Here is a 129057-nt window from a genome sequence, read left to right as displayed (position 1 = left end):
CTTGGCACACAGAACTCCTATGACCAACAGAAAATACTGGAAGGGTTGAGTGGGCATTGACCTTGAGTTTTCGAGTTATAGTTCACCTACATTCAGAGAGCACTGTGGACTCAAACAATGATGGATCTGAACCAAACCTGGCAGAAATACACAACATGCCCAAATGTGAACACCAGTGTTTGGAGAAAGTAGACCTTGTCATTCGGGAGTTGTTGCTGGGATTTATAGTTCACCTACAATCAAAGAGCATTCCAAACCATATCCACAATAGAATTGGGTAAAACTTCCTACATAGAACCCCCATGACCAACAGAAAATACTGTTTTCTTATGGTCTTTGGCAACCCTTCTGACACCCCCCTCACAACCCTCTCAGGCGCCCCGACCCCCAGGTTCTGTTGAAAAAAAGTGCATGGGCACTCCAAATTAGATGCAGTCTGAATCATTTTATATATGTAAGAACTTTCCAAAGGATGACATCTCCACTGCAGTTTATAGTGGCACAGCTTGTTCTACTCAAGGGATTTTATCACCTCATTACAATGTTCTACTACATATGTAAACTGATGTGTTCCTTTCAAAGTGATGGATGCCATGGTTCATGTCTGGAAGAGGAATGAAAGTGTTTGGAGCACTCCAATGAAGTAATTATTTCCTTCGGAAGTTTCAACTGTCAGTTGCAAGAGCATTACCTCTTCCCCTACCTCTGCCTTGCATTTTTGTATCCACTGCCAAACAATAAAACACGCTTCCTAAGTATATCTCCAACACAAGGAGCAGCATATTTTAAAATCTGCTTCACTTCAGAGAAGGCCCAAATATCCTCTCCTGCAAAGATATGGTTCAGTATTTGAACTATGTCCAAAATAGAGAACACTAACAGGACAAAAAACAGACTCTTCAGATATGCAACCATTGCATACCATACAGTGTTACACAGTTAAACATTTTGTTGATTGCTTACAGTTGCATCTTACTTGGACTTCTGTGTGGCCTCTCTTGTTTGAATGGGACTGTGTTGACCCTGTCTTGACCATGAAAACAGAGGTTATAGAAAAAGCTATCTACCAAATTGCTTGAGCTTAATTTTTTCTCATTGCAAATGGTTTCCACTAAGGCTATGCTAAAAAGAATCACAAGGGCAAAATACACTTGGTATTTTTTTTTGTGTGAAAGCCAACATGGAAATAAATAGTCTCAGAAAAAACCCTAGCTTTTGACATTCGTCTGATCAACTCCTTGCCACTAAATGTTCAGCCCTTTCAAGTCACCTGTTGGCATAAAGTGACCTCATGAATTTTATAAGGTTTTCTTGTGCAAAAAATACTCAGGAAGTTATTTTGTCAATTCCTTCCTCTGAAATGCAGCCTACAATACCTGAACTCCCAGAAAAAAGATACACCAGAAATAAAGTGCAGTTCCCTAAAGGCTGTTCAGTTTCCCTTTCTTCTCTTCCTCAATCAGATCTTTAGTGATTGTGGCTCTCCAGAAGGAATGGAAAGAAAATCTGAATATATTAGAAAAATAGTCAAAATTCTTTTTAAAGTATCAAAAATCCCTGTTGGAAATTTTTGCAGTTTCAAACTTATTCTACACAAAATTTACAAGTAGTTATTTTGTGCCAAACACAGCATTTTTTGCACAGAAAATGTTTATACAAAAGATTATTTTCTGCATAGAAAATACTTTCCTATCCAGAAAATTCTGTCACTGGGGAATTATTTTCTGTGCAGCATAACCATGCAAATTTTGTGCAGAATATACCAAATTGTAAATAGGTCTCTAACACAGCATAATTTTCAAATACTTTCTTGCAGTGGAAAGAATATTGCAAACATTACTTGCTGCTTCCTTCAATAAAAATAAGAACTACATCCCTCTTTCCCAATGAGTTACATTGTGTACCAGACTCTAGGCAGCAAACTGGTCCCCCGTACTTATGGAAATAACTGGCAAGAATTGCATAAGAGACCAGCTTTATCCCTTATCTGTTTACTTCATGACAGGCAAAACACCAAATGCTACCGGTCCAGGCTGTATTTTCTACCAGCTGCATCCTGAACATGCAGTTCTCCAAGGGCCTGGTGAAAGCAGTTGCTGCTTGTACTAGTCACAGCTCCTCCCTTTTCAGCAAAGAGGAAAAAAGAATAAACAAATATCACCAATAAAGAAGGGCTTTGCCATAGGGAAAACAATGCTGCTTCAGTGGAGATATGCTGGAGATTGCTCTTGTACTAGCCGTATTCATGTTAGTTGTTCCCTGTGGTTGAGAGAGAATTTCAACTCACATATGTAAACAACTGTGGTCATTCCCTAGCTCTCTTTGAGACTGTTGTTTCAAGATGCTCTCCTTTTGGTTTATGTTCCTTTTTTCCTCCTTTCAGTCTTTTAGAAAGATTATTTCATACTGCTGTTTTAACAGTATTCTGTACCATGCACTACTCCTCCCCCACTGATTTGAATCAACAAATGAAAATGGATAAAAACTTTTTTTCCTCAATACACATCCATAAAATTTATTCCTCATAGCAATCCCAGGAATTAATACAAGCTCAAATTTATCTCAGATTCTCCTCTTGTCTTTTCTGTTGTGCTCTAGATCTGCCCGCTTTCTATCTTGAGGCTAACATATTCACCCCTCACATTTCTGTATAAAGCCTATATCCCTCTGTATCTCACTCCCTACAGGGAGTGAAAGTACTATGGGCAAGGGAATGGAATTCCTGCAAATAATTACTATTAAGTCACAAACCTGGTCAAGCAACTCTGGTGCTAAATTCCACTGGACGATGAAATACCTTGACAGTAAATGTGGTTCAAATTTGATGGATCAGCAGATTGCTGCTGATCATCCTTGGGTGAAAATTAGGTTCTCTGTTGTAGTAACTGTAATATAACATTGTCCAGGCCAACTACAAGTGTGCTATTAGATCATGACATATGAATGTAATCAGGGCCACAATCCTATAAGCCCATACTGAAGAAAGCAGGACAAGCACTGTATTGAAAGTCATTGCTCACTCACATTCTCAAAAAGACATCTTTTGACATGAGTGATTAAAGATAAAGGGATCCAAAGATACACTACCCTCAAAACAGATACCACCAGCTTCACTAGATTGGTTAAACAATTATGTGTTTCCACTAACTCAGTGCTGTTACCTGATTTCACCTGTCAATATGAGCAAAGTTCAAGGGCACAAATAGTGAACTGCATGGAATTACAGAGTTGGAAGAACCCACATGGGACATCCAGTCTAATCCTTGGCATGCAGGAAAAGTACAAGCAAAACACTCACAACAGATGGCTATCCAGCCTCTGATTAAAAGCCTCCAAAGAAAGGGCTTCCACCACACTCCAAGGCATCTTTCCAAGGATTCTGTTTCTATCTTTAGGGGTAAAAAGATGAAAAATATTCAGTGAAGACACAATTCCTATCACATTCCAGAATTGCCACGATAGAACCACAGCCACAATTCCATAACCCATACTTCTCTACACAGCTACCATAGTTTCATTGTTTAATGTCTCCCAGCCCAAACCCCCAATCCTCACTTACTAGGCATCAGTCTCTGCATGCAACAGGGATCTGTCAGTTAGTTGGGAAGCAGATAACTGATGTCTCCCTCTCCCTCTGTAATATCCTGGTTCAAGAACAAGAAGCAAGAACTCATCATAATTCCCTCTGACATTAGAGATTGCATGTGTGAGAGAGGATGAACACATCAACCATTAGCAGAACAGAGCAATTGCTTGTACTGGTTGTTGCTCAATAAGTGAGGATTGTGAAACCTTTACAATCTCTGTGAATGGATGTTTATCACGGTCCCTATACTAGTAGGGATCATGACTCTGTAGGGATTTATTTTTGAAACTAAAAAATGGACAGCCTAAAAGAAATGACTCAAAAATGTGTTTCAAAAGATATACCTAGTCAAAATCTGTTCCTGTGTTCTTCCCTCCCCTGCTTTGGTTCTCTATATAACAGAGTGAAGAGAAAGAAAAGAAAAAGGATAATACAATGGCTTGTTCTCATAAGCTTTAATAAATTCTTTACAAAAAACACCTTATGACAAATGATAACATTTGAGTGAGAAAGGACAGCGACTTTAGAATAAGCTTCACATCCTAGCATCCATTGCTTAAAAACGTTAAAGCTATCTGGAAATCTATTCTCATTTTTTTTTAATATCAAAGGGAATTTTTAAAAATTATTCAGGAGCTTACAGTTAGGTTCAAAACACTCCATACTGTGCAATAATTTTTTCTCATCATTAGAATGCATACACACTTGCACTACCAAGCATACAGACAGCATATTTGTGAAATGGGATGCAAAAAGGCTTGATGAAATCAGTATATTCCAATTCCAAATTAAGATTTCTTTAATCACAGAAATTTGAGATTTCTGTGTATAATTCTAGGCACTGGCTTTTAACACCTGAGAGTCTATAAGTACAGAGCCCAAACCCAATCTTTTAAATGTTGGATTATCATATGCTTTTTCATTAGACAATAAAAATGTCAATTATTCAAGAATTCAGAATATAGCAGCTTGAAAATGAGGGCAAGATGAGCCTTCAATGCTCATGTCTCCATTCTGGTTCCACTTGTTGCTGGATGTGACTCTCTCCTAAGATGCGATCTGCAGGAAAAAAGAAAAAGAGATAAAGGGGCAAGAAAAGTGAGATTCCTTTATCTTTCTTTTACCCTCATGGTAAACTGCCAAGGTTTCAGGAACACTGAACAGATGTGCCAAGGTTTATAATCCATCATGTATCTTACATAACATGAATTCTTATTTTTCCAGATACATTAGATTACTCCATAGCAAGTAACCTGTCATGATGCTATTTACAAGCAGGAAGTTATCAAAACCGACTTCAAGCCAAATAGTCCAGCCAAGAGGCAACAGCAGGGCGGTACACCGGTGAAGCCGGCCGTCCATTTGAAGATTGAAGGCCAAATCCAAAAGAGTCTAGAGTCTAAGGTTAATCTGATTTCTAAAAGTCAGAGTCAAAGGGTAGGTCCAGAGATCATAAATCCAAGATAAGCAACAGTCCAGAGTTGCAGTTCCAAACCCTGATGTTGCTGCCAGCAACAAGGTGACACACCTTATATGTTAGGTTCTCAGGTGCTACCTATTGCTAGCTCATTTTTCTGTTAAACTAGAGCAGTGGTTCCCAACCTTTGGGCCTCCAGGTGTTTTGGACTTCAGCTCCCACAGTTCCTAACAGCTGGTAAGCAGGCTGGGATTTCTGGGAGTTGAAGTCCAAAACACCTGGAGGCCCAAAGGTTGAAAACTGCTGATCTAGAGCAGTGTTTCTCAAATTCTGCTCCTCCAGGTGTTTTGGACCAACTCTCAGAAACCACAACCACCTTACTAGCTATTAGGAATTGTGGGGGGTAAAGTCCAAAACACCTGGAGGAGCAGAATTTGAGAAACACCAATTTAGAGATTCTGCAAAGTTGAGCCTTCACAGCCCCACAAAAGCTGGGGCACTTAGCCCTTTCTCAGAGGAGCTTGCTTGCACTTGCTCTACAGGTTGAGATGTGGTAACTACCTCCATGGGGTGTTTTTCTAAATTCGGCTGAGGAAACTGCTGGGCTATAGCTCCAATGCTGATCTTTCAGCCAGAATCTCCTCACCTTCTCTATACATGACACATCCATATTTTAAGGCATTAAAATAGACAAACAAGAAAAACTAATCAAACTATCTACCTATGTATGCATCCATTAATCTTGAAAGAAAATAGGGATTTAGCTTTTTAAAAACCAGATGCAAGAAAATCCCTAAGTATTCGTGTGACAATGTTTGCTTTTTGTCTCCTGGCTTTGGCTAAACCTGAGGTTGCAAAACTGGGGAAAAATTTGATGTTTTCTTTTCCATTGAGAGATGGGGAAAAGACCTCCCTCCAGCCCTGATTTGCTGCACTGGATGCAAGTAATTATTAAAGTTGTACTCTTTTCCAAATATGCCAGTGGTGAATGGTAATGAAGCCTTGGCTTTAGTGTCATTATAACCCCTTACCAGCTGAGTCTCTATTCAAACTGAGAGAATGGAGCTGAGCTGTCAGTACATCGTTGCCATCACCATCATTTTCATCTTCCACATACTGATATCCTCGGTAAGCATTATTTTCCCTGCAATACCTGAGGAACCTGGAGAAATAAACAAAGTAGCATGATTAGGATTAGTTTTTATATCCCACCTGGTAGAAAACTCCCGAGGGCTAATATTTCATCTCAACATTATCTGCTTAGAGACTTCAATAGTCACTATATTATCTTGCAACTCCCAGTGGTTTATGGCACTATATAACAACTACTGGATTTGCTGCACGGTTAACACTGTATGGAGAAATGTATTTTTTCAACCCAATAAAAATATTAACAACTGCTGTGATACCAGGCTGACTTCCAGAACAGAAAGAAATGCACTAAGGAGAACTGCTCAACAGAAGAACTCACTCTCCGCTGGGTAAAACTCAAGCAAACTCAAGCCCCATATCATAGAATCATAGAATCATAGAATCAAAGAGTTGGAAGAGACCTCATGGGCCATCCAGTCCAACCCCCTGCCAAGAAGCAGGAATATTGCATTCAAATCACCCCTGACAAATGGCCATCCAGCCTCTGCTTAAAAGCTTCCAAAGAAGGAGCCTCCACCACACTCCGGGGCAGAGAGTTCCACTGCTGAACGGCTCTCACAGTCAGGAAGTTCTTCCTCATGTTCAGATGGAATCTCCTCTCTTGTAGTTTGAAGCCATTGTTCCGCGTCCTGGTCTCCAAGGAAGCAGAAAACAAGCTTGCTCCCTCCTCCCTGTGGCTTCCAAGTATTTTTAAGAATACTTTAAGAATACTTGAATTTTTAAGAATACTTGGATTGACAGCAGAGGGATGGGAGAAACTTTTTCTTGAAAGGGTTTGGATTACAATTGGGAAAAGGGCTTTAGGGAAATGAAGGGCAATACTTACCCAGCCCAATATTCATCTTTGGCAAGAGTCATTGGATTCCCTACAATTATCAGAAGTGCCTTGGCTCGTGTAACAGCCACATTGAAACGCTAAAGATGGAGAAAATAAATCAGAAAAAAGAATGATATGCTCTATCTACTATGAAAAAGTATAGCATCCATTTGAGAAAAATGCCAATCACTGCTCTCAGAAAAGTAACCTTTGATCCTATACTGTTAACTGGACCTTCTTGTTGCTTTTTCAAAAGCAATTTTTATTTGAGAACACTGAGAAAAGGCAAAGGCAGATTCACAGGGCCAAGTTAAAAGGATCATGTTAGGCATCCCAAGACACAATAGGATCCCTACCATTCAGAGGGGCAATGGAAGCTAAAACCATTCAGATTTGTCTGTGTGACAGAGAGGTTTCTAGGAGAGGCATTCTCATTCTCTGTACCATCTAAGCAGGCTAATAATCCAAGATGGCAGTCTTAACAGGACCATAGTGCCAGCTTCTAGGTATCAGTGCAAGGAAAATAAACTTCGTTAACTTCTGCTCAGACATTACTCACACTTCTGAATAAGGCAGGAATTGGAATACAATTCACAACCCCATCATGCTATAATGGCAGAGCCACAAGACAGAAACAATGAAAAAATCCTTTTGCATAGGGGAAGGCATGTCATGAATTTCAAAGTAAAAGTATCAGAGCAGTGTGTGATCAAGATGATACACAATGATTTTACCTTGGGGTTCTTGAGGAAACCAAGTTTGAAGTCTTCATCAAACCCTAAGTAATGATTGCTGCTACGCACTGTTGAAATGAGCACCACACGCCGTTCCTGACCCTGGAATTCCTCTACAGAGCCCACCTGGGAGAATGGAAGAAGGTAACAGTTAAATAACAGAGACTGAGATTGGAAACATTCAGACTCCAAAGATCAAAATGCACTGTCTCTCAAGTTACATAATTTAGGAGTATGCCTTCCTCCTCCTAGCAGATCAGGACTGGGAGTCATGAATTTTCAATGGCCTTAGAATTAGCTAAGAATCATAACAGAAATGGCAAGTTGCATCTACAGCTTTATCCAGTCTGTGTGGGCTTTTCTAGCGTATCCAGTGAATTAAAACTGAACAGAAATGTCCTCAATTAGAAAAGCATATCAAATCCATCCAAAGTATGAAAGATTATATTTAAGATGAATGAATATAATTACCCATTGGCTCCAGAATATCATTTTATCATTGTTCAGAGTGCTATTAAATCCACTCTCCTTAAAAATAACATTCCAAAGTCCTTTTATTTAAGAGCATGTGCATTTAGCTCAACTGTATTTCTTATATCACAGCTGACAAAACATCTCACCTTCAAATCCTTGATATTGTTGAGATTTTTGAGTTCTGTTTCTAGATGAATAGCATATTTTATTTTCTCAACCTAGGGAGACAAGAAGCAATGCCAGTAATTCATAAATCCCTGTAGAAAATGTGAGAGCCGGAAAATATTGAAATAAACTCAGGGTTTTTTCATCATTGAGCATACAAAATTTTTGCTGCTGTTAACATGTACTGCAGTATTCTGTATTGTTCATTTTGTATTTGATCATGCAAGAATCCTAGTAATAGAAGTTCTGGCTTGAAGCTGGTATGTAAGAATTTAAGAATTTCTTGGATTACTTCATGATTTTCCAAAAGAATTTCATCATAAAGACACTGTGGATGACCTAAAGATCCTTTAAAAATAATCTTTAGGTGCATTTTTCAATGTGCATTTTTTTCTTCTTTCATGAAATCCTGCACCCCTATCCCTCGAAATAGTGGAGGCCCTACTGTACCTGGTGTGGAAAACATTCTGATCTTATTTATTTACATTATTTATATTCTGCCCTTCTTACTCCAAAGGGGACTCAGGGTGGATCACATATATGGCAAGCATTCAATGCTGATTATACAATGACAAGACAGACAACAGTTATATATAGGCTTTTCCCATCTCTTGGCATCTTTGGAGGCTATGCTGAGTTCCGACCACACGACGGTGATGTCACTCAATCTCCTTGCTGAAGAGCTTTCTTTGTTTGTAAACTTTCTCAATTTTCTGAATAAAACGCTGTGTCTAAAATACCTCCCCGCTTTAATGTGATTGTTATTTATCTACCCACATTTGTTTTCAAACTGCTAGGTAGGCAGAAGCTTGGCTAAAGGTCAGGCGCTCACTCTGACTTTGAACTGAACCTTCCAGAGACTTATGACAAGTCTCAAGTTAGCGCATCTTTTAAAAAACAATGCCAAACCTGGGAAAGTTAGCAATTTGTATTGTAATTTCCACAATTCCAAGCCAGCAAAGCCAGAGGTCCAAGCAAGTAATGATTCCAAACTTTGAAACTCTTATTTAGTCAGTCCAAACCAATAGAACACCTCACCTGTTTCCTGTATGGTGAGATGACACCAATTTCTTTGGGAAGAATTCGGGACTGGCCTTTCTTGCCTTGGTCTTCTAGAAGCAGTTTCCTCAGGTAGTTGATCAGAACAACAACCTCAGCAGTGTTGAAAAAGGAAGGGCTCCTCGCTTCACGCTGGTCTTCTCCACAGACTCCATGAAAGATGATGGGAAATCCCTGTAAGGGGAATTGCAACTCAGAGCCCATATTTATAGAACAGGCTAGAACAGACTCATTCAGACTTACTCCTTCCTCACCTTTTGAACCAGTTCTTTCCATTTACAGTAAGAATGAGTGATGCAATGGTCACCATGTTCCTGCAGCTCCCCATCATAAAACTTGTCATTGGGAAATTTGAGAATGGCAGCATGGGATCTAGGGTGGAAGATGGTATGTTAGCACACAAACCAGTGCAAAGTGTCTGTGACACGGAGAAGGACAATGTTTTCTGTTCACGCCTCTCATAGAATGGGACTCTGAACCTATGGTTTCACATTGTTCTTCTACAGCAGAGTAGGGATGGATAAATTACATTTGGGCTAGGTAGCTAGATTTATTACTATCTGCAAGACTAAAAGTGTGTGAACACACACAGAATGTCTTTCTTATAGCAATCTAGTATCCTGACAATCCTACACAATTAAGAAAGGTGTCATAGTTCATCTTAAGCATGAGTCTCCCATAGATTTTTGGGCACAAATTATGCATTAGCCTTCACTTTCCTGGCAAGTGCAATGTAAACAAAACATACACATTCCAGTCTGAATAATATACTCCTCTATTTTTCTTTACTTCCATTTAGCAGCCTGCAAAAATCAAATGCTCCTTCCCCCAGCTTTCTGCTAGTGGACAGTGTGCAGGCTCCTTTAGTTCCAATGATACAAGCTCCTTTTCATACAAGAAAAATTGGGAGTATTGGGTCACTTCTAGTATTTTTCTTTAATAATTTTAACAACTTTATAAGTATTTTTGGACTTGGCTAGGCTTAGGTCTGTGTTTAATGTTAGATATGTTGTGGTCATCTTGTTATGATATTATTTAATGTTATTTATTGGTTACTTTATTATAGTTATGAATTTACTTTTGGGAGTAGGCAGGGTTGTTTATATTGTCTTTGTTCAGTGTATAATGACATTGCATGTTTGCCATTTTTTTGTTGGAAGCTGCCCTGAGTCCCTTTGGGGTGATAGGGAAGAATATCATGTTATTATTGTCATCATCATCATCATCATCATCATCATCATCATCTTTTTTGACACATTTTTCTGCCAGAAATTTGGCTACTAATCTTGCCCTAATTCCTTAGGTAGGTCCTCAAGTCTTTTCACACACTCATAAGGTTCCTCTGTGCCACAGGTCTGCAAATGGGCATTTCCAAAATCCAATTTCAATGACAGGAAACAATTTCCCTCTATTTTAAATGAAACCACTACCATTTTTAATGTCATTCCTGCAGCCTCACTCTCCATCTGCTAAGCTGGAAGAATACTTCACTTGGTGCTTTCTGTTTAAGCAGCCTTTTTGTGTGTACATAAGGGAGATTATTAGTGCCACAGGTGTTTATATTTTTGTTGTAGTCTTTTAAATGTTTAATTGTTTTTTTAAAATACTAGTAAGGTTTTTCAATTGACTTCCTTTGGGATCCTCCTTAGGTCTTACTCTGGTAGAAAGGTCCTGTACAAATGAAACAAATAAGGGGGTTGCAAGAAAGATTAAGGTAAACATTTCATAGAACACTTAATACGCTGCATTTATCTGTACCCATCTTCACTCTTCTGCAATCATACTACTAAGCACACAGATTACAAAAGTTTTTCCAGTGTTTGAAATGACAACTATGAATGGGAAATTGTAGTCCTTTTGCCCAATTTGATTTATATTTGGAGAATGTCTAACACAGGAATTTGCAACACTATTTAAAAAAAATATTTCCCAGTTAGTGGGCTAGAGCTTTCTTCCTAAACTAGAGCAAAAGTAGCCAGGAACCCTGCTTGTTCAACACAAGATGCAATGAAATCCCTGGCAAATTGAAAGCTGCCTTGAAAGAAACAGAGACCAATGTGCCTCTCCTCCTCCCTCTGCTGGAAATCCATGGCAGAGCATGAGATTACCTATAGTTCCGCAACAGCTTGGTCACAAATTGTGCATTGTAGATCCCATCCTTCTTCTGGTACAGTGAGTTCTGCTGCATCAGCCGCTCCAGCAAGGAAAGCCCTAAAATAGCAGAGCTTGTAAGTTAATGTGAAGGGACCTGACTTGTGTGCTCTCCCAGCTGCCTTTTTCTCAAATTTATCTCACACCAGCATGAAGGACAAATTAATGTCTGTATCCCGAAAGGTGCTCATGCATTTGGCAAGCACGCTCATGTTGCTGACATGGATTTAAAACACTGACCAAGACTCTCTGCATTACAGACCTTTTGCTGGTATGCATACATCTGCTTCCACTAAACCAGAGGTGCTGGACTGCAGCTGCCATCATCTCCAGCCATGTTCATGATGGGGATTGCAACCAGGCACATTTGAAGGAGGTTAGGTTTTGGGGAGGAGTGTCTCAAAATAATCCCAAATAACATGGGCACAAAAACAAATGACTACATCGAGTGCATACCCTGCCATGGCTGCAACCACTGGATGTATTGGGCCCTAAAGACAGATTGATATAGGAATTATTCACTGGTTTTATCTCTACAGAGATGACCCCATTGAAAGAAGCACTGATCACTTTAAAACCTGGAAGGTATAAAGCAGTAATTGTCGGACTCTCCAGTTGTGCTGGCCTACAGGTGTCAGCACAACCTGTTGTAATGCTTGGAATTGCGATTCAATCACATCTGGAGGAGCAGATGACTCCTAGTAGGGTTTCTATTTGAGAGTTCTAGCATAAAAGTTGATTAGAATCAGCCCTCCACATTTGTGGGTTTGATTTTTGTGGATTTGCTCATTCATGGATTTAAGTAAGTCGTTCTAGGAATCATTTAGGTCCTACAGCACAGCACTTCCACATTTAGCCTTCCACATTTACAAGTTTGACTTGTGCAGATTGGATTTTTCATAGATTTAATTAATATGGTTGTTCTAAGAATCTTTAGGCCCTCCAGCACAGCTCTATCGTCAACCTTTGGTGGACACAGATGATAGAAACACACTGGAAGGCCTAGAGAGATGTTATCTCAGGTAAAACAAATGGATGCTTTCCCACAAAGGTCCTGTGTTCTTAACCCCAGCAAATGTGACTGACTGTATGTGACAGTTCGCCATGAGGAGCAGGTAACTAACCTGCCACTGAAAAAAAAATGCAAGTTTACCATAGGTCTGCAATATGCTGCAGACCGCCATTAGCTTCTCACTCACCCAAGCCATGTTCAATAGCCAGAGGAGACCTCAAGACTGGTCCCAGTTGCATGGGATCCCCTGCCAAAACCAGCTGGCCACCTTTAGGATTAGACTTTGGGTCCATTGTGGCTAGGATACCTAGAAAGGAGGAAATGATGGGAGTTAATCTGGGCCCTAAGCAGGCACGTGAGTTATGTAGTCTCATCAGCCTTTGTGTGAAGTTTCATTAATTATGCTTAGATCCCAATAATTTACAAGACCAGGAATGTGTTTTGAGAAACATGGAGAAACAAACAAGATAAGCCAAATCCTGTTTAAACACATTGAAGGACATTTCTCAGGGCCTTCTGGGCCAGTGGAGGAGGAGTAACACCCTGAAACATCTGGAAATACATTGGCAGGGAGACAACATACGAAATCCACAATGTACTTTAAGTGAACCAAAGTATTCTGTGCAAGAGTATAGCAACTCACCTGCAATAGCAATTAGACTCTCAGTTTCGACAGCATAGCCACTCTCATCAATGAAAACATGTGAAAAGTGTCCAGGAGGGAAATCAGCTGAGACCAATCTAGCCAAGAGAGACCAGAAGACAGTTAGGACAGAATATTCATCATAACAGGTGAAGGGAAATCAGATGAAGAGTGCCTTTAGATACAAAATCAATACAGTTTGATGTCACTTTTATTGCCATGGCTCATTGCTATGAAATCATGAGAACTGTAGTTTGACTTCTCTGCCAAATAATTAGTGTTTCACCAAAACTACATCTTCCATGGTTCCATAACATTGAGCCAGGTCAATTTCATAGTGTAGATGCACCCAAAGTGTGCTTTGTAAGTACTAAATACACACACACACACACACACACTTCTCAGGTGCCACTGCCATATGCAAAAATGTTCAAGCACAGCCAAAAACGCCACACTCTCCCTTTTACTCTCTCTTGAACACAGATTCACACACTCTCCAACTTTCCACTTACCCTTTATTTATTCCCATGCTTACTTCATTCTCCTTCCACAGCACTCAAGACTATATAGCTATTGATACTAAATACATTAAAATAATGCATATCAATAAAAGGTATCTTAAAATTCATAGTTTAAAATTAACTGGGTAGGCATGTCAAAAAGGCAGGTTTTTATTGTGGTTTAAGTTCTGAACTTAAACTTTCCTCCACAGAACATAATTGCATTATCTTCCAGGGAGCAGCTGATAGATAACTTTCTGCTACATTCTTTTGTTTTTCTACTCCTTTTTCCTCTCCCTCCTGCTTGATTCTCCCAGGACAAACTTCTCAACCCCAAAATGCCAAGTTAACAGGCTGATTAGGCTGACAATGTGAGTGTCTCAAGGCCATCTAGTAAGAAGGAATTCTATAATATATGCTCTCCCACATCAAACTCATGCAAGATCCAAGGGAACTCATGCAAGGGAAAGGATGTTTCTACATTTTAAATTTTCTTCCATTCCTTTTCTTTCTTTTGCAATGTAGTACAGCATCTGCATCTCTGGGAAATATGTTTCTGGATTCCACACTGACACAGGAAAGTGTGGATATTGCCAAACCCTTCTAGCCCAATGATAATATAGAGCCATGTTGGTGGACCTAGGAAATCCCTTGAGATGAAATGTTTTATTGGAGGTGGTGTGAAATAAAACCACGGATGCCAGTCCTGGGGATATGGGCATCATACTGTAAAAGAAGGAGAATTTTCCTATTTAAATCTTTTAAAAATAAGCAAATTCTTCTAACATACTATGCCTTCCCCATTATGTAAAAAGAAAACCTGTCATCACCATTTTCTCATCCCAATTTAATTTGTTCTATTTTTGCTTGGTACTGGACTCTCCATACCTTCCAGCTGTCACTAGAGTAGTGATGATGATCCGGTACTTTAGAAGCTCCTCTTTTTTGGGAAAGACGGGGCATTTGTTTTCCTTGTCCCAGTTGCAGAAGGGCTACAGAGGAACATCGCAAAACACTTTAGTAAAAACTTCAAACTACTGGGAAATTACTGGAAATAGCAGTAATTAATATCTTTGGTACTAAAATGTGCAAGCTTGAAGAAATAAAGAGGCCTTCCTTTTGTATGAGATGATATGGGGGCAAACCTGAAACTCCTTGGAGGACTCTACCAGATGTAGGTTAACACCACGCAGAACTGCCACCATAGTAGGCAGTTCCTACTATTGGCCAGCAGCATGTTTCTAACATCATGAACAGACAGCAAAATGACTACTTATTTACTTTATTCCAGTTTTATTTCTTACTGCCTAGGACTGTACTGTCATTGACTGCTCAGCATTGTGAGTAGGCCCTGGACTCTACTAACTGTTATTGTGTTGATAATGAAATATCAGTTGGTTGGTGGCTACGTAGATGTCTTAGATGTTTAGGGCTTTAAATGATTGGGTACAGGAAATCTAAATGACTATACTTTCCCATGTGTTTGAAACCTTGTGAGGAAGCATATCTCTCAATCCCACTATCTCCTTTGTCATGTTTGGTGGGAACAAAGAAGAGAACATTCTTGGCTTTTGCAGACATCAGAACTCCACCTTCACCCCATTAGACAGTGGTTGAGAAAAGTCACATTCATAAAAAAGGAGCGGGTCCACCATGGCAAAGGGGTCATCACAGTTTGGGCCTTGGGGCTTTGACTGGATTCCTCAGGAGGTCAGCTCACCAGCTGTTAGGATTTCTGGGAGTTGAAGGCCAAAACATCTGGGGACCCACAGACTGAGAACCACTGCCATAAGAGAAGGAAAGCTTTTGCTGGCATCTGAAAACATTTTTTGGTCTGACAAACTTCAGAATTCTCAGGGTTTGTGGTATTCTAAAATTTTAATTGTTGACTGTCCATCCCACTGATACATTTTAGGATGTCGCTGTAATTGGCTTATTTATTTATTTCGTATCAAAAGCATCGCATAAATTAGTATAAAACTGATAAAAAATAGAAGTGCAGGGAGCTAAATATCCTTTGACCAAAAATGGGCAACAGCAATGGCATTGTCTGTGGCCTCCAAAAACTCTTCCTCTGTACATGAGGTAGGGCACAGTGGACAAGCATACAGATGTCTGTTCTGCTCCATAGTCACACAAGGTGTGGGATTTTAGTGCCATTTTGTCAGGTTGTCTTTTGATCTGCCCATTCCACTTCTGAGTCTGTTCAGGGACTTCCAAGTTGCCCATTCTTGGTTTGCCCCTGGAGGAAGACCCTAATGGGGGGCCATCCAGTTGGGATTTCCTGGTTTAGCTGCCCAAAGGGATACCCTTGCTGTTGCTGGGGGGATGCCAAGAGGAGTGGTAGTTCACTTGCTTTGATGGGCAGACTTGTACCAAGCAGGGCAGGCATACTCGACAGTTGAGTAAGACAAGACTAGGGCTGATGTTCTTATTTAATTTTGGGTCTAAACCCCATGTGCTGCCAGTAAGTTTCTGTAGGATGTTATTGCATACAGCTACTTTGTGCTTGGTGTTCAAGCATTATTTCCTATATGCTAGTGTTTGACCTAAGGTGACACCGAGATATTTAGGATGGAAACAATGTTCAAACTCTTGACCTTCCCAGGTGACTTTCAATTTTCTGTTGGCTTTATGGCTGCATAGGTGGAAAGCACACACTTGTGTCTTGGCAGAGTTAGGCTTCAGATGGTTATCTTTGTAGTAACTGGAGAGATCTTTCAAGGCATTAGTAAGTTGGATTTCAACTGTTTCAAAGTATTTTGCTTGTGTTGTTAGGTCAAGGTCATCAGCATTTATAAAGCTCTATGTATAATGGGCTTATAAAATGGCAGGACACAAATGAATAAAAAAAACTGAAGCAACAACAGCTGGAAGACACTTGAAAGCTCAATGCACTTGAGTTCAGAAACAACACGTCAGGATTCAACATCGGTTGAATGCAATTAATTGGGCTTCCACTCCATTACTGTCTTCAGACACCTGACAAAAAGAACCCTATCCAAGAAAAGCAACTTTATCTTGGACAAAGGAAACAATCACCCACCTTGATATCTTCAGGGACTGTGCCATAATCCCTGCTGCTGGCATTCATTCTGTACATAATCCTCTTTTCCACATGTGGTCTAAGGAGCTGGCAGAGTAGGTCAGAGGCACTGTTGGAAGGGGCACAAGCAAGGATATGGGAGCCCTCAATGCAATGCAACACCTAAGCAAAATAAAAACAGGAGATATGTGGTTTTTTAAAATGTCACACTTCCATGCTTCATGAGAGGTCAATTGTTAGAGAATGGACCACAATCAAAAGAGGAAGCTGTCTTATGCAGGGTCAGACTATGGATCCATCAGTTCCAGTAGCCTCAGCTCAGGTTGGCAGTAAAGGCTTTCTACTCTTCTTTCTTAGTCCTACCTACATACACATCACTGTTTTCTAGGATTCTTCCATTCAAATATTTCTAATGCATGGCTTTGCTTAGCCTCCAAAATCAGGCGCTCTTTTACACTGCGTGATTACAACATTATGATTCTATATTAACAGTCATACAGATCTCCAATTCAGGGAAGGGCACTTATAATTCCCAGCATGAGGCTTTGGCGCCTTCTCAAACTACAAAATTTCCATAGGTAATTGCCACAGCAAAGTGGAATCATAGTGGGCCCCAAATGTGTTCCTGTGGTACTGAGGTATATTAACACAACAGGGGTGATTCCAAGCAAGACTGCTTCATTTCCTGAAAACTAGAAGTTACAAAAGTTACTTTTTTGGACCACAAATCCACAGCACAGTCATTGGGAAACTGAAGTCCACAGAAGAAGATGTAGACCAAAATGCTACTTTCCATAAGATCTCCCCAAATTACATGCACATGAAGCACTTTCCTCACCTGCTTGATGGCCTCCACTATGGTGACAGTCTTGCCTGTACCTGGTGGTCCAAATATAAGGTATGGGGCTGGTCGGGAGGTTCCTGCTACCACTCGATAAACAGCTTTCTTCTGTTCAGTGTTTTTCTCAATGCTAGGATTATATAGACTAGCATGATGGAAAAGAGAGGGGAAAAAGAGATAGCAAATGGCACAACAAGGAGCAAAGTTAATGCTAGTTCAGACTCCACAGCTCCAATACTGTCAGAATATCTCTAAGCCAAAAAGGGACTTCAACCCATGTCCAGTCTTCCCCTGCCCATTCCAATCCCATTTACTCACTTGAGGCGTTGATTGACAGTAAGTAGTGATTTCCCATAAGACAAAGATGGGAAAAGGAGGTAGTGCAGCTGTTTCTCTTGGGCAAGTTCAGCAGCACGGTGCTGGATGCGTAATGGCACACGATTTAAGGTGAAGGTCACATTGAACTTCATTTTATTGATGAATTTGTATAGCAGTCTGGAGAAAAGAAGAATGTATAAACACATCCTAGATAATTCCTTATGCAGTCTGCCAAATGTAATATCATACTTTCCAACTTGCAAATTGCTTACTCTCTCTTGTACTACGTCTTCAACAACCTCTTTCAAAGCTTTGAAAAAGCATTGTTTTGAACTACAGTTCTCGTGGTCCTTCAGTCAGCATAGTAGTCTGAAAAGCAACTTCCAAACCACAAATCTACTTAATTCATCTAAAGCTTCCCTTAGCCAACTAGGCCAGGTCCTACAGGCACTCTGACCAACCAACTTCACTACTACACCATCCTTAATTCCTTTTCAACTTCTCCCATTATTCCTTGTATGAGCCCTCAAGGCTTTCTATTCTTATTCTCTTCCATTCAAAACATGGTTTGACTTAAATAATTCCTCACATCGGATCAGCTTTGCAATAATGCTGTTAATCTCACTGGAAAGATCAATCTGCTCCAGGATTCAAACAAAACTCTACAGGGGTTATCTAAGTGTGGAACCTATCTTAGACATAGGCTAAACCACCTTGCCTTTGGAATTAGGAAAGCTGGGAGAACTTGAAAAGGAAGTAAGAATGGCATAGTAGTAGTAATAATAACTTTATTTTTGTACCCTGCTTCCATCTCCACGAAGGGACTCGGGGTGGCTTATATGGGGCCAGTAGTGAAGTTGGTTGGTCAGAGAGCCTGTAGGACCTGGCCAGGTTGGCTAAGGGAAGCTTTATGGAAGATGGGTTAGGTAGATTGGTGGTTTGGAAGTTGCTTTTCAGACTACTATACTGACTGAAGGACCATGAGAACAAGGATTCACAGGCACCAGCTTCAACTGCCTTCTAATTCAGCCTACAGTTCAGTAGAATTTGATCATCCCCTCCTATCTTTTCCTCTCTTTCCAAGTGTTTGACTGTTAATGGATGATTTAACTTTGCCCAGCAGATTGTGTGTCCAAACACCTCATTATTCAAGGTAGTCAATATCTGGGTCCATGGATGTTCTCCAGATTTGCAGTATTCTAACTTTTACTGGTTGAATGTCCATCCCATTTTGCACAAAAATACATGTATTTTGATGTAGAAACTGGCAATTTGATAACCATTTCTAGGACTCTCAAACATCAAGATGAAGAACTCACTTTTCAGAGAAGCCCAGCTTTATTCTGTCCAACTCCACAGCATGAACATAGCCCTTATACTGGACAATGGGCAGCTGTCCTTGCTCATCAGCCAAGCTTGCTAAAAGATGATCTCCTCTCAGTACTGAGGGGCGGTTTTCAGCAACACCAGGAGCCTGAGGCAAAAGACAGAGCCAATGTGAAATAATAAAAAGGCACTCTATTCTTGTGTACCCAAACATTCGCTGAAAGGGATACAGGAATAGTTGGAGGATGTATATAAGAGAAAAAGTTTGTCTATTTCTTTCTCTCGCCTTCTCTAGCTGTGTACTGCTAGAGCCGGAGTGGGGAAATTGTCCCCTGAATCATTTTTGTGTATGCCAAAACCTCTTCCCATTTTAACTTATTTAACTTGTCCTCTACCCAAGAAGGAAGCAATTCTCCTTCATTTTTGCCCCTTTCTGGTTCTATCAGACATAAGAGGGTTTACTGAAACTCTCAAGAGACATCCAGTTCAAAGGGTATGGTAAAGTTGCCCTGCAACTGCCTTACAGGATGCAATAGAACATTTTGAACAAAACCGTTTTTGGAAAAGTTAAAAATTATGCGTTAGCAAAAGAAAAATGACAAAATGGGAAAAATCAGAGATATCATAGTGGAAGAAGCTACAGCACCTTAAGATCTGGTCGTATGTGTGAAGTTGTTCACTTCTATGCTCGTTCAACTGATTTAACGTGCTCATTGTAAAATCCTCGTGCTATGGCTTTGGTTTCTCTGTAAATATTTAGCATCTCAACCACCGAGAGGTCACTTAAGCAGAGAAACAGAAATACACCCAAAGGGCAAAAATTGAGATTTGAGTATGATCAGAAAAATCTCTCCCATTCAATCCCAAGGTGCCAGCCCTGAGGTGGTCACATTCCAGGGCTTTTGAGTCATTCCTCCAAGACCATGGAGTGATGCACAGCACAATTGTGGCTAACAATTTGGGCAACAAAGCTGACATTCTCTTACTCCTGGTTTCTTCTGGGGAGACAGTTTGGGTTTTTTCCCCATATTAACAGGGAATCAGAACAAACGGAGTCTCAGCCACAAATCCTTTTGTTTTTGTTATTTTTACAGAGAAGGGCCATACTGGGGTTCCCAATGAGATGCACAATTCTAATCTCTGCTTCAACCACTATTCTACAAACCCTCGATTCTATCTTACTCACATTCAGGACAAGGAGATCCCGATCAGCAACCATAGGAACACCAAGCATATCATATCTGCGGATGTCCACTTCCATTTGGAGCTCTTCCAGGTGAAGGAGCAGGCAAAACTTGCTAGAATAGTTGTCAAACTGGAGGGGAGCTTCCAGATCATTTCTGTGTAAGTACAAAATAGCATCCAGCTCATTCATCTTAATGGGGTAATTTGAAATCTAATCACTCTAAATCTACATGCTTGGGAGTTCCTACTAATATATGACAGAAGAGGCAAGGCTCTAACTTAGTGGTTCTCAACCTGTGGATTCCCAGATGTTTTGGCCTTCAACTCCCAGAAATCCTAACAGCTGGTAAACTGGCTGGGTTTTCTAGGAGTTGCAGGCCAAAATACCTGGGGACCCACAGGTTGAGAACCACTGCTCTAACTTGACTTTTGTTATCTCTTTGATGACTTTCACACCTCTATAAAGTATATGTACAGCATATATTGTTACTGCTGTGCAGTTATTATTTCATTATTTTATATCCCACCTTGCTTCTCATGTGGGGACATGTGAGAAGTCTCTCACAGGATGGTAAAACATCTGGGTATCCCCTGGGCAACATTCTTGCAGATGGCCAATTCTCTGACACCAGAAGTGACTTGCAGTTTCTCAAGTTGCTCCCCCCCCCCCCCGAGCATAACCACTGGCTACCCACTCCTGAAAAGGACCAATGAATGGGAAGTAAAAAGGAAGTCAAAGAAAAGGAATGTCTTGTTTCTTGGGCACTTACCTGATCTGAGCAACTCTATCACAGATGGCATTACTGGGTATAGAGCCTTCTGCCAGGTACTTAACTAGATCCTTGAAGTCTGGTGAGTATTTGTAAGGATTTGGAGTTATTAGTTTTGTATCAAATTTAGAAAAGCTAAGGAAGCAAAATAAGAAGAAGGTGGCATTGCATCAATGTGTTGATTAGAGACTAGTGCAGAAGAGCAAACAATTGGCAAATGTAACAAGGATACAGGCTGAGCACCCCTTGTTTGGAACTCCAAAATTCCAAACAGTCCACATGAATGGCTGGGTTAGAAACACCTTTGCCTTCTGAAGGTTCAATGTACACAAATGTACGCAAAGTATGTTATATGCACAAAATTATTCTAAAAAAATGCTGTGTATAAAAAATGCCTGTTTACTTCTTAAGATGACCATGGTGGGTAGGTCTAAGAAGAATTGTAGGTTAAATTTTTAAGAGACCTAAAACAGGGATGGCAGCTAGTGCAAACTGAGACCAATTCCGTGCTTTGGGTTTTTCTGTATCTGCACAGACTGCCAAAATGTCAAATTTTTCTTTGGGAAAAACAACAACGGAAAACAAAATGGAACCTTTGCATCAGAAAATCAACTGACACTTTTTGATATCAAATTGTGCATCTGGAGCCAATTAAAACCTATATAAAAAGTAGATGACTACCTGATGCTTCTAAGAAAATAGTTTTTAAAAGGCCAGCTAGGGAGTTTGAAGGAATTATGTAACACAAATAAAGCTTCAATGGCAACATAAATTTCCAGAACTATGCTTTGGACATTTTTGCCTTTAATCTTAACCTTCCAAGAATGTAGGTCTTCCTCATACAAGGTAACACATGTATCATCTACCAGTCTAGAATCCAGCTGCAAACTCCTTCTGCTCTTTTACAGTGGAAGAAAGGGCCACTTCAACTTAAATTGCCAGGAACTAGAACCAGAAGAGATAGTCATAAATATCAATGTGGATCTCTATTATAACTGCAAATTATACACCATTTTCAATGATAGCCCTGGTTGAAAAGCAAAGTATAAATGCAATCATGAGATACACAAGCACAAACCACTTCTTTAGATGTCATTGTAACATTTTTTGTGTCTACCCACTTGGCGAGAATCACTGTATGAGCAGCAAGTGAGTTATATACATGCAAGCACTAGCTACTTCTGGTAAAGATAGAATGTACAACAAACTTTATGGAAGAGCCAAGAGGAGGATCATGGAATCATAGAATCATAGAGTTGGAAGAGACCTCATGGGCCATCCAGTCCAACCCCACTGCCAAGAAGCAGGAAAATTGCATTCAAAACACCCCCGACAGATGGCCATCCAGCTTCTGCTTAAAAGCCTCCAAAGAAGGAGACTCCCCACACTCTTGGGCAGAGAGTTCTCACAGTCAGGAAGTTCTTCCTCCTGTTCAGGTGGAATCTCCTTTCTTGTAGTTTGAAACCATTCTTCTGCACCTAGTCTCCAGGGCAGCAGAAAACAAGCTTGCTCCCTCCTCCCTATGACTTCCTCTCACATATTTATACATGGCTATCATGTCTCCTCTCAGCCTTCTCTTCTTCAGGCTAAACATGCCCAGCTCTTTAAGCCACTCCTCATAGTATGATATGACTACCCAAAAATTAGCAACAGTTCTAACTCTAACACTCCTCCAGCCTAACTTATCAGCACAGATTTATTATTTACTATTTACAGTCCGCCCTCCACATTAGCTGGACTGAGGGGCATATGACCCTAGTGAAACTGAAAAACTAAATAAAGAAATCACTAGTTTTTTTAAAAAATCCGAGAGAACACCTCTTTAGAAAATTCAAGAACTTCCAGCATGACTCTACTGTTAAATTCCATTGGAAGCTGACATCTGAATCACACTGGCAGACCTATAAAGATTACTAGAAAGGGGTTCTCTGTAGAAATCTCTAGGTCTTCTAGCATGACCAAAAGAAGGTAACCACAGAATCACACAGGAGGAACTCAAAATTCTGAGGCAGAACATTTTAATCAAATGTGTGGATAATCAAATTCATAAAAGCCAAAACTGCAAATATGGAGAAACAACTATTTGGCTGATGACAAGCAAGGTGCTGTAAAAATAAGTATTTCCAGAAAGCTGAGACCTACAAAATGTGGGTGGGGAGATAAAGGGCATCCACGCTACACAGATATCTCAAACACTTCAACTGTCTTGGCTCTACCCCACAGCACCCTGGGAGTTTGTAACAAGCTCAGAGCCCATCAAACAACAACACTTGAAGCATCTAAAAAGATAACTCTTAGATAGCTCGGCACTGTAAGAATCCAAAGATGGCACAAGGCTGAGTCATGACAGTTTAAGGAAGTCTCAAACTTCTATATGTGTGCAATACTAATACACACTTATCTACACTGCACAATTAATGCAGTCTGAGACATCTTTGATTGCCATGATTCAATGAAATGGGATCATGCAACTTGTAGTTTGATGATAAACCAGCAGTAATTGGCAGAAAAAGGCTAAAGTTCTTGTAAAACTATAGAAAACAAAAAAAGCAGATAGGTCACAGCACGGGTGGTTAAGGATGGAGTTCTGAAAGATTATGGAACTGGGAAGTGCTTTGTAAGAGGAGCAGGGACAATTCAGACAAAGAATGCAACAGAAAATACCAGCAAACTCTCACTTACTTATTTGGTGGGACACCATCTTCTATCGTGACAAACTGAGGTTTGTATAGTTTGACTTGATATGGTTGGTAAGTTGATGTGGGACGCAGCTGTTCGGCTAACTTGGTATTGGCTACAGCTGACACAAAACGTCCTATGACAAAGCGTTCATTCTGCTCAGTCATGAACTCAAACTTCAGGGTGAAAGCAAAGAAGCCATAATCCTGGGTCAGACAGCATACCAGGATCTCATACTTTGCCCCTGAAGACAAAAAAAAGTATCTATATTAGAAACCACAAGAGAGGCAGGGTAGCTGTCCATTTTTATTTTATTTTTTTGCTCCAATTCAGAGCACCCCGCACCTTACATAGAGTTGCATTCTGAAAAAAAGTAGCTTTTCTAAATGTTGATATTCAGAAATTACCTGGTGGTATTTTCACAGGTGGGACTATAGAAGCCTTCAAGGTGAATTCACGCCGTTTAGGTATTTTTTGATACTTGCAAAGTGTGACGTCACTTGTCCCATTATTGATTACCTCAATCCGGATCTCAACGCTCTTATTAGGAGACACGTGGAAACTGATTTTACCATTACCTACATCACATGTAGAAACTATGTCAATTTCATTCTTCTTGGAGATAAATTCAGCTCTGGAGAGGAAAGACAATAGTATTAGTACTTCTCATAAAATTTCTCAAGGAAGCATTTGTAGGACTGAACTCAACTGCTCTGCAGCAATACTGATCAGATTTGATCGACAGATTCTCAGATGATACCAATTGTCTTCAAAGAAAGAACTCACTGTGTTGTATAGGAAACAGTCACTGAAAGTACCGTGTTAAAAGTAAACTAATATAGTGAAGGCAAAGCTGTTTGGATGCATGATTATAAGGGGCTAAGAGAAAGATGCCAAAGATGTGTGTGCTGTTTCTGCACAAGACATCAAAGAGAAGAACTGCACTGCACGAGCCAAATAATCTTGTATTAAAAACAATGCTGTATTAAAAAAGAAAGCTTGCTTTCTCTCTCAGCCTCAAATGTAACTATTGAATATCAAATTAGAAATAAATTACATGGAGTCTCTGAGTTACAAACTTACAAATGACTCATAATTAACAATGGGGGTGAGACCACAGGAGATGAGAGAAATCTACTCGTAGGAAGGAAGATTCACTCCTGAAAGAGCTATCATGGGGAAAAGGTGTCTCCAGTGAAGCTTTCTCACCAATCCTTGTTTCCACAACAAGCCATTTTTTTCAAAATCAAATCATCACAGGGACAGAAAGTGGTGTGGTGTTTGTTGTGCTATCTGTGTCCCTGTTCAAAAGATTTCACTTCACTTTCTGTCCCTGTGATAATTGGATTTTGAAAAATTTGGTTCACCAACAAAGGTTGGTGAGAAAGCTTCAGTGGAGACACCTTTCCCCATGGTAACTTTTTCAAGAGTGAATTTCCCTTCCCAAGGGTAGATTTCTCTCACTTCCTTTGGTTTCACCCTTGTTGTTAACTATGAGTCATTTGAAAGTTGGATGTTTGTAACTGCTTGTACCTGGAAGAGTCCACTTTTTTTTTTTTACTTTACAAAGCCCCTATTCTTGGTTAGGGTTTCCTTGGGGATTTCAAAAGCCCTTGAGTTCAAGGCCAATATTGTCATTAAACCCAAGGACTACCATTTGTGACAAGTATTTTTGGAATGCAGCCTCTACAGTACACCAGTCAGCATGGCTCTATGTGGTTAGCATTGCACCAGTACAATGTGATCACTAATATCCAACTTCATTCTAGACACTGTGAACAAACTTCATCCTAAATGGGAAATTCTAGGAGCAATAAGTAAAAAGGCAAGAGTCTATAATGAGCCTGTCTAAAGTTCAGAAGCTGAAATCACTATCTTGATGGCTACAAGAAAGGGTAAGTGGCAGAGGTCCATGGGATATTTGAGGAACATATCCTATAACTTTTTTTCATGTTCTTTGATTTGTGTATGGGCGCTGCGTTTGGTAGTCCCTATATAGACTTGTCCACAGCTACACAGTTATGTGATAGACTCCTGCAGTAGTTAGAGGATCCCTCTTATCCTTTGTTGACCATAGCATTATGTTTCTTCATCAGTTTTCCTATGCGGTGATGATATGATAAGAACACCTGCCTTCTAGGTGGCTCTTTATCTTTATTCTTGTGGTTTGTTCTAAGTCTTACAGCTCTTCTGATGTCTGCAGAAGAGTAACCATTAGCCTGTAGAGTCCAGTTTAGGTGGTTCAGTTCACCTTGAAGGAGGAGGGGTTCACAGATTCTGTTTGCATGCTTCACCAGAGTTTTAAATGTGTTTCTTTTTTATTCTGGGTGATGACTGGAGTTTTTATTTAGATATCTATTGGTATGTGTGGATTTTCTGTGGATTTTGTGGCCCAATTGTTTGTTTGGTTTGCGAATGACTAGGACATCTAGATATGGCATTTTCCCTTCATTTTCTTTTTCCATAGTCAATTAGATGTTTGGGTGGATATGGTCCAAGAACATGTTTAGTTCTTCTCCTCTCTGGCTCCAAATGGTGAATGTATCATCCACATAACAGAAGCATATAGTGGGCTTTTTGTTGCTGTTTCCCAGAGCTTGTTTCTCAAAGTGTTTCATATAAAATTTTGCTATTACCGGGCTAAGAAGGCTCCCCATGGTTACCCCATTTTTCTGTTAATAGAATTCATTGTCCCACTAGATGTAGCTTTTAGTGAGGCAATGATGAAACAGGGCTGTGATGTTTTTTGGGAAGTTCTGGTTAATGAGTACCATGCTATCTGATATGAGGACTTTGGTGAATAGGGACACTACATCAAAGCTGATCAGTTTGTCATTGGGTTTGAGTTTAAGATTGCTGATTTTCTCAATGAAGTGGGATGAGTCGTTAATGCATGTGTAGTAAGTTCAATAAAGGGTTGTAGTTGTGCAGCCAGAAATTTTGCCAAATTGTACGTAGGGGATCTGATGGCACTCACAATGGGTGTGAGAGGAATGGAGTCCTTGTGGACAATACTCTAGGAAATGTGATGAGGACTTTTGGGAGGGATGGAAATACTGGTACTCCTCATGGCTTTGATGGATGCGGCCATAAGTTACACTTTCCCTATCCCTACAATAAAGATACATTCCTTAACATATTTATGGGAAGACAATAGCATCAAACCAGTGAGGCTTGTTGTTGCTGTGTACCTTCAAATCAATGATGACCTATGACAACCCTAAAGAATACTTATTATAGTGTTTTCTTGGCACTATAGTTTCTAGTTATTTAGAAGATGTTAGTCAGTGCTTTCTATGAGGCTGAATAAATATAAACTGGGCTTGGTACGATAGCTTTCCTTGATAAAATTATCTCTTTCTTTCTGTACTTCCTGTCAAATTTATTCTATTTGTTCCCTCAATTTGCCACCCTCTATTTCCTATTTATTCTGTACCTGTCCTTAACACGGAACCGACGGGGAGGTAGCCCACCATCTGCACTTGGGCCCTGGTTAGGCTGATCTCCAACTTTTTTTGGTGGCCTCCAGTACTGATCAGTAAGTGTCATTTTCTTGTTTCCCTGTAAGACAGCAAGCAAAGGAGCAAAAGAATGGTAATTTCCAGCAACTGTTACACTAAGAGAAGAAAAATTGTAGTCGCAATCAGGGGTTCCCTAAAAATTCTTTCCACAAGTGGTAAACTTGAGATGTGCCAACTATAAATGTCCTGTAGTTAGATCTACCAAAAGAGTCCAAGTCTTTTGTGTAAATTGATTTAACATGTTTTCTCTAATTCAGAATAACAAAAAAAAAACCCTCACCACAATTATTTCCCCTGAATGACCTGAAAATATGGTGTTTAATTTTTTTTTCTTGAATTAGGATGTTATCACAAAGGGAAATATCCAGTCTCTGACACTCTTTGCATATGAGCTCTTACAAGTTTGACCACATGTCACGTGACCCCTTTAATCTGCAACCATACACAAAGAGTATGCATCCAGTAGCTTTTGAAAGATGTTGGAAAGTGTCTTCACCCATCCTTTGTTTTCCTGGGTTCATCAGAAGCTCAGCTTTTGCTGTGTGATTATACCCATAGGAAGCTGGATGACAATAGATCACACACGTCGTGTTATTGTTAATGTCTATTGCTTATTTTTGCTTATGAGTTTATTTATTTTTTGTATTATTGTTGTTATTGCTTATTGTTCTATTGTGGGCTCGGCCTCATGTAAGCCGCACCGAGTCCCTTGGGGAGATGGTAGAAGAGTACAAATAAAGTTTTATTATTATTATTATTATTATGGGCGGGAAACTGGATAAGAGGGAAACTGCAGCTACACAATGTTAGTGCTCCTGAGATTATGTGATGTTTGAACAACACTTGGAAGCAGCAGAGTTCCCCCACAAACACCCTCCCCAAAAAAAGGGAAGACAATGATGCAGGGGCACATCCTACAGATTGGGAAGAGTCATCTGTCTGCCATCTGATGAGTCTGGGCACATTGTTTCATTTGATATGGGAATGAGCATAATCTGGTTCATCTGTATCAGTATGCATCCAGTTCTCAAATGTTACAGATTGCCTACAGGAAAACCATTTCCTGAGTGTGATAAGGTCCTTCATGTGGAGGTATCAAGACAAGGGCTCTAAATACCCTAAAGGCACCAGATCCTGCCAATGCGTAACGGGTGATGCAGGTTGCGTTTCAGAGCAAGGAACTGGTAAAACCATTTCTGAGTATTCATCGACTAATAAAACTCTGGGAAATTCATGGGGTCACCATAAGTCAAAAGGTGATTTGAAGACACATAAATAAATACACATATATACACATTACGACAACTTGCCCAACCTATGAAATGGGGGAAAGTCAATCAAATACTCATCTCTTACCCTTCCAAATATCACATGCTTTTGACTGATTGAAGCATTGCCAGAAATCGATAGTGAGTAGAGTATAGAGGAGAAGTTGGGTCCTCTTGCATTATTCCTGCCCAGAGAAACAACACATAGCAGGAAGACAGCAAAAAAGTGAATAGGATTATTTGGGTGAATTAAAAGACAGAAGAGACAGGGGGAAACATGGCAGCACTTTTAAGAATGTAAGAATGTATATCTACTTACCAGATTGACTGATTAACACATCAACACTAACTGACCAAAAATCAGAATGACCTGTATCACTTCACCAAGCCCTTTAAAATTTGAGAGCAAGGGACATGATTTGCTCCTTTCTGTGTGCTATTACATTCTATCCCGCTCCCACCACTGTATGAATATATTTTATAGTCAGGATTTAATACTGCACTGTACTACATCTGAAAAAGAAAATGTTAATATTAAAATAATACTCAGTTTTAAAGATGCTACTGCATTCCTATCTACCCCTTCTTCATTTTATGTTGTCAGATATTAACAGAGCTACTTCTTTGAGGATTACTTTGATGGATTATGTAGCCAGTAAAGAACACTCCATTCATTCCTGCCCATCGTAAAAATACAGGAGGTTGATAAAAAGGAGGTTTAAGGCATGTTTTTCCCCTTCCCATGCAAGACTACTACTGCAGGAAAGGTTGCTGTTCCCTCTGTGTTATTAGTAAGCACAAGACATCCCCCTCCATCATGCACTGAATGTAAGTTTATTCAGAAAGGATAACAGTTGGGGAAAATCCATTTAATGTATATATGCATGTATTTTATTTCTTAAAATATTTTTGGCCTGCCTTCAGTCTAAAAATCAACTTAAAACAATGCAAACAATCACATAAGGATAATCCAACGAGAGAAGTCAGCCATAGCAGAGCACTTGATGAACCAACCAGGACACAGCATATTATTTGAGAACACAGAAATGCTGGACCACTCTAACAACCACCATGTCACAGAGAAGCCATTGAAATCCACAAGCATGTGGACAATTTCAACAGAAAGGAGGAAACCATGAAAATGAACAAAATCTGGCTACCAATATTATAAAAAAACATCTCTAGAATCAGAACAGTAAACAAAGAGCAACATTCAGAAAACAGGATAATTCCAGAGAGGAAACAATCAGGGCCAGCTAAAGGATTTCCCCAGGCAGAAAGCAGCCAGGCTTTGAAGCTGCCAGGCTATTAATACTAATCAATCTGGCCAATTGCAACATTCACACTTGCCTCAAACAGACAAGAGTTTTCTCCCACCCTGGTCATTCTACAGATATATAAACCTCACTTGCTCAGTTTCCAACAGACCTCACAACTTCTGAGGATGGCTGCCATAGTTGTGGGTGAAACGTCAGGAGAGAATGCTTCTGGAACATGGCCATACAGCCCAGAAAACTCACAGCAACCCAGTAATTCCAGCCATTAAAGCCTTTGGCAACACATAATCACATAAGGATATAACATTTTGTTTACATCCTGACTTCCCCCTCTAGGATGGCGAATCAAATAAAAACAGATCTAACATACAGTAGACTCTCAGTTAACCGGAACCCTTGAGGATTGGTAGATGCTGGATAGATGTAATTTCTGGTTGTTTGTATGCTATACTATACCAGACATGAATTCTGTATTTGCCTGATATTAATACTGAAATACAGTAATTAAAAGCAAATTAATACACATGCAAACTTAATACATCACAGTTTTACTGTATTATATAATAGCAGCTTTGTGAATGCGGTATTTATTTGATTTTTTTTTTTTTTTTGCTAGCTGTTTGAGAGTTCTGGTTGCTTGAGTTCCAATTAACTGTGAGTCTTCTGTAGTTAAAACAGTTTGGTCACCTTCATAGCTTGTAGCACATAAAAGAGTGCCTCATTCCAAAACTATGAGAGACACCATGCTAGCCTTTGAAAATGTTATCTCGACGTTGCCACCTATATACTTAATCTGTTTTTATGATTGGATATATTGTTATCTTTCATCACACAGTTCTTTGCTTGTTTTTGTTTTTTACTTGCTTTGTTATTGTTATTCACTTTATCCCAGCTTTCCATCCAAGATGGTAGTTTACAAACTAAAATAGATACAATATAGTTAAAAACACAGTTCATAGTTTGTAGCACTTAAAGGAGTACACAATTTCTTTTAAAAGCCTATTTTTCATTCCAACCATTAACATTAATTTTATTCAGTGATATAAAATCTATGTTTGAGGCCTTGGCCTTTGTAAGCTGCATCGAGTCCTACGGGAGATGCTAGCGGGGTACAAATAAAGTTTAATAATAATAATAATAATAATAATAATAATAATGCTTTTCTTCTTATTGCTGACAGAGTTGTTTCCTTCCTATTTTTGCAAAGCTTATGCCCCAATAATCCTGAATATTGAGGAACTTTCCAAAAACCAAATTTATTTATATATTTTTTTATATTTCTTTTCTGGTTGGATTTTTCATTAGTCAAAAAAGAAAAAAATCTAGTTCAAATTGAATGTTTATCTTAGTGTCTCCTCCAGATTTGGCATGAGAAGCAAAACTGGGGTGGTTTCAGGGGGTTGGCTACATCAATCAACCATAGCAAAACAGAAGCTTTGAGAAGAACCATAAAAACTAATCAATTTATATCACAAGATCTAGAAGTCTTTATTGTTTTATAACAGTGAACACAGTTTTTTTCTGCTTCCCCTTTGTGTTCAAAGACATAGCTGTATCAGTCTGAAATATTACTATGCAAAGTGCCACACTTTGAGAGACTGAGTTTATTTCCTGAAATACAAAGTACTGTGCCCTCTTGTAGTCTTTCTTCTTCTTCTTCTTGAAGGGGAAGGTGAAAATATTTCAAACAATGTGCAAGAAATACCAGTGTCCCAAAACGATTTGCAACTTTTATCATGTTAACTGGAAGCTTAAATGCATGCTCTTTTCATTTACCATATTTCACCTGATAATAATCACACACCCCTTTTGGAGAAGGCAAAATTGGTATTTCTCTCTTCCCCACATAATGGTCGTACACTTAGCTTACTTGTGCGGGCAAGTGAATTTAGGGTGTGACTGTCCTTTTGGAGCTATAGGACTTGACTCACCTCCCAATTGAGTCAAGCCTCATCATCCCAAAAGACAAAAAAGGCAGGCACTCCCCGGCCCACCTGCCCCCCTTTTTTTCTGCCACTATAGAGACTGACTTGACTGGGAGCCAAGTCAAGCCCCACAGCACCAAGGAAAGAGGGCAGGTAGGTGGTGGAGGGAATTCACTCCCCTGCTCTCCATCTTTTGGCACTGCTCTGCAGGCAGGGTGACACTTCACCTGTCTCTGCAGCTGCACCCTCCAAAGGGACTATTAAAGGTAAAGGTTTCCCCTTGACATTAAATCTAGTAGTGTCTAACTCTGGGGGGTGGTGCTCATCTCCATTTCTAAGCCAAAGAGTCGGCGTTTTCCGCAGACGCCTCCATGACCATGTGGCTGGAATGACTGCATGGAGCGCCATTACCTTCCCACCAAAGTGCTACCTATTGATCTACTCACATTTTCACATTACCTTCCCTCCTCAAACAGTTCTTTTTCCCTATGAACATTCCACAAATATATAAACCCCAATTGCCTAGTTTCCAATAGACCTTACAACTTCTGAGGATGCCTACCATAGATGTGGGCAAAAGGTCAGGAGAGAATGCTTCTGGAATATGGTCATAGAGCCCGGAAAATTCACAGCAACTCAGTGATTCCAGTCATGAAAGCCTTCAGCAATGCTCTTCTGTAAACTTTGAATCCCAAAATTCCATTGAATGGAACCATGACAGTCAAAGTGGAATCACAGCTTTATAATGGAACCATTATAGTCCTTGTGTGGCATGAAAGGACTTTAAGGCTCTAAAATTCTCAGCAACATTTATGGGCACTCTTGACATGACACTACATTTCCTCTTATTGAGCTATTATAAGTACAGGCAGTCCCCAATTCCTGTAGGTTTGTTCTTAAGTTGAATTTGTGTGTAAGTTGGATCAGGTACATTTTCAAGTCTAATTGCAGCCCAATATAGACTGGGGGGTGAGCTTTGGATAGCATAGGAAAAGGTGGTATTTGTTTTGCTGTTTGTGTCCCTGTTTAGAAGAGTTCACCTCACTTTATGTCCCTGTGTTAAGTGGATTTTGAAAAATAATAGCTTGTTGGTGATAAAGCTTCAGTGGCGGCCCCTCTTCCCCATAAAAATGCTCTCTGGAATGAATGTCCCCTTTGAGGGGTAGATTTCTCTCACTTCCTGTTGTCTCATCCTCATTCTTAACTATGAATCAAATGTTTGTAACTTGGGGACTGCCTGTACCTCTCTTTCAATTTTAAACATATGAAATGTCATGGACTCTTTATATCTGGTGTGTTCAAGACATCAGGACACCTTCAGAGGCAAGGCTGAGGAATGAAAGTAGAATGAAAACAGAGTGAAAACATCTGGGGCTCTATGTGGGAAACAGCCTGATAAGAGGAACCAGCTCAGACTGGAAGACCTGGAGGCAACTTTTAGGAGCTGAGGAGGTGGGGCTTTGGTGGTGGAGGGTACTGAATTGAAAACTCACCCATGTAGTAGCAACCTAGAATTAAAAAAATGTCCAAGATTTCCTTGTGAGTGATTTTAATTGTTAGCAAGATTCTGCAATAATCACATCGAGATTAAATATTTTTCTCTTACCACACCAATAAAATTTGAAAGTGTAGAAGACAACAACTAATTATGATCTTAGGAAAATATTCCAAAACCTCCCATCAAATGATTCCTCTGTATTAAAAAAAGTACAGAGGCACAGCAGTATTCCGAACATGGAATTGGACTGACGACTGTTATGATAATGGGAAACGGCTATGTGATTATGCGATTAGGTGATTATATAATTAATTGTTACTGTTTTTAACCTTCCATGTATTTATGATTTTATATTGGTGTTTATTGATATGGCATTGAATTGCTGCCTATGTTAGCCAATCTGAGTCCCCCTTCAGGGGTTGAGAAGGGCGGGGGAAAAATGCTGTAAATAAAAATAATTTTTTTAAAGCACTTCACTATATATACACACACACACACACACACACACACACATACATACAGTCCATTATACACACACATACAGTCCATTTCCAATTACAGTAGTGCCTCGCTTATCCAACCTTCTGTATTATCCAATGCAGTCCAGTTTGAGAGAAAGAAACAACTCCTGTCTGTTTTGGTGCTAAATTTGTAAATACAGTAATTATTGCATAATGTTACTGTGTACTGAACTGCTTTTTCTGTCAGTTTGTTGTAAAACATGATGTTTTGGTGCTTAATTTGTTCAACTATAACATAATTTGACATTTAATAGGCTTTTCCTTAATACCTCCTGATCATCCAACATTTTCGCTTATCCAACGTTCTGCTGGCCCATTTAGGTTGGATAAGCAAGACTCTACTGTACGAGATTTCCGATGCAAGAGGCTGAATGTACACCACTATAAATATATTCTAAAAGAAGACTTTCAATCCTGAAATAATTCACAAGATACTTCTATATCCACCTTTGCATACAATCCCTTTCTAGAAATGTCTTCAACTGCCCTTAGTGCCAGCTGTCCTTCCTATCACAGAAGCCATTTTGATTCTCAAATTTCGATTGAAATCAAAGAGGAAAAAATGTACATCAGTGTTCCCATCGCTACTTTTTTGGCTCTGCAACTGCGGCATTGGACCTTAGGCCTTGAACAAATATAAGATTCAACCCCCTGAAAACTTTGTTTAAATAAAAATGTAGCAGCTGTAGTAGTTCTTGTTTTATTTTAACCCACTCTTTTGTAAAAATGTAAAAGGCTCCCATGATTGTATTGTGTTGCATTTCAATGAAAAGCAAGACTATGAAACTATTTTGTAGCTGCCTGAAAATAGGGAGACAGAAACGAAGTGGGCCTTGGAACCAGGATGTGGGTGAGTATTGGGTGTTTGCCTGCTTTTGTTTCCTGAAGCCAGCCAAAACAGAGTAAATAAACAGTGCAATTGGTTTGCTGTGAGTTTTCCAGGCTGTATGTCCATGTTCCAGGAGCATTCTCTCATGATGTTTTGCCCACATCTATGGCCAGCATCCTCAGAGGTTGTGAGGTCTGTTGGAATCAAAAATCTGTGAGGATGGCTGCCATAGATGTGGGTGAAATGTCAGGAGAGAATGCTTCTGGAGCATTGTCATACAGCCCAGAAAACTCATAGAAAATCATGAAAGCCTTCGACAACAGTGCAATTCTTCTACCCTTCTACTCAAGAGAAAATCTCACTACGTTCCATGGAACCCACTGCAAGGCAAGTTTGTACAGAATTGCAGCCTTCAAGCCTAAGAATTCAGGACATGGAACCAGCTAGCCAAAACAGCATTGTAACACCCTGAAACCACAGGGTAAGACACATGAATGTTTCAACTGGATCCATTTTGTAATTGATTTACTTCTTATGGACAACAACCTAGCACACATTGGTCTCACAGCCCAAGGTCTGCTCATGTAACCAAGAGCTAGCCGCCTTCTTTGCAGAGCCAGTATTCAATCCTCCCCTTGAATCTCTTGATACAGCCCTCGCCATAATATGAGTCAAAATTACTCTACGTCCTTACAGGAGCATGTCCCTTATCTTACTTCTGCCGAGAGCATTTGTGATTAAATAGAGACCTTTGCCCTCATTCCCATCACAGCAGCCTAGTCAGCAAAGACCCCACTTAATAGCAATATTAGTCACACCGAAACATGTACAGCTCTTTGATTCCACTTTTAGGGGGAAAAATATGGCTTGCTGTGAGTTTTGCGGGCTTGTATAGGCATGTTCCAGAAGCATTCTCTCCTGACATTTCACCCACATCTATGCCAGGCATCCTCAGAGGTTGTGAGGTCTGTTGGGAGTTTATCTATCTGTGGAATTTCCAGGGTGGGAGAAAGAACTCTTGTCTGTTTAAGGAAAGTTTGAAGGCTGCAATTGATCACCTTGATTAGCATTGAATAGCCTTGCAGCTTCAAGGCTTGGCTGTTTCCTGCCTGGGGAATCCTTTGTTGGAAGGTGATTAGCTGGCCCTGATTATATTCTTGTCTGGAATTCCCCTGTTTTTGAATGTTTCTATCTATTTACTGTCTTGATCTTGGAGTTTTTAAAATACTGGTAGCCATATTTTGTTCATTTTCATGGTTTCCTTCTTTCTGTTGAAATTGTCCACATGCTTGTGGATTTCAGTGGCTTCTCTGTGTATTCCAACATGGTGTTTGTTAGAGTTGTCCAGCATTTCTGTCTTCTCAAATAATATGCTGTGTCTAGGTTGGTTCATCAAGTGATCTACTATGGCCGACTTCTCCGGTTGAATTAACCTACAGTGCCTTTCATGTTCTTTTATTCATGTTTGGGCTCTGTGTTTAGTGGTTCATATATAGACTTGTCCCCCAGGCAGGAAGCAGTCAATCCTTGAAACTGCCAGGTTATTCAATGCTAATTAATAATAATAATTACTACTACTATTACTACTACTACTATTTTTGTACTCTGCCTCCATCACCTCGAAGAGACTTGGGGCAGCTTAAATGGGGCCAAACCCAAAAAACACAGTTAAAATATTAACACACTAAAATACATAACAGCAGTATAAAACATAATAAAAACAAATCAAGGTGATCAATTGCAACATTCACACGTGGCTCAAGCAGACAAGAGTTCTTTCTGCCAACCTCGGCATTCCACAAATATATAAACCCCACTTTCGCCTAGTTTAAAAAAAAAAAAACCCTCATAATCTCTGAGGATGCCTGCTATAGATATGGGTGAAATGGAAGAAGAGAATGCTTCTGGAACATGGCCATAGAATGACGAAAACACACAGCAACCCAGTGATTCCAGCCATGAAAGCATTCAACACCACAAAAAATCCCCTCCCAACCTCTGAGGATGCCTCCTATGGATGTAGGTGAAACATCAGAAGAGAATGATTCTGGAATGTGGCCATAGAGCATGGAAAACTCACCCCAATCCAGTGTTTCCGGCCATGAAAGTCTTCGAGAGCATAAAAAAATGGTTTGCTGGAATGTAAGGTTTACTGTGGCACCAGAGCTTTCTGTCGGAGAACCTCATCGCACTAAAGAATGAATCTACTTTAAATATGGTTGCTTCCTCCTGCAGAATTCTGGGGTTTGTAGCTTAGGGAGGAGCTATTAACAGCCTCCCTAAACTACAAACTCCAGAATTCTGAAGGAGGCAGAAACTGGATTTAAAGTGGATTCATTCTCTAGTGTGATGAGGTAGTGATGAGAAGGCGAAACATCTTGCAATCCCTGAATTTCAACAGCATTGAGCCATGGCAGTTAAAGTGGTGTCAAACTGCTATAATTCTGCCATGTGGCTACAACAGCCGAGGGGGAAAAGGAAAGGGACTGAGGCTGTTAGGAATTGTGGAAGTTGAAGTCCAAAACTCCCAGAGGGCCCAAGTTTGCCCATTTTTGGGCTACAAACATACATTTCCATCCAGTGCCCATTGGACAACTAGTGTCCCACTGTGATCAATTTTTGTGTTCAATTATTGTGATTTTATATTGTTTGTTGTGCTTATTTATATTGTTTCTCGCATTTTTTTCTTTATATTTTACTGTTGTATTCCTATGTGTATAATTGTACAGTATTGTTGAGCTTGGCCCACGTCTCCTTGGGGAGATGGTGGAGGGATATGAATAAAGTTTTACTATTATTATTGTGTTATATAGGATGACACCACAGGAACAAAATGTGTCAGCTTGTAAAGTTCGCATCTCATGAAGCCGAACTTCCTTATCACGCTGGTATATCAGTATTATTCCACTTTTCTCTGCCACGGCTGCATCTCATGGGGTTTGTAGTTGATTGGAGCCCTCTTTGAGAAGAGAAGGCGAAAGACCTTAATTCCATAGCAACGACCCAGAGCAGGGAAAATAAGTGTCCAACTGTATTGATTCTCCATTTCCGCCCCTATTTATGTAGGTAACCGGCCTTGGTAACCTGCCTTGGTAACCTGCCTTGGTAACCAGAGGAAGAAAAAAAATCCTTTTCAGCTCTGCAGATAAACAACAAAAAGGGGGAGGGGGGGGGAGAGAAATAGGAGGGCTGCCTTTCTTTCTTCTTCTCCCTTTAAGAGTGCATCCAGCATGGAAAAGGGATGCATTTTGACATTTGAACTGCCATCCTGGCTCAATGCTGTAGACACATGGAAGTTGTAGTTTTACAAGGTCTTTAGCCTTCTCTGCCAAAGGAGCCCCGGTGCCTCAGAAAACTACAACTCCCATGATTCCATAGCACTGAGCCATGGCAGTTCAAGTCCTCTAGAGCAGCATTGATTCTCCTCTAGATGCATGCACTGACTCTCTCTCATTCCTTCCCATTGGGGAGATGCTACCCTTCCTCTGCTTTCCTTCCCCTCCTGCCTTCTTTCTTTCCACCTACCGGAACTCCTGGTTGTAGATGATCTTCAGCTTCTCTCTGTCGCTGCAGGCTTCTCGACCCGTGTCTTTCAGGTACTGTGCGAACGCCTTCCCGATCTCCACCTTCTCCCTCACCGTGGCTTTGGGCATCTTGGGGACCCTTTGGCTCCTCTGCCTCCAGGCGAAGCGAATGAGGCGAGTCCAGCGCCGCCAGGCAAAGGGATCCGCTCGCAAAGCAGCCTCCAGATGAGAAGAAACGAAAACGAAACCGAATTCGAATCCTCTCCGGCTGAGTCAGCGAGGAGGAGAGTCCTCAGTGTTCAGTCCTGGCTCTCTCTTGTCCATCCCGAAAGGAGAAGGAGAAGGAGAAGCAAACAAACAAACAGGGAGAGGGAGCAAGGTTGGCTCTCTCTGTTCTGTTTGGACCTGCAGTGTATGGTCAGTGTAGACGAGGCATGACCAAACTTCAGCCCTCCAGATGTCTTGGACTTCAACTCTCATAATTCGGAATTGTGGGAGTTGGAGTCCAAAACACCTAGAAAGCCAAAGTTTTGTCTATGCCTGGTGTAGACTTATACCATGCAGGTCATTGGAGTTAAACTGCATTATATGAGTCTGCACTGACCATATAACGCAGTTTCAAGCTGCATTATATGGCAGTCTAGCCTTTTCATCACACTAGAGAATGAGTCCACTTTAAATCCGGTTTCTGCCTCCTGCAGAATTCTGGAGTTTGTAGTTTAGTGAGGCTGTTAAGCCGTTGTTCTCAACCTCAGGGTCCCCAGATGTTTTGGACTTCTGTTCCCAGAAATCCTAACAGCTAGTCAACTGTAGGCCCAAACAGCTGGGGACCCACAGGTTGAGAACCACTATATTAAATGTTCCTCACTTAACTACAGAATTCTGCAGGACACAGAATTTAAAGTGGATTCATTTTCTAGTGTGATGAAGTAGTAGGTCCAGCCGAAGAAAGGTGGTACAGTTCCAAAACCTGTTTTCAACTCCTTTCTGTTTCAGAGGAAGAAATGCACCAAATCGTTTCCAAAATCCTCCAGAATGGTCCATATGGGTGGTTGAAAGTGCATCTGCATTGTGGAATTAATGCAGTTTGATCTTGATTTAATCACCATGCTATGAAATCATGGGAATAGTATTCTGCGAGTCTGCACCTGACATCTGCTGGGAAGTAGCAGCCAGCAATGAAGACTAAGGTATTAACATCTCCTACCCAACCTCTCATAGAATCATAGAATCAAAGAGTTGGAAGAGACCTCATGGGCCATCCAGTCCAACCCCCTGCCAAGAAGCAGGAATATTGCATTCAAATCACCCCTGACAAATGGCCATCCAGCCTCTGCTTAAAAGCTTCCAAAGATGGAGCCTCCACCACACTCCGGGGAAGAGAGTTCCACTGCTGAACGGCTCTCACAGTCAGGAAGTTCTTCCTAATGTTCAGATGGAATCTCCTCTCTTGTAGTTTGAAGCCATTGTTCCGCGTCCTAGTCTCCAAGGAAGCAGAAAACAAGCTTGCTCCCTCCTCCCTGTGGCTTCCTCTCACATATTTATACATGGCTATCATATCTCCTCTCAGCCTTCTCTTCTTCAGGCTAAACATGCCCAGCTCCCTCTGTTCGGATATCTGCCAGCATGCCAGCGCCTTAAATCAAGAAGCAGCTTCCTAAGATCTACAGAGATACTCACAGGAACACCTCAGCAAGCAAGAGTCCAAAAGTGGTGGGGTAAAACCCAGCACCTCAATCAGTGGCTGAGACTGGATGAGAAACCCCCTCCTGGGCATACAGAAGAGTGGATGACCTGGAAGGCACTGAAAAGGCTGTGCTCTGGCACCACAAGATACAGAGCTAACCTTAAGAAATGGGACTACAAAGTGGAGTTCATAACATTCAAATGTGTGTCACAAGAAATTGAATGTGCATATTTGATAAATGTGAATTTAATATGATGTGGGAATGAATGGAAGGATGCATGAAGATGGAGTTAATAATTTTGGAGACACGAGTATAATATTAAAGCCTGCAGTGACTAAACCTGCTTACTGGACTGTAACCAAAAGTTTCTAATAAGACCTGAAAAGTAAATTCTGATAAGAATTGGGACAGTGATAACAGAAATGTTTACAATGTTAAGAAGGAAGTCAACATAAGATCAACACCAATCAAGAAGAATCAACATCTGGCCAGGAATGGAGCCAGGATGGAAGACATCTACCATTAATTTACTTTGGGACTACATCAGCAGAATATTCCTATAAAAGACTCAGTCTAATAATGCTCAAATTGTGGCAGACCTGAGGAGTCTGTTCCACCCTCTGTGCTCTGCTCCATGGGAAGGAGAGAGATAGTGTACCTATGGAGAGTGGCAGATCGGCAAGGGAGTAGTCTGATCACTTTGGCCTTCTTTCTCAAGGGAAGAGGAAGAAGTGTGCTTTTGGAACTTTAGATTTTGTGCAGGGAGTCAGGTTCTGCTGTATGGAAAACAGAGAGCTGGTCCTTGGCATTGTTCTTAGGGAAATAAGTTTTGGCATTTCAGTGTTTTGAAGTTTTGGCATTATGGAACGATGCATTTACAGGCTGAAGGAAAGCAGGGTCTGGCCTAGCAGGTGTTCTCCAAGGAGGGAGAAAATGATATGGTAATATTTTAATGCCTGAGGATGAATGCGTGTACATGTGGTGTGAATGTTGTGTAAAAATGTAATTCCCCTTGGTGTGTTAGCCATGTAATTGTAAATCCAATGTAGTTGCATAGAATGTCTGTATGTCCAATGTCATTCTTTTTCTAAATGTTTTTCTGTAATCTGATATACCCTCTTACACTGGAAATTGCAATAAAAAAGAACCTATGCTTTAAAGTTATTGAAAAGTCTTGAGGAGAAGAGTTATTGACCCGTGAGAGCTGTTCAGCAGTGGAACTCTTTGCCCCAGAGTGTGGTGGAGGCTCCTTCTTTGGAGGCTTTTAAACAAAGACTGGATGGCCATCTGTCGGGGGCACTTTGAATGCGATTTTCCTGCTTCTTGGACTGGATGGCCCATGAGATCTCTTTCAACTCAAGAATTCTATGAAACCACAGACCACTACTACAATGCAACCTAAGCCCTGCCACATACACAATGGAGGATCTTCTTACAGTGATACCAGAGGCACTCAAGTGTCCAGCTTCTGGTCAAAGGACATTTAGCATAATGCCAAGTTCTTTTTTCAAAACTTTGTTTGTGTTTCTAAATGCATATTAACTGTACCCTCAACTTGCTTCTGACACAATAAATAAATAAATAAATATGGGAATACTAGTTTTACCAGGTCGTTAGTGTTACCAAATGATGCCTCACCAAACTACAACTCCCAGGATTCCATAGTATTAAGGCATGGTAGTTAAAGTGGCGGCACTTCAATTGCCACAGTTCAATGCTATGGAATCCTGGGAGTTGCAGTTTTACAGATTCTTTAGTCTTCTCTACCAGAGTGCTGGTGTCTCACCAAACTACAAACCCCAAGATTACATAGCAATGAACCTTGGCAGTTAAAGCAGCATCAAACTGCTTTAATGCTACAGTCGCTTCTGGTCGCCTCTGGAGTGAGAATCTGCCGTCTACGAAGACGTTGCCCAGGGGACGCCTGGATGCTCCGCAATCCTGGGAGGAAGCTTCTCTCATGTCCCCCTGACTGGCACAACCTGGGGGTCACAACCAGATACAGTGAAGAAATCTGCCCTTGCACTTTGCTACTCTACTGCTGAGTATGCATGCCCAGTGTGGAACACATCTCACCATGCTAAAACAGTGGATGTGGCTCTTAATGAGGCATGCTGCATTATCATGGGTGTCTGTGCCCTACACCACTCGAGAAATTATACTGTTTAGCTGGTATTGCACCACCTGACATCCGCTGGGAAGTAGCAACCAATAGTGAAAGGGCGAAGCCAGTGATATCTCCCGCCCATCCCCTGTTCAAATACCAGCCAGCAAGCCAACGACTTAAATAAAAAAAATAGTTTTCTAAGATCTACAGAGACACTCGCTGGAACATCTCAGTAAGCAAGAGTCCAAAAGTGGCAGGCTAAAACCCAGAACCTCAATCAATGGCTGATACCAAAGGAGAGACTCCTTCCTAGGCACACAGAAAACTGGGCCACTTGGAAGGCGCTGAACAGACTGCACACTGGCACCACAAGATGCAGAGCCAACCTTAAGAAATGGGGCCACAAAGTGGAATCCCTGATATGCGAGTGTGGAGAAGAGCAAACCACAGACCACCTACTTATTAACGCATAATTGGAGCAAGGGATTTTTCCATCTAATTTGAAACAGGCTGTGGTTCGCCCTCTCCTCAAAAAGGCTTCCCTTGACTCCACGGTGCTGAGCAATTACAGGCCAATCTCCAACCTCCCTTTTTTGGGTAAGGTGCTGGAGCGGGTGGTCGCCTCCCAGCTCCAGGGCTTTTTGGACGATATCAACTACCTAGATCAGTCACAGTCTGGTTTCAGGCCTGGTCACGGCACCGAGACAGCCTTGGTCGCCTTGGTGGATGACCTCGGCAGAGAGCTAGACAGGGGGAGTGTGACTCTGTTGGTTCTCTTGGACATCTCAGCGGCTTTCGATACCATCGATCATGGTATCCTTCTGGGTCGTCTCTCTAGGATGGGCCTCGGGGGCACGGTTCTGTCGTGGCTCCAGTCCTTCCTGGAGGGACGAACCCAGATGGTGAAGCTGGGAGACGCCTGCTCGGACCCCTGGCCTTTGACCTGTGGGGTCCCGCAAGGCTCTATTTTGTCTCCCATGCTCTTTAATATCTACATGAAACCGCTGGGAGAGGTCATCCGGAGTTTTGGAGTTGGATGCCATCTCTATGCAGATGACGCACAACTCTACTACTCCTTTCCATCTAATTCCAAGGAGGCCTCTCGGGTGCTGAACGAGTGCCTGGCCGCTGTGTCTATCTGGATGAGGAGGAACAAGCTGAAGATCAATCCTGACAAGACAGAGGTCCTCCTGGTCGATCGCAAACCGGATCGGGGTATAGGGTGGCTACCTGTGTTGGACGGGGTTACACTCCCCCTGAAGCCACAGGTCCGCAGTCTGGGTGTCCTCTTGGATTCATCGCTCACGCTTGAGGCTCAGGTGTCGGCGGTATCCGGGAGGGCCTTTGCACAATTGAGACTTGTGCGCCAGCTGCAACCGTACCTCGCGAAGGCTGATCTGGCCGGGGTGGTCCATGCCTTGGTCACCTCTAGAATGGATTACTGCAATGCGCTCTACGTAGGGCTGCCCTTGAAAATGGCTCGTAAACTCCAATTGGTCCAGCGGGCAGCAGCCAGGATGCTAACCGGGGCTCATTATCGAGAGAGGTCTACCCCTCTGTTTAAGGAGCTCCACTGGCTGCCGTTTATTTTCCGAGCCCAATTTAAGGTGCAGGTGCTCACCTACAAAGCCCTGAACGGTTTGGGACCACCCTACCTGCGTGACCGCATCTCCATCTACGAACCCACACGATCACTTCGGTCATCTGGAGAGGCCCTGCTCGTGATCCCACCCGCGTCGCAAGCGCGTTTGGTGGGGACACGAGACAGGGCCTTTTCTGTGGCGGCCCCCTGACTTTGGAACGCCCTCCCAAACGATTTTCAACAGGCCCCTACTCTGGCAGTTTTCAGAAAAATTTAAAAACTTGGCTGTTCCGATGTGCCTTCTCAGATTAGGAATCCCCATCACCAAGTCCTAGAAGCACTTTAGTAGAATTAAGATCGCTGCACACCGCACTTATTTTAATCCTACGTCCCTCCTGCCACTTCAGCACTTTTAACCCTGTACCCACTGCTCTGGCCGGCCCAGTTTTAAAGTGTCCTGATGTATTGTTACTGTTGTTGTTTTATTTGCTTAACTGTTTTGATTTGCTTCTGTTTTGCTGTTGTGTTATGTTTTGTTGTATTGTGTTTTTGAGGCTTCGGCCTATGTGAGCCGCATCAAGTCCTTCGGGAGATGCTAGCGGGGTACAAATAAAGTTAATAATACTGCAATGCAGTCTGAGCCCTGCCACATGCACAATGGAGGACCTTCTTCCAGCAACACCAGAGGCACTCCAAGTGGCCAGTTACTGGTCAAAGGACATTTAATAGAATACCAAGTCTGCAAACTTTGTGTTTTGTTTCTTTATTTGTCTGTTTTCTAATGCAATACAGCTGTTTTGGTTTGCTCCTGACACGATAAATAAATACTACAGTGTAGATGCACCCAAGACTCAAAATACGCAGAATTATATTAAGCCCAATACAAATAATAAAAAATAAATAACATATATGGGCACACTTATGGTATGTTAAAACAATCAATAAGAATTAACACAATATAGGAACCCCAGGTGGTGCAATGGATTAAACCCTTGTGCGGGCAGGACTGCTGACCAACAGGTCAGTGGTTCGAATCTGGGGAGAGCAGGTTGGACTCCCTCTGTCAGCTCCAGCTCCCCATGCGGGGACATGAGAGAAGCCTTCCACAAGGGTGGTAAAACAACAAACATCTGGGCATCCCTTAGGCAACGTCCTTGCAGACAGCCAATTCTCTCACATCAGAAGTGACTTGCAGTTTCTCAAGCCACTCCTGACACGACCCCCCCCCCCCCCAAAAAACCCCAGAATGTAAACCTTCATTGAAAAAAAAAGATATTGTGAAACGCAGTCACTATCAAATAGAATAGAGTTGAGAGAAACCACAAGGGCCATCCAATCCAACCCCTCTATATAAAAACTTAAAACCCTGTTGTGTTGGCCAGAATCATTGGGTTGCTGTGAGTTTTCCGGGCTGCATGGCCATGTTCCATAAGTATTTTCTCCTGCCATAGATGTGAGCGAAACATCAGGAGAGAATGCTTCTGGAACGTGACCATACAGTCCAGAAAACTCACAGCAACCCATCAGACCCTGTTTTTACATCAGTTTTTTTTCTAGAAATTCAAGGGATAGTAGAAACATTCACAGCCTCCAACAGTATTATGGAAAAGAAGGTAGAACAGGGAAAAATATTGAATAGAAGCCATAAAGCAAACACTTAGTTCATCATATATTAAAAATGCTGTGCAAATTAAAGCAGCACTTTCAACACACATGAAAGATCATTTTAATAACAAATGCAACTGCTCAGAAGACAATGCTAAATATTGTCCTCAAAAACAATATTTAGCATTTGCAGCTCCTTTTGATTTAGCAACCAGAGACCTTTTATATTTCTTTGTGGTTTATACCGGCCCTTTCTGAAGTATTAGGAAAGTTTCCTGTGTCATCATGGATTAGCAGCAGCTGCAAAGCAAATAGTTCTAGCCTTATCTCAGCATCCCTTTATCACAATTTTCCCTAAAAGCAAATAACCTTCATACCAGTGAAGGATTCTGGATAATCAGACTACCAATTGCAATGTCCTGCATAGCAACAATAAAAAATAAAACTTTGGACTCTCCTAACTTCCCTGCAAATCTTCAGAATTTTTGTTGCTTGTGTTGTATTCAGATGATGACAATGTAGGCCAAATGGTCTTACCTTTTTTACTTCTTTACAATTACTCAGTGTCTCTGAATCCTTTGTGCTTGGCAGGATTCAATCAAAAACAAACTATGCCATGAAAAATTAAAAGGGATTTTAACATGCATTTTCAACTTTATCACTAGGAGTAATCATGTATTTCATCTATGTTCCTGTTTGGAATAAATTAAATAGTACAGGAATTGCTACAACTCTATGTAATATTCACCATATCAAATGATATAATTTAATGTGTTGTGAGTGGCCATAATCACTGGGTTGTTGTGAGCTTTCCGGGCTGTATGGCCATGTTCCAGAAGCATTCTCTCATGACGTTTCACCTGCATCTGTGGCAAGCATTCTCAGAGGTTGTGAGGTCTCACAACCTCTGAGGATGCCTGCCATAGATGCAGGCGAAACGTTAGGAGAGAATGCTTCTGGAACATGGTCATACAGCTCGGAAAACTCACAACACAGTGATTCTGGCCATGAAAACCATGACAACATATCTGAGTTATCTTTACAAGTGAAACTGATTTTCTTGCAGAGCTCATTATGGACAAAAAGGTGTCCATTCCATATTCTTGGCACATGCAAATAGAACATACAGACTGGAAAACTCACATCTACCCAGAATGTAAGAGTTTGGAAAGAGATCAGTATTGTGTCTGGACCTGGTTTCCTGGACCCTGAGCAGAATCAGCCACAGGTCCAGACACAATACTGATCTCTTTCCAAACTCTTACATTCTGGGTAGATGTGAGTTTTCCGGTCCGTATGTTCTATTTGCATGTGCCAAAATATTGTAAACACAGATATTATATGTCATTGCCTATAGCAACACTTACCTTTGAGAGCTCAAATGTAATATTGTAAACACAGATATTATATGTCATTGTTTATAGCAACACTTACCTTTGAGAGCTCAAATGCAGGTAGCTGTGTTGTTCTAAATCAATTTCTAGCATTTTCATCCCCACCAAGAATTGGATTCTGTACAAACATCCTTCAGTGGTCTGGATTACAACAGGGATTGTTCATAAAAAAGATCACTTGCTGGGAAGATGCATCTCCCTTCCCGTTACTGTGGTGATTCAAACTCGGGGGGGGGGGGGGTGATGGCACATGTCCTTCTAATGAAAAAGTCACATGGGTGTAGCTCTGTATGCCCTGTCTCTGCTACTTCACTTCCCTATCTCTGCCTTGGGATTGCGCTTTGCCTTGTGAGCTGTTCTAGCCTGTCAGATGTTTGGATGAGTCTTCTACGCCAGACCAGTTCCTCTCTGCAACTAGGATAACCATGCCAATCCTTCCCTTTGTTACTATTATGCACTTCTATGCAGAAAAGAAGTGAAAACCCATTTCCACATAGCAAAAGCTAGCACCGGAAAAACATCCATGCAAACAAGAATACAGCTTTGTACATTTCCTCCAGGTTCAGAAGTACTGTGTAGTCTTTGATCCCCCCCCCCCCCCCAATTTTTGTTTAGAGCAGGAATTGGAGATTTCCCTCACAATGAAACCTCCCACACTACCCCTACAAGTAAGATGTTGTTGTGTTGTTGTACTCAAATGCCCTATAGAAACTACTCATATGTTTCATAATAGGAGTAAATTCGACATGTTCTGTTCTTTGACCAAGAGGTAATTCTAAAAAAATACGTTCATGTTAGGAGTGACTTGAGAAACTGCAAGTCACTTCTGGTGTGAGAGAATTGGCCATCTGCAAGGATGTTTCCCAGGGATGCCCAGATGTTTCACCATCCTGTGGGAAGCTTCTTTCATGTCCCCGCATGGGAAGCTGGAGCTGACAGAGGAACTCACCCCGCTCCCCGGATTCAAACCACCAACCTTTTGTTCAGCAGTCCTGCCGGCACAAGGGTTTAACCCATTGTGCCACCGGGGGCTCCAATTCTAAAACACTGAGGATAATTTTCTGATGGACAAAAATGATTTCCCTTGCTTCCAAGGCAGCATCGAGGGACCAAAACATGGTGAGGGATGATGAGGAGCTCAAAAAACACCGGGGGGGGGGGGGGGCGCTACCCAATTTAGTGAAGTCAGCCTATGGCACTCTACAAATAATTCACTTGAAAAAATTCTATGCAGACAAGATATATAATCCCACTATACCAAAATGAGACTGGATGGACCCGTTCTGCATCAAACCACATGGATTAAGTGTGTTGCAATGCAGATTTTACCTTTATGACTCAGATAAAGTCACAGTGCCATATCCTTGATACATAGAGCCCATAACCATTTGTGTGAGAAGAAGTGTAGCTACTCTGTAGAAGGAAACGCATTCCAAGCATGCTTAGAAATGCTCATTGTTTTCATATTTCAAAAGTTCTTTTTACAGAAGTGGCTGGATTTTATCTGGATTCTACATATTACACCCAGTACCAACTCCAACCACTAGCTGATCCAGATATTTTAAACCTTAATCTTTTTTTAGAGTAAGGCCCCTTCCACACAGCTGAATAAAATTTCACATTATCTGCTTTGAACTAGAATATATGGCAGTGTGGACTCAGATAACTCAGTTCAAAGCAGGCATTGTCAGATATCCTGCCTTGATATTCTGGGTTATATGGCTGTGTGGAAGGACCTAAGTCTCTTTTCGTCACTGGAAGCTGAAGTAAAAGGCAAAAAGTACAGCCCCATTGCTTTGGAACAAACGAGTTTGATAGTTATTTAGTATTTTGTTCATAAGATGGGAAGTTGTCTGTTGTCAAACATCAGAGGCGAATTCTTACAGAATTGTCAACAGAAAGTATAAAAGTAAATATGACATAAACGTAAGAGAACAAAGTAGGAAGGGAAAGTGCTATAACCTCATAATATAATTTGTATTCACTGTGCCATAGACACTGCTGCTTTTGCTGTAATCTTTACTGAGTCTCTAGAAAAATATATACGGTAATCAGTTTTATTTTCCCCAAGTTTCTTGAGAACTATGCTCGATGCTTTTAGATATTTTCAATCTAAGAGGAAGAGAAATGCAAGAGGGGTGAATAGATGGTTGGGGTATGGAGGTAAGGTTGATGCTTGCTGCAGATTTCAAATTCCAGAAGAGTATGTGTATGTATGTATGTATGTATATATATACATACACACACACACACACACACACACACACACACACACATATATATATATATATATATATATAATAATGCAATTAAATGCATTACCTACTGTGTTCAGTAGGTCTCAAACTGAAGTAAATATGCCCACATTTCGGATTCTTATAGCAGAAATATGATAGATTGCAACTGATAGGGAATAGATACTTCTGTAGGACAATTTTAATTTGAGAACTGGAAGGAAATTACAGGACGATGGCATTAATGGTTATTGTTAAAATGGATTGGGTTTTCCGGACTGTATGGCCATGTTCCAGAAGCATGCTCTCCTGACGTTTTGCCCATATCTATGGCAGGCACCCTCAGAGGTTGAGCAGTCTGTTGGAAACTAGGCAAGTGAAGTTTATGTATCTTTGGAATGTCCAGGATGGAAGAAAGAACTCTTGTCTGCTTGCGGCAAGTGTGAATGTTGCAAATGGCCACCTTGATTATCATTTAATGGCCTTACAGCTTCAAAGCCTGGCTGGTTGCTGTCTGGGGGAGTCCTTTGTTGGGAGTTGTTGGCTGACCCTCATTTATTCTTGTCTGGAATTCCCCTGCTTTTTGAGTCTGGCTCTTTATTTACTATCCTGATTTTCATTTTGAAATACTGGTAGCTAAATTTTGTTCATTTTTAGTTTCCTCCTTTCTGTTAAAATTGTCCACATGTGTGGTTTCCAGTCTATGGATTTCAATGGCTTCTCTGTGTAGTCTGACACAGTAGTAGTTAGAGTAGTCAAGCATTCTGTGTTCTCAAATATTATGCTGTATCCAGGTTGGTTCATCAGGTGCTCTGCTATGGCTGACTTCTCTGGTTGAATTCGCCTGCAGTGCCTTTCTTGTTCCTTGATTCGTTTTTGAGCAAGGCTGCATTTGGTGGTCCCTATGTAGACTTGTCCACAGCTGCATGGTATACGGTAGACTCCTCCAAAAATGAGAGGATCCCTCTTGTCCTTTGCTGAATGTTGCATTTGTTGGATTTTCTTAGCGGGTCTGTAGATAGTTTGTATGTTGTGTTTCTTCATCAGCTTCCATTTTAAATAATTTTACTTCTTTTAAAATAATGCTACTTCCTTTTAAATAATTTTATACTAAGCAGCATCTTTCAGAGTTTTCAGAGAAAAAAGAGAAACAATGAGTCCCGTGATGTACAAAGATCAACATAAAGACTAACATGTTTCTGATATTGTCATGGATAACAATAGCTGAAACTCACCTGCTCCTTGATAAGATGCTATTGGGGTGTTGTGTGGTTTCCAGTCTATGGCCATCTTTTAGCAGCATTTTCTCCTGACATTTCACCTGCATCTGTGGATGGCATCTTCAGAGATGCTAGATACAGGTGCAGGTGAAACGTCAGGAGAAAATGCTGCTAGAACAGAGTTATATAACCTGGAAACCACGCAACACCCCACTGATTCTGGCTTCGACAATATGAAGATGCCACTGCTGCACCTACTTTCCAGTCTCATTCCAAAGGTTTTTTGCCCTTTTAAAAAGCACTGGCCATGTCTTACTGGACAGAAGTGGCAAAGAGGAGCTGCCACATAACCAGGCAAGTGCAAAATGGAGCAGAAAGGAGGGTAGCTGTTGCTCCTACAGGACAAAAGAGCAGAGGATGGAGGCTGCAACAGTAGTAGTCTTTATGTGGATGAGCAAGGAGATGAGAGATGGAGGTGATGGGAGGGTATCTGGTAGACAGACAAGAAAAAAGATCAGCAGGTTGCAGCACAATTGGAAAAGGGGGAAGAGAGAGAAGTGGTGGACAGCCATCACAGCATTGTGAGGTGGGGTGGTCTGGGATGGAGATGACTTGAGAAAGTCGCAGCATGATCCTCAATGTGGGTTGTACTGAGCAGCACATTTCACCAAACCTTGTATCCCACTGCCTGAAACAGTTGTCTCATGTTGAGTAACCATTGGGACATTCCTGCTTGGGAGCTGTAAATCATTTTGTCAAGTGAGTGGAGTATTGCTTCAATTGGAAGTTAATTGTTAATATGTTTAAGTGGGGTGAGAGGGAACAAATAAGAAAAGCAGCCACACGTTATTTCCTCCTGTCATTCCTGACATTTATCTTCTTCATTTCCCCCTGTCAATCAGATGGTACTGCATCACTACCCTACAGAGGCTCCTCTGGTGTTCTTTTAGGTATTTTGTTTTTTTTTTTTTTTTGCATCAGTAAAAAACAGCTCATGGCAAAACTCTTGGGCATGACAATATGTTGTCACCATCACCTTACAGCAATTTTATTTACTCCCACAAAACACTTGTAAGGTAGGTTTGTTGAAAGGAAGTGATTAGCTCAAGAACACTGTGCAGTCCCAAAGACCATTCTTAATGATGCCCCACCCCTTCCAAAGTTTTGCATTTTTGGAAATTTGAAATATTCCCCAGATATTAAAAACTATAACCTCTACATGCAGAGGCTGTCAGAAATATTAAAAATTAACTAGGTATTTTTAATTACAAAAATGTGAGTCAAGCACTGAAAGGGTTAAATGGATACAATGACTCAGCAAAAGCTGCAGTTCAATAAAAGCAGGTGTGCCTGTAGCTTAATAGCCCTCAGTCTGTGATAAGTCTCTCTGTGTTAGTAGGCCTCAGTATGGGTAGGCCTCAGTGTTAAGTTTGTTTCAGTGGGCGAGAGTCCTCAGTGTGAGAAAGCCTCAATGGGAGAAAAACCTCAGTGTTAGTAGGCCTCAGTATGAGTAGGCCTTCTGTGAGAAGCCCCAGGTTGAAGGCCATCATGTGTGAAGCTTCATTGTTAAGCCTGCTGTGTGTAAAAAGCTACTGTGTGAAACTTCTGTGTAAGTTGTTGTGAGAAGAGGTTGTGTGAGAGCAAAGCTGTTTGTCTGTGTGTAAAAGAAGCCCAGTGTGGAAGCAAAGAAGGAAGTATAAAGAACTTTGTGTTGTGGAAACCTTGTTTTTGTAAATAGTGCAACCATATTATTTTGCTATAAAGAACAGTCTCTTATGGAAGAGATAACATTGGTCTGTGTTTTTTGGTTCTTTTTATCACTTTTGGTGCTGGGTCACGCTGCTGTTAATAAGTTACTCTGCTATATATTTATGGTGAGGGTCTTTTGTTATTAAGCCCACTCACCCAACAGAGGCAGCATGCATCTTGTTGTGGGATGCTGGGAACAAAAAAGAGTTATTTGACAGTGCTGCCTTGGAGTGTGGTGGAGTCCCCTCTGGAATATTTTAGGTAGGGGCTGGATGACCATCTGTTGGGAGTGCTTTGTGCCTGTGTTCCTGCATGGCAGAATGGGGTTGGATTAGATGGCCCTTGTGGTTTTCTCCAACTCTATGACTTTATGAAAAAAGAGATGCAGTTAGAAGTATTCACTAGACTAGATCAATTTTAGCTTAGTTTAGAAAGTTTTCTTACATTAAGTTCAGATTTTTAGCTTCTCTAAAAAGCTCAAATGCTCTATATCAGTGTTTATTCATACTAAGCCAAGAATTGATCGTTATTAAACCACAATGTGAAATAACTATTCACTCATGCACACAATACCATCATTTCCACTTTGATCCTGCTAATCACAGGAGCCATAGAAAGGTAAACAAAACAAGCATGGAGAAGTTAGTATTATATCTGTATAAGTAAGAGCACCTAGAGCTTCGGAGAGCTTCTGTTCTACCGTCTCAAAGCTCCCTGCTTGAGCAGTAATGGCATGACCATCAGCATAGATGAAACTCTCTGTCCCTTCTGGCAGTGGCTGGTCATTTGTGTAGATGTTGAACATGGATGGAGCAAGCACGCTCCCCTGAGGCAGGCCATTCTTCTGTTTCCGCCATCTGCTTCTCTGGCCCTGGAACTCAACAAAAAAGCTCCTGTTTTGTAGCAGGTTTCCTATGAGGTGGGTGAGGTGGTAGTCCTTTGTGATATTGTAAATTTTTCTCAGGAGGAGGCAGTGGTTCACAGTATCATAGGCTGCTGACAGGTCTATGAAGACAGCTCCTGTGATCTGCTACCTTTCAAAGCCATCTTCTATGTGCTGAGTCAGGTTCAGCACTTGCGATGTGCAGCTTTTGCCTTTCCTGAAGCCAGCTTGCTGTTGAATCAGACATGGGTCTATTTTTCCATAATTCTATGCAAAATAAGTCTCTCCAGAACTTTGTAGAGGTGGCACAACAGGGAGACGACCAAAGTAAGAGTGAATGGATTGTCTACATGAGCTCACTAATAGGTTTTTAGGCCTGTTCCTGGGGCCTAAAGGAGCCTCCAGTGGCGCAGCAGGTTAAACTGTCGAGCTGCTGAACTTTCTGACCAAAAGGATTATAATTCATATCCAGGGAGTGGGGTGAACTTGTGCTGCTAATCCCAGCTTCTGCTAACCTAGCAGTTCTAAAACATAGCAAATGTGAGTAGATAAATAGATACTTCTTCTGCATGAAGATAACAGCACTCCATGCAGTCATAATAACACCATTAAAACAACGGATTTACTTTTGTATTGACTCATCATTCAACCATATATTCAACAGACCTACCCTACTTGATACTAACCAAGAAGATTCCAACCATTGTGCCTTAATTAAGCCAAAAAGGCCACTAACACATGCACAATGAAACACAGTATTCTCCAATTATGACAGGAGGAACTGGCAACATCGAAACGTATTTTGGTGGAAATCTTTTATTGACCACTTTGATGTGTCCATTTATACATCTCTGGTACAAATGCCATCAACCTGCCACAAAGCATTAAAGCACAATAAACCAAAAATGTCCATTAAACATGTACAGCTTTTGATTTTTTGTAATTTCATTATTGAAAGACTATTTCGGCTGCAATCAGACAAGTATTTAAAAAAGAAAAAATCAGAACACCCATCCTGTAAAAATGCAGGTGCCCGTATTAACCGTAATTCCAGGAAAAGTCAGAAGAGAAAAACAGTTCAGGTGAAGAAAATGTGGCTCAAGTCTTTGGATATTTTAAAAAACAAAAACAAACCTCTCAAAAAAATCACCTTTCCAGAGGACCTGGCCTTCTTGGGATTTCTGGGAAGATTCTTGTAAACACCTTGCAAACATAAAAAGCGACGCCTAAAAAGATACTGGGGTGGTGGGTGATTGGCAGTTGTGGGAGAGAAAGGAGGACAAGTTATGTCTGGTGCAGTGTGACACCATGGAAACTGCCAGAAGGCCCATTAAACTGATGTATAGTATCTGGAGTGCTGCCAGAAGTACTGGAATGGTATCCCAATACTACCCGTCTGCATTTCTTAGAAAGACAGTCACAAATAAGAAGGCTTCTAACCTGTAACTGAGGACAGACAGCACTGATCCCAAAGTGGCCAAATGCAAAAAGCCTACGAGGAGATGCCTTGTTACATTTCGTGTAGGAGGTTTACATAGCAGGGGCACACAAAACAAGACAGTGGTATGAGTTGACAGTCTTCTAGAAGGCTAGAAAACCTGTTAACTCTGAAAACCCTAGACAAGCGTCAACATGTCAGAGAACCCACTTGCTTGGCAAAGGACCAAATTTGCTTTGTGTTTGTTGCATGCTAACATTTCCTACGGCAGGACTGCTCTGGCTTTATGCATTCTGCATTTCTTTGCCAATCTTGTAGCTGAGGATTTTGTTCCAGTCAATCTTAGTGCGGGTGACGGGCAGCTGGCGGCGTAAGGCTTTGAATGTGGTGTCTGACATAGTCTGATAGTTTTCACTGATTGCTGTCTATAAACAAAAAAGAGGGCAAGAAATTAGAATTCTAATAATTGCATTCAGTTTTTGCTTCATAAAAACTGGTTACTCCCTAAACAATGTTAACACTCAGCCAAGGTGGTCTTTCCACAATGATGTAATCACTCCCTATTTGCATTTTTAGCTTCTCATAAACAAAAGATCTCTGAGTACAACAATTTAAGTCTACCAACAACACAATAATAACCAAGAAGCATAATATGAAACCAAGAAACAATTGCTAGCAGAGAACAATGAATTCAGTTTAGGTAACCAAATTAAAGCCAGTAGAGAGACAGAAGTACAAAGCAATGCATGCTTTGGGGTAGAAAGCCACCCATGAAATCATACATAATCCAGCAAAGGAAAGAGTATTGCAACTATTTTCCAAGTAATCTTGTTGTGAGACAAGAATTAATGAACCAGACAATAAATCAACATGTTTAAACCTAGACCTATTGAGTGTGTCATACATATTAACTTGAGTGTGGTAAATAGCTGAAAGGCAGAGAATTTCACCTTCTGAGGCTCAGCCCACCTCACTCACTATTAGAGCTGCTTGGAGAAAAAGAAGTGTGGGTGACAGTTGGGTAACTATAGTGTTTTAGTTTCTCTTCCACATCCCAAATCTCTATTGTTGTTTCTGTGCCCTAAGTGAGTATCTCAGGCCCATTCTGCACTGCCATATAAAATCCAGATTATCTGCTTTGAACTGGATTATGTGGCAGTGTAGACGGGGGCCCTCCTTCTCTTTATATAAGGCTCCAATATTTCATTCAGACCTAGGGATAAACTCTGATGGTGAATTGTCTATTATTTCTTTCAGTGCTACTCTGGTACATCTAACCCCACAGCTTCTAACTGAAATGGCTTTAGTCTAAGTTAAGGGGCAGGGGAAGGGAGCATTGCCTAGGGAACTGACACCAACTATAAAATCCTCCCAAAAAACTTAAACCTGGAGTATGACCAGAGTAATTGAACTTTTAGTGTATGAAAAGATGTCATGTAACACTATATTTTGCCCATAATACTGTAACAATATGTTTGTTTATCAAACTAATTGTATAGAAACACCACCCCAATGTTTCTAGAAGTAGGGTAAGGGAGTATCTCATGTTGCTGTTATTCCAGGGCAGGGGTTCCCAAAGTGTACTTCGTGGAGCCCTTGGGGCTCATGAGTGATTGTGAGGGGCTTTGCATCAGGTGCCGCCTTGCTGCTTTCCTTCTCCTCGGCCTCAACTACCACCTCCTCCTCTTCCTCCAATAACTAGCTGCTGAACTAACCAGATATTTACAAACTCTGCCGCAAGAAGCAGGCACATTGTTCACATTAATGTTCAATGTACATTGTAACATTTTTCAAACTTTTTTTTCAAAGTAGTTGTTATATCATTTTGCAAATTTAGTAATTAATAATATTGTCTCCAGTTCTTTACTACTGTTTCTTTTATTATTATATACCTTATTATTCATACTTCCATATACACATCATGTGTAATATGCCTCATAGAACATAGGCAGATAGAACTCAACACTAAACATTTCTTGGGGCTCCGTAAGAAACTTTGTTTCAAAAAGGGCTACGTGGCTGAAAAGGTTTGTGAACCCTTGTTCTAGGGAATGGTGTGAAAGTCCTGGCTGCAAGATCTCTGCTAAAATTAAACATACCAGATTATCCTTATCAAAGTAATCTTCAGTTCTTTCATAGAAAAAAAGATAGGATATAAACACAGTAAAATGATTGAAAATTCTTCCCCTCCCAAATGCAATATTTTTAAGCATATATTCAAAACTTAACTGAGCAAGGTTCTTACCTGATAATCATTTTCTGCATTTTCAATTATTTTAATAAACTCCTTGGCTGTTTGGACATCATTCTACAAATATGAAGAGGGAACACTTAGTTTAGCATCAGATGGTGAATTTCAAAATATTCCATGCTAAAAAGAGACATTACAGTTCCTACTGTTTGAACTGTAACTGTAGAAACAATACTGATCTTTTAAAATAATCATTAAATCATTTTCCAAACCACTGGATATTTACTGGCATCCTTCTCCTAGTTGAATAATATTTGTAAACAAAGTGGATTCCCCTTCAATGCATACCTCTCAAATTTGGATTCACTGTTTAAGTTTTATTACTGTACTACGCTAGGCACTCCCCCAACTGTTTTAGACCAGTTGTCTTTCTAAGAACTCAAAGCTATTTCTTGTTACTTCCCAATTTCAAAATGGCCCCATAATAGGTCATGGGGGTACAACAGAAGCTGGTACAACAGCCCCTATAGCTACCAAAAGTAATGCAAAATGCTTTTCAGTCATTAAAAAAATAAATTGGGTTTGTGGGAGAAGGTGCAGAACTGTCAGGCCTGGTGCATGTGGTTGTATGACATATACATCCTAAGAATTATTTATTACTTGCCTGGTCCTCTGAAGACTCTTAAGGCATTAATCACCAACTGAGCAAGAAAAAGAAATGGGTGCTATGTTTGGGAAGGGTATTTGACATGACTAAAGAGCAGTGGAGACATGGTAATGGACCCAAAGAAAATTTCACTTTTGATATCTAGACTTGCATAGCAGTTAGTCATACAATCTTTTGGTCCCGGGAGAAGTGCACAGGCACAGACTTTACCACTGTAGCTCTTGGGATAAGACCTGGAAGAAGCTTCACAACTTCAGGAACACATCCATGTTGTGCTTTATAAATATGAAGCATAAAAGGGATTTTACCCCATAAAGGACAGAGAAGATATCTCTCAAGTACAAGATAATTCTGGAGAAACTATTCTGCCTGCAATAGTATCTTTTCCCCATACCTTCGTCTTTATAAGCATGGCACTGATTATGGTGGAGATTCTCCACTATAAATGGCATTCACTGCAGAAATGGCCATTTTAGTTAAAACTCTAAAATGGAAGGTAGTAAGCAGAACTGCATGCAGTAGCATTAGCCAAAATTTTCAACTCACCGAAACAGTTACAGAATCCTGTATATCTTTGTGACTAACCAGTTGTACATTACCATCCTCATAGTAATGCACCTAAAATAAAAAAAGACCTAGGTTAAGATTTAAGTGCACTGTCCTGCTGAGAATCAATAAGTGACAAAAATCATGGTCTACTGAATAATTTAAAGCAATGCTAAATACATTGAAATTATGGCAAAAACACACTTTAAAATACTGATCATTAGGAATCACCGTAAGCAGTTCAGAATCTTAATATTTACTGTCTTTTATGGAAAGTTGTTAATTTCCACTACCTATAAGTGTGAATAGCATATAGGGCTCCACTACAACAATGCTATTCAAGGTGAGAGCCATCAACTGCAAATCTCTGAAAAAAGAAAAATGTAGCCAGTAGACACAAATATGGTACTGGTTCCTGGCACTTTAGAAAAGTATAACTGCTGGTCTCCCACATCAGACAGCTTAGAAACAATGCACTAGAAAGCTTACAATTCTTTAATTAAAAAAAGATAAGAAAAAACAGATGGAGTACTTGCAACAAACATGGCCATTTTCCTCCCGACAGTTTTTGCATGACCAAAACAAAAACAAGCAATAGCCCAAGAAACCACACACCTCTGACATGATACTCTACACATTTATGAGATTTGTTACAGAGAAGTTATATGCCCACAAACAACGATACACAAAGGGTTGCTGTGAGTTTTCCAGGCTGTATGACCATGTTCCAGAAGCATTCTCTCCTGACGTTTCGCCCACATCTATGGCAGGAATCCTCACAGGTTGAGGTGTTTGTTGGAAACTAGGCAAGTGAGGAGGAAGCAAACTTGTTTTCTGCTGCCCTGGAGACTAGGACGCGGAACAATGGCTTCAAACTACAAGAAAGGAGATTCCATCTGAACATTAGAAAGAACTTCCTGACTGTGAGAGCCGTTCAACAGTGGAACTCTCTGCCCTGGTATGTGGTGGAAGCTCCTTCTTTGGAAGTTTTTAAACAGAGGCTAGATTGCCATCTGTCGGGGTGCTTTGAATGCAATATTCCTGCTTCTTGGCAGAGGGTTGGACTGGATGGCCCATGAGGTCTCTTCCAACTCTATGATTCTAGAATGTCCAGGGTGGGAGAAAGAACTCTTGTCTGTTTCTCCCACCCTAGACATTCCACAGATATATAAACTTCACTTGCCTAGTTTCCAACAGACCTCACAACCTCTGAGGATGCTTGCCATAGGGGTGGGCAAAACGTCAGGAGAGAATGCTCCTGGAACATGGCCGTACATGGTCGAAAACTCACAGTAACCCAGTGATTCCAGCCATTAAAGCCTTCGACAACAAACTATATACATATTTTAAAATAGTAAATGGACAACACCCCCCCCCCCCAAAAATACCCTCAAAAAAACAAAAAAACAAAACAAAACCCATGAAAAGTAGAAAAAAATACAGAAAGACAGTTTAGTCAATTAGGGGGATGTATAAAATGCACAAATTAAACCACACATTAGGAAAATGCAGTAAAGTATGTATGAATATCAATTTGAGAGGGAAAAGAAAGTACAGCAGGCTAATATGAATAAAGGATGGAATGGTTTATGCAAGCTGGGGTTCGAGAAAAACAAAAACAAAAAATCAAGAATGACTTTTCACTGCTACAGTTGTTACCTTACACTAAAATTATGTTTCTATCACTTTCATACCAGGAAAACAAGCAAATGAGTCCACTGAATTTTCAGCTCTGGAGGTTGAGAGCATAGATGTGTGCCAAAGCATCACTCAATCCATCCATAGTAATCTCATAGAGTTTTTGTTGTTGTTGTTGAATCAGACAAACATAAATCAAGGAAAACATTGCTGCATTTACTGACAATATTTCCATTTAGTTTAACTGACCTGGATTTTGAGCACTGCAACTACCTGAGCTGTGGGTGGTGTGATGGTAAATTTCCATTCTGACCTCCATCGCCCATTCCTATGCAAAAACAGAGAAGACACTGGCACAAAAGATCATTTTAACAAGACAGTGGATTGTCCAATAACTTTATTTTTGGACGATTCATCTGGAATCCAGAATAGATGATAACCTTCACAAACAGTTGAAAACTGTCCTGATTATAAATTGAGAAAAGATAACTTTTCCAGCTGCTGCGGTTAGCTAGAATGTCATGGGCACTGTTTAGTTCAACAAAATAGCACTCCCATCCAATGTACAAGGACAACTGCACAGATTTATTCCAGATGTGACCTTTTCCCCTTTAGTTCAAGGAAATCTACTAGAATTTCTCCAGGTGATTTAATGTACTTCGGCAAGGACTCCAGACTAATGATTGTTTAACAAATGCAGTAGGAATCTCCTGCGTTAAATTCTTTCCTAATAAGAATTTTTAATACATGGTCCATACCATCTTCATTTGACTCTAAACTAACAATTGCTTAACCATGGCAATAAAGAATCCTCTGTGCTAAAATCTCCTGCACCAGTTCTTCAATTCAAGATGCATGTCATTGTCACCTGACTCCTGAATATGGATCTTAGTATTTTAGCAAAATTAAAAGTATAGTAAATCTGGAAAACCAAAAGTCTGTCAGTTGTATTGGATAACATTTAAAGCTTTTGAGTTACGGAGTGATTCAATTGCTTGTGATTCAAATGACTGTTTACATTGAGCATGAGGATTTTTAAAAAGGCAAGCATGAGGATTATTTAAAAATAATCTGGGATCTGATTGTAATGTATTAGGACCACTCCAGGAGAGAGGATAAATCCATAGGGATTTTCTTCTCAAGGAAATAATAATAATAATAATAATAATAATAATAATAATAATATCATCAACAACATCAACAACTTTATTTTTATACCCCGCCACTATCTCGCTGAAGGGACTCAGGGCGGCTTACATGGGACAAAATTGCCGTAAGACAATAAACAATCTATCAAATAAAAACACAATTAAAATAAGAATATAATCAAATGGAGCATTTGTCAAATTAAAAACAAAGTTAAATAGACATAAAAGTATAAACCATTAGCTTTAAAACTCCACCCAATCAATACTCAAATCCAGGAACCAGGCTACTAAAATGGGCATGACCCGGCTATCAAAAGGGCTGGGCATGGGAAAGCGCAAGAGCAAACTACAGGGCTGCGGAATTGAGCGGGTTAAAGAGAGCAACATCCTATCTGGTTAACTAGGGACTGGGCATTTATAAATGGGGCTAATTATTCTTGAATGCTTGCTGAAACATCCAAGTTTTCAGCTTCCTGCGAAAAGTGGGCAGTGTGGGGGGCTTCCTTGATCTCCCCAGACAGGGAGCTCCAAAGTTGAGGGGCCACCACTGAGAAGGTCCTCTCCCTCGTCCCCACCAACCATGCTTATGATGGTGGTGGGAGCAAGAGAGGGGCCTCCATAACGGATCTTAAGAGCCCACGCCGGTTCATGCGGTCATGAAGATAGGCAGGGCCTGTACCATTTAGGGCTTTGTAGGTGATAACTTACATATCATCTTCAGAGCAGGGATTCTGTTAATTATATCTGAATTTATGAAACATACAACTTAAAGACACAGGTGTATTTTGGACCATATGGTACTTTGGACCAAAGAACATTAGATCTGCTTCTGATGAATGTGGAACTTGAATAGAAGGTAGCTAATAGGTAAATCCAGATAGTTCTCCTTTCCTAGCTGACATTAAGGATAAAGTGGACTAATGAGAATAATATTTGCCACAGTAGAAATTAAAAAGAATTATTGTCTAAATACTTACCAGAAGTTTTTGGGCTGAAACTGGTGACTCTCAATGCATGCAATGACTGTTGGTTGCCCATCTACAGTTCTACTGTAAACCTATGTCACAAAAATATTTACAAAAATAAGGAAATAAACATATTACAAATTCTGTCTTTATAGCAACGAAGTGAGAGGTATTTTTCTGTGAACAAATTGGTCCTCACCACCTCACTGTTGTCTTTATATTAGAATATGGTTGTAATTTGGCTAAAGATCTATACGGTTTGCTCTTATTTACAGTGATGGCCCTTTAAATACTACAGCAACAGCCTTTTAAAAACCCCTGGAAAAACAGCTATTATACTATTGCTATGCAATCTGAAAACACTATTCCTTGGTCTAACTCATTTCAAATACCACAGGGATTAAAATAAACAGCTTGATTTCCTGAAAGCTGTTGTATCTTACATGTGTTACCTGTCCCTTTCCACCATTCTGGAATTTTCTCCCAACATATTCAAGGCCAATGCATTTAAAATATTTGACAGGCACTTTATATGATTTAAGTATAAATCTGTCCATGTGGTTTATCCATGTCCTTCCAGGGAAAACAGAGGAGAGGTTTCAGATGCGTTCAGAAAACATATTGAGGGAGCTGGGCCTAGAAAATATGTCCCATGGTTCATTCATTCAATGTTCATATCTCTCTATATATGTTATGTGCCAGCAAGTAAAACCTGGACTTATGATGATCCATGAATGAGGATTTTTGAGTGCCCTTGTTATCAGCTGCCTGGTTGAAGTCTTGTAAACTCAGAGCTATGGCTTCCTTGATATGTCAATCAACCTGTAGTGTGGTCTCCCTCTTTTCGTACCACCTTCCACTTTACGAGCATTATAATGCCTTCCAATGAGTCATGTTATCCCAAGAAATGTCCAGAGCCCAGGCATAAATGCATAAACATTTAAAATGCCCCATGCCAACACAGAAAAGGTAAGCTGTTAATAACATAAGATTAAGTATTGCTGCTTTTTACATTCACTGCCATAACAAGATTATGTCCTCAAAGGATGAGTTTAGATACTTAACAGTACAAAATCCATGTGGATAATGATCTTTCACATATGTCCTTAATGCATTGTCGCAGGCATCCCTCCAGGATTTCAGCGCTGCATCTGTGTCCTCTGGCTGGGGATCACTTCCTTCTTTCCTTAAATGATCAAACTTAAAGGAAAGCTTGTTCCTTGGATCTAAAAATCGGCCATTACCAAGATCGCCATGTTCTGTGATTAAGACCTTAAACAGAAAGGCAAGCCCACAATTAAAACACAAACAAACATAGGGAAGAAGCATTTTCTTTTAATGGGGACTTTGTTCTAGATTCAGGGGATTTTTAAAAAAATAAAATACTTTCGATGCTTTTCAAGAACCTTAGTAATTGTTTGATTGTTCCAAAGGGATATAACTTCCTCTGACATTCTAAGCAGAAAGTGATCTTACTACCCAAAAAGATACATACTGAGTGCTTCTTGCCTAGTTTCACTACAGCAGTGGTAGGAACCATGTGGACTTCCAGAGGTTGCTGGACTGCAACAGTCCTGGCCGATATAGTCAATTATAAGTGGGTTAGTAGTTTTACTCTTAACAACAACTAGTGGGCTCCATGATGCTCATCCTTGACAGAGGCCTCTTCCACATCACTGTATAAAATCCAACATTATCTGCCTTGATATTCTGGGTTATATGGCTGTGTGGAAAGACCCTTGGAGCTCAGTTTGGGCAATATTGCATATGCAAATAAGAGATAAAACTCCCACATAAGTATTTTTAATTTAAAAAAGGAAATGGACCTCTCAGCCATTTAGGCCCTTTCTACACTGCCATATAAAATCCAGATTATCTGTTTTGAACCAGATTATATGGCAGCGTAGACTGATATAATCCAGTTCAAAGCAGATAATCTGGAAGGGGCCTTAGGTGGAAATATCTGTTCACTATAGTTTAATGCAGAACTTCTCCATTTGAAGAGCCACTACCTGTATGCACTGTTTGCCCAGCTCTACAAGGTGAAGAGGTATTTTTTAGAAATTTACACAACCCAATTCCTAAAGGCTTTAGGATAAAATTATTATTTTCCACCTTGGGGAGCACAAGTCTGCATCAGAAGCGGCCACTTAAATGACATGTGTAACGACCTTCAGTGATTTCTATGTGAACACACATTTTCTGAGCATAATTGGAAAGGAAAGCAAGCAGATCAGGGGCCAACTTGTGCATAATTATTACTCTGTACCCAGATTTCTGTAGAAAAAAATATTAAATGTTTGACTGCTCATAAACTTCCATAGAATATGCCCTCAGTAGGTCACTGACCTACATCTGACAACATATGCCCTCTTTAAACATTTCCTACATGCTCTAGTACAACTCTATGGTATGTTTAACCAGAAGTTGAAACATCGAGACTCTATGGAATCCTTCTGCTTGAAGTAATTGGTTCAACAGGGCTTGCTTTTATCCATGATATTCACTAACCATGGTGAATTGGGGAGCATATCTTCTGAAGATATAGAGGTTGTATCATACACAAATAGAGTCGGAGGAATTTTTATTTACCTGATCATCATAACCATCTATCTTCACGGGTGTAAACTGATCCATGTTATACTGGGCAAATGCACTGTCAGAGAAGAGTAAGAAGTAAATGCAAGATTTTGACGTTATAGAAATACATAAAAATAACTCCGATGTCTTCAAAAGTATTTATATAGATATGACCTTGGAAGAATATTTTCCTCTGCAGAAAGAACATATATGGCTTTCATAGATGAGTCATTTTAGTACTGGGAATCATTATGCATAGTGTTTTTCTCTCTCTTTCTGTTTCAAGGTTTACTAATGGGAGTCATGGAAACCTAACTAAAGTCTCTGAAGATTTTAGCACAGTATCATTATGAACTTTCTGGACTTCTACTAAAGGACCTGCACAATCAGTAAAATCCACTGACAAGATAACACAAAGATTATAACAAAAGATGTGACAAAAACTCAAGGATACATGTTTTATTAATTTTATTTGTGATAATTTTGAAGATTTTGTGATTAAGATGACTGTTACTAATTAAATATGTCTCAATTAGAATAAAAAGGGTTGCTTCAGAAGATAAGCTTTTTCTTTGTATAGCATATCCTAATGGCACATCATAATTCCAAGTCTCAGAAGTCTCCTGTGAAGCATAGGAAATGCTACAAAAGAAATGCAAGCTTACAATTTCAATGCTCATGTAAATCCAATTATACACGCACCGATCCTGACCTTTAAATACATGCTTTTTGAAAGAACCATAGCTTGCAATTGTAGTTATTTTTAATGCATTGATAGCCAAAAAGAAAAACCCACACACTTCTCTTGCCAATGGTCCATCTGTTTATAAAATCAAGTAGGATCTGATGCCACTTCCTGCTGCTGTCTCTGCTCAGGGTGAATAAAAAACAGGAGCAACCAGGGTTGAAGAATCCTGAGCCAGCACAATCTCACTACTAAAATAATTACCACTTCTCCAAGATTTACAGAAGTTCTGCTAGTAACTATGCTATTTAAAACAGCAATGAACATTTCTTTCTTTCCATTAAGACTGAAACACACAGACATCCTCTTAACAATCAATCATATCTACCTCATTTTTTTTTAAAAAAAGTAAGCAGTACTTGCTAAATTAAAACATTCCTTGAAACAATAAATCATATCCATCACATTTTAAAAAATGTAAGCAGTACTTACTGAGCTGCCCCTTCTCTAAGAAGATTGTCATTGTTAAGCAGCAACCGTACATCTAAGGAGGAAAATCCATATAGATTAGAAATACTTCCACCGTGTTACTGCAATCTCTACTGGCACTGCAATAAACATTAGACTAACAACCTGTTTAGTATATATCACCAACAGATCTCAGAGTATCTTGCTCCTCTCAATGAGTTTTAAAATCTCTTATTAAAAACCTTTGAAAGGTTAACATATAAGCAAAGAAAGGATATTTTAAAAATGATAGATACGAACAACTATCTAGACACTATGGTTGAAAACAATTTGTTCTTTATAGTCTGCCTTTAGTCGTTACATATTTTGGAGACTAATATTTTGTTATCATAGTCTATTGTCTCAATGCTAGATTTTAAAGAGTAAAAAAAATCTATTTTTTTTTCAAAATGGGAAGTTGTCAATAATGTACATATTTTTAGATAAAAGTACAGCACAAAGAGCCGAAAGGTTGCCAAGTCAGAAGACCTTACTCCTGTGATTGTGACAAAGCTGTTTGTGTGCATGCATACACAGAGAGAACTCAGAAATAAACATATCAGATGACAAAACAGTGTAGTATGTTAGATTATGGGTCAGTTAAATTCTGAAAATCATAGAGGAAGATGACAAAATGAGAGTACTACTTCTACAGTACTCCATAAAAATATGCTTTTCTTTCATGATACCGAAGGTAACAGGAGCTAAGTGTACATATCTATTGGCATCATAAAAATGTTCAGTCAGCAAGCCTGTACAGTTTCATCTTTCTTCTTTCAGGTACTGAATTAAGGAGCAGAATAACAGATATTTGTGGACTGGACATAGTACTTATTTCCAGAAAAAAAATATAGGCCGGTATGTGGATAATTGAACATGAGTGAAAAGTCCAGTGAGTACTAATGTGGTCTAACAGTAAAGAACCAAGGAATCATACAATAAATCCCTAATTCAGCCATGACACTCAGCGGGCAATCACTGTCTCTCAGCCTAGCTTCTCTTAAAAGAAGGGTACAGGTTAAAAATGGATTGCAGGAGGAAGAAAATACCGAGGTATGCCACCAGTATGGTGTACACATTCAAGCACTGGACTACAACTCTGGACACCAGGCATACTTGCTATGGAAATATCTTGGACAAGTTACATTTTCTTAGCCTCATAGGAAGGCAAAGGCATCAGTCATGAGTTTGGAATAGCATGAGAAGTTGAAAGCACAGGAGGAGGAAGACTAGGCCAGACTGAATCAACCATATTGCAGGACCATGGTGCACTGAGCAATTGGTAGGACCTCTGAGTAAGCAATGTATGAATAAAGTGGAAGTTGTGCCTCTTATCTCTCTGTGAGATACATTTAGGTTTTGCACTTTTTAAAATTAAAAGCCACTTCTGTTGTAGAGTGAAGTTCATATATGGTTGATCATTTCTATAGGACATAATTTTAACAAAAGGCTGCATTTGTATCAGCAATTCCATTATTGCTAAAGACATTCAGGAACTAAAGACATTTTAAGAGTGATTTGATTTCTAAAGAACACTGTGTTCTAATTTACAAATGTCCTATTCCCCTTCAGCAGTTCCTTCCTCTTAAAAGAGCTTAAAATTGTTTTCTAATTGTAGGCTATAAACATTCAAGGCTTGGTTTTTACTAGTAAAATGAAGAACCCGTTATGAATAATTTTGTTCAATTAGATATTATTTTACATTACAACATTAGTCCAATCTCAAACAGCACAGTCAAAAATGTATATCAATTACTTACCATTAAATACTTCATTGAATTCCCCAGGTGGTGCATGGGTGATGAATTTTGCAGCTATACGTACCTGCAGAGAAATCATTGGGATTAGTGAGGAAACATATTCAGTGGTTTTTAAATTTGTCTTTTCCAGCATAATCACACAGCATGCAAATGAATAGGCCAAACTGATCCATTTGTGATTGATTCAATGTTCTTGATTGTTCGAGTTTGCCCAAACCAATTAGTAGAAATCATAATTTCTTTTGGCACCAAACATGTTCAGCAAGTACTATCAAACTATTCATTAGTCTGTTTTATAGTTTGGGCAGAAAGAGGGACAATGTAAATGTTGGCATCTATTTTTTAAATAACTGCATATAAGGTCCAGTGTTTCACTCACTTACAACATTAATATACAGCAAAAGATTTTGGAACTCTCTAATCTTTATAATTTTATATGTTCAGAGACAACAATGCTTCCAGGATGAAATGAACAAACAATACATGTATATGGCTGAATATCCATCACCAAACATAGAAACATTTTATGGACTTGGATCTCTATTAGTGGTATCCACATTAAGATCCACATTCTGCATTTCACATCACACGAACATTCCCATGGGGATATGGTCAGGCCTCAGTTGTCCTACACTATCCATTCAGCATGAGGCAGAACTTTTAATGTAGCAATTCTTTTGCTACCAGAATTTGCTATCAGCTGGTGTCAAAGTGCTCTACTTCTGTTTTAGTATAGAATTTATTCAGGGTGGGCCAAAAGCTACAAAGGAGTTTTAATATGTAATACCATATTTGTTCGAGTCAAAATCACATTGCTAAAATTGAGGTGTGCATTAGATTCGATGGAGTGTTAGGATCACACACCTTAAACTATCTGCGCTTTTGGGCAAGAGATTCCAGCTTGGGACAGAGGAAGGACAAGCAGCGGTGGCCCGTGAAAAGGCTGGTGGGAAGCTGATGGTGACCACAAAAAGGAAGGTGGGAAGGTCTGATGGGAGCAACTTGCCAACAGCCTTTTCCTAGCCACCACCACCTGGCATTACATTCAACAGCAAATCCTTTTTCTTTTGTAATGCACACTTTGAAAACTGAGGTGCATATTACATTTGATGGTGTATTAAAATAGCGTAAACATGCTACCTCCTTTTTTTGTTAATGATACCATAGCATCTATATACAATATATTCGGGAAATTACATTACATTATAGGTAAAATCTTTGCAAAATGCTTTCTAAAATGTATGAAAACTTCATGAGCTTTTATGACTTTTGGCCCATGCTGCATAATCATTGGTAATTGGTTCCCTCAAGATGAATAAGATTTTTTTTTTTTAAAAAATCATGCATTATGAACCTACAGCATTTCTGCCTCTCATCTCTAGAACATAAAGGTTTCTAGGTATCTCGGTGCCTATCAGCAAACTGGCCAATACATTTTTGGGTGTTTTAACATGCACCTATCTACAGGAAGACAAAGGAATGAAATATACTGTCCTACTGTATTCAAGTTGTTTGCGCAACTGATAAAACATTAAGACAGCCTTAAAAAAGAGATTGCTCAAGAAAAACTATTAGAAAGACATCTCCCACATAACCTTCCCATAGGCTCTTCAGAGCACTACCTTAGATGGCTGAAAGCCTCTTTCAAACTATAACATGTGCTTTTATTAGAAAGTGCATCTGTAAGCAGTGAGCATGACACTCTGGTTCAGTTGAAGCACTGCTACAAATACAGTACTCAGAGAACATATTACTTTGTCTAATAAGCACTAGGATCCATTTCAAGGGTAGGAGTCTAGGATCCATCCACTCTGCAAAGTATTTGATTCTCAGTTTTAGTATCCTCTCAGGGGTATGCAAATATGATAATCAGCCAAAGTGAAAACCAAAGAAAAAAAAATACCACTTCAGATTAATGCATATAAGCAATGGTAATATACGAAAATACAGAACTGTAGCACATGTTCTGCGCAGTCAAACTGGAGAAAAACAAGTAGGTCAAGTAGAATTTAAACTCTTTTTGTGAATGGCTCTCCTTGTTTTGTGATCTATGGTCAAATAAAAGAAAAAGCTAAAGAGTTTATCTTCTTTATCAGACTCCAGTGTTTTAATTTCTACTCTTTCCAAGAAATAGGTGTAGCAAAACAGTCAAGATAACTTAGCTATATCCATGTTTACAGGAAATGATAGGGTGAAAAAACCATGTAGGCACTGAAAAAAACAAACATTTACTTAGCATCATACAACTCAGCTTTCTTTTCTTAGAAAAAATAGGATGGCTATGACTGATTTTTTTTAATGAATACCTTTGGGTATGCAGATTATTCTTTCAATTTTCCTCTCTGGCATACATATACAATAGAATGGATGCAAATTGTGATATGAATATAAGATTCCAGCAACAAAGGTAGGAAGCTTTTTTTAATAGTCATTTTTTCTCAACTTAACTTAGAAATTATTATTTAAATAATGCAAAATATTTCCTTATAGACTTGTAACAGACTATAGGATCAACCCAGTCCAATCCTTTGCTATGCAAGCACATGCAATCAAAGCACTCTAACAGATGACCATCCAGCCTCTGTTTAAAAACATCCAGAGAAGGAGACTCACTTTGAGGCAGTGTATTTTATCAAAGAGCTCTTACTGTCAGGAAGTTCTTCTTACTAGTCAGGGCGAAATCCCTTTTCCTACACTTGATTCCCTTAATCCATGTTGAAAACTTGCCTTCTTTCTCCTCAGTATGACATCTTTTCAAATATCTAAATATGGTTATCATGTCTCAACCTTCTCTAAGTTAAACACACCCAGCTCTCTAAGCATAAACTGTTGCTTAAAGGAAGGCATGCTTATCAGTGTAAGAAAAGTCATATACATGGTCCTAAAATAATCTCATGTTTCCCTAAAACAGTGGTTCTTAACCAGTGGGCCATGAGGATGAAAATCTAGTCCGTGAGCCTCCTTCTACTTTATTTTATTTTATTTCCTCTCCTTTAGTGCTGCCTGCAACTACTTCCCTGTTGCTGACCAGTGCCGCCCCCTTGGATGGACCATATCAGCTCTAGATTATTAAATATGGTTTTCTGTGGTGAGTAGATGGCGACTACTGGATGGCATATGTTCTGTATCAGAAACTAGAGCTGATGTGGTCCATCCAATGCAATTTTCTGAATCAGCACCCCAAATAACCAGACCAAATCTAAAATTCACCAAAAACTGATTTGTAATACTTTTGGTAATAATGTTGGAGGGCGGTCCCTGATCGAATTGGTCCCTGGTCAAATGAAGGTTGGGAACCACTGTCCTGTTGAGTTAGACTACTTGATATTACTAGATACTAGACAAATACCCACACTATTAAATGCTACAACCATACCAGACCTATATTGTCATTATGCCATCAATATTGTGATGAATAATGAATTAATTAGATAACCTCACTGTCATATCATCCAGGATTCACACTAAATTCTAGATTGAAGCATCAGATCTAACCAACCATGAATAATCCCACTGACTTTTATCTATAAAATGTATTGCATATGCACATAATGAATAAGAACTATTTCATTATTTATTGTAACACATCAATAATTATGTACTCTCAGTGTGAATTAGACTGAATTAGCCTCTTTGCTGCTACGTTCTATATCTCTGTCAATAATTTTGCATGAAAAATTCTTTGCTATATTCAGCTTTATGGCTCTTTCCTGACTTATTTTATGAACTTAGTTTGTTCACAATTAAATTTAATTAAACACTTTAATTTAAGATAGAGATAGTGTACAAGCTTCCTTCAAGTTCTGAAAAATGTACCTGGGGCTTATTCCAGAGCAAATTGGATGTAGTAACATATTTGCTTCTACTTGTCTTTAGGAATGTTATCGGTCACAATCAAAAGGAAAACAAAACTGCAGTTAAAATTGCACAGTTCAGCATGAATTGTTCATTGGGAAATGATGGTTTCTCTGCCTTTATAATTCATGTTGAGATTATATGACCATGCTGCCATGTTTTGGTTGTGCATATGCATTTGGACAGGTGCTACCTTCACAAATGAATGTAATTAAATTAGACTATATGAAAGTAACATTTCTTATGCCCAGAGGTTTGTGATGTCAGTAACTGATCAACAAATTATCACTGTTAATAGTGCAATTATCATTGTCTGTACTACCTACACTTACTTCTAATTATGCATAACACCCCCTACGTATACATATACTATACTCATTATAACATTTTATGCATCAATAAATAGATTTAGTTCACCAAAGGCTCATGCTACAATAGATATTTTAGACTGTCACAGAATAACAATAAAACAACAACAACACTTTATTTATATACCACCCTATCTCCCGAAGTGAACTAAGGGCAGATCACAGCAAACATTCACTGCCATTTTGGATATCTTTTTGAAGCCATGGAAGGTTGTGCTTGAAATCCAGTCACGGGGGTTGCTGTCACTCCACCCTCTATGACAAAGAGCCATCAGGACTTCCTCCTTCCTTTTGGTCGCCCGGATTTTCTGATATTTTTTCTTTATGGTGTCGTAAAATACCTCCCCCACTTGTTTTAGTGGTACCTAATTTCTCTAATTACAGCACAAACTGTTTTTGAACTGCTTAGGTCAACAGTAAGCTGGGCTGACAGTTGGGGCTTCAAACTGGTAACCTTTCGGTTGGTAGATGTTATCATTGCTGGTGATTTACCAGCTGTGCTAAACTCCGCCCCCCCAGCTGTGGTCTCTCACTGTGATTTCTGTATTGCCCAGTTAATACATGCTATCAGAACATCAGGTCTAAATAACACTCTACTGTCAAAAGTTCCGTAATCATACATCATTTGCTTTATTGAAATCTAAGTATGTAGGTCTGTGATGGGGCAAGGTCAACTCATTTGTGCACCTGCAAATACCTGTCAACCCTTTAAAAGTTGCTGCTTTCTACTCCCCGTCCCTCAAAATGGGCAATTACCATTCCTTAATGTAATTGCTTCCTTCTGTTTTTCTTCCAAATGTGTTCTATTATAACTCTTATCACACTTACACCTGAAGGAAAATTGGAGTTTTATTCCAGCACTTCTGGGGATCATCAGGTTGGGGAAACTTACTTGATGGGAACAGGAAATAATCTTAGAAATATATCATTATTTTCCCCACCCAGCTGCTTGCACCTCAAACACAGGCTTCTGTAAATGTCATTTATATCCTTATGCTCTGGCAATTCATGTTTTTCATGCCATGCTATTACTTTACCTATACGCTGGATATAGAAACAGGCATAACCTATAAGAGGTGCATATTAAGAAAACAACCAAATGTATGGTAGAAATGTGTTTCTTATTAATTGGGAGACTTGTGTACAGGTGGGAGACAAACAATTGCGCTAGAGGTGTGCTATTTGATAAAACTATAGATGTCTGCCGACCAATCTCAGAAAGCACCAGGGCTATATTCAGAATCATCAGAATACTTATTAAAATCTTTTCGCTCCATCTTCCATTATGAAATCTCAATTTAAACAAGGTATGATCTCCACAAAACACAATTAAAAAAACAACAGACTGGAACAGCTACATTTTAAAAGCCTGTTAAAAAACCTGGCAGAGACCAAGCCTTGTACCACGTACACATTTCTTGTTATGATTTTCTATAAAGATGTGGATGCATAGAAACGTATTCTCTTTCTTGCGCCTCATAAACTAATAAATCAAGAAGGGAAAGTGCAGTCCCTGAAGTCCTCTGACACTTTTCAGAGGCAATTTTTCACCTTCCCTAAAATATAATATTGGCTCAAAAGGCCATTAAAATTGCCCTCCAATGTCCCAGATTCCAGATAGCTATACAACACCTCAAGATTGGCTGAAATTGATCCCAGAAAAGATGTCACTCTACTTGCTGTTATGTTGCTTCATCAGGGATTGTGGGAAGGAGAGGCATTATTTACTTAGACTTGCATTTAAGTATAGGGCAAGAAACACATGCCTTGTTTGAAAAGGAAAACATCCTAATGAGGACAAAAATGTTGCTTTCTCTCATTGGAGAGGGATAGTTTTATACTCACATAAACTTCTCACTAATACACATGGACCTGCAGGGAAAGAACCATCTAGGGATGTAGACTGAGATGCTGCCAATATGTAGATATGGTACTCTTTCTCCTGTTTATCTAATACAAGCAAGGCAGCTGACATCCTGAAGCAATGTTTTGATAAAATGATGGATTGAATGACATCTAATTTAGATGGAAATATTATTTGTAGATGGTGTGCCTGTTTGACTAAGTGGTGTTTGTTCTGTCCTGTCTTTTGGAACAAGTCCACTGTAAGAGGGGTTGCTGTACAAACTACAGTAGAGTCTCACTTTTCCAACATAAACAGGCTGGCAGAACGTTGGGTAAGCAAAAATGTTGGATAATAAGGAGGGATGAAGAAAAGGCCTATTAAACGTCAAATTACGTTATGATTTTACAAGTTAAGCACCAAAACATCATGTTTTATAAGAAATCGACAGAAAAAGCAGTTCAATACAAGGTAATGTTATGTAGGAACTACTGTATTTACGAATTTAACACATCGCAATGTATTGAAACAGCTATGCATCCGAGTGGGAGGCCAACTGCGTTGGATAATACAGGATGTTTGATGAGCAAAGGCTGGATAAGTGAGACCCTACTGTATCAACATCATTATCATTGGACAAAAGCAGCCTCAAACTGACACAGTAACAATAAACTTACTTGGTCAAAGAAAAGCCTGCAAACATGCATGCTCTGGTAATCTCCTTGTTCAGATTATTGGAATGCTTATACATAGCTGTTTTTAAACATTCGGTGAGTTCAAAAATGAGTATGCAGGCTCTTAACTGAATCGATACATTAATATTATCCAAAACCTGTAATTTTATACTCATTTCCAGGCAAAATCCAATTTAATGACTCTACATTTGTAAATTGTCTCTTCCCATATTTGCCTTCTCATTGTTTAATATAATGTTCCAAAGCCTTCCTTCAGGTACTTCTATCAAATAAAAAGAGGCAGGTGGCATAGGAGAAGGTCCCTTTCCTGTTCCATTGCTCTTTAAAAAGCCTTGCCTGGTGTTTGTAGTTTGGTGTTTTATGCAATAGCAGTTGAAGACCATTCTATTGATTACTTTTGATGTCTTTCAGATCTTCTTAGTTCTGTTTTGCATATGTAATGGCATCTTGAGATACACCTACACTGTAAAATTAACACCATTAAATTTAATATGGTGGCTCAATGTTATGGAGTCATGGGATATGAAATTTGGTGAGGCTCTAGTATTTTGGCAGAGAAGTCTAAGATCCCCCCCAGGCAACAACCAGTCAGGCTTTGAAGCTCCAAGGCCATTAAATGCCAATCAAGTTGGCCAACTGCAACATTCACACTTGCCTCAAGCACGTAAGAGTTCTTTCTCCCTGGACACTCCACAGATATATAAACATCACTTGCCTAGTTTCTAATAGACCTCACAACCTCTGAGGATGCCTGCCATAGATGCGGGCGAAACATCAGTAGAGAATGCTTCTTGAACATGGTCATACAGCCTCAAAAGCTCACAACAACCAAGCCTAAGAACCTTGTAAAACCACAAGTTTTCATAGCACTGAGCCATGTCAGTGAAAGTGATATCAAACTGCAATAATTCCACAGTGTGGATGCACCCTTTGGGGAAATGGTGGCGGGGTATAAAGATTATTATTATATGTCGTCAATCATGTTATATTATATGTATATCATCCAGAACACTCTGATTTGGCTGTAGTTTATAGTGTATATAATCAATCAAATGGAGGAGTTGGACTACCCCTACTGTTCTGATCTCTTTGGAAGGTGAGATCAAAATGTAATCAAAATAATGAACAACAGCTTTCAGAATATACAATATACGTATCAGAGTAGGTGTGGCGAGATAAAGTGGCAGATAGGATCAAAATAGTACAGCCAGAAAGTGTATGTTTCCTCCCAAAAGAGACTCAAATATTGACAGGAAGGAGTCATGCTGGGGGCGGCTCCTCAGGTAGTTCATTTCCTCATCAATCGGGAAAAAAAATCCGAAGGTAAACGGAGCCAAGAGAGGACAAAATACGAGACAAGGGAATCCCGATCTTGCAGAGACTGGCAGTTGTCTGGGAGCATGGCAAGAAGGCGAACAAGGGCCAGGAACGCCCCCACGCGCTATGCAGAGAAAGCCTATTGTTTCCTTTCGGTCTCCAAATCCACCATAACAGCCAAGGACTTCCTACCTTCTCCTCATCCGTCACCCGATCCTCAAAGTCCGCCATCTTGGCTTCTCTAAGCACACACAGGCCAGCCCCACCTGTCACCGCCGCGCAAAGGGCGCTGGGAAGGGGGCGTGGCCCAACGTGGGCGAAGCGGTGTTCTGAAATCAACGTCGAGCGCTCAGTGAAATGTCTTAGGAGGCCATATTGAGTATGGGCAAACGGGCTCTTTAAGGCAAAAGGGGTTGCACTTCAGGGACGCCATGTTTGATCAGGGCACCGTAGTGGGAAGGCTTGATTTGGCGCTTCAGTCACGCCCATAGAAAGAAATCCCCTTTCTCAGACTTCCTCTTCTTGCTCAGGTTACAGTGGACAGAGTGTTAGACTCACTCCTTCACGCAGTAATAACTTAAAACACATTGTATTCATCTTGCCAAAGTAGGAAATACGCACACCATATAATGTGTTTCATTTGTAATTTTATTTTATTAATTTATCCTACTATGCTCCCAGTAGTGCGACTGGGGGGGGGGGGGGGGGGTTAGCAATGTATATTAGAAACTGGTTTGCTGTGAATTTTCCGGGTTGTATGGCCATGTTCCAGAACCACTCTCTCCTGACGTTTCACCCACATCTATGGCAGGCATCCTCAGAGGTTGTGAGGTCTGCTGCAAACTAGGCAAGTAGGGTTTCTATATCTGTGGAATGTCCAGGGTGGGATAGAGAACTCTTGTCTGTTTGAGGCAGTTGGCCAGCTTGATTAGCACTGAACAGCCTTGCAGCTTCAAAGCCTGGCTGCTTCCTGCCTAGAGTAATCCTTTGTTGTTAAAATCATAACAAGAATCAATTAATACACAACTTATCTTCTATATAGTTAAACAGCCCTGATTATTTCTTGTCTGGAATTCCCCTGTTTTTTTAGTGTTGTTGAAGGAGTGTTGTTTCCTCCTGTTCAAGGAGCTCCATTGGCTGCCATTCATTTTCCGGGCCCAATTCAAGGTGCAGGTGCTTACCTACAAAGTCCTAAACGGTTTGGGACCCATCTACCTGTGTGACCGCATTTCTGTATATGAACCCACACGATCTCTTCATTCATCTGGAGAGGCCCTACTCACGATCCCACCTGCTTTGCAAGTGCGATTGGTGGGAACGAGGGCCAGGGCCTTCTCGGTGGTGGCCCCATGAATCTGGAACTCCCTCCCCAAGGACATCAGGCAGGCCCCAATGTTGGCCGTCTTTAGAAGGAGCTTGAAAACGTGGCTGTTCCAGTGTGCCTTCCCTGAATAAAGAAACTCGAGGCAATATGCCCCTCAATGCTCTTTAGGAGAGACTTAGAACTGTCTGCACGCCCATCTATCCCAAAAATATCCTTCTATTTCCCTTGGTCATGTCCAGCATTTTTAAATTTTTAATTCTTACATTTGGCCCTGCCACAGGTTTTTAAAATGTGTCGTGTTATTATTGTATTGTTTTGCTTTTATGAGTTATTTGTTGTTGTTGTTGTTGTTGTTGTTATGTTTTATGATGTATTTGGGCTCGGCCTCTTGTAAGCCGCACCGAGTCCTGCAGGAGATGGTAGCGGGGTATAAATAAAGGTTTATTATTATTGTTGTTGTTGTTGTTCTTTATTTACTGTCGTGATTTTAGAGGGTTATTTTTAATATTTGTAGCCAGATTTATTTCAATTCCATGAACAAAATCTGACTACCAAAATATTCATGCCGGCTGTTAGGAATTGTGGGAGTTGTGAGTCCAAAACACCTGGAGGGCCAAAGTTGGTTCGTGCCTAGTGGAGCAGCAAACTATAACTCCCAGGATTCCATAGCATTGAGCCATTGCAGTTAAAGTGGTGTTAAAACGATGCTAGTGTCATTTAGCACAGGCAAACTTTTGGTCCACCGGCTGTTAGGAATTGTGGGAGTTGGGAGTCCAAAACACCTGGAGGGCCAAAGTTGGCTCGTGCCCAAGGGAGCAGCAACTGGAGCCTGAGAGGGAGGCGCCCGCCCACCGAAGCCCCGCCCACCGAAGCCCCGCCCACCTCTCCTCCTCCTCCTCCGCGCGGCCTCAGTCATGGCGGAAAGCGGCGCCGGGGACGGGGACTTGCCGCCTTCTCCTTCTCCGCCGCCGCCGCCCCCTTCGCCCGTGAGCCGCTTCCCGTGGCAATGGGAGCGGCTGAGGCTGGCGGCGGGACCCTGGGCCCGGAGCCTGGGCTTGGTGGCGGTCCTCGGCCTGCTCTACTGCCTGAGGGGCCCGCTTCGCCTGAGGGACAACCTGGCGGCAGGTGAGGGGCTCAGTCTGTGAGGCCAATTGAGGAGGGGAAGGAAGGGGGTGGGCAGGGTCGATAGAAGGATAGAAGGAAGGAAGGAAGGTGTGTGGCACAGAGGGGGCACCACATGGCTCAATGCTGTGGAACCCTGGGAGTTGTAGTTTGGAGAGGCACCCGCCCTCTTTGCCAGTGAAGGTTGAAGGCCTTGTAAAACACAGTGCCCATTATCCCAGGCATCAGCAAACTTGGCTCCGCCGGGTGTTTTGGACTTCAGCTCCCACAATTCCTAACAGTAGGCTGTGAGGAATTGTGGGAGTTGTAGTCCAAAACACCCAGAGGGGCCAAGTTTGCCCATGCCTGTACAATCCCATAGCATTGAGGCAGGGCTGATTGAAAAAGGCGGGGAGGGGGGAGCCAAACTGCATTAATTCAACAGTGTAGATCAGGGGTCCTCAAACTAAGGCCCGGGGGCTGGATACGGCCCTCCAAGGTCGTTTACCTGGCCCTCGCTCAGGGTCAACCGAAGTCTGAAACAATTTGAAAGTACACGACAACAACAACAACACTATCTCATCAGCCAAAAGCAGGCCCACACTCCCCATTGAAACACTCATAAGTTTATATTTGTTAAAGTTGTTCATCATTTTAATCGTTGCATTGTTTTAAAGTGTTTTTTGCACTACAAATAAGACATGTATTATTTAGGGCTTTTATATCCCGTTCTTTCTCAAACTCCTCAGAGGGACTCAGGACGGCCAAGTTTGCACATGCCTACACTATCCCATAGCATCAAGGCAGGGCTGATTAAAAGGGGCGATGAGGGGGGAGTCAAACTGCATTAATTCAACAGTGTAGATGCACCCACAGAGTGAGCATCCCTTATTTGGAATCCTAGCATCCTCTAAATCAAACTTTTTAAACAGAGGGACAGGTCACAGTCCCTCAAACTGTTGGGGCCCCCGATTATAATTTGAAAAAAATATGAACGAATTCCTATGCACACTGCACATATCTTATTTGTAGTGGAAAAAACACTTAAAAACAATACAATAATTAAAATGAAAAACAATTTTAACAAATATAAACTTATTAGTATTTCAGTGGGAAGTGTGGGCCTGCTTTTGGCTGATGAGATAGGGTTGTTGTTGTTGTGTGCTTTCAAGTCATTTCAGACTTAGGTTGACCCAGAGCAAGGGCCAGGTAAATGATCTTGGAGGGCTGTATTCAGCCCTCGGGCCTTAGTTTGAGGACCCCTGGTGTAGATGCACCCACAGAGTGAGCATCCCTTATTTGGAATCCTAGCATCCTCAAAATTGTCTACCTGATTGGCTGAGGTAATGAGGAACTTCTTTGCAATTTTGTACACAAACTTTGGGCACATCTACACCAGGCATGGGCAGACTTGGCCTCTCCGGGTGTTATGGACTCTTACTCCCACAATTTCTAACAGCCTACTGTTAGAAATTGTGGGAGTTGAAGTTCAAAACACCCAGAGGAAAGAATGCTTCTGCAACATAGCCATACAGCCCAGAAAAGTCACAGCATCCCAGTCGGTAAACTGGCTGAGATTTCTGGGAGTTGAAGCCCAAAACACCCGGAGGGCCAAAGATTGCCCATGCCTGATCTACCCTGTCGGATTAGTGCAGCTTGAGACCACTTGAACTGTCAAGGCACAATGCTATGGAATCATCGGAGTTGGACCTTGTAAATCTACAGCTCCCAGGATACCATAGCATTGAGCCATTATTATTATTATTATTATTATTATTATTATTATTATTAGTTCATTTTTATCCTGCTTTTCTCCTATGGTTAGGATTCAAAGTGGTGTACTATAGTTAAAAACAGAAATTATATAACATAAATACAAACAAAAAAAATCATAAACCAAATACACAAATTGCACACTACATAAACCATATATAACAAATCAATAAATTGCGACATTAAAAAACTCCCTGAACCTCCGGCCACTGAGGTTATTCATAAAACAAATTGTACTAAGATCTTAAAAACATAATTTCCATTGGGCTTTGCAACTACTTTGCCAAGTTCAAAATAGCATTCGGAGATGGATATTACCAGTAGCTATCTGATGGTTGCCTATTATAAGTTGTCAGTAAAGACCTGGTTATACAGAAAGGTTTAAATTTGTGAACAAAAGGCCAGCAAGGAGGGAGACGATCGCACCTCTCTAGGAATCATGGCAGTTAAAGTTGTGTCAAACTGCATTAATTCTACAGGTTAGATCAGGCATGGGCAAACTTCAGCCTTCCAGGTGTTTTGGACTTTAACTCCCAAAAATCTCAGCCAGTTTACCAGCTGTTAGGAATTGTGGGGGTTGAAGTCCAGAACACCTGGAGAGCCCAAGTTTCCCTATGCCTGGGTTAGATGCACCCAGAGTTTCATCAATAAAATTATTAAATATGTTGTGTATGAAATTAGATGTATACAAAACACAAATGAATGTTGTGTTTAGACTTGGGTTCCATCTCCAAGATAGGTCCTTATATAGATGTGCTTTCCAATACAGATATTCCAAAATCCAAAACTGTTCTGGTCCCAAGCATTTTGGATGAGGGATGTTCAACTGTACTGGGGCCTGCTTGGAAGTTAAACAGCTGCTGCAACTTTTTCAGCCCTTGTCTTAATCCACTCTCCAAACTGTACTTGTGAGAGAGGTGTGGAAGACTCAGTACATGCTCCAGTGCTTGTATTTCCTATTTTATTCATTCTAGGACTACTTTTATTGTCCAGCCCTTAGGGTGATGGACGGTCCGGGAATCTTGTTGCCCCTTGGCAATCTAAAACTTTGGGTGTTATTTTTCGAGGAGAGGTTTGCAAAAACATGGATAAAGGTCTAGATCAGGCAGGATTTGTTCTTGGGATACCTCTGTATTGCTATTGCTTTGTGGGCCTCTAGTGTGTTTGCTCCCCAGAGACCTGACTGTTTCCAGTCATGTAAGCTATTAGAATTCCCACATTTGCTATATATGTCTATTCTCTTTCTAATTATTGTAACCGGTGTTACATTTTCCTCTTCCCCTTAAGGGTTTTCAGAAATATTTTTTTCTACTGAGACTCATCAAAACAGAGACTGACCTATTGAGTTGAGAGCCAACTGTATACGACTTCTAACAAGTTATTAATACACAGTTTTAGTGCCACCTGTTCTTTGCATGCTCTTTGGGGGGAGGGGGTATTGTCTGTAGGATTTACTTAGGCAAGGAATATTCAGAGGTGATTTTGCCAACCCCTTTCTGTAGTACCCAATGGGTTTGTTGTTGTTGTTCATTCGTTCAGTCGTCTCCGACTTTTCGTGACTTCATGGACCAGCCCACGCCAGAGCTCCCTGTCGGCCGTCACCACCCCCAGCTCCTTCAAGGTTAGTCCAGTCACCTCAAGGATGCCATCCATCCATCTTGCCCTTGGTCGGCCCCTCTTCCTTTTACCTTCCACTTTCCTCAGCATAATTGTCTTCTCCAGGCTTTGCTGTCTCCTCATGATGTGGCCAAAGTACTTCAACTTTGTCTCTAGTATCCTTCCCTCCAGTGAGCAGTCGGGCTTTATTTCCTGGAGGATGGACTGGTTGGATCTTCTCGCAGTCCAAGGCACTCTCAGAACTTTCCTCCAACACCACAGCTCAAAAGCATCTATCTTCCTTCGCTGAGCCTTCCGTAAGGTCCAGCTCTCACATCCGTAGGTTACTACAGGGAATACCATGGCTTTGACTATGCGGATCTTTGTTGCCAGTGTGATGTCTCTACTCTTTACTATTTTATCGAGATTGGACATTGCTCTCCTCCCAAGAAGTAAGCGTCTTCTGATTTCCTGGCCACAGTCTGCATCTGCAGTAATCTTTGCACCTAGAAATACAAAGTCTGTCACAGCCTCCACATTTTCTCCCTCTATTTTCCAGTTGTCAATCATTCTTGTTGCCATAATCTTGGTTTTTTTGATGTTTAGCTGCAACCCGGCTTTTGCACTTTCTTCTTTCACCTTGATTAGAAGGCTCTTCAGCTCCTCCTCGCTTTCGGCCATCAGAGTGGTGTCATCTGCATATCTGAGGTTGTTAATGTTTCTTCCAGCAATCTTCACCCCAGCTTTGCATTCATCAAGCCCCGCACATCGCATGATGTGTTCTGCATACAAGTTAAAAAGGTTGGGTGAGAGTATGCAGCCTTGCCGTACGCCTTTCCCAATCTTGAACCAGTCTGTTGTTCCGTGGTCAGTTCTTACTGTTGCGACTTGGTCCTTGTACAGATTCCTCAGGAGAGAGACAAGGTGGCTTAGTATGCCCATCCCACCAAGAACTTGCCACAATTTATTATGATCTACACAGTCAAAGGCTTTAGAATAGTCAATGAAGCAGAAATAGATGTTTTTCTGAAACTCCCTGCCTTTCTCCATTATCCAGCGGATATTGGCAATCTGGTCTCTTGTTACCCAATGGGTTTACTTTACGTTAAATACCTTGATTTAATATATAGCATCCTTAATGCCAAAAGGCTTAAGATTTTGTAGTGTTCCTGTTGTTTGTGGTGATCAAGAATACTTCTTGACAGATTAAGGCTTAATTCCTCAGACAGAACACATTTGTTATGAATAGTGCTGTTAGTACTCCATGCTACAAAAAAAACCCCTTTATTCTTTATAAATCTTTATTCCACTATGAACTAAAAATTGTTATTTTTTTGCAACTCTGGTCAGAGTATCCTTATTGATTTTCACTTAAATTATGACCAAAACCAGATCAACCACCTGAAATCAAATTCACCCTCTTTGATAGTGTTAGAAATTGAAACTTCAGTTCTGTATGCAGCCATGGAAAAAGGATACATAGAATTTAGTGACTCTTTTTTCGGCATACACATGCATGTGATTGTGGTGTCGGATTGTGTTATAAGGCCGCATTTGACATACTGTTAGTGATGTGTGTGTATAAATGTGACAGAATGCGTATGTAAGTCTCTTTTTGGACAGGGCACATGGACGCTATTGTATAGCCCTTACTATTGTCTCTAAAGCAACTTCCCGCACAGCTGTCCAGCTCTAGAAGATACTGCTGCTCCTTACAGCAAGGGAGGAGAGGGAGGACAAAGTAATTCAAGAGATGGAAATGCAATGGCTCTCAAACAGAAGAGAAAGAAAAAGAAGATACACTTTATCTATTATCACACCTTTGTTTTTGACATCCTCTGGGGCAAGACCAGGTGCATGTTCATAATTTGAACAGCATTCCACTTTCCTTCCCTCCCTTTTAGAAGCCAGCAGCAGAATATCTCACAGAGTTTGACAGCTGTGAGTGCAGAAAGTGGAAGTACATGGGAGGGAGCATTAATAATCTGCCTCCTTGATAAAGGCCCTAAACCATTGTTTGAATACTCAGGCAGATCCAAACACAATTGCCTTGTGTCCAGCAGTGCAGTCTGTCTATAAATTTTAAAGCAAGTGATCAAAAGAGGCTGGATTCTGTCACATTAAGTGGTACCTTGCTCGTATGCTGTTTATGTGGAAGGATAAATTTGGTTCGAAGTTTGATGAAAAATTAGAAAGTATTTTTTGTATTTTGTGGTATGCAAAAAAGACCTTTGATAATATACTCCGTTCTGAAAATATGTATGCCATCCTTTCCCATAGTCTAACACAAGATATATAAATTATCACAAGCATACTGTGTTTCTTTGAGTCTTAAGAAATTCAATCGATGGTAAAACTCACCCTAATTTTAGTACCAGTACCAACAAAAACATAAAATAAGAAGCACCTGTAATTCTGAGATTCACTCCATTTTTAGAGATGTCTAGAGGAAAAAGTACGTCTTATAATAGAAGGAATATGATAACATGCAAATTTCCCCTGTTGAGCCTTCTAAATGGCTCTCTTCTCCCCTGCTAATCTAAATGTGTATGTACTGATCAAGGGCAGTATCTTTAAGCCATGCTTGCATAATAATATTATAATGGAGGCTAATAAGGAAATCTTTGTATGTAGTAGGTAGGCACACATGTCTACAGTAGAATAAATAGATTAGAATTTCATTTTCTTCTATCTCAAGTATTACTTCACTCTTTACTGCAGGTAATCTGCTGCAAACCAATTCCAAAATCTGTTTTTCCAGCTCATCTTTGCCATTCTTCCAGGGGTGATGCTGGTTAATGGTACAAGCAGTCCTCAAGTTACAAGCATACAACGTACATCTGACTCATAGTTAAAAATGGGGATAAAACAACAGCAAGCAAGAGGAAATCTATCTCTAGGAAAGGAAATTCATTGCTGTAAGAGTTGTGGGGAAAAGATGTCTCCTCCAAGGCTGTATCAATAGTCCTTATTTCCACGACCACCCAAGTTTTTCAAAATCCAATTGTCACAGGGACAGAAAGTGTGATGAAATCTTCTGAATGGTCATAGACAGCAAAACAAACGTTACAGGGGTATTAACCTTTCTCCATGCTGTCCACCCAAAACTAATTGAATAAATAAAATAAAGATTAGAGTTAGACTTCAAAATGTACTTACCTACAAAATCAGCTTCTTTGGAACCTAGGACTGCCTGTATCTTGGAAGATAAAAGAGTGGTGTAAGTGTGCATAGAAAAACTTTGTTTGGGCATATTCCTAATAACTTTCAAATTCTTCCATGAATACCCAGGTGTGCTTACTACTCCTAATGGGGCTGAAAGTTCTGACATTGTTTTAAGTAGTGTTTCAAGACAAAAATACTATTTGTTCCCTCATTAGATGCCACTTCTGTTGGTCAAAGGAGAGCTTATATGGAAATTACAAGAAGAGGGATTCCACTTAAACATTAGGAAGAGCTTTTGTACTATAATATCAGTTAGATAGTAGTGTAGACTACAAGTGTGGAGGAATCTCCATTTGCGGACTTCCTTGAACAGGTTAGAAGAGCATTTTAAGGAATACTTTAGTTGTATATTCTTGTAAGGAATTGAACTACAGTAATATTTGACTGTGATTCTGTCTGTAGTCACTCAGAACAAATTCTCTTTCAAACTTTTCAGAAATTGCCACCAACCAAAAATGGGTTATGTGTATTTAGAGAAGCAGGAATAGTCTGAAACCAACCTCATAAAAGCAAATGTATTCATTGACAGGGCTGTCTTTTTCCCCCTTACTGCCAGTGACTGTTTTCTTGAGCACACTGACTCCAAAATTCTACGTTGCACTTACGGGGACTTCATCTCTGATATCTGGTCTGATATTTGTAAGTACTCTTTTCTCTTTTGTCCCTTACTGAAACCTATGTTTCTTCAGAACAAAATATAGCCATTGATTTATTCTATTGTTTGGGTATCTATCATTTTAACCTTGGAAGGGATTACTGTAGAGAAATTTCAACCATTTGTTGTACAAGGAGTGTCCACTTATTTATTTTTGTTGCATTTTGGAAAAATAATCTAAGTGTTTAATGCAGATACTATGTAATTAGATAGCAAATTAGATTTCATAGTTCCTCTAGGTTTTGAAAACAATTCTTGGAATGTAACTGTTGCTGCTAGTTGCTGATATTGTTGTTGCTTATTGATATTATCTAACCTCACAAGAGTCAGGGAATCTTTCTTTTACTGTTACGTTGGACATATAGCAACCATGAATAGTAGGTCTTTGTATTAGCAAAGCTAAATAATTTTTTTAAAAACACGAGGTAATGTGTTTTTAAAAACCAGGCTGAATGGTACTTTTTTGATATTATCAGTTGAACTGTAGGTGGTACTGTTGTACAGAAAAAGATGGATCTTATTATATGTATAGCATGAGATGTTCATGAGATCAGTGTGCCTTTTCCAGCAGTATTTTGGGAAAGCGTTTTTTAAGATGAAAAGTCCTTGTGGCACTTCTCTGGCTCTGTGCTTATGAGCTGTCACTGTTCAGGTGTAATGCTCTTTAATTGGTTCCAGCCCTAAGATTTAGAAGAAACCAAAATTATTCTGGAAATGTAACCATTCATTTATGGACATTTCTTTATTCAGTGATTTGTGGTATCTATTGTAAATTTATCCAGAAGATTATATTGTTTTTCTTTGGTCTATCCTCAGATATCAGAAAAAAAAATCACTTACAGCCTTTTTTTTCATAAAGGAACTAAACGTTTTTCAAGTAATCATATATTATTTCCTACAGTTTGTGAAACAACCAGTTCTAGAAAGAACAATTACCTGGTTAAAGTATTACATATCAATCTAAAGTAATAAAAACCATAACTGAAATTCTCCTATGCATCAGGAAGTTTACAGCCCCCCCCCCTTTTTGTGTGTGTGTGTGTGTGTGGAGTTGATAATACTGTCGTCATCAATCTAGATCAAGCATGGGCAAACATTTTTGGCCTGGGGCCACCTTGTGGGCCTGGCTGCAAGGGCTGGTCCAGGAGGGAGTGCAGGTGGGGCCAGAAGAGGTGGGGTCGTGTACTAGAAGGGGTGGGACCATGGCCAGAAGTGTTGGGGCTAGGGCCTCGGAAGGTCTGGCGCTGGGAGAGGAAAGGAACAGGTCTGTTTCCCGGGAGACAAACATGCTGCTCCTACTTGGCAGCGGTGTGTTTCTCTCCCTGGCTCTTGTCTGGGGCCCAGGAAAGCAGCTGCCCACCTTCCTTGGGTCCAGAGGAGGGAAAGAACACCACTGCCGAGTTCTCTCCAGAGAGCGCATGGTAGAGGCATGTCTTTGCCTTGGCCCCCCTCTCAGTTGGGTGTGCAGCGGGCCACTGCTTCCGCATACTGAAAGGGAGGCCGAAGCAGATGGGGTCCGAAAGAACCCAAAAGGCCACGTCTGGCCCTTTGGGCTCTGATATTGCCCATGCCTGATCTAGATCATAATCCAATTAGTCTGAACTCAATAAGATCCATGCAACAATGGGACTTGTTAAGTTAAACCCTTATTTTGATTCAGTTAGTCTACTGTAGTTGGAAGTAATGACTGGATGTAGCTCATACAATCCAATGTAGAAACTGAATGCAGATTAAAACACAAATTGTTTGCTCTGATCTCTCTTTGCTCAAGCGTATAACTCTTGCTGCTGTCTTAAATACAAATTCTGTACTGAGGCAAAATATATTAGGTACTATTTTCTGATATGTTATATGTGTGCAATCATTCTGCCTGTTTGGTAAAATGAAACATAAGTAACTATGGCTGTTTTAGTTAACTCTACAATTTGTGAGAGACTTATATGGCTATGGCTTTTGAGAATATGTAGTATAGTCTCGATTCTATTTATTTTGTTCTGTTTTTTATTACAGATATTTGAATGGTGGTACTTCAGGAAATATGGCACATCCTTCATAGAACAGGTATCTGTGAGCCATTTGCGACCACTTATTGGAGGAACAGAGAATACTAATTCTCCACAAACAACATTCTCTGCTACAAATGGAGAAAATGAGACGAACAGGCAAAGTCTGTCAGGTGACTGCTTACAATGTCAGACTTTGTGGAAGTGTAGTTGGCAATAGCCTTAGCTATATCTTTAATAAATGATTATAAATCTGATACTTTGAATTGGATGGTGTTTCATCATATTTAGAATAATTTAAATAAGAGAAATGTCAAAATAAACTGATCAATCTAAGGAACTGAGGTAGTAGAGAATCTCAGTTTAATATCTCAGGTGCATCTAAATACACAGTTATAGCAGCTTGGCAATTCAACTGGCTTTGCTACTTTTTGTCAAACCAGTTGAAGAATCATAATGTTTGTAGTTTGATGAAGTAGTTAGTGTTCTATATTGCACTTTCTTGAACTACAGCTATAGAGTTACTTAAACAAAAATCTTAAGTGCCTCAGAAAACCACAGATCCCAGGATTTTGTGGAATAGGACCATGACAGTTAAAGTGGTATCTATGCATTGTAATTGTGTAGTGCAGGTACACTCTGTTTCTAAATACTGTAATTCCCAAACTGAATTATTTTAGATGTATCATAATAGGTATTCTACCATTAAATGTCATACTATATACACACGTGGCAGGCTTTTGTGTGTGTGTTTGAATTTGGTGCTCTGCACAATATGTGACAGAACTTTCCCCTTAAAATCAAATAAATGAATTGGGAAGATTAGAAAGAAGACACAAATTCAGTCACCAGTCCTTTTCTTAGTATTAAATTTTAGCCTGGTATTCAGATAAGAAAAATATGGGCAGCACTTGCTTCCCCTCACCCCTCCTCCTGAGATACCCAGTTTGAGTTATGGTTTTTGATTAAGCTTTAAAATCCAATGCCAAATATAATGTTCACATGACAGATTATGGTGAGTTTCTGAATCTGAAAACCATGGATATTTTGAAGTAGAGAGAAAACCTATATTCAAGCCTTGTACAGGCCAGGTACTTGCATCAGTGTGCTGACACATGTATCTGTATATTAAAAAACAGCACTTTTACTTTAATGATAGATTAAATTTTGTTTTTGTTTTTTTACAGAGTGCAAGGTATGGAGAAACCCCCTCAACCTCTTTAGAGGAGCAGAGTATAGCAGGTATCTTATTTCTATTGTAGTTGTGAAACCTTATTTCAAAAAGAAACCTAAATTCTAATGTATTACAAGTTTATAATCCTGTCCTTTTTTGAGGATTCCACATACATTCTCATCACAAGCACTTGTTTGGATAGAGAAGTATTTCCTTTCTTTACAGAGAGTGCAACTGTATTTTTTCAGATCATTGTAATGTGTGTACCGTAAATGTATAACCTTTTTTAAGATTAAAGTTTTTAAGATCAAGTCAGGAGGTGCTATGGTTTTAACTGAAATATGCATTGAATATGTTGAATGGGTTTTAACTATGAATTTTAATACTGTTTACATTTAATTCTGTTTCAAATTGTGTACTAGTGCTTTCATGTTAAGCCGCTTTGAGTCCTCTTTGGGAGCGAGGTATAAATAACAATAATAGTAATAATAATTATAAATTCCTTAAATACAAAGACAGTAATAGCTATTGTGAGCCTCAATTGAAGTGTTCCAGCTGGGTTTGAAATTTGTAAATATCTATCCCAGGTCTACTAATTGCTAAGAGAAACCTTAATTGTCAGTTCTTTCTTGACTTTAAAAAGCTATTCTCGTGTTACCCGAGCAAGGTCACAAAGTCAGTTATATATCTTAGTTTCTCTTCTAAATAAACTATTTTGGTTTCAATCTTACCTATATCTATTTGAGAGGAAGCCTTGCTAAATTCACTAGGATTTGCTTCTAAGTTGACATTCATAATCTTACACCACTCATGGAACCCCTCTTTCTCTCTTGTTCTTTTTAAAAAAGGTATACATGGGTAACTGGAAAAGAACCACTTACATATTATGACATGAACTTATCTGCTCAAGATCATCAGACATTTTTCACATGTGAAACAGACTCACTTCGGCCTTCAGATTCAGGTACCAGTGACTTTTTGTGTGTGTGTGAAAGGGAGAAAATGTTGTGTTTCCTTTTCCATTCTAAATGATGAGTGAACAATAGTTCTATTCTTTGTTATCCCTATTTGAAATAAGTTGATCTTTGCATTTTTCTTTCAGAAATAGTAAGTCTTGAAAGCTTGCTTGTGTTCTTTAAAATGCTTGTTAATCTTTAAAAAGAAGTCTTGAGATTTTACAGATCCAGACCTTACTTATTTTAGTATTTGTGTATTGTCTGCTCCTGTTTTTTAAAGTTGTGGTTTAATTTGATGCATTCCTGGCTCTTGTCAAATGGTATTTGACAGCTTCACTGGGAGTGCTGCTGCCCAAAGGGATGTCTGTAGGGGTGGGTTTGGAGAAAAAAACCCTGAGAGTGGGGCTGGTGCCAGAGTCGAGAGTTCCGGAAACCCCTTGAGAGGCAGAGGAATCACTGGGAGTGCTGCTGCCCAAAGGGACATCTGAAGGGGTGGGTTTGAAAAAATCCACAGAAGTGAGGCTGGTGCTGGATTTGAGAGTTCTGGAAACTGTTTGGGAGGCAGAGGATTCCCATCTCTGATACAGTAGAAAAACTTAAATTTAAATCACCAAGATCTAGCTATCTGTGCTCTAATCTGAAAATATGTTGCATGATATTAGAGCTCTGTGTGTTGTATGTATAGAATATACTGTCACCTAAGCCAAAACTAACATTATCTTTCCAGAAAAAATGTTCCAAACATTTTCCACGTTATTCTTGCTGGACAGTTGTAGATTTTGTTCCAAAGGAAACATATAGATTCTTTCCCTTTCTTAAGAAGATGGAGGAGGATCAAATATGCAGGCTTTATCCTTTACTCTGAATTATTTCTGAATAAGTCTCATTGAGTTTAATGGAACCACCTTTTGAGTAGACAAGTAGAGGATTTCCTTGTCAGTTCATGAATGTTTAGTCCATAGCTTTTTTTTTTTTTAAGAAATAAGAGTTTTTCTTTTCTAAAATACTGAATTTTGATGGTAATGTAAACCTCTCTTACTGCATTGGCAAATGAGTCCCTCTGATGTTAGAACCTGACTGAAAAGAAGGTCAGGCCAGGCCAGGTCAAATCAATAAGCTTTTGGAAAAGAGTTTGCATTTACCAATTTTTGTCCCACCCAAGGTCTGTCAGTGGCCTAAGTTACTCTGAAGCTCACCAGAGGTGTTGTATAGATTGGTGTTTCTTTAAAAGGGGGATTATTCTTCTTGAATGTATATTTATTGCATGAATATTGGTTGTCACTTGCCTTTTAAAGACTTTATCTGTTCTTCTCAACAGTTATGCAGAAGGCATGGCGGGAAAGAAACCCCCAGGCCCGGATCAAAGCAGCACATCAAGCTTTGGAAATAAATAATGAGTAAGTCTGGTCACTAGTTTGAGCTTAATTTGTGATCCCAAATTAAAGCCACATGGCACTGATTCCTAGATCTTCACCAAATTGTGTTACTTTTATTGTCCTTGTGCAAGTTCCATTATGCTATCGGAATTCTTGAGTTACCACATGTAGGCATCCAGTACCACTTTCAATTTCACAGTCGTTTATGGCATGCAGATAGCATGAGTTACTCTGTGTACAATGGTTAGATCCAGTGCAGTTATACTGTCAGTATTTTTTCTGTGAGCATTTTGTTGGGTTGGGGTCCTACAACATACTATATAATCAACAAGAGTTGTTGATCTTATTTTGGGTAATTACACTTGAAAAAGCAAGAAGAACTTATTTGATCAAGTTTATTTAAGTGTGTCGTTGGCTGTCTTCTATCTGAAAACTTATGTTTCTCTCTTTCTCCTTCACCTCCCTTTTCTCTTTTAGCTGTGCAATGGCATATGTTCTACTGGCAGAGGAAGAAGCAGTAACTATTGTAGATGCTGAAAAATATTTCAAGCAGGCTCTGCGTGCAGGAGAAACAATTTATAGGAAGTCTCAGCATTGTAGCACTCAAAGCCCCCAGCACGAAGCACAACTTAGTAAGTGTTCTTTTACATAGTGTTCAAAAGGCTGAATACATTTGAAGTTAGATTCATTGTAAATTTTAATGGACTTGCTAACAAACATGAATGATAGCCTATACACTTCTGTGCTTATGTACTTTCAAGTAAACTTAGTAGTATTACATGTTGTATTTATGCATAGGAGCATAGTGCTGAATGCTTTTCAGTGCAATCTTGTACATATTTATTCAGAAGTAAATGAAATTAAGTTCAATCACTCTTACACCCATCTGGGTGTGAACGGAGTCTCTGTCTTAGTCATATTCTACAATATTTGCATTGCCATTCTTTCATGAAACAAGTTGGAGTCAGAGGAGATAGCCTTCTTTTCATGGGACAGCAACCTTGGATAATGATATATATTAGTGTAGAAAGGTGTTTTCTTTCTGAAAGTTCTATCTGCCATTTTGTCAAAAAAAACCCTGTTGTGCCAGTTAGTGCACAGTATGGGTGGTGGTATTTCAAATCACTTCTAAATGACTTGAAAAATACACTCTTACTTGGGATGGATTTCCCACGCCTTTGCCCAATAGTCTAATTTCCAGTAACTGCTTAATATCTCCTTACAGCAGTTCTCCAATTTGTGATCAAAGATTTGAGGTTACAGTATCATTTCTGCCCCCTTCTCATGTTCCATGGGATGTGGTATCTGAATTCTGAGGCCACAAACAAGTTCTTAGCCTTCAACTTATTATTATGATGGAGAAGCAAATATGTGCTGAGCCAATGGATTTATGACTAAATGAGAGGGTGTTATTGGGTTTCTTGTTTCACATCCTTAGATGTGGAGCTCTTTGAAACCATAGGTTAGATGTGATTCATCCTAGGCCAGTCAAACAAAAATACTTTTACTAACAGGCACTTGTGGTCTACAAAACCAGCTATATCCTTACTGATAACTTGTCTCACATCTTAGGCCACGGTATGAAATCTGAGACCTAACAATGGAAGATGAGTCATTACTCCCATCCTTCACATTAACTTGGCTGAGCTGGACTAATGGGAATTGTAGGCCAATAGCATCTAGGCCCCACGTGTCAAATGCAAAGGCCATGCTCCACTTTTGGACCACCTAATCATTTTATGTGGCGTGTGAGGCTTTCAGTACCAGGCCAACATAGTTATATTTAAACAGTTTTACAATTACAACTAGCTCTCTGAAGGCAACCATAAGGTGTGGCCCTTGGTTTGACACCCCTGATCTAGATGAGCAGAAGTTGCTCACTCTTGTATAGGATTTATTATAAATAATCTCTAGACTATAGACAGCCTCACCACAAAACAAAATATCTGGAGGCATGGTGAAACATTTTTATAATACAAGTTTCAATAAATCATATTGCCAAAGACATCTGGGACATCCTCATACATCCATTGCAGAGGGGTTGGACATTTTTATTTTTCAAGCCTTATGATAAATCAGATGATAAATCCACTTATCAATCTTTTTATCGGGCAATTTTTTACTGACAACAATTTTATGCTTGTGCTTTAGTATTTCAGTATCAGTTTACTGAAACTGGAAAGGCAAGGTAAAGAAAATGAATTAGAAGTGTGACATTTTAAGATATCACCTAATACATCTGATAAAACCTCTTTCAGGAAGAGACACCAATGTGCTGGTTTATGTAAAAAGGAGACTAGCTATGTGTGCAAGAAAACTTGGAAGAATTAAAGAAGCCGTGAAAATGATGAGAGATGTAAGTGTCTGGACAATAGATTCTCTAAGTAGTGCAATCCCCACAGTTAGCACCTAATCAGACAGATTGTAACTGAATTGATAAACAATGCATTCGTGTTAATTTTTGTTGACTAAATTGTTAGAAAAAAAATCAGGGCTTCTTTGTATATTGCATTTTAAGGCTGTCATTATACTTTATATAATCTATTTTAAGTGCATGTTATTATATAAGAAAGGTTTATTGTACTTGAAGTCTGTGTCTTTGCTTTTAGTATAATCTTAGATCAATGGTTCTCAACCTGTGGGTCCCCAGATGTTTTGGCTTCCAACTCACAGAAATCCTAACAGCTGGTAAACTGGCTGGGATTTCTGGGAGTTGTAGGCCAAAACACCCACAGGTTGAGAATCACTGTCTTAGATAATCAATACATGTTTTACAATGAGTAGCACATTTTATAGAATGCAAAGCTTCACCCAGACTAAAGATGCTTTGTGGCTGCATTTTTACCAAGTTCAAATAATCCTTATCTTATTAACCGGGGACACATTTTGAGCTACTCCATATTAATCTGATCATGGTTATTGCAACTGTGGTATTGTTCTTATTTTATTATTCTTTCTGTTTCCATTTTGTTTTGTGGAATCTTGGATAGAATTCTGGAAGGGTTTGATCTCATAAATGTGTTCAGCAGGTGGGGAAAAGGTTAAGTACTCTCAGTTACCACCTACTTATGTCCCTGGAACATAATTTTTTCTAAATACTGCTTTATAGACAAGACGTAGTAAGAATCTCATTGAACTGTCTGAGTTGATCTGCGCAACCTCAGCTTAAAATAGCATATAATGCATCTTTACATATAGGAGTAAATGTGCAGGTTTAGGCTTCAGTGAGCAATTTATTCAACTTCATTAGTTCTCCTCCTTTGCATCTTTCCTACAGTTAATGAAAGAATTTCCTCTCCTAAGTGTATTGAATATCCATGAAAACCTTCTGGAAGCACTTCTGGAACTACAGGCTTATGCTGATGTCCAGGCAGTTCTAGCAAAGTATGATGGTAGGAATACATGAAATTGTTGAGACAATTGTTGATGTGTGTACTCTAATGAGACATTGTAATACCTAGACTTTTCTTGTGGTCCCAGGCTATCCATGATAATTGTTGAAACAACATACTGGAATGAATAGATCAAGCCTACAATTCAAGATGGATACTTTTGAAGACTCAATCTTTTTTGTGTTATGTTAGACATCTCATGTTGTGTTCAAAGTTGGCAGGTGACAAAAATTAGGTGACGATGCTTTGTTTGCTGCCATAGTTTCAGCCTTTGGCTAGAAATATTACTGCCAGTTGTTTTGTCTACGCCTATTTGAACAGAATTGAACCTTTAGTGTAGAGACAAATGGAATTATATTTCTTTAAAATAGATGTTTACACATGTATAAGTGAATTGGATAGTGAGACGAATGTTTTTTTCTGTAGTCCTAATCACCCTCTGCTTCCTCCCACAAAACAGGTAGCACTTAAACTGAAGCACTGTCTTTGGCCTGCTTTTTAAAATACCCCTTTCCTTAAGTGGTGCACTTAATCATGAAGAAGTGGTGCTTTTTGATTATGTTCATTTTGTGCTCATTTTATACTCAGCATTTTGACAAGTTTATGATAAATGTGAAGAGTGCATGAACTGAAACCTCTTATTGTTTAGTTCAAAATCTAGCTACTATATTGACCATCCTCAATGTTAAAACTGCTTTAGGATCTAAAGACACCACTTTATTGTTCCATAGATATCAGCCTTCCAAAGTCAGCAGCAATATGTTATACAGCAGCACTTTTAAAGGCCAGAGCAGTTTCTGATAGGTAAGTTTCTTGTTTCAATCACTAACTAGTATGACAGTGGTTCTCAGTCTGTGGATCCCCAGATGTTTTGGCCTACAACTCCCTGAAAACCCAGCCAGTTTACCAGCTGTTAGGATTTCTGTGAGTTGAAGGCCAAAAACATCTGGGGATTCACAGATTGAGAATCACTGTTGTGTGGTATCAACATGTATATGGCAAACATTAGTTATGGATTTAAAAGCCTATCCTAATAGGCTCCTTAGTAAGAGTTGACTTACTTTTGGTAAAGACTCCACCCTACTCAGCACACCAAGATGTTTTTCCTCTGTCCTATCTTACGAACATCTCTTGGCATCCAGCTTTATTGATTGAAGCAATACATTTTTAACCCTCATGCTATTTTGTCCCATTTTCTATTCTGCCAGTGTTCCTACAACCATTTTATGTATACCACTAAGTTCAGCCTAAAATAGCACAGTTCAGTGAGTGCGCTGAGTATTTGTTTTGCCTTTACCTTATATTTATGTACCTTTACCTTATTTTTAAAGATTTTATGAGACAGGAATTTCACAATTGAGCTTTGTATTTGTGGGCAACTTCTCTTCCATGTTTACATGAAATCTTATAGTTGGAAGAGACAACAAGAGCAACAGTATAAACCCTGAAATGGCAAAAATCAAATTTTTGCATTTCTGCTTCTATATATTACACTCTATTTTTATCTAAGGAATTGAAACATTTGTCACATAAAATAGTACAAAAGTCAATTTTAGTATATTTCACTTCTGCCAAAAATCTTTCTCAACCATGGCATTCACTAAGTGATTTTTAGATTCTTGATACCAATTGCATTGTTACCATTGTCTCTAATATAGAGGGACATTTCAGAACTGCTGTATATCACCACCACTGGACCCCTGTCAATTCCCATTACCCTTACCTACTCTTGACTGGTTGTCTTATCTTCATAAAGAAATGAATAAGATATCAGGTCCAGTCCATCATCAGCATTCAAAATGATAGGGGCCCTGTAATGAAAAAATAAAATAAAGATCAGTCATCAAAACATTGCATGGTCTTTTGATTTTATCAGTATAATTCTGACTGATCAGTCTCGAAGTGGTTGAAACATCTTTAGTTTTAATACAGAATCATCTTAGCAGATGACATCACCAAGACCTGTCTCCTTCTATATATAGATACATGGAGGACATGGAGGGACATACCTTCAGATCTATTTTCCTTCTCTCCATCCTATTAAAGCTCTCCAGTGTGTTGAACATATAATCTGCTTTCTCAGTGTCAACAATTATTCATTTTGGCCCTTTTGAATCCCGATTCTACTCTTACTACTGTGTAAGATCTTCTTCACCAATTTCTTTCAACAGATCCAGATCACGCTCTTCTTCTATAGTTTTAAGGATTTTTCTGGATTTCCTTCTGAGACCATTCCTACAGCTGCCACACTCAATGTCCACTCAGCTAGCTATGCAAGCACAGCCCAATGATCAATTCCATCAATACTCATTTTGCCTGAAATGCACTACATTTTAGTATAAGGCAGTCCCCGAGTTACAAACATCCGACTTACAAACTATTCATAGTTAAGAACGGGGGTGACACCACAGGAAGTGAGAGAAATCTGCTTCTAGAAAGGGAAATTCACTCCTGGAAGAGTTATCATGGGAAAGAGGTGTTTCAGCTGAAACTTTATAACCAATCTTTGTTTCCACAAGTAGCCAATTTTTTCAAAATCCAATTATCACTGGGACAAAAAGTGAGGTGAAATCTTCTGCTAGGTTCACAGCTTGAGGGTCCTCTTGGATTCGGCACTGTACCTGGGGGCCCACGTGGTGGCCAGGAGGGCCTTTGCACAATTAAAACTTTGCCCGTTCCTTGAGACACCAGATCTGCCCATGTTGGAACATGCCTTAGTTACATCCCTTCTGGATTACGTGGGGCTGCCTCTGAAGAGTGTTAAGAAACTTCAGCTGGTCCAAAGAGCTGAACCCAGGTTGCTCATGAGCTGGTTACGGGAAGTGGACCCCCCCTCCCCCCGTTGCAGCAGCTCCATGTTTTCAGGCACAATTAAAAGTACTGGTTATGACCTTTAAAGCCCTTGATGGGTTCAGGTCCAAGCTAATTGGCTGATCACATCCCCTTGGACGAACCTGCCCAGGCCCTGAGATCTTCAGGAGAGGCCCTTCTCTCAGTACAACCCCTATCTCAAGCTCGCTTGGTGGGAAAGAGAGAGTTGGCCTTCTTGGTGGCTGCCCTGCAACTCTGGAACTCACTGTCCAGGGAAACCAGAATGGCCCCCTCCCTGCTGTCCTTCCGGCGACAGGCTAAAACCTTTATATTCAGGCAGGCGTTTAAAGAAGAAGATTTTAAAGATCTGCTGCTGTGGTTTTATATGCTTTTATGAATTAGATCTGAATTGTTTTAATGCTAATGATGTTTAATGCTGTTTTAATATTTGTATATTTTAAATTGTATGCTGATTTTTTAAAATGGTAAGCCACTTTGAGTTTCCTGTGGAAGATATAAAGCGGGGTATAGATAAATACAATAATAATAATAGGAAGAATAATAATTCGGAACAGGGAAACAGACAACAAAACAAACACCAAAGTGGTGTTAACCCTTCACTATGTTATCCAAAGCTAATATTTATTTGGTTGGAGTCACACTTAAAATGTACCTGTTCTGACTTCCATACAAATTCAACTTAAGAACAAACGTACAGAACCTGTCTTGTTCATAACTTGGGGACTGCCTGTAATTTGCTTATTACTTGGCACATTCTGACAGACTGAGCAATGATGAGTGAGGAAAAAAGGGTCAAACAGGTGGCTGTGTATTTGAATCTTCTTTCTTGGGACATTGGGCAGCTAATGAGGAGCAAGGCATTGAGGAACAGAGTGAGAAAAAAAAAGACTTCGAGAGGATGAGGAGATAATAGAGATGTTTTGGAAACACAAGCTTTCCTAGAGGCTGGGGTTAGTTATACTTAAAAATACTGAAAATATTAACCTACTTTTTCTGCCTTTTTCCATTCTGTGGAAGAGGTTGCTGGTGCCACTGCCCGTTACAGAGTCAGTGTGAAAACTTCCATGTAGGCAGGCACTTCTTTCCTCAGGGTGCCTGCAGAATTTCATCCTCATCAGAATATAGTTTTGCTTTCCTTTGTATTTGAGATTCAAATATAAAGTGATGAGCACTTCATTGTTTCTGAAATAATATATTTTACTTAGCCTAAGCACTGGAGGATCAATTTCCTGCGACCTTAGGATATCAGCCTAATAGAACTTTGGTTCCCAGTATTTTTCTAGTGTTTACCTTTGTGAAAGGCTTGATTATTCTTTGCCTTACTTTTAATACTGTAACTGGTTTTTGACTATTGTTACAGGTTTTCACCAGAAACAGCCTCTAGAAGAGGGCTTAGCACAGCAGAAATCAGTGCTGTAGAGGCAATTCACAGGGCAGTTGAATTTAATCCTCATGTACCAAAGGTCAGTGTGTGTTAATGTCCCCAGTAAGACAAGCGAATTCGGCTACTTATTTGTGTTTGAGCCAGGAAATCCTTATTTTGAATGCTTCTTTACGTATGACACATTTAAGACTGAACTACACATAATGACTAAGAAAGGATCCTGTGTTGTGTTTGCCCTATAAGGCAGGTGTGGTGACACGCACTTGCAGAGAAGAAGTGTTTGTTGTGACAGGGCAAGTAGACATGCCTCACCAAAATTTTGAATACTCTGAATGAGCTCTAAAACTGAAAGTAAGCTCACCTGAGTGGAAAGAGAAAAGGAAGAACATGAGTATGCATTATTATTAAGTCCATAAAAATACCAATTGCGACAATATTTTAAAATTGCATGGAAGTTTAGTTACTTGGAGCCCCTGTTGGTGCAGTGAGTTAAACCGCTGAGCTGCTGAACTTGCTTACCAAAAGGTTGCAGGTTCAAATCCAGGGAGCAGCGTGAGCTCCAGCTGTTAGCCCTAGCCTCTGCCTACCTAGCAGTTTGAAAACATGCAAATGTGAGTAGACCAGCAGGAAGGTAACAGCACTTCATGCAGTCATGGTGGCCACATGACCTTGGTGGTGTCTATAGACAACGCTGGCTCTTTGGATTAGAAATGGAGATGCGCACCAACTCCCAGAGTTGGACATGACTGGACTTAATATCAGGGAAAACCTTACCTTTACCTTAGTTACTTAGTTTCCAATCCAAATAATTTAAAATAAAATATATCACTCAATGTGCGTCTTTTACAAACTGAAGGTTGTCTTTAGTTAGACCTCTATAAAGGTTCCCCTCAAATAAATTTTAGCACACTATTAACCAGTCAGGTTATATGTTTTATCATATCTTAATTTGTTGAGAAGATCGTGGATTTTTGTAAGCCTTTCTGACAATTTGTCATCCCTACAACTCAGTTCTAGGGAGATTTTAAAAAGAGGGACATGTTTTGATTTCACTGGCCAGAGCCTATAAGATGTAAATAAAATTACACTGGAAAAAAATCACCTGCTTCACACTATCTACTTTTAATGCTGTCCTGCAATGATTCAAGCAAACAAATCCTGGGATTTCCTGTTTAAGGAAAGGTATTTTAAATTCCTAATCAGAAACCACAAGTTCTGGGATGCAGCAATAGCATCTAAAGTGAAATCAGTATCATAACAGGGCAGTGTGAAAGAGTCTTGGTTTCCTGGTATATGCTTAAATAGTATGTCAGATTTCGTAGTTTCATTATTAGTGCTAGATAGAGTACACCTGATAAATCAATAGTTACATGATGAATTTGCATTTTCTGAACATACCACTAATTTAGTGAATCTCTCTGCTTTGGACTAAGATTCAGAACATAGCATGTACAGAGTTCTTTGCAGAGACATAGGCTGTGAGAGGACATATGGCAATTTTCTTGAGTCCATTGAAGCCACGTTATTGAAGGATGGAATGGTTTATCTAATTGTACAGTGTGCTCTGTTAATGACAGATGTCTAGGCAGCAAATATGGCATTTATTTAGGCTTGGTCTGTCTCCTTAAGTATTTTGCACATTCATGTCAGCAGAGTTAAATGAATCCAACTCAATATAGCTATACGAAAAAGAATTTAATTTTTGGATGTTATTTGGAAACAAAACTAAAAATGTATGTCTATTCAAGCTTTTCTGTGTCATACAAATCCCACTGACTCCAGATGGCACTGCTGAGTTAACATTAGCATGCTTATTATTGCAAACCACACTGCTAGTAGTTCTGAATCATTACATTTGTCCAGTTAATTTCCTTTTCATATCCTATTCCAAAATAGTTTTCATACAAGTTATTATTCTATACAGCATTGACAGACTTCCTTATAAATTACATAAAGTAGATTACAAAATAAGATACTTGAGGTAGCAAATAGTTATTAAAATTCTGTATGTAGTCATCATAATATTCATAAACTCAAAATGCTAAAAAGTGAAAATCTATCAAACCAGTATGTTTTAAAACACAATACACATATAGTTGTCTGCTTAATTGAATAATATTATACTTAATATAAAAAATCAATACTGCTAAGGCTGACTTTTCAGTTCATTTTAACTATTTATTTTCTGTTTCAGTGATTGCATCCTCATCTAGCAACAAGTGTTTTCAGCTGTGTGTGTGTGTGTATTGTCTTAAGAATTTAGAGAATGCAGATTTTTTTTAACCAGATTTTTATTTCTGAATTGATGCTGTTAGTTAATATCAGATGGCATTTATTGTAGAGCTTTATTACATTTGTTACAAGACATAACTGCTCTCTTTCCAGACCCTCATAAGCCCTGATCTTGATGAAAAGTTACCTTATAAACTAATTCTATTTAAGAGTAGTGAACATATTAACCTCTCCTGTTGGCTGTTTTTGAGTTTCTTAACTAATGACAAAGGTGGTTTATCGAAGTGGTGTTAGGAACCTCCTTCTTACAAAATCACTAATGATTCTCTAGCCAGAGGCTGTTCCCATTGCTTTTATTTCCAACTGAATATAAAGCAAGTTGATGCTATTTCATGAGTTTGGATAAGAAAACATATTGTGAGGTGCAATGAAGGGACATGGGATAAATAATACTCTTAGTAATGTGCTTGCTTCCTTAGGGAGACCCACTTACTAGTTTGAGAACCATGAGAACAGAGTAACTGGCTAGGAAAAATGATTCTATCAGCATTATTTTGGATAGCTTCATCAGTAAGCAGACAGAAGTATACAATTTTTGGATATTAAAGTACTGTACGTTAAAAACAAAAGCTCCACCTCTCTAGGGAAGAACTTTTTCTGTTTGTTTTTATTAGCTTTTTACAGAATACAGTTGTTAATGGAGCAGTTTCTTGATCTCCTAGGAAGTGGAAGCTTTTTCTAAATGTTTGGTATGTATAATTTTATCCAGTTGAAAACTAGATATATCTGATAAAACAGACAATAAAAAACAGATGGATTTTCTGAAATGTACTTGAGCCAATATGTTAGTTCCATACTTTTGTTTGCATCTATAATTTCAAAATGAACTAATGTGCATACACAATTTTGTTGTAGATGAACTTGGGTGGTAGGTAGTTGTGAGTAGGTGGGCCAGCGTGGTCAGCTGTAACAATGACCTCCTCCTGATTTCATAAAGCCAACTAAGGAGAAGTAATCTTCAGAAATAGTCGCTTTCACTTCCTTCATATAATCCAGATGCAAGTACCAGCAGTGCATCACTAGGATTGGTGTCATCCAATGTAGTAAATCATGGAGTCCACCCCATGGACTTCCTCCAATACTAGATCACACAGAATCCTTTTTAGTGTTTTTTAAAACTAATATTACTCATAAATAATAATTTCTCACATCCCACTGAATATAATGACAAAATCTGCAACTATAAATAATAAAGCAGCAACAAAAACAGTGTTTTTTTAAATGTACCACATTTAAACAAAACTAAGCAATACAAAGTGTCATTGTAATTGGATAATAGTGACAGCTCTGATCAAGATGAATTAAAATTAAAAGTTTTAGCTTTGTAGTTATGTTGATACAGTACATGTAAGTTGGCTTTATGAAAAAATGCTTCTGTGGTTATAGTAAAAAAATGATAAATTTATATTGAAACACTGCACAGAAAATGTATAGACAGTCATTTTGGTGTCAACTGGTGTAGTCCACACCTCTCTCACCCGCTAGTAGCTCACTGAGTAGCATAGTCATGTAGTTGTGCCACTCACAAGGAATATTGTGCCCAGGACTAAGCACACAAATCAAGCAAGGTACTAACAAGCTGTATCGTATTTGAAGTAAGGTAACCAGTATGATCAAAAGTCTGGAAACCAAGCCTTATAAGGAATGTCTGAGGGAGCTGGGTATGTTTGGCTTGGGGAAAAATAGGGAGAGGTGGCACAATATTCATATTTAAATATATAATGCCATGTAGAAAATGGAGCAAGCTTGTTTTCTGCTGAACCAAAACATGAATCAATGGACTCGGATTACAGGAAAGAAATTCCACCTAAACATTAGGAAGAACTTACTGATCATAAGATTTGTTCAGCCATGGAATAGACTGCATCAGATGGTGATGGACTCAGAATTTAGGGATCCCACTTTTTCTGGAGGTATTAAAACAGAGGTTTGATGGGCATCATGCCTTAGTTATCCATTTTTCATGACAGGAGTTTAGACGTAATTGCCTTTGTGGTCCCTTCCAACTATATGACTCTGTTTTGAACTTTTTTATTTAAATGTTCATTGTGACTGTTTTCAAGGCAGGTATCATCCATCCTATGTCCGTACATTTAATTTTTATCGCCTTTCCTGAAACACTAAGGTTTTAAAGATGATATCATTGTTTACTTTTTCTCCCCCTCCCCCACTGTACTTCCAAAATAACCTTTGAAACATTTATTTCCATATCCTTTCATTAGTCATAATAACTAAGAAATTCTTCCTGCTACTCTTGGTAAAGTTTACATTAGAGCAAGCCAGGATGAGAAACTTCCTCCCCCAACCTGCTTCTTAGCAAATGAATGCATATAATTGGAACATCAACCCATCCAGCTCTGCACATTCTTGACACTGATGATACATGGCCCTGGCAGTCTTGATAGTAGAAGGATGGCTTATCCAGACACCTAATCCTCTTCTGATAATCAGAGCATCCAAATGGCTCTTGCCTTGAAGGTTTGAATTTATCCATGCAGTCTTCTGTCTGCCTGTCCAGTCTGATAGAATGTGCACCGGGAGAGCTAATTGCTGAGAGAATTTGCCCCTTGCCTGCATGACTGATCAAGAGCACAGCAAGTTCATTTCAGATGGTCTCAGACAGATTTTTCTTCAGCCTTTTGCCTTAAGGGGAGAAGATTATAATGTACTATCATTATCTAAGAGGTGGATGTCTCTTCAGCTGCCTCAGAGTCTTGAAGAGGTCTTTTTGGGCTGTCTTTTTCAGTGACACTGACTAGTCTACATGTTATCAAGAAAATCAGTGCCTCATGTTTTCAATAATTTTATTGTAATTACGTCTTGAAGAAAGTATTGTTCGTGTTACTATAACTTCCAGATGACAAAAGATGGTGGGAGAGGGAAGACAGTGGAGTGTTACAGAGTTTTAACCTTGAGATTAGAGGCCAGTCTTATTGTAAGTTAAATTCTCAGTTTTAAAGTGATCGTAGATAATGCCCTTTAATGTGTACACATAAATACATTGATCTATACAACATGAAATTATATCTTTCCAGGTAATGTGTGATGAACCTAAAGATTAAGTATTCAGTTGAAACAGACATTATTTCTGACCTTATTTATTTATTTATTTAAAATGGAAAACCTTTCAAATGAGATTTTTTTAAAATTACAAGCAAAAGATGTAATCTGACACTGTACATATATACAAAAAGGCCCATAGAATGAAGTCAGTCTTAACTCCTGTTGTTTTTGTGTAAGATTGCTGCAGAACACACAGGTGAATTGTTAAGGCCTTGCCTCAAACTTAATTGATCAGTGGCAAAAAGACGGTAAAGGGCAGCTGACCTTGGATTCAAAAATTAACATCAAATATTGTGCCTAGTTGGGAATGAAATCCGTAAAGTAGAACTTCTCAACATCTTTCATTTATCTCACATTTCAATACAAGTAGTGAAGATACGAACAAATGTTAAAGTAGATCCTGAGATGGAGTTGGGTGGTGGAGAGAGATACAGCTTTAGTTTTGACATTTTCATTTCATAAGTAAAATATTCAATTTTAATAGCCAAGTTATAGCTAAGTAAATGGTTTAAAATTAATTTAAAAATAATTATATAGCTACCATTGATTTTTGTCTGCATGTAATAATGCTCAGAAGTCAACTTGAACCCCTGAGTTGAAGTGATTCTACAAGATGAGATATTAATTAACTTCAGGTTTTACCATTGTTGCAACTTTCTCCTCTCAAATTTATGAAACCTAGCTCAACACCAAAGTAGTAATTTCACAGACCATGTGGAATCATGTCAGAGGTCAGATATTTGAGACCATTTTCCCACAATGGCCTTGTGTGAGTGATCCCATACTGTGTTAAAAAAATTGTCAAAGAGGATTAAATGGGATTAGTAAGAATATTGCCCTCCCAGAAGTAGCCCCAAGACACCAGGAGAAGAACCTAGCCAGGCATTAAACATACTTTATTTGACCAGGGCACAACCTTGGCTACATTCCTTCAAGAATCTGAATAGGAAAAGTTAAGTCTCCTAAACTGGATTAGTAAATAATCTCATGGTTTGTGGCATCTGCTGAAATAAATCGGCAAGTTGGCTGCATTCTTACAATTTTGGGGAGAGCTGGTAGAATTATTGGCCACAATGATCAAGGATAGGATTATTGCTGGCCGTTATTGAGTGAAACAGGTCGATTCATAGGAAAATTCTAGAAAGTCATTCAGTTAATGTTAACGCCTAAATATTTTCCTGAAGGAAAGCTTTAAGGTGGGATTTTAACACCTTTTAAAATACCATTTTACAGTGAAGGATTTTTAAATGCATGTGTTTTCATGCATATATACATGTATCACCTTAAAAAAAGAAATTTGCCAGTAAAACTTATTTTTTGGAACATCCAATCACTGTGAAGTGGAAACTCCCTTACCCATCCATAAAGTATGGATCTTTAGCAACTCCTGCTAAGAAGCACATTGTCTTTCTTGCTTTCCTGACTGCCGCATCTTTTCCCATCTCTAGGTAATCATTCTCTTATTATAACTCCAGCTCACTGGCTGCTTCTTTCTTCTGTTCTCATCCTGTTCTGCTCTGCACACAAATGTGGGAGTTAATTGCTTTGCAAGGATATAATTTTCTTCTCTTTGTATATATTCTGCTGTGTAAACTTTATGACTATTCTAGTTGCATTTGAACTGGGAGGTTTAAAAGTCAATAAAATATTTTTGCAGATGAGATAACTGCACCCACAAAGTGTGCCTTTCTCACTAGAGAAAGAATTGGCATCAGTTAAAAGGGTTGAATGGAGCAACTTGCTGTATTCACAGTGCTTATATTGCCTTTGCTAAAGTGGAAAGTATCTGGACCCCTTGCTATCATTGCAGCATTCACTGATTTCTCCTAGGCTTGTATTCTCTAGTGCTCTGTCTTTTGTTTGTAAAATTATCCATAGGGATTATTTTATTAGAACCCAGCATAGAAGTTATATCACTTAAATGTTAGACATATTAGTAATGTTCAGAAAGTAGCAGTCTTCTTGTGTCTTTTGGATCAGCCTAGATTAGTACTTACAGATTGAGCATTTCTTATCTGGAAATCCAAAAGACTCAAAATCCCAAACTTTTTGCTGTCAGACATTGGCTTCCACCTTCAAGGTGACAGTGGCAGCTCTCCTGATCATTTGTTCACAAGGTGGAAGCAGGCATCTGACAAGTTTCCCAAAGAGAGGGGAGAGACTGGAGACAGATGTGAAAATTGTGACCAAGTGAAAGGTGGGGATCCCCCCCCCCCCCGCGCACTATGCTCACAGATCCTCAATTCCACTTCAGCCTTATTCATTTGTTAATTGTGTTGTGCATGAGATATCACTTTATGTCTGTCAGTGCAAATACAGTTATAGTAATAATAATTATTTATTTGTAACCCTCCCTATCTCCACAAGGGGACTCAGGGCGATTTCCACACAAAACAGTGGCAAATATTCAGTGCCATTAAAGAAAACACACAAACGAAATCAAACAAATAATATGACAACATCAACAACATAATAAATCAATAACTTATAATAACTAACCAAAGTAAATAAATTAAAACAATATAAAAACAACAAACCATAATTAATAAAAGCATAATAAAATCTCAATTAGTACATTTCCAAAATCCCAAACACTTCTGGTCCCAAGCATTTTGTATAAGGATACTCAGCTTGTACTTCTTCCTGTAAGTGCTTTGCATACAAAAGTCTAAAATAAGCATTTGTTCACTAAAAATTGATACCAATTTGATTTAGCCTCTGTAGTGGCCTCAAGTGTGCATTTGCCTCATTTTACACTTCTTCCCAACCAAAGGTTTGTTTTTTGGCAGGTAAGTATAAAGTTAAACTTGATATATCAAGGAAATCTTATATATAAAGAATCAGTCACATTGCCTTTGTAGTTACATATTTTTTCACACATTTTCTTCCAGTATTTGTTAGAAATGAAAAGCTTGATCTTACCCCCAGAACACATTCTGAAACGAGGAGACAGTGAAGCAGTGGCATATGCTTTCTTCCATCTGCAACACTGGAAGCGAATAGAGGGTGCTCTTAATTTGTTACATTGCACATGGGAAGGAAGTAGGTATCTTTTTATTAGCTGCATAAGCCTATTTCTCTCTCTCTTTTTTGTTTTTGTTTTGAAATAAATGCCTGAAAATCAAGGTTACTGTGTTCAGATAGGTAATCTCTCAACCTGCCTTCCAGCTATGTTGAGGTTCCTTCTGCACTTCCAATAAAGATACAGTGTTGAAACCAAGGTTGTGATGCATACATTCTTACTCATATTTCATATACATAGCAGGTGCAGGTAAGGGGGAGCTGTTTCACTTCTTGCTGTCCCATGATATTGTTTCCTGTGCTTCTTCATTACATCTCATTTTTCCAAAGGAAAATTCCTAAATTAAAAATTGGAGCTTATTCAAAAATGGTGTTCTTTCCAATGTTGAATGCTACCTGGAACATTTCATTTCTTTTATTTCCTATCATATAAAGTAGAGGCTGCAAGCAGTACTAAACAAGTGGAGCTTGTGCTGTAGGTCTTGTTATATCCTGCAGCATTCAGACATCCATGTGTCACAGCTTTCACAGCCTGAACTTGCGTGGGAAAGACAAGCTGAAAGTCATAAATTTTGCTCATATTGTACAGTGATCAATTTTATTAGTAGAGTTGGAGATAACCAAACTTAATATTTGCCCAGCACTGGGCCCTGGAATGGTGCTGATCACAGTCCCACATTGTATAAGAAAGGTTTTTAATGCATTTTAAATTGCTTTTTTTGAACAATCTAACTTTAAAAGCAGTACTAGCTTTTTACCAATTTAGAGATTTTCTGTATTTATTTACAGAAGGATTTCAAAACTTAATCATTTTGTTTATGTACCCTCTTTCTCCCAGAGTAGGTCCAAAAGCAGCTCACACAAGAAATAAGTGAAAAACCCCAAAATACCATTTTAAAAACAATTTAAATCATTACATTTAAAACAGTTTTAAATTATTTAGAAAACTTACAAACATTAAAAAAGAAAGCAGTCCATTTAGAAAAGGAAAACACCGTTCTGTCATCCCACATTTCTATTTTTTAAACTTCTATTGTTTACACAAGATGACACCATTCAGGTCCTAAAACTTGACTGAACCCATGAGTCATATTTTCCTTTCCCTGTTCAATCAGGTCATCAGTCCAGACTGCAGCATTTTTCATCTTGGGATTATTGTGTTCCTTCTAGTACTGTGGTTCTCAACCTGTGGGTCCCCAAGGGTTTTGGCCTACAACTCCCAGAAATCCCAGCCAGTTTGCCAGCTGTTAGGATTTCTGAGAGTTGAAGGCCAAACATTTGGGGACCCATAGTTTGAGAACCACTGTTCTAGTAGATCCATCTCATTTGGCTCACTTTCTGCTTTCCTTCAGCTGACAAATAAAATATTTTTATTTCAATGAACATTTGATGACTAGCTGACTACATAGAAGGATTGGTAGTGTGCTTTATTGTTACTGTTTTAAAATGTTTTTACACTGTTCACAAGCACAGATGTTTTAATATGGGATTTTAATAGTAATTTTAACTTTTTATCCTTCGGTTTTGGTGTGTACATTGTTTTGATGTTGTTTGCCAGCTTGTTTCCCAAGGCAGGATATAAATAAAATCATTTATTTGATTATTTCATTTCCTTGCTAAGGAAAAAGCTGAATCAATTGTTGGAGGTCAGTTTCAGTAAATCTGAGGGTGGGACTGACAGTGCTTGTTTAAAATGAAATGGCTTGTAATCTCCTTCCAAAAAACCAAACCTGTGGTTAGATATTTTTCCTAACCATTTTCTGATCTCAGTTGTGTTTGTGATGGCTCCTGTGTCACTTCCTATGCCTTCTGGCGTGCTTGATTTGAGGTTTGAACATTTTTATAGTCCTCTTATGCAGTTGTTGATAAGTGGATAACAGAAATTGTTCTTTTAACCTCTTTTATCTTATTGCATGGAGTAGTATATTGCCAGACTTGTTCAGTTCCCAACACAGACGTAGCAGTAGCTTTTATATGAACTCACAGGTTTCTTCATTAGACAAATGAAGAACAACAAAAGTGATTGTATTCCTCCCTTTACCATGGACTTGAGTCCACTGGAAACACAAAAGGCAACAAAGAAATAAAAACTACTTTTACATTTGAAAAAATCAAAATTGTTATCATTATGTATTGGGGTGTGCATTGTTTTAATGTTGAATGCCAGCTTGCATCCCAAGGCAGGATATAAATAAAATCAAAGAATGATAAACATTTTCAAGATTCAAATTGTCTCTATCTGGTGCAAAGCTCTAAGACCCCTTCACAGATAGAGAACAATGACTTCCTCAAGTAGCACCTCGATATTGCTGGAGCTGGAGATTAACTTGGGCACAGGATCAGATCAAGTTTGTAAGTGGAAGCCACAGCTTTGCCTTTGGTTGGAGGATATGATCTCATAATACAAATTCTCAGATTTAAACTCCCTTCTTTTCATTGTTAGGTTCCACTCCTGTATGGCAAAAAATGATATTTTTAAAATTATAGTCATGTTGACTGTAAGACAAATGCAAATATCCAGCTTTGTGGATTTAATTTTGTTAGGTTGACAACAGGGATGCCCACTAATGAAATCAATTTCACATGGCTTTGGTGTCTAAAACTCTTATTTCTTCCTCTTCTCAGCATTTAGAATGATTCCTTATCCATTAGAAAAAGGCCATCTATTTTATCCCTACCCCAGCTGTACAGAGACAGCAGACAGAGAATTATTACCAAGTAAGTGACTTTCCAGTTTCTATGCTTTCTTTCTTCACCTATAGGTAATCAAAGTTTTTTTCCTGGTTTCAGTTCCATCAGTTGAATCTTCTGACCATCAGGTGGTATCTTTTTCAATATTTAAAAGAACCCATTCCCTATATTAAGAAGTATGGAAATGAAATGTAGTTTGACTTATGAGAAGATTGCAGTATATGGCATATAATGGATGCAGTGGTAACAGTTGCATGGTGTGATCTCCCCATGTCATTATTTCTTATTTATTTCATAGAAACATATTTAGCAAAAGAGATGTATAAGATCTGAAGCTCAGCATCTGTTTGTGATGTTGAATTTAAAACTAGGTCACTGTAAAATTCTTAATAAAAATGAGGTTGGCTATTGGGCTTCTGAAAGTTGACTGGAAAACACTATTATTGTAATCAGTAACAGCAAATAAAATCTAACATCATGTCTTATGAAAGCCATGTGATGGTTTTTTGGACTATATGCTCTAGTTGCATCCTGTTAACAACTTTGAGCCTGCTAAACATTGTCAGTTATACTAATTATTTTTTTTAATTTAACAGTTGTGTTACTTCCTCTTTCATGTTTCTAGTGTGTCAATACAAATTACATATTCTCAAATTGGTTTTGAGAATATCTTTTTTTAAAAAACACTCACATCAGTGGCCAAATTTATCCATTATTCCACTAATATTGCATCTTTGGGTTTCATTGAGTATTGTTTGTTTGCATCTTTGATGGGATCAGAAAAGAATACTTCTTTAATGTGCTATAATAAAAAAATAGAGTTTTGATAGCAGTCCTATGAGTGATCCTTAGTCAAGCAACCTGAAAATATCTTTCGGGCTTCACAGTTGCTGAATGGGAGAGTTTTGGAGACCTTGTACATTATGATGTGGTTTTGTTTTATGCCAGGTGCTGGTGAGATTTCCTTAAATGTTAACTTCTGCATCTTGAGAGTGCTTCACTTGTTGAAGTACATGGAGTGCTCATAACCGAAGCAGCCAAGGGGCACATCTGCCACACAAGGACTTGCATATATATAATTTGATAAAAAAAATTAAATATTGAAAAGCTGTGTTTAAAAAGCAATTAAAATCTGCCCCCAGACTGCTCTAAATTACTCATTTCTCACTCAGGCAGGATATTGCTCAAGGAATGCCTCAGCTAGTGACTAACCCTAAGCTGTGTGATTCCCAGTGTAATTAAAAAATGCATGCAGACATTTCAACACAAATCATTCACGCATTCGTGTTAATTTTATTTATGAATAGTTTTGTGTTTAAAGCTTACCTTAACACTTTTTAATGCTACAACCCTTGAACAATTTTGAGATTTTAAAAATTCTGTCACTTTAATCCATTCTTAAAATGAACCTCCAATGAGGCTCGAAATGTTGACTATCTTGCAAGGATGATTTTCCAAAACATTTTTTGTCTCTTCAGAATCTTTTTTTAAAAGAAATGTCATATTTTAAGCTGTGTTGTAGGTTTGTAAGGCTTCTTTGCATTCAAGTATTTCACATTCTTTCTTGTTTTCAGAACATGGATTCAAAAAATGTAATTTGGCTATAGTTGCAAATTCTTTATAGATCAGTTCTTGGCATTTTACATGTGCCAAAGTAGCACAGGCTCTATTATATGAGGGTTATCCGAAAGTAAGGTTACAAGGCACGTAGCTCTCACGGGGAATTTTCGCAGGAGAGGTTGGTATCACTGCCATGTAACGGGAAGCCAGTGGAAGTGAACAACCAGTGCCGGTCGTCAGTAGCTCATCGACTAGCATTCTGGTGAAGATAAGAGATGAGCATCCTCATTCCATTTCCCTCCAAGTGCAAAGTTCGCGCTATAATATAACCTAAATGCTAAAAGCTTGAATACCGCTGTGATTCATTAAAAAATCGTTTCAGTTTATGGAGAGGACGTAATGTCAAGACAACATGTGACAAAAGGGATATGGCATATATATTGTGAGGTCATGGAGAAGCTTCGCAGAGCCATCCAAAACAAACATCATGGGATGTTGATGACTGGAGTCTGTCTTCTTCATGACAATGTGCATCCACATACTGTTCATGCAACACAAGAGTTGTTGAATTCATTTGGTTGGGATGTTTTAAACTACCCTTCTCACAGCCACAGTCTCACACCCAGTGACTATATCAGTTCACTAAATTGAAGGAATAGCTCCTTTATTGATGGGATGTATATGGCATGTTGATATTTCACATCTATCCTGGTCCCAGGTTGTTTAGCCTTTTATAAGGAAGGATCTGCTATTGTATCTAGAAACAAATCAGAAGCCAGTGCAAAAGATATAAGTGGTGGATTGTTGTTTGTAAACAATAGCTTGATTTTTAAATGCAGCAGGAAGCATCTTACCTTAACTCCTCATTCCATGCTCTCAAGTAGTCCCAATGTGAAGAGACTAGAATATATGTAATTGAACAATTGTACAATTATAAGAGTTTCATGACCAGAGACTAGCACAACAAAGAATGTTTATTATAATCAATATGGAATTTAGGTTGCTCCCAAAGATGGGAATTTCAGAGGACATATTGATTGTGCATTGAAATGTTAGCATGAGTTATCAGCTCAGTTTTTCCATTATTGGTATAAGGTTGTAGCAGAAATGCTGCAACAACAAAGAATGTTGAGTGTTTTTGTTAAATGAGATATACCTGCAATTTGAAACATATGAATCAGTCTGCTATGTATTTGTTGTTGTTTTTTGCTTTTTAGTCATTTCCCCCCTAAGGTGAACCAATCATATACATTCTGTTTTCATTTAGAAAAGCAGTGGACTGCTGCTAGTCTGACTTTTGTAGGAATTGTCTAGAGAAGTATGTACTTGCCTTATCAACTATCCTAATCTGAGAGCTTTCTCCTATTTGATTAGTGATATGTCAATAACTATAATAATTATTTATCTTTCAGCATTTCACGATGTGTCTGTGTATCCCCAGAAGGAGCTTCCTTTTTTCATCCACTTTACAGCAGGGCTGTGCTCTTTTACAGCAATGTTAGCCCTCCTCACACATCAATTTCCTGAACTCATGGTCATTTTTACTAAAGCTGTAAGTATTACTGCTTAAGCAGGGCCTGCTTAAGATTGTAGTGCAACATATAGAAACGAAGAGCCTTTTGTGAAGCCTTCTAGAATCTAATTCAAAAACTATAGATATCTAAAACCCCATTTCAGTATAATTCAGTTCCTTACTTTCCCCTATTATTGACATGTCCTAAAGACATGTCCTAAAGATGTCAAATTTTTTTTGGCAGCTGGCCTGCCTCTGATTGAGATGAAGCATTTGAGATGGCAACGTGTCTGATCTTAGATTGAAGAAAGTTTTGCTTATACAACCGTAAACCATACGCATTGTTTCTGTAATTTTTAAAAAAATGATTAAGGATTTGTACTTAATATCATGAAAATATTTAGGTCACAGCTCTCAGAAGCAGGGATGAATATTCTCTTACTGTCTTATTACAGGCGAACAGCCTACATTTACAGACCATAACATGTTGTAGCCTATCTTTAATGTGACTTGGGTGCTGACCAAAGAAAGTTTTGTGCATAGACTGGATGGAAACTTGGAAACAGCTGCTTCCAACATAATTTAGTATGTAGCACTAGGGCCTAGATTAGTGCTGCTCAGTGGTGATTCATGAAACCTGTGTTGGTCACTGAAGACTGTCCAGAGAGAAGAAACAATTGTAGGCAATGGACACAAATATGGTAGCAGTCATTGACATATTGGAGGGGAAAAAAACTGCCAATCCTTAACACTGTATAACTTAAGAAGCCCTGATTTAGATGCTGCCCATTGTGAAGTGTTACTTACCTACCTACCTTTTTCAGCTTTCCCCCACATTCATTCTTTTTTTCAGTTTCATTTTCTAGAGCAGAATACAGTATATTGTACTATGCTAGTTGGCACAGTAAAACATTGAACTATGAAAAACCTGCAGACTTTTGCTATACTTTATTTGTACTTTTGGTATCTAATTTGTTGATTTTTTAGAAACCAGAAAGTGAATCTAGATCACGTGTCCTCAAACCTTTTAAACAGAGGGCCAGGTCGCTGTCCCTCAAACTATTGGAGGGTCGGATTATAATGTGAAAAAACATGAATTCCTATGCGCACTGCACATATGTTATTTGTAGTGCAAAAAACACTTTAAAACAATACAATAATTAAAATGAAGAACAGTTTTAACAAATATAAACTTAATAGTATTTCAATGGGAAGTGTGGGCTTGCTTTTGGCTGATGGGATAGGATTGTTGCTGTTGTTGTGCTTTCAAGTAGACCCTGAGCAAGGGCCGGGTAAATGACCTTGAAGGGCCGTATCTGGCCTCCGGGCCTTAGTTTGAGGACCCCTGATCTAGATAACTACGGTTTTAATTCCACATCTGACAATTCTGAAAATTCATTTGGAGGGAAGATTGAGTTGGTCTTCCATCTGGTGTGCTCCAATTCAGTAGGCTATTAATGAATTAAGGTGGGCTTCTTTAAATTTGTTGACAGAAGTAAGATTGCATTAATAGGTGTTTCTGAGTTTTCTTGTCTCTTTCCCTCTCTCTGTGCCTTTCTTCTTCCTTTGCCCCTTGGTTGTGTTTTTTCTCCCAAAACATCCTTCCAACGTAATCTGAGACAACATATTGTATTATCACTGTGAATCCAAAAATACAAGACACATACTGACTAGAAAGAGGGAAATCCACCCTTTCAAAACTTGGAGTTTATAAATAACAAATCATGTATAAATACACATTCACATGCAGCAATAAAGAAAGACAGATCAACTTTAAAATGGTAGAAGCACAAAGTTGTGGCAAGGAAGCACAGAGTGAAGAGGCAGAAGCATCATTTTCTTCATACTGTACTCATTCCAACCTGCCTCCCTCTCTTGCTCTCCCCTTCCTCTCTCTTCATGAAGCCAAACATACCAGGAATAAAAACCATACAAATTCAAATAACCTGAAGTTCCTCAAAGCGAACAAGAGCACGGAGCACAGAGGCTACTCCCCTGAAGTCCTGTACTCTTGCGCTAGGGCTCCTTCTCATACTAATTCTTTACTCAAAATGCTGCTAGTTTGTTAAAGCAAAACCTGGGCTGAGGAACAGCTCAGTTGAAAACGCTCTTAAATTGGGATGCTCTTCCACAGTATATGTCTGTATGTATGTACCCCCATTGCAGATAGGATAGGGAAGGGTTAACACTCTTGTGACATTTGTTTTGCTGTCTGTGCTCCTGTTCAGAAGATTTCACCTCACTTTCTGCTCCTGTGATAATTGGATTTTGAAAAAAAAATGGCTTATTGCGGAAACAATTGGTGATAAAGCTTCAGTGGAGGAACCTTTTCTCATGATAACTCTTTCAGGAGTGAATTTCCCTTCCTAAGGGTAGATTTCTGTCACTTCCTGTCTGCACACACACACACACACACCATTCTTAACTATAAATCAGATGTAAGTAGAATGTTTGCAACTTGGAGACGGCCTGTACTCCAGTTCGGTGCTGATGGCAATTTAATAAAAGTTAAAATCTGTACAGCTAAAAATTCACATCATACAAAGTTAAAAATAAAATGAAATTATAAACAGGTATTACTTGAACACAAACATGTCACTTTGGCTATTTCTGGTGCTTCAGCTTGTATATCTTGTCACAATTACCCTTGTGCAATCGGATAGTGTATAGGAGACTGGGGGAGTTTACAAAATAAAAGAACCAGATTGACAGCCCCAGAATCAGCTGCATGGGAATGTAGACAGACTGTTTTGAGAAAAGGAGAATGAAATGCCTTTTGGTAGAAGGAAATGGAATAAAGTATCCTTGAGAGAGGTGGTTGTTGGCTCGAACAGAGAACAGGCCAACATTTGTGTCTTGTTTAACAGTCATATTTCTGTGTTGTCTTAAACAGGCTGACACCATGATACAATTTAATCTCTGTTTGACACTGCAATAGTTTTCCATATATTTCACCCATAGTCTTAAAATTCTTTTACAATAATGGTAGGGGTTCACTGTTTCAAATACAACTCTTCTTTTCCACTTCCTCAAGAATACATGGTGTTCTCCTAGTAGTCCAGCTAATGTGCTGTTTAATTTTTTTGTTTACTTTTTACTGTGCTGACTTCTGAGGGCATGGACAACAGTTCAACAGTGGAAATATTTGTTCTCTTCTCCATTCTCAAATTTATTTATTTATCGTGTCATCAGCAACCATTGTATTACAATTCTAACAGAGCAAAACAAACACAGAGATTAAAAAGAAAAAGAAAAAAAAAGAAAAAAAAGAAAGAAAGAAAAGCCACACAGATTTTGCAAATTTGGTATTTGGTATTTCTCAAATGAAATTACATTTAGGTTATTAAATAGCTGTCAAAACAGGCATATTTTTCAGAATGATATTCAGGTTGTAAATGTGATGGAAGCTTTCTAGTTAGAAGCTACCCACTGCACACCTCTTTTTGCCCAAGCTGGGCAAGCATGGCATGTTCTCTTTGAAATGAATAGAGTGGCATGAAAGAGAAGTTGGTCTCTGGAGCATGTTAAGGGCTTTGTAGATTTTGCTTTGCACATTGACCTACACCCCAAAGTCATTGTTAATTGTCAGTGGCATGGTCAGCCTGCCTTTTAGTAGACTGAAATTACTACAGTTCTCAATGCATCTAGAAATAAAGGCCTATTAGTTCCTAGCCCCAGTCTGGCATTTTTAATCTCTAAAGCAAACGAAGTATTCACTGAGCTTATAAAATTACTTTTTTGCTTATCATTTACAGACTATGCCTTGTAATCCCTTTAAATCAGATTTATTCAGTTTAGATAACATATTGTTTAGCTTGGATTTTAGATAGATTGTATTCATATTTCAAGAAAGAGAGCTTAGCTATTTTGTTTTTACAGTTAGGGTAAAATAAACCAGACCTAGTTAACTAAATGTGATGGTTTTTATTTACTTACTAGCTTGGGGACCTGGCGCTGGCCGGGTCACAGTGGCCTGTGGAAGTGGGAGCCAATCAGAAAGCTGCCACATACATACGTACATACAAACAAACACTGACTTTTATTATATATATATATATATATATATATATATATATATATATATATAGAATATGGATGATACTTCTACTCCACCGTTTTTCTAAAGAGTGCAATGTGATATACATGGATTTTCCATACTCTGGTACCCTTTTGCAAATTTATGGGGCTCTTTACGATGAGTTCAAAGGTATTTTTTTCAAGTGTGAATGTTGATAGGTAATAATGTTGGTTGAAATGTTGTACAACTTCTCTACTTCCTGCTTTTAATATTTGGTTCAGGTTTGAACTTCATACGGTTGTTAAGCAACAGACCTTAGGTTTTATGTGTATTGCAAAGACAAGATATTAGATGTTCTCGGTGGTCCAATCTAGATTGTTAACGCTGTACTTACTTTTAAAACTTTATGTTTATATCTTTTATTTAACAGAATAACATTTGCTTATGTATTTTCACTGGATAATATTTCACTTGTTTCCTCTATAATCAAATTGCCAGACAAGATTCTTGCCAAACTGCAAGAACTTGTTGAGATGCCAAAAACCACAGCAAATCTTTTAATAGCTGTAGTGTACACACAATGGACTATGCCAACAGCAAAAGCGCAGAATTGGCATATGGCCGCTAAATTGAAGTGAATGGAAGTTTTCCATTTAGTCCTTTGGGGCACCAGGATCTCTGTTAGGTTTTGTTACAGCTGAAAATGTTTATAGATTATAAGTCCCATTTTCCAGAAGTGTTTAATGTTACAGTGGGAATTAGGATTACTTTTATCTGGATTTGTTTGCATAGTTGTTCAACCTGAGGAGAAATAAACTGGTGAGATAACAATGTTATATTCCCTTGTCCAAAAGGGAATAAATTAGAAAAAGAAGTGTAGATGTAGCCTTAATCATGTCAGTCATATGAGTTCTCATTTTCCTCTCCTCTTTCCCCCATGTTTTGTCACATTACAAGTTATATTACAGTCAATTCAAGCATGATATAAGGAAAATGCTCCATCTGAAGTCTTCGCCCTTTCTGTTTTCATATGGTAGAGTCCTTCAGATGATGCCTTTTTACATCTCATCTAGCATTATGAATAATGTGAAAGGAACAGTTTAGCTGATAATTTTCTACACTGTGCCATATCTGATCTGCAGCCTCACTTCTCGTTATTTTAAGAAAATTCAGTACAGGAGAGAAAATGGGGAGAGCAAAAAAGAGTTTGCACTGTAATTGGAAATGTGCAAGTAATTAAAGCTAGAATCCAGATGTTTTTGGGTTTTTTTTTAAAAAAAAGTGTAGATTCTCTGAGCAAGCCCTGTAGACATTATGTTTCTCTAACAAACCATTACTTTAAGGCAGGATTTCTCAGCTAAGGCTTTGTGGTGCTCTAAGGTTCTGCAAGAGCTTGCCAGGAGTTCCATGAGAGCTCATGATTATAAAGCAACAAGCTTGAAAAATATAGTTCAGTTAAAATAATTTTATATAATGTAAATATAATATTTCTTATACAGGGGTTTCCTGAGACCTGTACATTATTTCAAGGATGTTGGCCCATTATGAAATGATTGAGAAAACCTGCTTGAAGGTGTGGTTGTTTCATTGTTGTCTGTCTATGTGGTGATTAGCAGCATCTTTTATTGTAGCCATCTAATGAAGGACTTCATTGATGTTGAGATTTTAGTATTGAGAAGTACAAAAAAGAATACTACTTTATAGTGAAGGCACTGTGGTGGTGTAGCTATTTTTTTAGCAGCTAGAGCTCTAAAGAGAAGTTTATTAAGTCCTTAGAATACAAATGTTTCACTGTTTTTGCTTTGCTCCATTCTTCAGATTTTTTGCTTTACTCCATTCTCTCATATTTAGTATTGTTACAGGAGACATGATGGTATAGAATATTTTTTATCAGCTTAGGCAACAATCCCTATCAGGAGAGACAATTATCCAAGCTCTGTTAGCCTCTTGTGTGAATCACTGCAGTGCTTTTATATATGATACTGCATTTGGAAATGATTTGGATGCTTCAGTTGGTCCAGAATAGAACAGCAAGATTGATAGTAAGGACTGAGCATTAGAATCATACGCAGCTAGTGCCTGTTGCTCTGTAGAGGTTTCAAAGTACAAACAGTCCTCAAATTACGAGCAATATGGGTTCTGTAGGTTTATTCTTAATTTGAATTTGTAAGTCGGAACAGATACATTTTTAAGTGTAATACCAGCCGTGTGTGTGTGTGTACATGCACATACGTATGCATGCATGCACGCTTTGTATAGCATAGGGAAGGGTTAACACCCTTGTGGTGTTTGTTTTGCTGTCTGTGCCCCTGTTCAGAAGATTTCACCTCACTTTCTATCCCTGTGATAATTGGATTTTGAAAAAAGAAATGGCTTGTTGTGGAAACAATGATTGGTAATAAAGCTTCAGTGAAGGCACCTTTTCCTTACGATAAATCTTCCAGGAGTGAATTTCCCTTCCTAGGGGTAGATTTCCCTGACTTCCTGTTGTCTTACCCCCATTTGTAGCTATGAGTTCTTTGTTAGTCAGATGTTTGTAACTTGGGGACTGCCTGTACTGGTTTTAAACTAAAGTCTTAAATGGCATCATGATCATAATTTGTTCCCCACCCTCTCCTCACAGCTCAAGGCGGGATACAACACATAAAATACATAGTACAAATATTAAAGACAGTTTAGGCCTGCTGGAAGAGATAGGTCTTTAATTGTGTCTTAAATTTTGACAGCTTAAGACAAGGTTATTGGAAAGATGGTGGTACTGGTGGAAGTGGAGATGAAATCCTTTCCCATCTCCCAGCGATCTTTATATAGGTGAACAAGTGATTAAGATGTCTCCAGTTTAGTGAGTTATGCATGGAATGGTCTGCAGGTAGTACATGCCTGTTTTAGGCAGAATATGAGAGATACAGTTTATATCCAGCAGACAGCTTTGTACCAAGTTGTTGACCTATCATTGTTTACACTCCAGGGTTATTGTATGTTATTGCAGAGCTATGAGTAAGCTTTAGTGCTACAGTAACAGGATAAATAATTCCACGAATCCCAGCAACGAAATTATAATGGTTTTATGATTTTTTAAATTAAAAAATGGGCATAAATCTCCATACTGTGGTGTTGAAATGCATTAGGTGACACCAAAGGATTAGGTTATTACACAGCTGCTGAACATCTCTGTTTTGTAAATACTTGAAACTTTTACTAATCTGTGAGAAAATGTGTATGGCTTAGAAATATTAATGAATAATGTTCAACGTTTAAACCAGTTCAGATAATTTCACACAAACTGAATGTGTAGAGACAAAGGGAAACCTTTTTTTTTTTTTTTTTGCTTTACTAACCTACATTTTTAATTTGTTGCTTTCATGTTAGCGATGACTCTCACAGCTTGAATATTTGCATCTTGGATTCTGTGTATAAAATCCTGAAATATAAAGAACAATCCTACAATTAAAAGCATTATTACTGTAGTATTGGAACGTGAGGTTGATTCTGTCTTCAAACTCAAGGCAAATGAGGATGCTGTTTGATTAGGTGTAAATGCATTGACATGACAGATATATTATTTCACATTTTAGCAAACTAGAATTTCCTGATACTGCAAATGTTAAACGGTTCTCGTTATTACTAATATTATTACTTTAAAAAATCTATTGTGTAAAATAGTGTGGGTGTAAAATTAAATAGGTTTAAATAAGATTACCAGAGTCTAAAGATGGTTTCCCCTTGCGAATTTGAGCCAAAGACAGAGAAATCCAGTACTGTGTTGTCAGTAGCTTGGACACATTATTTCTATACTACCTCCTGTGCCATGCTCCCTGAATATAGTTACAATGAAAGCAAACAAAATTAAAGAAACACATTAATTAATGAATTAATTAATTTGCATAATAAAGAATGGCTTCAAAACACTGAATTATTCTGGAAAAAAAAGCTGGGTGAAAGCTAGTATTTAAAGGCCAAAAATGTTTTCATCTTTGCATTTATATAAATAAAAAACAAAGGAAAATACTTTCTATATTTTACTCTGCTGATTGAGCTACAAGTTTTGGTAGGATTTTTTAAAAAATGCATATTTATCAATTGAGTTATATCAGTAATACCTACAGATAAATGTTTCCTGGGCTTCAATTTGAAGGCTAGTCAAATATATTTTGTCCATAAGGGTGCAGCATTAAGCCTTATTGTAGCTTTTTCTTTTCTTTCAGTTTTTTGGAACTCTTTTGTCACCTTTGAGCTTCATGATGGAGAAGATTGAGCGCCTCATGCCTGCTGGCCTTTGGCATCAGCTGTCTCAAATTTGAACGACTGGAACTCAGTGCTTGGGTCATGTTCTCAGAAACTCTTGTATCATCAGCACCCTTTCTAGTGCAAAAAGACTTGGGACTAAGGACGTGAATAAAGGAAAAACTCCAGGAATGAGTTTTACATCCTATTGCTGGTGCTTAAAAATTACTGTACCCCTTGTTAAGCCTTAGAACCTGTATAACTTTACAAACACACAATAGTGTGTGTCAGGGTGTGTGGGAAGTGTTGTGCTTACTTGAACATTAGTTGTACAACTTGGGGCTGCTGCTTTCTCTTTAAAAAAATCCAGAAAGCAATAAATCTGGCAAATTGTGACTTTGAAATTTCCTTCTTAACTGCAAGGGGACTTAAATGTTTGTTGGCCAAAAACAAATGTAAATTTCAGGGCTGGCAACATTGAGCACCTGCCAGTGCCACACACTGGTGAGGCAATCCATTGCCACAGTGTGGAGTCACTTTCTTGGCTGCTCATCTGTTTTTTTTTTCCTCCCTAAGCAAATGATCAGGCACAGAAATAAAAGAAAAGAAACAGCAGCATTTGTGTAGCTTTTCCTTCTATTTAGAGCCATCTATGCAGATAGGTGTAAAGCAGGGATGGGTATCATGCAGCCTGTGGACCACATGCAATCATTTGGGGTTCTAAGTGTATCCTTATGAATTCTGCTGACACCAAAGTCTCTAGCACCTGTGTGAACACATACACACACTTAAATTTGGAGACTTTTTTTTTCAGGCAAAACCTTGCATTATCCAAAAAAAAAAAATTCCCAAAGGCCAAAAAATCACCCCAGGACTGTCACAGCATTACTTCTAAAGGAGCTAGAAAGCTGTGTGACTTTCCAGGTTCTGGAGCATGCTTACCATAACTTAAAATGAGAGGGCAAGGTAAATTGTAGCTACGATAGGGATGATGAGATGGGCGCCCTTGAGGCAAGGAGCTCATTGTAGGTATTTTGACCATAACCTGCCCCCTCTCCCAAGTCTAGAGGTACAATTGATAAATTGAAATCACATTCTGAAACAGCCCGGTTTTTATGCTTTTCCAAATATAGACACCACACACTAATCTTGGAAGCTTAGCAGAATTACTATTATGTGGGCTCCACAATTTTACCTCAGTCTTCAAGATAGGACAGGATATAAATTTATCACAGGACATGGTCGTTCAGTTATCATCGTCTACTTACATGCCTCTTAAGGAATTGTGCTGTTACTAAAAAGCCCATGGCTGCACTTGTCCAACCAGAGATTAAATGAGTTAATGTGTTTCCCCCCACATTTACCATTCATTGAAACATAAATCATGAGTTTAATAAGTGGACTTTGTCACTCGTACTTGCAGCTGTTTCTGGAATTGTTTAACTGTTCCTAGTGCTTGATGGAGACTGATACCTTGGGAAGAATTTCTTTGAATTGCAGAGAGCAAAACTGATAGCTTGCTTTGGCCTTTGGCCTTGTAGAATCATTTACACAGCTCATGTTTTACACCTTACTCCTTTTGATTCCCTTCAGAACAGCAGCTATGTGGGGAAAAGCATAAGTGCCCAAATCTTCTTAATGATAGCAGTCAAGCATTAGATACCACATGCATTTCTTAACCTGCAAGTATGGTCATCTAAGTAGTGCTTCCGCCAAAGATGTATACATCCTGCATTAAATCAAGAAACAGATAGAACCATCTTCACAAAGGATCATTCTGTGCTTTGCATGAAGGTTAGTTATTAATCTTGATGCATGTGTTTGTACCACTTTCTAGAAAATGGCTTGATAATTACATTCCAGATGTGTTTATATAAGAAATTGCCTAAACATTGGTTTCATGTTCTGTAAAATAGTATCAGACAACTGAAATCAGCTCAACACCCCAAGCCCATTTTTATTTTTATTTCATGCTTTTCTCAATTCTGGATATTTTTCTCCTGTGACAACTTTATCACCTACCACCCCATCTGTACTTAAATTTGCGTTCATTTATGACAACACTGGAAAGGGAGAGATACAAATTGCTGGAACTATTCAGCTACCAGGAGGTAGCTCTCAAAGTTTTCTTCCAAATGAACGTAAGCCACAGGGGCTGTTTCTCACGCTGGTATCACTGTGATGATTAATAGTCATGTTGTGCTCATGCAATTTCACTTCACCATCCACAGGGGCCCATAAGGTAAGCAATATAATGCTTTTTAAAGTTGAACCTTTTCCAGCGTATGTGTGGGGTTATAAATGAACTACAGCCTCCCATGTATCACTCCCTAGAGCTGGTTTCTCTCACTGTCTCCTCTCAGACATGAATGTACTAGAATGGGTTGGGGTTGTGGTGTATGTAGAGCTGGCAATGTTCTGTAAGGTCTAACACTGTCAGCAATTCTTTGCCTAGGCGGTTCCCATGAGAAAAGAATAGTATATAAATATCAGATAAATATATATACATACCATGTTTGTTGGTTATATACATTTTGTTCTATTTCCCTTGTAAAACCTCTTGCCATATTGAAAGTAGGAGCCGGTCCAACATCACCTCAGCTATCTCTTTAAGCTCTTTTGTAACACATTCATTACAAGTTGAATACTGCACTTAGAGTGCATGAGTTCATGTTAAGCCTTTTTGATAAATTTTCTATAAATTGAATTAGATCCATTTTGGATTTATTGGTTTTAAATTTCACATTTTTTCTTCTTTAATATTTAAGAATAGCAAACTCCATCATTTGACAAGTCTTACTATTATGCTTTTCAGGTAGCATCCACTAACTGGCAATTTCTAAGCCATGTTATTTTTAGGATGGGTATTTGAGCTTGAACAGGAGGGCTGGCTCATTTCATTGCTTAGACTTGAAATAACCTAATAGCTATTCCAATACATGGAATAATGAGAGCATTCCAGATGTTGCTGGACTGCCAGCATTCCTTCTATTGACTAAACTTTTAAAAATGTGGGATACATGGTTCCCACCCTGTTGTGAGATTGTTACCCCTGGTTTAGATCAAGGCAGTTCTAAGACTAATGATGATGATGTTCTATGCCTTCAGATCATTTGCTACTTATAGAAGCCTTGAGGTAAACCTATCACAGGGTTTTCTTGGCAAGATTTGTCTAGAAGGGGCTTGCCATTTCTGTGTTCTGAGGCAATAAAAGTGTGACTTCTTTAAGGTCACCCAGTGGGTTTCCTTGGCCAAGTAGGGGTGTGGACCGTGATCTCCAGAGTCCTAGTCCACAAACCACCTCATACTATGGTCGCATCATTGAAAAAGAAGAAACAAGACCCACCAAAGGTAGCCTGATCCTATCTTAGCATTATTATTATTTTTAGCAAATATCTAAGAGTTTATCAATTGTACAGATCAGCCTTTAAAAGTATATACGTGATCTTGAGGGGTGATAAACCTTCCATCAAAACCTGCAGTTCCTTGGCGGTACTTTTCAGCCACATATGGGCACTGGGTAGGACCTACAGCCTTTCTTCTTTCTGATATTTCCTTCTTTCTGTAGGTTTTATTTTCAGACACCTTTCCCTCTACTCTTCAATAACGGTGCCTGGAAGGAGACAGATCATCCTTTCCAGAGAATGCTTGTAAAATTCTTCTCAAATTAGTTCTAAAATCATGGGTTCCAAGACCTACTGGAGAAACAAAATAGTACCTACACGATCAAGTTAAAGCAAAATACAAATAAAACAGTACTTTAAAATATTTCAAAAATTAAATAAGCATTCTTTAGAAAACTAATCTGAAGCAATTTAAATCAGGTAATACATAATAGTGAAGATGAAAGTATGGCAACTTCATTAAAAGATTCTCCTACAATAGTCTTGTCTAATCAAAAATGCATTTCTTTGCCAGCAGAAAGAGAACAGAAAAAGGGCCAGATTAGTGCTGTGGGGATCCACAGCCTGGGTCCTCACAGCACATAGCATCATTTCAAAGACATACAGAAATTGAGAAGACTCTGTTAATCTGGATCCAAGCCATATACTAGCATTTGGAATTGTGCCTGGAAACAGGTTGGTAGCAGTGAAGTTTTGCAACACAGGCATTATATGTTCCGTATAACCACTACCAGTGTAGTTGCTGCATTTTGAACCTGATGAAGTTTCTAAAGGCAGAGTGTGTTACATTAAATAGGGTGTAATTAATGTATATGTCACTGTAGCAAGATTTCACATCTCCAAGTCTGGATACAGCTGGCAACCCATTTTAACTGTGCACACACTCCTGATTCCTGCTAAAACCTAGACAGACATCCAGGTTGCTGGCAGACTCAAAGAATGCTATCTGTGGACCTGGGATTTCAGGAGATAGTGTTATCCCAGATTATCTCTCTTCTTTGATCTATCTTTTGACTGATCAGGGGCACCTCTGAATTGCTTGGATTCTGCTTCAATTTGTTTTATCTCATTCAGTCCATTCCCAATTATAATGAATGGTTTAGTACTGAATCCTTTCCCATACTAATTGATACTAAATCCCAAAATACTTGACCTGTGGTTTCATGTATGTGTTAAATAGCATGAGAGATGTGTCTCAGACCTAAGAGAGACAACTCAGAAAAATGTAATGGTTAATGGTATTAAATGCCTCTGAGAGGTCAAGGAGAACCTTAAGGAACATACTCCTCCTGTCCAGTTTTGAATGATTAAAACCATCTCTGTCCCCTAAATAAGCCTGAAGCAAGATTGAAGTTAGATTCTAGCCCTGAAACTGGAAGGGTGCCGTATGATCTCCAGAAAAAGAATATAAACACTAGCTGATGGTTATACAATATTGTAGGTTCAGGGTGAGTTCGTCAATAAAGGCATCACCAAGAGTCCCCTTTAGCCCAGAACCTGCTTTGCCACAGTGAGGGATTCAATACTCTCTTAACCCATTTGGTCAGATTTCCTCTGGCTGTTCCTATAAATTGGGAAATGCAGGGGTTCATCATGTACGTGGTGACTCAAACTCTCCAAGGATCAACTCCACACATCTCAGGCTACATAATTGTAACCATATCGAGTAACATGGGAAAAGCAAAAATCCAATTTAAGTCCACTGGATATGTAGCAGCAACAGAATCCAATAATGGATTGGAGAATTTTTTCAGCAAAGAGACATGAACATTATTTGCTATGGGTGGTCTTCATTCTGCTGCGGTGGAGTCTAGAAGACCACTGACCCCATGAGATACTCGTACCTCTGCTGGATAACTTGAGCCCACAATATTGGCAGAGAAGTTAGAGTTCTTAAAACAAAACTCTAACTTCTCTTGCTATAGAATAAACCTTCCAATGGACTCTTATCCACACTCAACCAGATTTGTTCTTAGTTTTCCATTCTTAATGCTTTAATTTTCTTTTCAGCTGTTCTATCACTTCCTAGCAAACCATGGAGTTCGCTAGGCTCTACCCCCTATAGGAAAGAGCATTCAGAAGTGATGTCCACCACCCTTGCCATTTCTTCATTCCAGAGCTTCAGCAGGATCATCCCCAATATCCTTCTTCAGTAACCATCTATCAATATCCATAAGCTTCCCAAGGCAGACCTTAAATCTGCCTCTACTTGCCTCAACCCTGCAAGGCTCCAAACCCCTGTGAACCTAAATCTCAACAGGTAGTAATCTATCTGTCCATAAAAATTGAAGTATAGAGAGTCTCAATCTGTGGATCATCACATCTGACTTCATGGACTTCATGATCGGTGGATCATCATATCCAACTTCATTGCATCATGGCTAACCTGGAATAGACCCATGGACATCATTGAGTACATTAAATCTTGAGGCACTCTGAATGGGATAATCTCAACATGGCTGTTACAATCTCCCAGCACAACAAACTGGGGAAGTAAGCCAGGAAGTGTGGCTGTTGAGCATCAGCAAAATTCCTATTCTGTCCTGGCTCCCCAACTTCAAATGGAGACACTCAAACCAGTAGACTGTGGGGTGGCCTCAATGAGGAAGAAATAAACTGATAGATCATTGAAATGCTGCTTCTTTGCTCTTCTGCTAGACCTCACCTACCGCTGTATGAAGAAGTCTTCCACCTCATCTTCCTCCACTCACCTCTTCATAATATGTATAAGTTGGATCGGCATGCTCAGTGAGAATAAGGTTAAGGCTCATAAATGTTAAAACTCTCTTTGAGCTGTACCTAGAAGGTAATAAATTGCTATAGATGACAGGACACTGATACTAGAATCTCTGAAGGACATAATGCTGTTGGGAGGTAAGGTACTATATTGTGAATTGGTTGAAGGTTCCAGTCAATGAGTGCAGTACCATATATGTTACATTATTACAATCTATTTTTAATTATCATGAATGCATGAATTATGTTTTCTAGGTAAATCTGTAAGAGGGTTATGGTGGCCTCTACAAATGGCATTGAAAAGGCACTCCTGCATGGTTTTCTAAACATGCTATATGTTTTTCCAAACATAGGGTTGCATCTGCAGTAAATAAAAGCTTATTAGTGGAAGGCTATATGTGTTTAATAAATTTAAGTAATTATAACCATTTGATGTTTGTAGCAATGTGCAGCATAGTGTAGTGGTTTGAGTGCTAGACCCTGGAAGCCCTCTGGGTGACACTGAGCAAGTCATACTCTCTTAGCTTCAGAAGAAGGCAAAGTCTAACCCTTTCTGAACAAAGCTTGCCAAGAAAAGTAAAAGATAGGTTACTGTGTTGCCTCCCCTCTCCAACATGTCATATACCTGGCATTCCAACTAAAATATTCTGCCTATTGGTCTTATGGCGAGACTTCTATGATCTGGACTTCTCTTGCATGATATTGGAATTATCAAATAGCATGGGAAGGAGTGGCTCTAATATGAGTTTTTAAAAGTAGATAGGATTAATGTTAAGATCTCCCTCATTCTGGTTTCTCTTACCCTAAAGCAGTGGTTCTGCTGGGTTAATACCTCAAATGTCACCTGTGGTATTGAATCTGATCTCCATTAAAATACGTTGGCTATCAAAGAAACAAGGCCATGTAGATAGTATTTCTAACATTTAGAGACAGCAGACCATTTGTGGATGACATTAATGAAGTTCCTAATGTGACTAGACTTGAAACTAAATTCTGTTTTATTGAATCTAATCTAAAGTTGGACAGTTTTATTTATTCTTCTTCTGCATTTAGGAATTATTGCAAAGGTGCCAAAGCTTGTGGATTCGTGACTCCAAGTAAGGCTGGGTTCAGAGGTCACAGTCAAGACCATTAATAACAAGGTGCAAACGGCTGGTTTATATGTAATGTGAAGCTTTTTACTTATTTCATTTATGCACTTCAGGGGCTCTGTTTGCTTACGGAGCACTTGGTGTCTGGTACTTATTTAGGAGATTGGGTTCATGCAGGCCTTTGAAGGAATGCAGCAAATTGTTCTCCAGTGTTGTAATTCTGCAGTGGTAGCTGAACTTATTTGTCTCTCCTTATTACATATGTGCTTAGCTCAAAGATGATTCTTCACTTAAGAAGCAATTGTTGAATCTAGAGCAAGCTAAAAGAGTATATTGTATGTCTCCTTTACTCTCATCAAGAGGATAGCAAGCCTTCAGGAGACAAAAGTCTGAAAACATCAAATGTGTAGTGTCCTCCTTTGATAAGGCATTTTTATGAGCTTCCATGAACATAAATGGAAATTACTGGTATCCATAATTTAGATGAAAGCAAGATTATATTCTAAGATTTGATAATGTGTTATGGGAGTAAAAAATAATGACTGTATTTGCAAATAGATTGAGTGTCTGGGTTTTATATGCAGTCGAGAATTAAGAGGCCTAAATACCGGTTGATCCTGGATGCTAAGGAAGGTCAGCTTTGCTTAGTACTTGGATGGGAATCCACCAATGAATATCCCAAACTGTAGGCTGTATTTCAGAGGAAGGAACTGACAAAACCAGCTCTGGGGATTCCTTGCCTTAGAATACCCTATGAAATTCATGGGATCACCAGAAGTTGACAGGTGACTTGCAAGCACATATATATATATATACAAAGGAGCAAACTTCAGCTTTGCACATCACCCCTGACTAAAAGTTTCTGAGGTATAAATCATCTGCATTGTAACCTTTCAGACAGGATACAAACAATCTTAGGTATTCTAGTAAGACCAGTGCAGTGATTCTGATTGGGTGGAGATTCCAGGAACAAGTCTTGGCCTTTACTCTGTCCATTCGGGATTGTATCAGTATAGCCAGAGATCTTGGATTCTCATTGCGGAGTCTCAAAAATGTTGGTTTTTGAAACCTTGTGTAGGAGGAGACGAACATTCCAACCGGATCCTATTTCTATTCATCTTTTACATTAGTTCTATGACTTGTCTTGAGCATGCTTCCTGAGATATTAATCTGTGATATTCCTTGGCATTCTTTCAACAGCAGAATCAGTGGGTATATTTATTTATTTATTTGTTTATTATTCATTTAAAACATTTATATTCCGCCCTTCTCACCCCGCAGGGGACTCAGGGCGGAGCACAACATATATATGGCAAACATTAAATGCCAGGACATAAAACTATAAATATGTACAAACATTAAAATCACTTATATCCATTTTAAAATCAGTTGCTTAAAAACCATCTCAGGACACCATTCTGTTATTTCCTCATTGCACTGCCCAAAGGCTTGGTCCCACAGCCAGGTCTTCACCATACTTCTGCAGGAGGGAGGGGGCGGATCTAATATTAACTGTCCATTATGCTGAACGTCTATCAGCATCCATTATGGTGGTGCTGTGGGTTAAGCTGCCGAGCTGCTGAGCTTGTTGACCGAAAGGTCGCAAGTTGGAATCCAGGGAGTGGCGTGAGCTTCCGCTGTCAGCCCCAGCTTCTGCCAACCTAGCAGTTCAAAAACACGCAAACGTGAGTAGATCAATAGGTACCACTCTGGCGAGAAGGTAACGGCGCTCCATGGAGTCATGCCAGTC

At 39.2% G+C, this 129057-nt stretch overlaps 3 protein-coding genes across 6 annotated transcripts; 1 reads left to right on the top strand and 2 right to left on the bottom strand.

The window, feature by feature from the left end:
- Positions 1 to 4026: 4026 nt before the first annotated feature.
- Positions 4027 to 38507, bottom strand: MOV10 (Mov10 RNA helicase). Of its 2 annotated transcripts, XM_060772689.2 has the most exons (22): positions 38240 to 38507; positions 28753 to 28849; positions 27312 to 27436; positions 24283 to 24509; positions 23879 to 24119; positions 21197 to 21331; positions 20428 to 20581; positions 19235 to 19389; positions 17916 to 18092; positions 17595 to 17742; positions 16757 to 16918; positions 14599 to 14702; positions 13211 to 13308; positions 12755 to 12874; positions 11513 to 11615; positions 9659 to 9776; positions 9384 to 9578; positions 8327 to 8398; positions 7707 to 7832; positions 6982 to 7070; positions 6035 to 6165; positions 4027 to 4645 (listed from the first exon to the last, which is right to left on the bottom strand). In XM_060772689.2, exons 1-22 carry the CDS (start codon positions 38365 to 38367, stop codon positions 4581 to 4583), a joined length of 2970 nt encoding a protein of 989 aa, XP_060628672.2. In that variant the 5' UTR covers positions 38368 to 38507; the 3' UTR covers positions 4027 to 4580. The 2 variants fall into 2 exon arrangements, with proteins under 2 accessions (XP_060628672.2, XP_060628673.2); XM_060772690.2 differs by lacking the exon at positions 28753 to 28849 and having other exon boundaries at positions 38240 to 38322.
- A 14993-nt stretch (positions 38508 to 53500) lies between these two features.
- On the bottom strand, positions 53501 to 75203 carry CAPZA1 (capping actin protein of muscle Z-line subunit alpha 1). The gene is made up of 10 exons (XM_060772695.2): positions 75096 to 75203; positions 66826 to 66889; positions 65051 to 65102; positions 63886 to 63949; positions 62359 to 62565; positions 61306 to 61385; positions 59430 to 59508; positions 57543 to 57614; positions 56384 to 56446; positions 53501 to 54563 (listed from the first exon to the last, which is right to left on the bottom strand). Exons 1-10 carry the CDS (start codon positions 75132 to 75134, stop codon positions 54423 to 54425), a joined length of 861 nt encoding a protein of 286 aa, XP_060628678.2. The 5' UTR covers positions 75135 to 75203; the 3' UTR covers positions 53501 to 54422.
- Positions 75204 to 77114: 1911 nt separating this feature from the next.
- On the top strand, positions 77115 to 120691 carry ST7L (suppression of tumorigenicity 7 like). 3 transcript variants are annotated; one of them, XM_060772703.2, is made up of 15 exons: positions 77115 to 77352; positions 84479 to 84561; positions 86588 to 86753; positions 87768 to 87822; positions 88603 to 88718; positions 90029 to 90107; positions 90564 to 90718; positions 92345 to 92442; positions 93364 to 93478; positions 94210 to 94282; positions 97671 to 97773; positions 105941 to 106091; positions 108696 to 108788; positions 111734 to 111873; positions 120058 to 120691. In XM_060772703.2, the coding sequence occupies exons 1-15, from the start codon at positions 77142 to 77144 to the stop codon at positions 120151 to 120153; spliced, it is 1734 nt and encodes a 577-aa protein (XP_060628686.2). In that variant the 5' UTR covers positions 77115 to 77141; the 3' UTR covers positions 120154 to 120691. The 3 variants fall into 3 exon arrangements, with proteins under 3 accessions (XP_060628686.2, XP_060628685.2, XP_060628687.2); XM_060772702.2 differs by having other exon boundaries at positions 84452 to 84561; XM_060772704.2 differs by lacking the exon at positions 120058 to 120691 and adding an exon at positions 117352 to 119895 and having other exon boundaries at positions 84452 to 84561.
- Positions 120692 to 129057: the final 8366 nt, after the last annotated feature.

Source organism: Anolis sagrei, chromosome 4, assembly GCF_037176765.1.
Source record: "Anolis sagrei isolate rAnoSag1 chromosome 4, rAnoSag1.mat, whole genome shotgun sequence".
In the NCBI taxonomy this organism is placed as follows: domain Eukaryota; kingdom Metazoa; phylum Chordata; class Lepidosauria; order Squamata; family Dactyloidae; genus Anolis; species Anolis sagrei.
The sequence above is the reverse complement of the archived record's forward strand: the minus strand, read 5'-3'. Positions and strand labels throughout refer to the sequence as shown.

Excerpts from the sequence above, each read along its gene's own strand:
- CAPZA1 (XM_060772695.2), bottom strand. The coding sequence starts at position 75,134 with ATGGCGGACTTTGAGGATCGGGTGACGGATGAGGAGAAG. Across the intron at positions 59,509-61,305 it reads TTTCAGCCCAAAAACTTCTG|GAATGGGCGATGGAGGTCAG; the intron begins GTAAGTATTTAG and ends GTTTTTGCATAG. Across the intron at positions 56,447-57,542 it reads AGGATTCTGTAACTGTTTCG|AATGATGTCCAAACAGCCAA; the intron begins GTGAGTTGAAAA and ends TCATATTTGTAG.
- MOV10 (XM_060772689.2), bottom strand. The coding sequence starts at position 38,367 with ATGCCCAAAGCCACGGTGAGGGAGAAGGTGGAGATCGGGAAGGCGTTC. Across the intron at positions 24,120-24,282 it reads ACCTGTGAAAATACCACCAG|GGGCAAAGTATGAGATCCTG; the intron begins GTAATTTCTGAA and ends TTTTGTCTTCAG. Across the intron at positions 17,743-17,915 it reads ACTGTCAATCAACGCCTCAA|TCTATATAATCCTAGCATTG; the intron begins GTGAGTAAATGG and ends CCATCATGCTAG.
- ST7L (XM_060772702.2), top strand. The coding sequence starts at position 77,142 with ATGGCGGAAAGCGGCGCCGGGGACGGGGACTTGCCGCCTTCTCCTTCT. Across the intron at positions 86,754-87,767 it reads GAACAGGCAAAGTCTGTCAG|AGTGCAAGGTATGGAGAAAC; the intron begins GTGACTGCTTAC and ends GTTTTTTTACAG. Across the intron at positions 106,092-108,695 it reads ACATTGCACATGGGAAGGAA|CATTTAGAATGATTCCTTAT; the intron begins GTAGGTATCTTT and ends TCCTCTTCTCAG.